Raw genomic sequence first — 121,896 nt, forward strand, 5'->3', positions numbered from 1 at the left:
AGAGCAAGGTTCAGAACAATGTGTCCACTTAGCTATCACTGTTGTAAATATATACTGTGCAGGCATAGAATATCTCTGGTAACAAAGACTGACTTTGGGGAGGAGAACTGGATGGCTGGGGGCAGGGGTGGGAGGGAGCTCTCCTTTTACTATGTATCTTTTGTACTTTTTAAGTCCATGTCCCTGTATTATCTACTAAAAATAAATTCCTTTCTTGGAAAGAGATGGTAGGAGCTCACCAACAGTATACTATTCCCTACTCCCCTCCCTTAACACACTCACAGCTAGAATTCTCTGCACACACACCCCTTCCTTCCACGCGTGCATTTGAATAGTTAACGTAGAGCAAATGCTCTCCCTTGTACCACAGGCCCAGCTAGGCACACGAAGGCAGCCATGCGTCTGTGGTGTGCAAGGAGTCCTCATGCATGTACCCAGCAAGAGTCCCGTGTGTGAATATGTGTGCTTTCATGTACACTTATGTATGTGCATATATGTATATGTGTATGTGTGTATATGCATATGTATATATCTGCATGTGTGCCTCTGACCCAGCCCCCTTACTTGCTGCCCTCACCTGTGCCTGCTCCCATGTGTGTACACCTGGATGGAGGCCTCCAATGACAAGGCAAAATAGGTTAAAGGTATCCTATTCAGAAGCACTGAAGGGCCCTAATTATAGGTGACGGTAAAAATCTAATTAGATGAGGACGCATTAGCTGCCAAACAGGGAGGAGAACCAGACCTGAAAAGACCTGAATGACAAATGCAGCCTCCCTGACAGTTAGGAGAGAGGGGCTTAAATACCCTTTGAGAAAACCAGGATGGGGTAGACAAGGAGGAGGGCAAGGCCGATAATCAGAGGAGGGGGGATCGTGCAGACAAGTCTTTCCCTGCTTGTTCCTCCAGCATCTGCCGGGAGGCCATTCCACTTGCCTTCCAGTGCTGGTGGATGAAGTAAGAGGAACTTGTGACTTGCATCCGCTCTCTCCTTCCTGCTGTCTGAGCTGCCTCTGGGCTCCCTCAGGAATCCTGGGTCCTTGGTCCCCTCCCACCCGTCTAAATCCATTCTGCGGGCTGCAAGCGTGCCTCGTGAAGATGGCTCACATTCTAATCCTGACTCAGCCACTCCCTAGCTGTGTGACCTTTGTAAGCCACTTACACTAAATGAACCTGTTTCCTCCATTGCAAAATGGACTGATAACATCTATCTTCCAGAGTTGTGAACAAGCACAGAATCGTAAACGAGAAAGTGCTACATAAACTGCAAGTTGCTACATAATTATTAGCTATTATGGACCATATCAACTGGACCACATTGGATGTTCCTGAAGGACAAGAATCATGTCTGAGTCATCTTTGCGTTCAGACTCCAGCTATGGGTATCTGATTGAATGGAAGTGAAGAGTCATTATCACTGTGGGTTCATTAGCAGACCAGAACAAATACGTCCTCTCTGCCCTGGTGTGAACAAATGGACAGAACCACTGGCAATGGGATGGAGCTCTGGTGACTGTACTTGAATTCCAATACTTATTGAGCATTTATTGTGTAGGAGGCATCATCTTAAGTTTACATGTATTTATTTATTTGATCCTCGCAATGTCCTTAAGAGGAAGCACCTTATCAGCATCATCCCAATTTTAAAGATGAAGAAATGGAGTCTCCGATTTGGGAACTTACCCAAAGCTACGCAGCTGGTAATTAGGGGAGCAGGTCTTGAACCAAGGCAGTCTGGCTCCTCAGCCCACGCTCTTTAACAATGTAGAGTTTAAGTACCAGCTAGCATGGGAATTACGTTTGGGGTTTGTGACCTTTTTGATGCGCTTGGATTATAGGTAACATTTCCTGAGTAATTATAATACACCAGGTACCATGTTAAGACTTTTACATCTTATCTCCTTTAATCCTTCCAACAACACTATAAGTGCTACTGTTTATTTTCTCGATTTTACAGGTGAAGAAACTGAGGCCCAGAGAGGTGAAACGAATTACCCAAGATCACAGTAAGAGATCAAGGTACAGGTGTACCTCATTTTATTGCAATTGCAGCCGGTGTTTTTCTTCTTTTTTTTTTTCTTAACAAACTGAAGGTTTGTGGCAACCCTGTGTCAAGCAAGTTTAACGGTGCCATTTTTCCAATAGCGTTTGCTCACTTTGTGTCTCTGTGTCACATTTTGGTAATTCTTGCAATATTTCAGACTTTTCCATTATTTATTTATTTATTTATTTGGCTGTACCACACAGCTTGTGGGATCTTAGTTCCCCAACCAGGGATCGAACCCGTGGACTGTCAGGGAAGTCCTGAAACTTTTTCATTATTATTATATTTATTACGGTGATCTGTGATGAGTAATCTTTGATGTTACTATTGCAAAAAATTACAAATCACTGAAGACTCAGATGATGGTTAGCATTTAATAGCAATAATGCATTTTTAAATTGAGGTATATACAGTGTTTTTTTAGATATAATGCTATTACACACTTAATAGACTACAGTATGGTGTAAACATAACTTTTTAAAAAATTGAAGTATAGTTGATTTACAATATTGTATTAGTTCCAGGGGTACAGCATAGTTATTCAGTTATTTTTTTTCTGATTATATTCCATTATATGGTATTACAAGATATTGAATATTATTCCCTGTGTTATACAGTAAATCTATGTTGCTTATCCATTTTATGTATAGTGGTTTGTATCTGTTAATCCCATACTCCTAATTTGTCCCTCCCCCATCCCCTTTGGTAACCTTTGTTTTCAATGTCTGTGAGTCTGTTTTTGTTTTGTACATAGATTCATTTGTATTATTTTTTAGATTCCACATATAAGTGATATAATATAGTATTTGTCTGACTTACTTCACGAAATATAATATTCTGTAGGTCTATGCATACTGCTGCAAATGGCATTACTTCATTCTTCTTTATGGCTGAGTAATATTCCATTGTATAACTCTACCGCATCTTTTTTATCCATTCATCTGTTGATGGACATTTAGATTGCTTCCATGTCATGGTTATTGTAAATAGTGCTACTATGAACATTGGGGTGCATGTATGTTTTTGAATCAGAATTTTTGTTTTTTCTGGATGTATACCAAGCAGTGGGGTTGCTGGGTCATATGGTAGCTCTATTTTTAGTTTTTTCAGGAACTGCCATACGGTTTTTCATAATGGCTGCACCAATTTACATTCCCACCAACAGTGTAGGAGGGTTCCCTTTTCTCCGCATCCTCTTCAGCATTTATTATTTGTAGACTTTTTGGTGATGGCTTTTCTGACCAGGGTGAGGTGATACCTCATTGTAGTTTTGATTTGCATTTCTCTAATAATTAGCAGTGTTGAGCATCTTTTCATGTTCCTGTTGGCAATCTGTATGTCTTTGGAGAAATGTCTGTTTAGGTCCTCTGCCTGCCAATTGTTTTGATTGAGTTGTGTTTTTTCTGGATATTGTTTTATTAGCTTTTTGGATATTAACCCCTTTTTGGTCACATCATTTGCAAATATTTTCTCCCATTCTGTAGGTTGTCTTTTTGTTTTGTTGATAGTTTCCTTTCTTGTGCAAAAGCTTTTGATTAGATCCCATTTGTTTATTTTTGCTTTTATTTCTTTTGCCTTGAGAGACTGATTAGGAAAATATTGTTATGATTTATGTCTGAGAATGTTTTGCCTATGTTCTCTTCTAAGAGTTTTATGGTGTCACGTCTTTATTTATTTAAAAAATAAATTTATTTATTTTATTTTATTATTTATTTTTGGCTGCGTTGGGTCTTCATTGCTGCACGCAGGTATTCTCTAGTTGCGGTGAGTGGGGGCTACTCTGTTGTGGTGAGTGGGCTTCTCATTGCAGTGGCTTCTCTTGCTGGGGAGCATGGGCTCTAGGCGCACGGGCTTCAGTAGTTGTGGCATGCTGGCTCTAGAGTGCAGGCTCAGTAGTTGTGGCGCATGGACTCACTTGCTCCACAGCATGTGGGATCTTCCCAGACCAGGGCTCGAACCCATGTCCCCTGCATTGGCAGGTGGATTCTTAACCACTGCACCACCAGGGAAGCCCTCATGTCTTATATTTAGATCTTTGAAACATTTTGAGTTTATTTTTGTAGATGGTGTGAGGGAATGTTCTAATTTCATTGATTTACATGTAGCTCTCCAGCTTTCCCAACACCACTTGGAGAGACTGGCTTTCCTCCATTGTATGTTCTTGCCTCCTTTATCATAAACTGATTGATGATAGGTGCATGGGTTTATTTCTGGGCTCTCTATTCTGTTCCATTGATCAATATGTCTGTTTTTGTGCAGGTACCACGCTGTTTTGATTACTGTAGCTTTGTAGTATAGTCTGAAGTCTGGAAGGGTTATACCTCCAGCTTTGTTCTTTTTTCCTCAGGATCGCTTTGACAATTCTGGGTCTTTTGTGGGGTATTTTTGTTTTGTTTTTTGGTTTTTTTTGCAGTACGCGGGCCTCTCACTGTTGTGGCTTCTCCTGTTGCGGAGCACAGGCTCTGGCCGCGCAGGCTCAGCGGCCATGGCTCACAAGCCCAGCCGCTCCGCGGCATGTAGGATCTTCCCATACTGGGGCACAAACCCCTGTCCCCTGCATCGGCAGGCAGACTCTCAACCACCGCACCACCAGAGAAGCCCTCTTCTGTGGTTTTTTAAATCCTGTATACATTTTAGGATTCTTTCTTCTCATTCTGTGAAAAGGGTCATGGGTATTTTGATAGGAATTGCATTGAATCTGTAGATTGCTTTGGGTAGTATGGCCATCTTAACAATATTAATTCTTCCAATCTAAGAGCATAGGAAATCTTTCCATTTCTCGGAATCATCTTCAACTTCCTTTATCAGTGTTTTACAGTTTTCATCATATAGGTCTTTCACCTCTTTGGTTAATAAACGTAAGTTTTATATGTACCGGGAAACAAAAAATTCATGTGACTCACTTTATTGCAATATTCTCTTTATTGCAGTGGTCTGGAACCAAACTCACAATATCTGAGGTGTGCCTGTAGAGTTAAAGTTGGAACTTTGTTAGTCAGACGCAGAGCCTACATCCTGAACCCCACGATATTTTGCAGTTACTTTGCAAAAGCAGCCACCTCCTTTGTTGAAGCTGTAAGAGTGATTCTATGTGGACTTCTCTCCTCTTGTTCTAAGAGGAGAGAAGTCTGGTTGGGGAGGACCATTATGGATGTAGAGAAGAGACTGAGCAGGTCATGGTGCATGAGGGCAGAAGGAGGGAGAGGGAAAAAGAAAGCTGGTGACAGTGACAGTGTGTCTTCTAAAAGCAAAAATATCTTGTTAGTCTCTTTGGGGTGAAAAGATGATATAGGCCTCCAGAGTATTTGTGGCCTGGAGGTGGCACAAAACTAACAGATGATTAGGCTATAAAGCTTACATGTTGAAGAGAGGTGCTTTGGAGGTTCATCATGAAGAGATATGCATATGGTGGAAGGAATCAGAAAGGATAAGGAGGTATTTGACCTGGGTCTTTTTTTTTGGTTGTGTGGCATATGGGATCTTAGTTCCCCAACCAGGGATCAAACCCATGCCCCTTGCAGTGGAAGCACAGAGTCTTAACCACTGGACTGCCAGGGAAGTCCCCTTGACCTGGGTCTTGAAGGGAGGAGAGGATATCAGTGAATGAAGAGAGCTGAGAGCGCCTTTCCAGGAACTACAGCTGTGATGCCTAAACTTTCCTTTTTGCAATGGTCCCACATTTGAAAGATTGTGCTATCAAAGTACAATAGATTTATTAAGTAATACATTTTCCTATTTATAATTAAAGCAATAAAGCTGTCGATTAAAGCTCCTGCTCATCACTTATTAGCCAACATTTACTCAACAAAACAGGTATTTAGCGCCTTCTATGTGTATAGTGCTGTGCCTGGTACTTGAAACACATTGATAGATAAGAGACTGCCCTCCTTCAAGGGACTTACTGAGATTTTTAGTTGAAACCAAAGAAATTAGACATCTCTGTCCCATACTATCTTGGGTACATCTGTTATTAGGCCTTTTGAAATATTTGAAAAGAAAAATGATTACCATTTACTGAGAGACAGCGATCTGCCCGACATGCATTGGGCACTTTGTGTTTTTATTCATTCGTGTCTCCCCTCCACCTACACTCGAATGCAAGCTTCATGTTTTGTTCATTGCTGTGTCTCCAGTCTCACCGTGATGCCTGCCACATACTAAGTGCTCAGCAAACACTAGTCAAAGTGACCAAATTAACTCGAATCTCTCAACAATCCTGCAAGGTAGTGGTGATTTGTGTTCTTTCACTGCTGAGGAATCTAGGACTCAGAGAGACTGAATAAGTTGCTCAAGTTCACGCAACTCTCAGTGACAGGGCGGGGGTTTAAATCTTAGATCTGTCTGACTTTAAAGGTGCTCCTCTCATTCTAGTCTTCTGCCAGAGAGGCCTAAAGAGAGGGACACTAGGTTGGAAAACCCTGAGATGAGAAACAAATATGCAAAAAAGGGTTGGAGCAGGGGGGGTGGCCTGGGCGCAGGGTCAGAAGAGGAGTGGGGATGAGGCTGCCTCGTGTGTTGTGTGGAAGGCCAATGCGCTGGGCAGAGGGCTTTGACTGGATTGGGAAGGCACTGTCTAACACAAATTTCCACTTGATTGGAATTATGTTTTAGAAAGATTAGCAGCAATGCATGGGGTGGTTTGTCTTTTAGAGAGATGGGAGATGAACGGGGTCATTAATTCACCCATCGAGGGAGAGGTAATCAGTAATTGAATGGAGATGGTGACAATAGGAATGGGAAGGAAGCATGATGTCAGGGCAGACTCAAATGCCCCAGTGAGGGGTCCAAGATAAAGCTCAGAGATGGATTTGCAGTGACAAGTGGGCGAGGCAGCTGGTATGAATGGTCTTCTCCCTCTTCCTAGAGTAACTCCAGGTGGATGGCAGCCTCTGTCTTAGGGCCACAGCTGTAAACAGTCATTTCGGCAGAGCCTATGGCTAGCCATTTCCTTTGCAAATATTTATGGAGCTCTTAGTGTGATCTGTTCACAGCCTCAGCATCAGCACTTTTTCGCACTTTGGGCTTAGATCAATAACATGCATTAAGGCTGTGCTACGGTAGAGTTTGGAGATACAATGAGAGCAGACATGTGGGACTCTAGCAAGCTTCCTAGTTCAATCTGTACATAACACCTCCTTTCATGAGAGCAGACATGTGGGACTCTATCAGGCTTCCTAGTTCAATCTGTACATAACACCTCCTTTCACTTTCTTCAGCTGTAAAATAGGGATAATAATTGGACCCATCTTACAGGAGTGCTGTGAGGATTCAATGAGCTAATACAGGTTAAGCAAATAGAACGGTGCCTGATATGTACAGTAGTAAGTGATTAGTATTTGCTAATATGATGTGGAAGACAAAGTCCCTCCCCTCAAGGCCATCATCATGTAACTGTATTCATCCAGTCCAGCAAGACACTGCAATAACAGATACATATACAAGAGACAGAAAGAGTTCTAAAGGGGAGTGATTTTTTTAAAAAAATTTTATTTAAGTATAGTTGATTTACAACGTTGTGTTAGTTTCAGGTGTACAGCAAAGTGATTCAGTTATATCTACGTATCTATTTTTTTTCAGATTCTTTTCCCTTATAGGTTATTAAAAAATATTGAGTATAGTTCCCTGTGCTATATAGTAGGTCCTTGTTGATTATCTATTTTATATATAGTAGTGTATATATGTTAACCCCAAACTTCTAATTTATCTCTCCCCCGCTTTCCCCTTTGGTTTTCTATGTCTGTGGGTCTATTTCTGTTTTGTATATAAGTTCATTTGTATCTTTTTTTTTAAGATTCCACATATAAGTGATATCATATGATAGTTGTCTTTCTCTATCTGGATTATTTCACTTAGTATGATACTCTCTAGGTTCATCCATTTTGCTGCAAATGGAATTATTTCATCCTTTTTTATGGTTGGGTAGTATTCCAGTGTGAGTGTGTGTGTGTGTGTGTGTGTGCGTGCGCGTGTGTATCACATCTTTTTCTTTTTTTATTTTAAAGAAGGGAAGGAAACTACAGCTTTATTAAGATATAATTCACATACTCTTTTTCTTTTTGGTTGTGCCGCGGGGCATGCGCGATCTTAATTCCCTGACCAGGGATTGGACCCGTGCCCCCTACAATGGAAGTGAGGAGTTTTAACCACTGGACTGCTAGGGAAGTCCCCCACATCTTCTTTATCTAGTCATCTGTCGATGGACATTTAGGTTCCTTCCATGTCTTGGCTATTGTAAATAGTGCTGCAATGAATATTGGAGTGCATGTATCTTTTCGAATTATGGTTTTCTCTGGATATGTGCCCAGGAGTGGCATTGCAGGATCATATGGTGCCTCTATTTTTAGTTTTTTAAGGAAGCTCCATACTGTTCTCCATAGTGGCTGTATCAATCTACATTCCCACCAACAGTGTAGGAGGGTTCCCCTTTCTCCACACCCCCTCCAGCATTTATTATTTGTAGACTTTTTGATGATGGCCATTCTGACTGATGAGGTGATAACCTCATTCCAGTTTTGATTTGCATTTCTCTAATAATTAGCAATGTTGAGCATCTTTTCGTGTGCCTTTTGGCCATCTGTATGTCTTCTTTGGAGAAATGTCTATTTAAATCTTCTGCCCATTTTTGAATTGCGTTGTTTGGTTTTTGTTTTGATATTGAACTGCATGAGCTGTTTGTATATTTTTAAAAATATTTATTTGTTTATTTTGGCTGTTAGTTGCAGCATGCAGGATCTTTTTAAAAAAATTAATTAGTTTATTTTTGGCTATGTTGGGTCTTCGTTGCTGCGCACAGTCTTTCTTCAGTTGCATCGAGCAGGGGCTACTCTTCGTTGTGGTGCGCGGGCTTCTCATTGCGGTGGCCTCTCTTGTTGCGGAGCATGGGCTCTAGGCACGCGGGCTTCAGTAGTCGTGGCACGCGGGCTTCAGTAGTTGTGGCACACGGGCTCAGTAGTTGTGGCTCACGGACTCTAGAGCGCAGGCTCAGTAGTTGTGGCGCACGGGCCTAGTTGCTCCACAGCGTGTGGGATCTTCCCGGACCAGGGCTCTAAACCATGTCTCCTGCATTGTCAGGCAGATTCTTAACCACTGCGCCACCAGGGAAGCCCTGTTCGTATATTTCTGAGATTAATTAAAGGAGAGTGATTCTTATGGATGCCTGTCTATTGTGCAACCTCATCCCAGCCACTGACAGCCAAGCTCTCTTTATATCTCCCCAAACTCCTCAGCAATAAAATGACTATAACTCTTTCCAAGCCTCCATGACCCTAGGACGTCCCACAAATGTTCAGGAGTCAGAGCCCCCCGTACAGTTTTGGAGTTGATCTTTATCCCCCTCCAGCTCAGCAGATCTGCAGGTATTAAGTCCCGGAACAAATGAGATTATGTTCCCTTTGGAGAGAAAAAGAAGGCACTCATCTTCACCTCTCCCTGGACACAGATATTCATTTGCCCGATCACCTGCAAAGCAGATGAGCCTCTGAGATGCCCTTTTTCTGTTCACTTAGGGGTGAAAAATTACCAGCAAAAAACCAATTAGTATCTTCTACGAGCAAGTCCCAAGCCTTCTGGAGCCAATTCTTTTACTCCATCCTCTGCACATGAGCAGCATCTACTTTGGGATCTGGTCCTAATTGAGTCCAACCTGTGCTGTTATCATGTGTTAATTGTAGCCCCAAGAGAGAAGAGGGAGGGAGGGAGGGTGGAAGGGAAGGGGCTCTCTCCTTCCTTTGTCTCCAGCCTAGAAGAAGGCAATCAAGAAAGAGGGTGGTTGGCCAGAGGGGCAGAGGTCAGAGATGGAGGAACTACCTAGATGCCTGAGTGGCTGATTTACATGTGATGAAAAAGAATAAAAACGATTCTTTTTTGAGCACCTATTATGCACCAGGCATTATTATTATTATTATTATTATTTGGCTTGCGGGATCTTAGTTCCCTGACCAGGGATCGAACCTGGGTCCCGGCAGTGAAAGCGCTGAATCCTAACCACTGGACCACCAGGGAATTTCCACCAAGCCCTATTCTACATGCTGTGTCTGGATTAACAGATTAACAGATTACCACAACAAGTCTCCAAGTTAGGTATTGTTATTAGTTCTCATTTTAAAAAATGAGGAAAATGGGGGCACTAAAAAGTTAAGTATTTTCCCAAGGCCACGCCACTGAAATGAAGGGAAGCCAAGATTTGGGCCTTGACATTCCTGCTGCTGCCTCTGTGCTTGTACCCACTGTGCTGTACTGCTGCTCCCCTCCGCTGCCCCTTGGCTGCACTTGGAGAGCTGAGTCAGCGGCAACATGGGGGCAAAGACTCAAGTGTAGGCGCTGCCGCTGAGAATCACCAAGCCTGGGTCTCCGAGGTCTCCCAGTTATCTGCTGAGACAGCCTGGATGAGCGCCAGGCAGCGGGTGGCCCCTGAATGTAGAGCTCTGACCTGGCTGCAGACGGGAGGTACAGAGGAAAGAGACGCAGTGTTTGGGGACACCCGGTCTATTGGGGAAACAGGATATGCAACGGATTGAGATAAGCAAAGGCAAGTGAATACCTGCCATTTGGGCCACGGCCTGAAACCTTAAGCCCAAACTCCCTAGTAAAGCATGAGCGGTCCCTCGCCCTTTGGCCTCTGCCAACCTCCCAGCCTCAGGTGTTTGCCTTGGATGAAGACTGAGAAGAGGAAACCCCTCTCTCCTGTCACAGCTTCTTCTCATTTCCACCCTACTGGCAAAGCCCAGCACCCCCGACTGCAATAGCATTGCTTGGGTTCAAATCCAGATGCCAGGCTCCTATCCTATTTCTTAGAGCACAGGGCTGCATGTTCACATGTCCTCGGGAAACAAGGGAGGTATAATCCAATAGTGAGTGAGTGGTGCTGCATGCCTTAACCTGAAGAGCGTGCATTTTGCCTGATGGCTTTCAGGATAAAAACATTTAAAAAACACTGCTGAGTAGTGCAAGGCTCTTAGCTCCCCAGGAGGAGGAGTGATGGGAGTAGACCTAGAATTTCTCCTTTCCTATGAATTCCTAATAGTAAGGAAGCAGCACAGTGTGGTCCATCCCCACTGTAGAGGCAGGGATGGACTCCGAAGGCAGCTTACGTGATTTTGATCCCGGCTCTGCTATTTATTGCCTCTGTGACCTTGGACAAGTTATACGCCTCCCTCTGCCTCAGTGTCTTCATCTGTAAGATGGGGAGAATGGTAGGACTCACCCACTTCATGAAAGCCGTTGTAGGAATTAAATGAGTTACATGTAAAGTGCTTAGAACAGTGTCCCACACGCATTTAGAGCCATATAAGTGTTAACAATTATTATATCTATAGTGCACATTTCACAAGTTCTGGATGCTGTGGACATGTAGTGACAACCTACAGTTCTGTATGCAGCCTGACAGCAAGAAGGTAATCAAGAGTTACATTTGTCATGATATCTCTAACTTCCCAGGTTCCCTGGAGTTCACCATTATCTCACTACATATTATTTTATAATTATTAATAATAAATAATTAATAATAGTATTATTTATTATATAATAAAATGTTTAATAATAATAAAAGTAATTAAAAGTAATAATAGTAACAGATTACATATAGAGAGAGCTTTCTGTAAGTTGGGCACCATCCTATATGTGTTCTATATGTCATCTCAGTCTTCACATTAATTTTCTGTGACAAGGACTATTATTATCTCCATTTTACAGATAAGGTCCCTGAGGTTTAGAGAAGTTAACTAATTTGTTCACTTTTAAAAAGCACAAAAAATGTGCTGCCTAGATTTAATATAATCCTATGTCATTATCTGTGAATATTATGGACAAGAAATTCTGGGTATAAGAACTATTCTTTTTTTATTTGGCCTCGCTGCACAGCTTGCAGGATCTTAGCTCCCCAACCAGGGATTGAACCCAGGCCTAACCACTGGACTGCTAGGGAATTCCCAGAACTATTCCTTAAAAGGAAACCCTTCTAGTGCTTATTTCCAGGTAATGACCTGTTAGGCTGGGAGGAGACTTCTTGGAGTAAAAGGAAGCAGAGAAACTCAAGACTGAAGATGTACATCTTAAACTGTGCAAATGTGAAAGTGGGAAAATGTGCACAGCACTTGGCATTTTATTAAGTGCTTTCTGGTTGCACCAGATCCTTTTTGAAACAAGGCATTGTGTAGCTAAATAAATAGTGATGTCACATTCTTTTTCTTGAAGAGTCTCCTACAACAACTGTGAGATCCTCATTTTATAAATGGGGAAACTGAGACTAAGAGGGCTTAGGTGACTTGCCTAAGTTTGGTGCAGAGCCAGGATTCAATCCTACGTCTTACAGATTTCCATCTAGCAGCCTTTCCTTACACTGTGCTGCCTAAGAGTTCGCAACACTGCTGGTGTAGTCAATCAAGCCACCATATTCGTGACACTGTACTAAGCGCCATGGAGGAATCAGAGAGCATCTGGACTAGCCATTCCTTATGCTTCAAATGGAGAGGAAAGACACACGGGGAACTGAGTTAATGGTAGGAGAAATGTCCCAAAGCAGTGTAATCGGAAATAAAGGGAAAACAGTTCTCAAATGTCAAGGAGGAAGTCAGATTCTGTGCCTATAAAAGAGATTTGTGCACAAAGTATATGGAACATGCGGACCGACTAGAGCAAGCCAAAAGGGAGAGAGCCTGCTGCCCTGGTCAGCCCTCAACCCTGTCATCCAGCAGCCAGCTGGACCCTCACGCGCAGAATCCTCTATGGCCGCAAAATGGCTCTTCCTTTTCCTTTAGAGTCGCGAGCCTGTTGCCAGCGTGTTTCATCGTGGTTTTGATTGAGGACTGGAGAATTTACGCCCTGAAGCCCTTCTCCCCAGCATTCTCATCACTTTAATTGGTGGAGCTGCCTAATTACCTAAATACTTCTGGCCCAGAAGCAGGATGGGGATGTTGAGGCCGGTGCGCCTCTCCCCTCCTCCTCCCCCAGCTGGGCCATCCCCATCTCAATTCCAAAGGCCCAGCAGTTTCCATTGAAGTGTAGCAGCTCCATTTCCCTCCAGTATTAATAATTATGACATTAGAAGGGTGATCTGCTGCAATTCAGCCTTTCTATTTGCAGGCTGGTGGCTGCATATCAATGGCATGATTAGGCAAATGAAATCAGATTGACACTGTCGTGAAATATTCACATGGCCAGAATGCATATGCTTCAATCTCATTGTTCCCATTATTAAAGCCATTTTATAATCTCATAACATTTAGACTCACACTTTGCATTTCTAATTAACTTGAGGAGTGACTTCGCTGGGAATTAATTGCAACTTGTGCATTCTTATACACACAAACTCGCCGAGCAACAAACTCCAAACTCCGGTTGGCAATCATGCAGTTCACCCGCAGGATGGACCCTAGGCTGACTTCTGTTCTAAACCATCCTCTCTGTCAGTTGGGAAAAGTGGCTGGGGACATTGGTTTTCATTAAAATTTGGCTACAAATTGCATGCAGGAACAGTCTGAGTGCCAGAGTCCCATTTCCCTTTGGGGGGACTTGTGTCCACCTGAATAGCCTTTCACAAAGAAGAGGTTTGATGTGAGGCAGCGGTTTTCAGCCTTTTGGATTTCATGGATCAGTAATATCTTTAAAGTAATAATAATGAAGATTTGGGATATCTAAATAGCTGTCATATCGAGCTATTATATTGCCTTTATTGAAAATTACTTCGGGATGAAGAATGTTGTGTATCTCTCACACTTTAGTTGGTTAGTTAGCATTTGAAAATCTCTAATCAAAAGTCCATACCCTTGAAGTGGTCGCTACAAGCGCTTTAATGATCTCTGTCTCCTGTTAACATCAGAGCTTTGTTAATGCGCACAGTTGGTGTCAGAAATGTTTTTTTTTTTTACTGGTGAAAGGAATGATGTTCAAGACATGTGGACTGGTTAGAAATATTGACGAGGCACTTTTCATGAATGAACTGTGCGGTAGCCTGCACCCTTCAGAACAGTGCCTAGGCCCAGAATTTTGCCTGGTCGTATTTTAAGAAACGTATACAGGATCTGGCTGCCTGGCATTGCTTAAAAAGTGATCTGGAAAAAAAAAAAAAAAGGTTCTGAAGAACCTAGGGGCAGGACAGGAATAAAGACATAGATGTAGAGAATGGACCTGAGGACACGGGGAGGGGGAAGGATAAGCTGGCATGAAATGAGAGAGTGGCATGGACATATATACACTACCAAATGTAAAATAGATAGCAAGTGGGAAGCAGCCGCATAGCACAGGGAGATCAGCTCGGTGCTTTGTGACCACCTAGAGGGGTGGGATAGGGAGGGTGGGAGGGAGACGCAAGAGGGAGGGGATATGGGGATATGTGTATATGTATAGCTGATACACTTTGTTATACAGCAGCAACTAACACAACAATGTAAAGCAATTATACTCCAATAAAGATGTTTTTTAAAAAAAAGTGATGTGAGTCTACTGTGAGTGAAATTTGCTTGCAAGATGCTTGATGGAGCGACTGATTCTCAGCTGGGGACCATTTTGTACCTCCTGCCCCCGACCAGGGCATTTACAATGTCTGGAGATATTTTTGTTTGTCACAATTGTGTGTGTGTTTTGTGGGGAGCCATTGGCATCTTGTGGGTAGAGGCCAGAGATGCTGCTAAACATCCTACAGTGCACAGGACAGTCCCCTTCCCCAACAAAGAATGACGCTCCCCAAACGTCAGTAGTGCCCAGAAACCCTGGAAAAGGATAGAGCTTCAACCTCATTGAGCCCACAGAGCTGGCTGTACGACTGTTTTCGTAGCTAATTGCTAATGTTTGCATGTGTGGCAGGATTTAGTCTGTGCCTCTCTTTCACTGTAATTTAGGACCTGCTGGTGAAGTTGGAGGGAAGTTACCTATGTCTGTCAAAAAGAACCTAATAGGGACTTCCCTGGTGGTGCAGTGGCTGGGAATCCGCCTGCCAGTGCAGGGGACATGGGTTCAAGCCCTGGTCCAGGAAGATCCCATATGTCGTGGAACAACTGAGCCTGTGCATCACAACTACTGAGCCTGTGCTCTAGAGCCCGCAAGCCACAGCTACCGAGCACGCATACCACAACTACTAAAGCCCAGGCACCTACCTACCATGCTCCGCAACCAGAGAAGCCACCACAATGAGAAGTCCGCGCACTGCAACGAAGAGTAGCCCCTGCTCGCCGCAACTAGAGAAGCCTGAGCACAGCAATGAAGACCCAACACAGCCAAAAATAAATAAATAAATTTATGAAAGAAAAAAAAAGAACCTAAAAATTGTGCAAGACCAAGCTGTCTTAGGTCAGTTTGACACAACAATGTAGAGTCTCAGCGGTGTTTTTACTTTGGAAACTTTAAATTTTGTTAATTCCTGCCTTTAAAAAGAAACAACTACCATCCACTATCACCATCATATAGTAACTGAATAAAAATCTTTAATACCAAAGACATTTCTTCCCCCCCAACTTTTTTTTTTTTTTTGGCTGCATTGGGTCTTTGTTGCTGTGCGCAAGCTTTCTCTAGTTGCGGTGGGCGGGCTTCTCATTGCGGTGGCTTCCCTTGTTGCGGAGCATGGGCTCTAGGTGCGTGGGCTTCAGTAGTTGCAGCATGCGGGCTCAGTAGTTGCAGTGTGCATGCTCTAGGGCATGTGGGCTTCAGTCGTTGTGGCATGCAGGCTCTAGAGCACAGGCTCAGTAGTTGTGGTGCATGGGCTTAGTTGCTCCACAGCATGTGGGATCTTCCTGGACCAGGGATTGAACTCGTGTCCCCTGCATTGGCAGGTGTATTCTTAACCACTGCGCCACCAGGGAAGAAAGACCCTTTAATACCAAATACATTTAATAAGAATGATCCTTTAAGTAAAATATGTTCAGCTTTTTAAAAAACTCACTTTTTTCCCTCAACTCATTGCATTACGATTTGCTCCAGTTTCCCCTCATACTGGCAAGAATGTGCCCAATTTAGAAGGAGATGTTGCTCTTTTTCTCTTTAAAGGGTATCTTGGATCCAAGGACCAGCCTAGAAAAGGGACCATCTTTCCCAGAGAAGATTGAGAAAATCTTCAGGCAGCCAGGCCACTGGGACATCCTTCCTTCACAGGGCTGGAAATCCACAAATGGTACACCCCTCCCTCAAACAAAACAAAACAAAAACCAAGTAGCATGACTCCCATTCTACAGAGGAGAAAACACACTTCAGCCACTTGTCCAAAGTCATATGGCTTATATGTTTTCCAGTGTCTGAGCGCAGATCTCTCTGCCTCTAAGATCTCAGAAAGGAAACATCTCTTCCAGGATGTGGCCTAAGGACTGTGAGCATGTTTCCATGCAGCGTCTGATGGATCATAGGATTGAATGTTCTTTGGTGGATCATCTGGTCCAGAGATTCCCAATCTCAGATCTGTGAACATTTTAATTATATACTTTGATTTTTTCCAAGGAAAAATATATTTTTAAAAAACCCCAAAACCTGACACTACTAATACCGTTTCAGCAAAGAAAGGATATTTTAATGCTAGGAGAATAGAAAGGAAATAATTCATTCCTTCATTCATTCAACAAATATTTTTCAAGTGCCCATTACGTACAGGTATTCTGGGTGTTGGTGAAAAAACAGAGAATGAGAATTGCAAAGTCCTTGTCCTCTTGGATCTGACGTTGCAATAACAATCTCCGTTCTTTAAGTGAAATAAATTTAACTCTATGGAAGATTCTTCCAGTGTTCTTATTGTTCTCTTTTCATCTTAATCAGTAAAATCCTTGTGTGGCAGCACTGGTCCACAGACCAGCATTTGGGAATTCTGCATCTAATGCATTTGTCTGTTTCCAGGGACAGAGCCCTGAAGTTACCTCAGACAGAAGAAAATCAAATCAAAATTTAGATGCTGTCTGGATTCTCACAGGGCTCAAATGGGAAATGGGGCATGGCTTTGTACACCACTGGGTGGCATGAGCCAGGTTTCCATGAGTGCAACTTCTGACCCTTTGGTTTTATTGGTAAAGTGGCGATATCCGCCTCACTTTGCCTGCTTTTTCTACACCTTCACGGATAACTCTGGAAACCCTCCAAAGCATTCCAAACGCCTTTCCATCTCCCAGTTCATTGAAGCTCATTAACAGCGCTGGGAGGCTAAGTTCATTTCTCAAACAGGGAAATTGAGCCCCAGGAAGAGGTCACCTGGCAAGGCAGAGATGGCTTTAGGACCAATCCCAGCTCTTCTGCTTTTCATCCATGGATCTACTCATGGGACAAGTCAGAGTTATCGCTGTTCAGAATAGAAAAGGCCAGAAGCATCTCCAGGCCTCTGTACCAACAGCCTTGTTTGTTTCTTCCCCCCAATTGTTTGGGTTCTACCTCTTCCAAATCACCCTTCCCACTCTGCCTGAAGCAGTGACCTAGGAGTTCAGGGTAATGGGTTTGCATGGCTAGTATCTCTTACTTGCTGAGCTATCCAGCAGGCTTGGAAATGGCAATAAAATTACTCAAATACTGGGACATCCGTGGTGGCACAGAGGATAAGACTCCGTGCTCCCAATGCAGGGGGCCTGGGTTCAATCCCTGGTCAGGGAACTAGATCCCACATGTGTGCCACAACTAAGGAGCTGGTGAGCCACAACTAAGGAGCCCTCCTGCTGCAACTAAGACTCAGCACAACCAAATAAATATTTTTGTTTGTTTTTTGTGGGTTTTTTTGTGTGTTTTGTTTTGTTTTTTCTGCGGTACATGGGCCTCTTACTGTTGTGGCCTCTCCCTCTGCGGAGCACAGGCTCCAGACGTGCAGGCCCAGCAGCCGTGGCTCATGGGCCCAGCCGCTCCGCAGCATGTGGGATCCTCCCGGACCGAGGCACGAACCCATGTCCCCTGCATCGGCAGGCAGACTCTCAACCACTGTGCCACCAGGGAAGCCCTGTTTTTTGTGGGGTTTTTTAAAATATTTATTTATTTATTTGGCTGCATCGGGTCTTAGTTATGGCATGTGGGCTCTTTCATTGCAGCACGGGCTCTCTAGTTGTGGTGCACAGGCTCAGTAGTTGCAGTGCGCAGGCTCCAGAACATGTGGGCTCTCTAGTTGTGGCGCGCAGGCTCTAGAGTGCACGGGCTTAGTTACCCCATGGCAAGTGAGATCTCAGTTCCCCAACCAGGGATTGAACCCGTGTCCCCTGCATTGGAAGGCAGATTCTTAATCGCTGGACCACCAGGGAAATCCCAATAAATAAATATTAAAAAAAAAAAAGACTCAAACACACTGAAAAAGTGTCCCTGAGAGAGGGCACAGTGAAGAGGTAGGAGCAAAGGAGGAGAAGCAGGCCTGAAAGTCTGAGGTTGGAAGGCTGTTCAAGGAGCTCCCCAGGCCACCAAAATCCTCAAGGTGGAAATGAGAAGGCCGGGGTCCTTGCCAAGCTTGACAGCTGGAAAATAAACACTGAGCTTCCCCTACTCTGTGTGAGCTTGGTTAAGTTTGCTTTAGAGAAAGGAAAGTCTGGCTGGGATCTTCAAGCAGCATCCTGTCTCTCCTCTGGCCTCCAGGCAGGCCTGCGTTGCACCAGTCCTGGTGAGTGCCATTGGACTGCACTCCCCTCCCTCCAGCCAGGGCTGTGCACGCCCTCAGCCCCCTCCATGCAAACTCCTGCTCTTCCCAGTGACCTTCCACGGAAGCTTCCTTGGCCGATGAGAGCGTGGGCCTTCACAGGCCTAACCTTGTTAACGCTCATTCTACTTTCTTCTTTGTATGGAATTCATTCTCAGTCACTGGTGCTATTGCCACGGAGAAGGGTGACTGGGTGACCATACAAAACAGTGCCTGATACCAAGATCTTTCTGTTTGGTGCTGAGAAGTGTGAAGGAATTTTCTGAGGGAGATGCATCTCTTTTTATTTTGTTTTTTAGGCAAAGGCTAAAAATGAATTCGTGGTTCCTGAGCCCATAACAACTGCAAATGAAATGAAGAATACCAGGAAGCATGGCTGGGACGGGAGAAACATCCTTGGAATGAATGCTTGGCCACGGATGGTCTCCAACATGCACAACCAAGAGATGATTTCTTTTGGTAGAATATTTTATTATTTTTAATTGAAATATAACTGACATGTTACGTTATATTAGTTCAGGTGTACAACATAATGATTCCATATTTGTATATATTGCAAAATGATCACCACAAGAGGTCTAGTTAACATCCATTACCACACATAGTAACAAATTGTTTTTCTTGTGATGAGAACTTTTAAGATCTACTCTCTTAGCAACTTTCAAATGTACAAAACAATGTTATTAACTATAGACACCATGCTGAAGAGGTCACCTTTTATATATAGCGTTTATTATGCTATTTAATATATATGTCCAAACATGCGATGAGCTTAGTTTCTGCTGTCAATAAGTGTTGGATCAATTAGTTAATCAATGAGTGAATACAATCTGTATTTCTATCCAGCATTATTCAGACCACATGTGGAATATTATGTTCAATTCAAGGCAGGCTCTGTTTTAAAGTTCAGAGATCCATAGTGGTGAGAGGGCTAAAAAATGATGTGTTACAAGGAGCAGTGCAGGTTCTGGGATATTTATTCTGGGAAAGAGAATACTCAGAGAAAACAGTAGAGCTTTGGAATGTTTGTTTGTTTGTTTAATATTGGAAATGCTTCTCTGTAGCAGTGAGTTTTCTTCTTTGTGATTCTGGTGGTCAGAACAGGGATCCGTAGTACAGGTGACATGGAAGTAAACTGAGCCTTCATAAGAGGGAGTCATCGAACGGTCTCGGATCTTTTAGGTGGGAGGCCTACTTTGGGTAGAGGTTGGACAAAATATCTGATAATTCCCTTTCCTGTTATAAAATTATACTACATATATGTATATGTGTGTGTGTAGCATATGGGTCTCCTGTACCCAGACATAGGTTTTTGTTTGTTTATTTATTTATTTTTTTTTTGCGGTACGCAGCCCTCTCACTGCTGTGACCTCTCCCGTTGCAGAGCACAGGCTCCGGACGTGCAGGCTCAGCGGCCATGGCTCACGGGCCCAGCCGCTCCGCGGCATGTGGGATCTTCCCGGACCGGGGCACGAACCCACGTCCCCTGCATCTGCAGGCGGACTCTCAACCACTGCGCCACCAGGGAAGCCCTGTTTATTTTTATTAATGGGTAAATGTAGGTAAGACCATTTATTCTCTGAAAGTACACTATTTAAAGGAATGTGAGTATGGTCATACGTAGATATGCATGGAAAGATGCAGAAGCACATAACAGTGTTTCCTAATTTTTATTAAACACCACGTGCTGGACTCACTAACCACTTGCCATGCACTGTCTCATTTAAAGCTCCCAACCATCCTGTGAGGTCCCATAAATAAATGGGACCATTTATTTATGTCCCCATTTTACAGATGGGACAAAGACTCTGAGAGGTCCCAGATAACATACCCAAGGGCACACAGCCAGGTAGACTTGGGTCGAACATCCAGGAGTGTCTGATGATCAGCCTCATAAAAGAGGATCTGTGGGCTTCCCTGGTGGCGCAGTGGTTGAGAGTCCGCCTGCTGATGCAGGGGATGCGGGTTCGTGCCCCGGTCCGGGAAGATCCCACGTGCCGCGGAGCGGCTGGGCCTGTGAGCCATGGCCGCTGAGCCTGCGCGTCCGGAGCCTGTGCTCCGCGGCGGGAGAGGCCACAGCAGTGAGAGGCCCGCGTACTGCAAAAAAAAAAAAAAAAAAAAAAAGAGGATCTGTGATTTGTATTTCAACGCAGACACACGTTCTGAGGCTGTGCATTTATTGCAGAGACCGCATACATACCTGCTGTCGTCCTATTTAGTCATTGGCTCATGGGACAGCGGGACTGCAGAGCGGGTGGTGTAGCTTCTCTTCTGAGTGATGAGCTCTCCCCACCTCCTTCAGGATCTGCGTACCTCAACTTCAAGGAGCCCAAAGGCCCATGGCTGGGCTGGCCAGGCTGGGCCGTGATGTTGGTCTGGGGTTTCCCTGCCATGGCCCATCAGAATAGAAATAACCTCAGGTTTCTTCAGTTGAAGCAAATGAAGTTTTCTGTGCCTTATTTCATTTTGGTTTTTGTGTGTTTTGTGTGCATATGTGCACATACACATGGGTTCTTGTTTTTATTTTCCTAATGGACGAAGTTGGCATGGGAGAAGCTGAGCTCTCTGCAGCAGGCAGAAGCCTCCCAATGAATGAGGATGGTTAAATGAAAGGAGACGCTTTTCATAATTTGTCTCAAACAATCACTTAATGGGCGCAGGAAATTTCTGCGAAATGGGTGAATAGCGTAGGTCCATTTTATCAGCCCCTTAATGAAGTAAAGCCCGCTGGCTTTTAAGACCCAGGCAGCAAACAAAAAGTGGTCTTTATCCTCACACACCAAATCTGTGTGTCAGTAAAGTGCAGGCCCTGACAGGAATTTCAATTATTTAATCAAAAAGAAAATGAAAGAGGTCTTAAGTGTTGTGATTCGAAGACAGCCTTTTCATAGACCAATCTAGTGTGTGCTCACACTGAATATGAAGCAAAATGGGAAGGAAATGAAGGCAGCTTCGGTTTAAATCATGTGATTGCAAATAGTAAATTAGTTTCTCGATGTTTTCATTTAAGTGTTTAAGTGGAAGGTTTTATTCCTAATGTAGTGTAGTGACACAGAACAGAACCCGCGCGGACTCCAGCTTCGCCGTCCTCGTTTGCTGATGCATTTACGCTGGGGCGGGAGAGGGGGGAAGGGAGGCTAAGATGGAGAGAGAAGGGGAAGGGGGCCTCAGTCACGTTGAGATGCTTTTGTTTCAAATTGCTACCGAAGTAGCTTTCACAGCAAACTCATTAATCGAGCAGATGAGTAATGTCTGTTGAAAATGTACTAAGCGAAATGCATTTAATTTGGAAGGGAAATCAGGAACTGCATTAGTCAGAGCATTTAAATGGCAACATTATCCATTCGCCTGTTGTTTTGTTTGACGCGGGCTCACTGAGTTTGTTCTTCAGGGATAAGGGTTGGTAAAACTGGTCGGCATTGAACTTCAGAGAAAACATGCCCCTCTGGCTTTCAAAGGCTTCTGGGTGGTTTTGCTGGGGCTCAGACGAGAGCCTGCTGTTGGCATGGGAGAGCATGTCACAGGAATCTCTCGGGTAAAGTACTAATTGGGTTGGACTGAGTTGACCTCTGGCTGATGCAACAAGTAGCTGGAGGTCATTTCTTTGCAAATGAGCATCCCTTTGTGTTTGTAATTAGCTTTGATTATTCGGCTGGGGGCTTGCAGCTGTGCGGGAGATCAGGCTCTGGGTTCACTCCATAGAACAACAGTGAGTGGACTTTTAACATCAAATTAAGCACTAGGGCTTGGCATCTCTGAGGGTTAGACCCGCCAGCGTCCCTCCTGCAGCCCACAGTGAGAGGAGTATTACGGTGAATGTGTCTTTAACTGGCACTGTCTTGGCTCTGCTAGGATTACTGACCCTCGTGTATGTTTCAGTTTCACCCAAAGTCCCACCTCCCCCATAAAGTATTCCTTGCCTACCTCAGGCCAAGAGATCTTTTTTTTTCTAGACTCCTAGAAAGCTTTTGGTCCATGTTTCTGTGATGCTTTCTGGACACTTGATACTGAGCATACACTAACCTACCGTTGCCCAACTTTCTTTTTATGGTTGAATGGTATTTTTGCTCTTTCTTTTTATTATGGAAATTTTCAACAAATAGAAAAACAAAGAAAATAGTATAAGTAACTTCCAAGTACTGATCACTAAATTTTAACAATTATTAACCTCTTGTCATATTTATTTCATACCCCTTGACCCAGCCCCTGAGATTTACTTACATTTCTCCATTATTCTAAAAGTATTTTTTATGATTGGTGCGTTCAAAACAGGATCTAATCAAGGACCACACATAGTGTTTGACTTTGTGTCTTAAGTCTCCAGTCCTCACTTTATTTTTATTTTCCTTGTGGCATTGCCTTTTTGAATGAAATGGGGAATTGTCCCATGGAATCCTGGATCTCCTGGATTTCTCTCACTGCTTCTATGCAGTATAGTTTAGCTTGCTTTTGTATCCTGCGTATTTTCTGTAACTTAAAGTTGGATCTAAGCCTGATTGGGTTCAGGTTCAACATGTGGCAGGGACACTTTACAGGCAATGACGCGTGCTTCACGTAGCATCACAACAAGGGCACGTGTGATGTCTGGTTGTCCCACCATTAGGGATGCTAAGGTGGATCACTGGGTTGTAATGTTGACAGCCTGATGGCACTATATAAAGTTACATTTCCTTGTTTGTAAACAGCAAGTAATCGGAAGGGTATTACTTTGGTGCCATTAACAAAACCCAGTTTCCCTATTTCACAGCAAGTGAGAGCCAAGGATGTGCATTAGAGTTTCCTGTTTTCTGCAGCACCTCATAGGAAGAGATGTAGTAATATTAAAAAATACTGGTTGAAGGTATGAATGAACGAATGGATGGACACATGAGGTTCTGAGTGAATAAAGTGAAAAACTTGACATAATGAGAAATTCTGCAAACCCACCTGTGAAATATAAAACTAAGCTAATTATGTTTACTTTGCTGTATAACTTGGAGAGAATATATTAAAGCATGTAATACAATGCCAATCACAGAGTAAATGCTAGAAGCTATTATCCTTAATAATAATTAACATTTTCATCCTGCTTGACAGTTTTGAAAGATCTTTTGCATATTTTCCTCATAAAATAGTCCTACAATAGTCCTCCGAGGTAGGTGACATTATCCCCACTTTGCAGATAGAGTAACTAAGGCCTTCAAGGGTTAAGTGACCTAGTAAACACAAGAGTATTTTCCTTAGATCAGTTGCAAGAGAATCACCTGGGGCTCTCTGATGTGCTACAGAAAAAAGTATACACTGATACTATCTTTATGGGGTACAATTTGGCAAAGCCAGTGAGAATTACAAACTTGATCCAGCAATTTATCATCTAAGAATTCCTATAGACATACTTGCCTATGTGCAAAATAATATATGTGTATGGTTATTTATTGCAGCATTGTTTATAATAGCAAAAGACTGGAAACATCCTAAATATCTTATTATCATCGAAGGGGACTAGTTAAATAAAATCCTGGTCGTCCATAAATGTTATAATGTGCAACCAAAAAAAAGTTATGTAGAAAAACCAAAATGCAAAAGAATTTGTATAAAAAGAGAAAGGGGGCTTCCCTGGTGGCGCAGTGGTTGAGAGTCCACCTGCCGATGCAGGGGACATCTTCCCGGTCCGGGAAGATCCCACATGCCGCGGAGTGGCTGGGCCCGGGAGCCATGGCCGCTGAGCGTGTGTGTCCGGAGCCAGTGCTCCGCAACGGGAGAGGCCACAACAGTGAGAGGCCCATGTACCGCAAAAAAAAAAAAAAAAAAAAAAGAGAAAGGATGTGTGTATATGAGAGGAAAAATTTATATATATTACATAATATTTATATTTCACTTATACATTTATTTATTAATTCACAAAATAATGTATTGGGTGGTTGGAAGAATGGGATGGGAAAAATTTTCACTTTGTAACTTCTATGATTTTTCACTTTGCATTATTTGAATATATTTCCTATAGAAAAAAAATGATACGTAATCTAGTTGGAAAAACAGAACCTGGCCGTAAAAAGAGATAAAACATATCAATGTAGTATTTAGCCTATTCCAAAAGCTCAATGAATAGAATATCTGCTAATTGCATGGTGATTAAATACTGTGGACCAGAGTGGTTTTCTGAGGGAAAAGGGTATGAACTGGATCTAGATTTGAATGGAAATTATCTACGTAGATGGGAGGTGATAAGGATGATCCTTCCCAAAAGAAGACAGATGAAAGCAATTTTTAATAATCAAGTTTTGCGAGGCTAAGACCTCAGAGTACAAAGTGGAGGCTGTGTTTTAGTTTAGTTTTGAAGAGATTTCCCTACACTTGCCAGTCCATATTTCTTTCCCCCCCCAAAAATCACATGGTATTTGTTTAAAAAGCACATGGTATTACCACACCATCTTGAGGGGCTGCCCACCTTCCAGCCAATAAGGAGGGCTCTGGTAACCTGCACTAAATTATTCTCTTACCTGGTAACTGTCAAATAATACTGCAGTCAATTATAGAAATATTTTCGTGTCAATTTTGGGGGATTCCAATACTGGAAAATATTAAAGACACAGTAGATAAAATTAAATCCATGGCTTAAAAGTGGAGGCAAGATATATACGTATGAGAAAAAGCCTCCAAATGCACACTCACGTTTTTATAAGGTACATGTTCAGTAAATGTTTGCAGATGTAAACGGAATAAATCACAGAGCTCTTGGCTTCACTGTCTCCCAATATAATTTTCTCTCCTAGTTACAGTTGAGCCTGCATCATCTCAGTGATGAAAATATTTTGCTAATTAAGTAAAATGCACAGAGAATCTCTCGGTTGGTTGTTCATTTTACATGTTTTTAGTTTCATGTGTTGAGGTGTGTGTGTATTTCAAGAGGAAATAAGGCTTACGCTTTTCCGACATGTCTTTGTTCCCTGCACTTCTCTACCCTATCTCTCCAAACCACCTCACAGGGAGCCTAGCAAAGGTAAGGTACCTGGTAGACACTCAGTAAGTAGTCTTTGTATGATTGGTTCTCCCCACCCTCCACCAGAAGAAAATAGACCTGGTGTGGATATCATGTTCTAATTTAATGTTTTCGAACCCTGTCTGGGGGAAAGTAGGAACATGAAGAGTGCAGCCATCCAATAAGAAGCCATCATCTTTCTCAAAATCATCTTCAAGGTATCTTCTAGAGCTAAATAGCTATTCCCCATTTGTATCTAGGAGACCACTCCCTCATAGCTTGTACTCATCACCACCTTCCCAATACATTGTTTTTTTTTTCTTGACAAGAAACTCTTCCTAAGATTACATAAGCCTGCTTTTATGTAGCGACATGGTGTTGGATTCATTATTCACTCATGTCCGTGGTAGCCCTAGGGTTCCAGTATTGATCATCTGTGCTTGCTTTTATCACCACCAGCATCACCACTACCACCGTCTCCATCACCACCTCCATCAGCACGACTGTCACCATAACCACCACCACCTGCAGTATCACCATCATCATCACCAGTAGCAGGGCTACTTATTAAGCATTAGCTGTGTGCCAGGCACTGAGCAAAATGCATTACATATATTACCTTTGAAAAATTGAGATGCAGGAATTCCCTGGTGGTCCTGGGGTTAGGACTTGGCGCTTTCACTGCTAGGGCCCCAGTTCCATCCCTGGTCGGTGAACTAAGATCCCACAAGCCACACGCAGCAGCGCAGCCTAAATAAATAAAATTGAGCCGTAAGTGACACATACCCATTACCTTAAATTCTCTCCAAAACTACCCTGTGAGATACAAATATTGTCCCCATTTTACAATGGAGAGCAATAGAGCTTCGAGGGATTAAACAAAATTTCCACAGTCATACAGCTAGTATTCAGCAGTGATGGAGCCAGATCTCTAATCTCAGTCTGTCTGACTCTAAACCCTGTTCTATTTTCAACTGGTTATGTATACTGCCCTCAACATCTTGAAGTGTATATGTGTGTGTGTGTGTGTGTGTGTGTGTGTGTTCATATTCCAAAGTTAAAACTTTAAAACATCCTTTCTGGTTCTAGTTATTACAGGTCATGGTATGAATTTATAAATCCTCCAATGAGAAGATTTGGGGAGATTGCACTCTTAAATCAAGGGCGATAGTTTCAAGTTCCATTCCAGATGAGAAATAAGCAGCACCTATTATTGCTTTACTTGTCTATTTTTCAAAGATAATGTGGTTGGAATGAAGAGAGTATGGACACTGGGGTCAGATAAACCTGAGTTCAAATCCTAGCGTACAAAGCTGAATGATCTTGAGCTCATGACTCTACCTAAGTGATCTTCTGTTTCTTTGTATGTAATAAGGAAGAGTTGTGATACTCAAATGAGAAGGCAGAGCAAAATATATGATGTATAACATAAATGCAAGAAGTTCACCTCATTATCCATAGTGCCATCATTGAAATTGCTAAAAAACATTCTTCAAAGACTTTCTTTAAGTGATTAAATCGATATTATTCTTAATTTATGGATGAGAGTGAGGTGTGTGATCAACTTTGAAATCACGTATAGTTTATATGAAAATAAAGACTTGCAGAACTTTTACTAAGGAATAAAAGTTTCATGTCCCTTATAGGCAAATATCAATTAAAAACAACTATGTTCTAATTTGGGTCCAGTAACTTATGGAGAAAAGCTAAAATCATAATAAAAATAATGTAGTGAATTTTGATTTGAACATTTTGGGGTTAAAGTAAAATAATTCTTTTTTCTTTTATATTTTAATTTTAAAATGACTTTTGAATAAATATTACATTCATATGATTCTTACTCAAAAGATACAAAAAGGGCAATTAGGGAAAAACCTGCTTCCCATCAAGTCCCCAGGACCTCAGTCCCTAATGGCAACTAATGCTATGAGTTTCTTTTGTATCTTTCCAGAGGTATATATAGAATATGTAATCAAATTTGTGTAGTTTTCCCCATCCTTCCCCCTTTAAAACAAATGTTAGCATACTTTGCTCTTTTCACTTAAAAATACATCCTAGAGTTCCTTTTGTTCTGGGTTTGTGTAATTTAGCCATGATGTGCAAATCATATCTGTTGGATAAATTACAATGTGCATTTGTAATTTTGATATATATTACTAAATTGTTCTCAATGGAGATTGTACAAATTTGCATTCCTTGCATCAATATATGAGAGTGATTCTTTCCCCCACAGCTTTGCCAACAGAGTGGGCAATTAGATTTAAAAAATTTTTTATTCGACAGGTTAATGATGTCTCAGTGTAATCTATTATTAGTCTTATTTTTAGTATTATTGTTAGCATCTTTTAAAATGCTTAACAGCCATTTATTTATATTTTCTTTTTGGTGAACTCTTTCAATCCTTTGTCCATTTTTAAATTGTACTCTTGATTTTTTTTTATTGATTTGTAGGAACTTTTTATATATAAGGAATTATCCTTGTGTCTGGGATATGAGTTGCAAACACTTTCTCCCAGTTTATTGTTTGTCTTTTTCCTTTGCTTATGATAACTTTTGCCATGCAGAATTTTTAAAAATTAGTTAATTTTTTAATCAATGTTTTCTTCTCTGACTTCCAGGTTTTTATGTTATACACAGATTATCTACCATCTTGGTCACTGTAAGACAAATTCAATATTATTCTCTCTTTTTTTTTTAAATGTATGTATTTATTTATTTATGGCTGTGTTGGGTCTTCGTTTCTGTGCATGGGCTGTCTCCAGTTGTGGCAAGCGGGGGTCACTCTTCATCGCGGTGCGCAAGCCTCTCACTATCGCGGCCTCTGTCGTTGCGGAGCACAGGCTCCAGATGCGCAGGCTCAGTAGTTGTGGCTCACGGGCACAGTTGCTCCGCGGCATGTGGGATCTCCCCAGACCAGGGCTCGAACCGTGTCCCCTGCATTGGCAGGCAGACTCCCAACCACTGCGCCACCAGGGAAGCCCAATATTATTCTCTTACAGTGACAACATTTGTACCTCCCATTTTTTTGGTCCACTAACTTGATTGCATTACCAATGAGAGTTTAAAGAATAAATATCATAAATATCAATCTGTTTCATGAACAGTATTCTCAAACAAAATATAAACGGCCCAGCATTTTAACAAAACATACCAAATATTTAGTTCCATGTACATAGTCCTTTTGGAAATGTTTACAAATTTCTATACCCAATAATAGAGTTTGAAAGGGTCTTACAATCTCTAACATTAGAAATTCGCGTTGTATTATGGTAGCAATTCATGAACTTTTATTTTTAAAACTATGCATACTAATTTTGTATTGTTTAAAGTACATGGTGCTAGTAGGTGCTAAATTTAAAATCTGACATAGAATTTGAATAGTTTGGAATGGGAGAAAAGAATACTTAAAAGACATTTTGTTAGCTTATTGGGTTTTTTCCTCTGGTAATACACTTGGCTACTCTTCTAGGGACTCAGTGAGGAAATGGTGGAATACTAATAAGAAACCTATTCAAACATCATTCTTATTCCACTATATGCCTCTTAGAGTATTAAGAAATGATAGGTAATCTCTCGTATTTCAAACCTTTAACTTCAGGTGTTTTTTTTCTGTCACTTTTTGAAGCATGTTTTGAATTGAGATGCCAAAGGCAGCAGCATAGAAAACTTAAAGAAAGAAATAAAATGAAAGTTTTTTAACTCTTCAGACTGACCTTGTCCTGAACGAGCAAACCGGATAGAGTTAGTCCTCCTTATGTTAGGAATATTGTGATTTGAATACCCTATCCTTGAATGTGTTCTCATAGAATTCACATTCTAATTTTCGCTGTAAAAGCACTATTTGAAGATGCATTTGCAGGAAGCATTCAGTGACTCCTGTTCTTTTTCTAGGCATGTCATCCACTTTGGTAGTGCTTAAAATAAAGTACTCAGATAGAAGGTAAGTTGAAACAGACAACAAGCAATATAATACAAAATGTTATGAGTAAAGTGTGTTGCTCAGATCCTTCTAAAATACATTTCTCCCTTTATTTTGAAGGCCGCAGTATAGGCACCTTGGCTAATGGAATCAGTTTCTTCCTTTGATCATCAATAGGGTTATCTTTTCGGAAAACTAAGTCCCAGTTCAGATGACAGTTTTAGATGAGGCTGACATGAAAGAGAGAAGGCCTGTTTAATTATCAGCTCCCTGAAAAACATGTATTTTCTCTCTTTAAATTAATAATTCTTCAAATGAAACCATAAACAGGAGCTCGATCGGGTCTTGTGGGTTGGGTGGGGGAAAATTTATTTGATCCTTAACTTTTGCTCAGAGCAGTGAAGGGGATCTGGTTTTACGTGTCTGCCTTGCATACGGTTATAGCCTGCTGGCTCCAGGTGATCAATTTCGGTCAAATGAGAATGAGAAATAAATGTAACGAGATTGCATTTATTTAATCTCCTAAAGCTTGGTGAAAGCTTGCAAAGACAGGTAGTGAGTACCCTGGAAGATAGTAGATGCTCAATGAATGTTCACAATAATAGAATATAGTGGATAGATGAAGGGCAAGTATTGAGAATGTGCTAGGCTGGCTTCAGCAACTGCTTTCCATTTTTTAAAAATTTACTTATTTATTTTTGGCTGCGTTGGGTATTCTTGCTGCACGCTGGCTTTCTCTAGTTGCGGCGAGCGGGGGCTACTCTTCATTGCAGTGTGTGTGCTTCTCATTGTGGTGGCTTCTCTTGTTGCGGAGCACGGGCTCTAGGTGCACGGGCTCAGTAGTTGTGGCTTGCGGGCTCTAGGCGCGGGGGCTCAGTAGTTGTGGCTCACGGGCTCTAGAGTGCAGGCTCAGTAGTTGTGGCTCACGGGCTCTAGAGTGCAGGCTCAGTAGTTGTGGCACACGGGCTTAGTTGCACCGCAGCATGTGGGATCTTCCCGGACCAGGGCTCAAACCCGTGTCCCCTGCATTGGCAGTCGGATTCTTAACCACTGTGCCACCAGGGAAGCCCTGCTTTCCGTTTTCTATGTGTGTCTACCTACATTGGAAAAGGGTAAAAGGAATTATGGCAATTTACTAGACACATGCTGTCCAATAGGTAACCATTTGCCATATGTGGTTATTGAGCGCTTGAAATGTGGCTAGTCTGAACTCCTGAACTGAGATGTGCAGTAAGTGTAAAATACACAGTGGATTTTGAAGGTTTAGTATAAAAAAAGGAATGCAAAAAAAAATCTCAATGATACTTATATTGATTATATGTTGAATAATAATATTTTTGATATATTGGGGTTAAGTGAAATACATTACTATTTCTCCTGTTTCCTCCTACTTTTTAAACGTGACTAGTAGAAAAATTTAAATGACTTATGTGGCTTGATTTATATTTTTATTAGACATCGTTGGTCTAGACTTTAGAGATAATCTAGGCAATGAAATATTTCTGCTTTTAAGGGGCAAACTGTTTGCAAGCTATATAAAAATATGACATTTACTCCTTACCTGGGCTGGCGGGAGTGGAGGGAAGAGGGAGGCCTGTTGGCTCTGGAATGCCTCTTCCTTCTACCCTAAGACTTACCCGAATTGATTCTCAAGATGGGGCTGGGCACCTTGGGGGCCTCCTTCACCCCACCGGGGAAGAAGGATGGGCCAGGCCAGAGCGCCAGCATCAGAGAGAAACGTGCCAGCTTTCTTCACCTCGCGATTTCCCCGAGGGTCTGGGTCGTAACTCTTAGAGGAATGTGAGGCCGGGACCCGAAAGGAACTTCTCCAGGACAAGCCCCGCGTGCACAGCCTGCCCCTTGCGCTGTGCTCAGGCCCCATAGCCCCCTTGGCGAGCCCAGCTGGGATTATCTGAGTGCGCTGGGATAAGGGGTTCTCCTTAACGGACAAGGGTGGCGACCGAGGAATCCCTGTCTCTGCCTCACTTCCGATCCCCCTGTTCCTGCCTCCGCGCCCCCAGGGGCCTGCATTGGTGCGGACGGCGGGTCGCACTCTCTCAGCCACGGAGCTTGGTTTCCCAGCATCGTTGAAAGGGGAGAGGGAAGGAAAACTCCCGCAGTCCTGGAAGTCCTTCCACTTCCCAGAGCTGTCCAGCTTCCTCCCTCCGTCTCTCACTTCCTAGGTTCCCACTGGGGCGGAGGCGGAGGCTGGAGAGCCGGACTCCCGAGGGAAAGTCTCCCTCGGCAGTGCTGGGCTCTTGGGCAGGCGGGTTCTGGCATGAGCAGAAGTAGAGAAAGGGGAGCGTGGGCAGTCGGCCCCTCCTCCCGCGCGTCTTGGCCAGCGAGCAGGGCCTGGGGAGATAGCCTTAGCTTTGGGGGACAGCAGGGAATGTGAAATAAAAGTATATGAAATAAGGGGGAGGGTAAGGACTGAGCAGGCTGTCTACCCCGCCCCTTCCCTTCCCTCCTCGGGTCCCTCGAACACTCCGGGGGACGTGTAAGGATGAATTCTGAGGAAGAGTTTGTAGCGCCTTGGCTCCAAGGTAACTGCTACCCAAAGGCGTTTTTTACTGCCCCTGGTCCCAAGGGACATTCAGTAATCTTGTCATTTCTGTTTCTGAGACAGAAGTTAGTCCCTGCCCCCAGAGTGAAGCTAAAATCCCACCCCCAAGGCTGGGTGCAAATCTGTGCTCGGTCTGTGTAGGGATGGAGTGTAAGCGCGCACCGGCTCGGGAAGGCTCTCTACAGAGGCTACTTCTGGTTGTAAACCCGCCACGCCCTCAATAGCCTCTAATCCTTTAGGGTCTTAGGAGACAGGATGCCTCGGTTTCCACTCACAGGAAAGAGTAAGCGCTCGCTGGCAGCAGGGTGGATGTGGGTAAAGTGTGGACAGTCCCCTCTTCACGAGTCTCCTGGGTCTTCCTTTGGTCCTGCGGGAGATGACTGGACCAGGACTAAAGACCAAGCAACGCCCCTGGAAGTCTTCTATGTTCCCTCTCCGTGGCCACCTGCTTTCCGGTCTTCAGTTCTTACAATTATAAACTTTAAAAAGATCACATTTCTCACTCCAGGACAAAGAGTTCTGACTTCGTTTAGAGGCTTACTTGCCAAGAGCTTATTTTAAAGTTATTTCCCCCTTCGTCCTCCTTCTTCTGGCTCTCCTCATCTGTTTACCATTTACCAGTTCATCCGTATGGAATACGACGCTCCCACTTCTTGGAGCTCTGTAGTTTGGGGCCTAATTGATTCTGGTAATTAATTTGTTCTACCTGCTAGATCAGATGGAAATCCTACCCGTGCGCCCAAGGATTAGCACTTGGCTTCCTAACACCTCCTCTAATTATCTAATAGCATGGGTTGTGAGGACTCAGTCTCTATTAAAACACTTTTACTATTAGCAGTGGTGATTGGAATTGTGATGATGACTAGATTTCAACAAATTAGAGCTTAAAAATGGGGAGATGGAAGAGAAGTGGCTTCTTTTAATTTCCCTGAGTTTAACATCAATAATTAGAGCAATTTTCGGAGATGCGAGCTGAAATTACCCCTGCTGTGCTGTAGATGATCACCTTAATTTTAGCAAATTGACTCCAGGGAAATAAATGTGACAGATTTGAAAAAGACAAACATTAGAAAACAAAAGATTGGGAGGGAGGAAAATGAAAAGAAAGGCTGCAAAAGGGAATGGGAAACAAAAACACAGTACAATTATTTGGGGGGGGGGCGCTAGGGCTGAAAAGGATAGTATAGCAGAAATAGCAGCCTATGTGAGCGGAATGAGGAGAAAGTAATGGAAATTTGAGAGGAGGTGGAGGCTGGCATTTAAGAGGTAGTTTTGGACATATTTACACAGATCAAATTAATTGACTAATGTAGGTATAACTTTCCTCACACCATCCTCTAAAACGGAGGTAAAGAATGTTATGATCATCATCAACGTTTTATTTATTTACCTCGACAATCCAGTCATCCCTCAGTCATCAACTTAAGGTGGGTCTAGCGGATATGGACTCTCTCCTCACTTCTCCTCTTCCCCCTGTGCTATCATTTCTCTAAAGTTTTAAAGCCCTGGCCCCAGTGCTGAAATAAGTGCTTTATTCCTGTTGCTTCGGGGCCCTTTAAATGCCTTCTGCTCTCTAAAGAGGAGTTTGTCCGAGGGTAGAGACTTTATCTCTTTCGTTTTCTTTAAAAAACGGCCGGGAGCTAGGCAGCTCCTGCCGTGGCGGGCAGAAACTGAGGTCGAGAAACCTGGTAGGAGCAAGGACCCGGTCCGCTCGGCTGCACTCTCCCCGGGCCTGGCCGGTCGTATTCAGCACCGCGGACAGCTCCCCGCCCCGCCCCGCGCCCACCGCACCCTCCCCTCTGCCTCTGGCAGCCTTGCCATTGGCTGTCCCGACTCCCCTCTCCAAGCTGCCAATTCTCCTACACTTAGACCCAACCTACCCAAGAGCTTATCTTCTTGCCTCTCCAGCGCCGGGGGTAGCCCAGGCCGAGGAGAGAGCATCAGGGATCCGAGCCTCGAGGGTGGTTGGCCCTCGACCAGGCGTGCTGAGACGCTGCCTGCTTCCTACTCGTCGTCCCCGGCCCCCGCCCTGTGGCAGGCGCTCGGTTCAAGATGAATCTCAACTTCACCTCCCCTCTACACCCGGCGTCATCTCAGAGGCCCACGTCCTTCTTCATCGAGGACATCCTGCTGCACAAGCCCAAGCCGCTAAGGGAGGTGGCCTCTGACCACTTCACCAGCTCTCTGGCCTCCCGGGTGCCTCTGCTAGACTATGGCTACCCCCTCATGCCCACACCCACCCTCCTGGCCCCTCACCCCCATCACCCTCTACATAAGGGAGACCACCACCACCCTTATTTCCTCACCACGGCGGGTAAGTAACAGGGGTCTCAAGGTATGGGGAGAGAGAGAGAGAGCACGTCTTCCAGCATAGACCCTAAGCCTGTGACGGATGAGAGGAAAGGCCAGAGCTGGCTGGGCCTGGCTTGGCTGGGCCTCCTTCCCTAAGTGACAGTGGAAGGTTGGGGATATGGCTGAGAACACAGGGAGCTCCCTTGAGGCCAATCCAGGGTCACTCCTCACTTTCTATAACGGAGGAGACGTGCCGAGCCAAGAGGTAGCTGCAGATTTGTCGATATTCTTGACGGGCAGTGTTCAGTTTCCTTTCTCTTGGTCTTCCTGGCCACTCTGGTCCATCTCTCGGTCCCCATCCCTACCTCTCCCACTCTGAGGGAGACCCCTGACTATCCCACCCCACGGAAAGGAACTCAACTTTCCAGCCCAGAAGCTCAAAAGGCTCCAGTGGGGCCAGCTCTCTCCTCCCAGGCGCTGAGCATTTGCAGGTAGACACTGCGGGGGTTTGGAAGTGAAGGAGGGTTTGGGGATATTCTGAGGACTGAAGGTTTGGGCTGGCCCGAATAAGGGAGAGAAGGTAAGGAAAAAAGAGGGAGAGACGCAGCTGCTCATTAACCCTCTTCACTCCCAACATCTAGCATTTAATTCACAATCTTGGGCTGCGCTGCCCTCCTTTGCCCCTGTTGCTGATATCTCTGGAGCCCAGAGCCAAAGTATTTTGATTTCCCAGGCACGGCAAAGAGCGGGGACCAGCCAAGTCTGGTTGGGACAGGGAGATGCGGGGAAATACCCAGGTTTCTTTTGTGCCTCTCTCTGAAAGGCCACATTCACGCTTTCTTTTCCGGCATCTTCATTCCAGACAGAATAGAATAATTAGTTGAGTCCAGATGCAGAGCGCAGCCGGAAAAACAACCCTAGTCGGGGTGGGGGCTGGACAGACGTGAGCCAGTTTGTGAAAGGTGGGCGCTGGAATCCACGACAACAGCTAAAGCGTTTGTGAAGCGGTAAAACCCAGACTTCGGGGCACTGGGTTGGAGGGGCAATTGTGAAGCCTGCGTCCAAGTCCGCCTCTCTGCTTTGGCTCCACCGCCGGCCAGAGACAGTCTCTTTTGCGCTGCACCCATGTTCCCGGCAAATAGTAGTGGCCAAAGCCAGAGATACCGGAACTACTAGTTTTCTGTTTTTGCTGTTCCCCCCCTGGGATCAGCCGATATTTACGTCTGCGGCGGTTGGTCCGCTTGGTACGTCTCAGACATGGTAAAGCTTGCGAAGGTCAGGAAAGACACTAGAAGTCTCCTGCGGCCCGGGAAAAGCGTTTCAATTCTTCTGCGTGGGGTTGGAGGGAAAGAATGAGAACTAGATGGGTCCCCAGCGCGACGCCGAGACTGATAGGAAACGTGCGAGGCGGCAATTCCCCTTCCGTTCTCGCTCAGGAGCTGCCCCGCACGTGAGAGTGTTGGCCTGTTCCCTTTGGCCGCAGGCGGGAGAGTGGAGGCGGCTCAGGGAAGAGAACGGTGTTTTTTAGTGAGGTTGGGAAGCCGGATCACATTCATGCTTCAGCCCCAGGACATCACTGGTTGTCGTCAGGGGTCTGGAGGATTGGGGGGAGGGGGGATGGTGAGGAGGAGGATAGCTGCTGGACCCTCCGACGTTTGCAAGAAAACTTCGGGAGGCGCAGCCGAGGACTCTCCGGAAGTTTCTCCAAGAAGACAGTATTTAAGGCCTCCGGATCTATTTTATAATTTTCTTTTCCGTTTTACTTACTGTTTATTGTGTGTGTGTGTAGACGGCCTTTCTGATAAAGATCTCCAAGCGCTATTCTTGCGATTTATTCCCCCTGCCCTGCGATTCCTGGGAGAAGCCCTGGAGAAGCCGTGGGGCGAGGCGGGGACCGGCGGGGGCACGAGGTGGAGCGGGTGCCGGGGACGAGGGTGGGGAGTGGAGCGGGGGTCGCCCGGGGAGGTCGGGCTCTGCCCACCTGACCGCTCTTCTCTCCGCAGGGGTGCCTGTCCCGGCGCTGTTCCCGCACCCCCAGCACCCCGAGCTGCCGGGGAAGCACTGCCGCCGCCGCAAAGCTCGCACGGTTTTCTCGGACTCGCAGCTCTCCGGCCTGGAGAAGAGATTCGAGATCCAGCGCTACCTGTCCACGCCCGAGCGGGTGGAGCTGGCCACGGCCCTCAGCCTGTCCGAGACGCAGGTGGGCCGGAGGAGGGGGAGGCCCCATCTCCGCTCGCTCCTCTCCCCCCGACTCCTAACGCCTCTGGACCGGCCGCGGAGTTCTTGCGTGCAACGACCCCGCTCCCCTTTATTCTAGGCTTCTCCGAAGACCCGTAGTAAAAGTACCGACACCTCCAATCTCTTGTCGACTCACCGAAGCAAAATCTCTCGAGCGGGTTCTGGACACGGAGGAAAAACCCCTCGAGTGATTATGATGCTCACTCCCCGCTTGAGAACTAGCATTTCTGTGCCTCCCCACCCATTTCTGATCAGGGCAGTAACCCGGGTCACACGTAAATCGGTAAGAGATAAGAGGGTTCTTGACCCGAGAGAAGCCCACATAAGATTATTTTTCTTCTTTAACCTCTCTCACAGCCGCGAGTCTTCATAGCCACCCCTCCCAGCACAGACACAGACAGACAGACAGACAGACAGACACACACACACACACACACACTAATATAAGCCTCCTTTCTATTGCCCTGTCCTGAGTGGAAGGACTGTTTTCATCTTCTACCAGATGCTATTCACATGCAACCTCAAAATACCTCACTCCACTCCCTTTCCTATTCTTTGTGCCTGGAAACCCAACTTGCTGTGAAATCATAGCCCTGCCAGGCCCCAGTGATTTTTCTCTCTGATGAGAAGCAGCAAGTCTGCTTCTCATCTTGCTGTCCAGCAGTCTTGCTGGACCCGGTATTTAGATGTCACAGTCAGAGGAACGTATTCTGAACAGAAAGGAAACTTATCCACGCAGCACTTACTATTAGAAATTCTAATTAATAGCACTATTAGTATTTACTAAACACACCCTTTTGAGCCTCATCGTTATTTCAGGACAAGTACTTCTGAGAGCTAGGATGTTTGATTCTCATTCAAGCTAAGACAATAACTTGTGAGCCACTCAGGTGTGACTTAACCCAAGGTTGGGACTGTCACAACTTCTGGATAATTCATCAGTGGATTGCGGTCTATTAAACTCCAGCAATCGCTTTTGTCTTAGCTCAGTAACCATGGGTCTGAAGGAATGACGTGATTTTCTTTGTTTCTCCCCGGAATCAGGTGAAAACGTGGTTCCAGAATCGGCGGATGAAGCATAAAAAGCAGCTGAGGAAAAGTCAAGACGAGCCCAAAGCACCTGATGGGCCCGAGAGCCCTGAGGGCAGCCCCCATGGCCCCAAGGCCGCACCCGCCGAGGCTCGGCTGGGCCTGCCCACGGGTCCCTTCGTGCTGACCGAGCCGGAGGACGAGGTGGACATTGGGGACGAGGGGGAGCTGGGCTCAGGGCCGCACGCGCTCTGAGCCGCCGGGCTGGGGAAGGCGGGGAGGACGCAGAGGGGCGGGCCACGGACATCGGCTCCGGGAAGATAAACACGACACACCTGTTAACCCTCCAACACCTGCGGGGCCTGCGCGGCGCGGCCTCCCGACCCCCTCCCCCGCCCGACCGCCAGCTCGCAGCGTCCGTGCGGGGGCGAGTGTGCGCCTGCTTGGCTCGTCCGCTCGCCCCGCGTCTTCGGCAGCGCAAACGGGAGCACGGGCTCTTGGCTCCCTAATTCGGTGGGGGACCTCTTCCCCGCCGCGACTGCAGACCCCTCGGCCCTCGCCCCTCAGCCACCTGTCCCCGCTCCGTTGGCCAGGCTCTCCACCGGACCCCTTGCCCTTCCTTGGGCAGACCGATGGGCTGCAGGTAAGGGACCGAGTGTCTGGGCCCTCCGCTCTGCGGGGATCCGGATCCGGACCTGATCCTTAACACATTCACTCCCGGACAGACTCGCGCGCCACCCGCCACTAACCTCCCACTCGCCCCCCCCCATCTCTAACTAATACAAAGGCGGCTCCCTCCTTCTCAGGGCGGCGCTTCCATCCTCTAGCGTCACAGTTCCCCTCAAGAGCTCGTGGTTCTGCACCCAGGAACCCTTTTTGAGCTTGTGGTCCCCCAGGCACCCGCGTCTTTACTCTGGTTCCCTCTCCCTCCGCCCCCGTTCTGAGCGGCGCTCACGGGAGTCGAGACAGTTGGGCAGAGCAAACCCACCGAGCAATTTTGCTTCCCGGCCTTGTTGCGCGCCTGTCCAGCAACTCTTCCATGTCCCACCGGTTACTGATATTTTAAAAGCGAGCGTTCCTCGGGTTGTGTGTGGAAGTGCTCATTCTCATCGCATTTTAGGGAACTCGGAGTTTTAGCAAAATGAAACCTAAAGGGGAATACGCATCCCCTTACAGGCGTGCACCTGTTTGGGGACCCTTGAGGGGCGGCAGGAGTCCTATTGGCTCTGCGCGTTGCCCCCTCCCTTTCCCCCTGGGAGGTCTCCTATTCTTTTCCCGGGTTTGCACTCTCTTTAGATAATAAAGGGCTCGCCGGGCAAAACTGGGAACAGACACGAGTTTCCGGGAATCGTTTGTTACCGCGACCTCCTACGCGCACGCTCCCTCCCCTCCGCCCTGGGCAGTTTCCTGTCCCCCGCAGGAATGAGCAGGGCTAGTAACTTTTCCTTAACAGATTCCCGTCTCCCCGTCGCCGATTTTTCTGTTTTTAATCGTTTAATAGTCTAGAGTTCCACCTACGTGAAAAATGTTTCTGCAAATAGTATTTTTTGACTCTGAAGTGCTGAAAGGACAGAGATCTCTTGATATTAGGAGTGTGAAATTATGGTAATGAATTGTGTGACGACACTACATACCCAGTACACTTATCAAGTATAGCAGCCGTGCCAGAGGCGACCTCAGTTTCCCATCTTCCTTTCGCCCTGGTTGTGTATTCAGGTAACAGAGACCAGGAAGGCCAGAAAAGAGTGTCTGTGGCTAGGTAGAGGACTGACTCTTGGGTTCTAATGACTAATAGTAATTATGAAAATAACAGAGATGTGAGCTTGGGTTACATTTAATTACGCTTTTCCGTTCCTTATTTCTCTAATAAGAGGATGAATCCTAAAGATCCTTCTGGGTCAAAGTTCTATGATTCTATTAATGTAGCAGCAGATTTTTTTTTTTTTCCAGTAGGCTTGTTTGAGGAAACATTAACTGAAGCAAAGATAATCGTCAGAGTGAGAACTTTATCCAATCTGCACCATTTAGGAGGCAAAGCTATTGCTTTAAAAACACAAGCATTGTATATACTATTTGGGTTTGCCAAAGTGCTGTCAGTCAACAATCTGTGAGTCATGGCAAGGATTATTTTTCTCTTCATAGACAAGGAAATAGAGGCTTGGCGAGATGGAAGGATTTACCCATGAAATCAGGACTAGCTAAGAGCCAAAGCAGGACAGAAAATATCTCTTCTGACTCCTTGATCACTTCTTTGCCCAAAACACTTTGCTTTCTTCTGGTAACACGGTTGGCATTTTGCTTCTAACACTTTGTAAGGACCCCTCTTGTATTTATTTAGATTGTGTAGATGTGCTACGAAAGCAAGTCTAGGTTCAGATTTCTCCTCTCTCTCCCTGTTCAGATGATGACAGTACTGTTTTAAAGCAGGCGTTTTTGGCAAATGCTTTGTGAAAGACTTAGTTATATAAAGAAAGCAATTTGTGAATAAGAACGTTCCTAGTAACCTGGGAGAGAAAGTGGATACTGTTACGCAAGGGGAACATCTCAAATACGTCTAATCCCAGGAAGAACAACTACTAAAAGGGATTTTGGGGGAGAATCTTTGAAGTGAGTAGAAATACTATGTTTTGGGAGAAATGAAAACGGTTAAATTAGACGGTTAACACAAACCCCAAAGCACCAGGCATTTCTTTCTTCTCTTGTCTTCACAAGAAGATGGCAGGGCTTATTCTAGGTCTCAGAGTAGCAGACTAGCAACATTTTAAGACTCTCTGTCTTGAAAAGGCAGGTAAAGAGGAAACACTGTTAGCATAGGCACAGCTCTGCTTGATCAGAGGCAGGATGAATCCTGGGGCTCAGGGAATGGCTGTGTCTTTCATTTATGAGCATCAAACACAAAAAGATGCTCATTCTGCCTCGCCTTGTCTCCCTCTGTGGCTCTTCCTGAATAGATTAGTTAGGAAGGGAAGAGCTCAGATACACAGCGCCAGCCACACTGACGGTGGCATCATTTTCTCATCAGACAGTATTCCCTGAAATTGGCGGCCAACAACTCAATAGCAAAGTTCTCCTAGTTTTTCTTTTCTTTTCCCTTTCTTTCTTCCTTTCTTTCTTTCTTTCTTTTTTAATACACAGGGAGTTAGTGATGATAGTAGAGGATAAACACAATTTAGTCTCAATTTAATGTAACATGATAGCACTTTTTGGTTTCGGCCTTCAATACTGATCAAAGCCTCCATAGGCTGAAAAGATATTTTGTCTGAATTACCCAGGCTTTTGCCTCCACTCAGTTTCAATTGGTGGTGAAGATCTGCAAAACCATGTTCATTATGATGCATTAAAGTAAAGAAAGACATACATAGGTCTGATTCTGAAGGGGCAAAACCATCTTAAAATAGCCAAGGTGGACAAGTCATCCTACATGTAATCCCAAATGTAGTAACTAATTTGTTCGGTATTTGTTCTCAATGCTGTATCTGATGGACTTCATTTCATAGCGTCTCAGAGAGGGACTCGATAATATTTCTACTCACGTGACATAAGAACACAATAAATCGACAACACGTTATTCAGCCCAGTATTAGCTGATAGTGGCACTAAGAAATGATTAATTGGAATCCATGACACCACTTCAAAAGACAGAGAACTGGCTTTTGTCGATGGATTTGATAACTAGAGATAAAGAGGTGTGAAGGCACAGAGCAAGCAGAATGCTTTCTTCTGCTAAGAGAATCGTGCAATAAACATACTTAGTTGAAGCAGTGACTCCCTGGTCGTCTTGAATGGGGCTCAGTGTGTGTGCAAAAATAATGCAATATTTTATATTTATGTTATATTCTTGGCAGCACATTTTAAAGAGGATATTGACAAACTAAAATTCATCCAGGAATGAATACAGGAACCTAGATAGTAAAAGGTATAGGAAACAGAGGAGTATGAGCGTTTCAGCTTGGAGAAGCAAGGCTTTAGAGAGGGTTGGGAGAGGAGATTGGCTGTGTTAGCTGTATTTCAATGGCTACAGAGCAATTACGTATCGGGAGGGTATGTCTAGTCTGTCCTGCTAGAGACGGCAGAACCAGAACCAATGGATGGTTCCAGGCAAGCAGATTTTGGAACAATATTTGAGCAATTTCTATAGGCCGGGTACTGTGTTGTCCATCAGTAGAACAGGCTAAGTCCACAAAACACTAAGCACTTTTCACTAGCAAAGTTTGATCAGAAGCTGGAAGGCAAAACATTTAAAATTATTTGTCATCTTACTAAGAATAAGATTTTACTTCATACACTCTAATTTAAATAAATAGACCAGGACTTCCCTGGTGGTGCAGTGGTTAAGGATCCACCTGCCAATGCAGGGAACACGGGTTCAAGCCCTGGTCCAGGAAGATCCCACATGCCACGGAGCAACTAAGCCCGTGCACCACAGCTACTGAGCCTGCACTCTAGAGCCCGTGAACCACAACTACTGATCCCACGTGCCACAACTACTGAAGGCCGCGCGCCTAGAGCCTGTGCTCCACAACAGGAGTAGCCACTGAAGTGAGAAGCCCGCGCACCACAACGAAGAGTGGTGCAACTGGAGAAAGCCTGCATGCAGCAATGAAGACCCAACGCAGACAAAAATAAATAAATAAATAAGATCCCACATGCCACGTGGTCCGGCCGCCCCCCATAAAAGATACCTAGAAATCAACAAAAATAAATTTAAATAAATAAATAGACCTATCACAATTAGAAGAGTTAACGGAAACAAGAAAAAGAAGAAAAGGATATTAACTTTAATTCATTAAAGAAGTCCCAAAACCTCATTCTAGAAAGTAAATGAAAACAAGGTGATATCCCACTGAGTTGAAGACAAAGTTATAGTCAGGAAGGAATTGTCAGTGTTAGAAGAGACATTTGACAAAAATCTAAGCCCTTCATTTTATAAACGAAGACATTAAGATCTAGATATAATGAATGTCTGGCCAATGTCAAATAAACAGTGGCAGGGACTTCCCTGGTGGCACAGTGGTTGAGAGTCCGCCTGCCGATGCAGGGGACGCCCGGTTCGTGCCCCGGTCTGGGAAGATCCCACATGCCGCGGAGCGGCTGGGCCCATGAGCCATGGCCGCTGAGCCTGCGCGTCCGGAGCCCGTGCTCTGCAACGGGAGAGGCCACAACGGTGAGAGGCCCGCGAACCGCAAAAAAAAAAAAAAAAGACAGTGGCAGAATTAAGACTAGAAGCCAATTTTAATTATCGTAGCTTACCACTGATTCATATTGTGATAAAGGTGGCAGTGGGGCTATTGTCATTGTATTATGTGGAGGAGAGGGTTTTGCATAGCAATTTTGGTTGTAAAATTTTTAAAAATTACCTGGAAATTATCTAGCAAATTCTTAGATCAATTTATGGAAAACCTTCTAATTAAGAGCAATCTGAAACTTAAATTGACATTCCTAGGATGTACTGAATCCCTTAGCCCTGTTTTCATCCAAGCCACAGTTGAATAACCACTTGCTGGGATGTTTTCTTTATTTTTCTTTTTTTAATTGAAAATGATGTTTTATTTGAATAAGGCATAAAATAAATTTATACTATTATAATTTATGCCAATCCCTATATTATGCTTACGTTTTATTTTTTTTCTTAACTACAAACTTTTACTATGTTAATATATGTTGTGAATGATCATAGGATACATTTAACATATAGCGCCGGGATGTCTTAGAAGAGGTTCATATATCCTCTTGTAGGATGAGCTAGATGATGTCTCAGCTACTTCAAATCCCCCCACTTTTCTATTCTGAAATTTTTGGCTTAATCTCCTTTAATTACAGACAAAGCAACTTAGAGTCAGAGACTGACTTGCCCAATGTCATACAGGCTATTAATTTGGTGAGTTACAGAATTAATACATGCAGAGGTCAGAGATAATTCCGATAAGTATTCAGAAGTGAGATGAAAATTTGAAATGACCCTCATGTTTTCTCTTCAGTCAGATTCTCCCTGTTGTATTTTCTGATTTTAATCCCACCTCCTAAAGACATGTTTCTCCTTCCCTCTCAGAATTCCTGGTGTGTACACTAGATAACCGTCCCTCCATGATTTCATTTATAATAATTCTGTGAGCTCTCTCTTATTACTCTTTATAATATTGTGGAACCACATCTGATTTGGCATCATTGCCACTGGCTAGATGGCTTAGAGACTTCAATTCTAATCTTACATTAGCTAATGATTACATTATTTCTCTTACTTGGCATCCAAAACATGAGGAGAGTACCCTATAAATCAGTTAAGAATGGGGAGGGGATGTGAGATAACAGTTATAAAAGTATATACTGTGATATCTTGGATGAAAAGTGCTAGAGAAAGATGACGAATTACAGTATACATCTGAACATAGCAGTTTGTTCATTGATACCAAACTTCAGAGGACATCAACTGTAAGCAATATGGTTACCTAAAAGATGAGTATTAGTCTTGTGTGCCTTCACTATCATTACAAAGGGGATATTATGTCTCTTTCCAAGGAATTTTATTTTTTTATAACTTCATCTTAATTTCTCTTTGTTACTGACCTCCCATGTGGACTGAGGGGACAAGACAGCCCTGGATGAAATAGGAGTCAGAAAGTGTCATTGAGGATGCTTTATCTGGAAAGCTCCTTTTTCTCCCCCTTACCTGTCCCAGCCCCATTCTGCCCCAGGTTTCTCTTATCCCATTTGGTGACAGACATGATGTTATATAAGGAGTCAATTTAGAAAGAATTGCCTATGATTCCAATACAGAATGTACGATGGAAATCCAGGATTTAAGCTTCCTTCTGAAGCCTTTAAGAAATTTTTTTGAGCTTAAAAAAGGCACACCTTTTGCATATATCTCTGTAACAAGAATAAATAAAAGAGTTGTTTAGAAATATTAACTAATATAGTCCCTGGGAATTAGCTGAACATTTCTAACATCTGTGCCCTCCCTAGCCTCCAGGGCTGCAGATAATGGAGTAATCATGTGTGCTTGCCTTCTAGCCAGAAGTTAACTTAGCTTAACTTCTAGCCAGAAGTTAAAGAATGGCCAAATAGGGAATTCCCTGGCCATCCAGTAGTTGGGACTCCGCGCTTTCACCCGCCAAGGACGTGCGTTCCATCTCTGGTTGGGGAAACTAAGATCCCGCAAGCTGCAGGGCGGCAATCAGTACCCACGTACATACATACACATACCAAATAATCTATTCCTCTCAGTGCTTCACTTGGGAAGGGAAACAAACTATAGAAAGCAATGGGAATAAAGATAGGAGATGGCTCTTTATCCCAAGTTTAAGATGGGAATAATTTACAAGCTAAAAACAAAATAATGAATACTTTATGCTTGCTCTGCTCTTTTCTCATCTGTTTTTTTCCTCCAGTTCCTAAGTTCTCTAATTTTAATTTTAAAGATTTGAGCTTTATCATTTACCTGTGCACAGTGTTTAAAAAGTCAAATAGTTCTACAAGGATTATTTAAAAAGGAAGCGGTCCCCTGTCCCCTTCCCTATTTTCTTCACTACAGAGGCAACCAGTTTCTGTTTTGGGCTGATTGTTTTGGTATCTTATCCACCTTCATGTTTCTAAATGACTTCACTGCATTGCTGCTTTTTGGTGTTTCTATTTCAGAAATTATCTAGTACTTCATGCTATAAAAGATGAAGGCGTAGTTCTCTTTCTCGCCTGTTCCCACCACATATGTGCACCCTCTCTTATCTCTCCTCTCAAAACTGTAATTTATTATGATGTGCATGTGTAATTCTCAGCTAAGCCAGGTAGTCAGCTGCGATTACTTTACTTTTTCTGCAAGACTTTTTGTTTTTCTTGGAATTAAGGCTCATTGTATTATTCTTAATTTTTAGTGTACTTGTGACTAATTTAACTCCAGTTCTTCACCATTTGTCACTACCTCCCTCCCAAATGTTCATGTATTTTAAAAAAATTTTTACTGGAGTAGAGTTGCTTTACAATATTGTGTTAGTTTATACTGTACAGCAAAGTGAATCAGCTATACATATACACATATCCCCTCTCCTTTTGGATTTCCTTCTCATTTAGGTCACCACAGAGCATTGAGTAGAGTTCCCTGTCCTATACAGTAGGTTCTCATTAGTTATCTATTTTATGCATAGCATCAATAGTGTGTATATGTCAATCCCAATCTCCCAATTCATCCCACCGCCCCCTTCTCCCTTGGTATCCATACGTTTGTTCTCTACGTCTGTGTCTCTATTTCTGCTTTGTAAATAAGATCGTCTATACCATTTTTTTTCAGATTCCACATATATACGTTAATATATGATATTTGTTTTTCTCTTTCTGACTTACTTCCTTCTGTATGACAGTCTCTAGGTCCATCCATGTCTCTACAAATGACCCAGTTTTGTTCCTTTTTATGGCTGAGTAATATTCCATTGTATATGTGTACCACATCTTTATCCATTCCTCTGTTGATGGACATTTCAGTTGCTTCCCTATCCTGGCTACTGTAAATAGTGCTGCAATGAACATTGGCATGCATGTGTATTTTTGAATTATGGTTTTCTCTGGGTATACGCCCAGGAGTGGGATTGCTGGGTCATATGGTAGTTCTATGTTTAGTTTTTTTAAGGAATCTCTGTTCTGTTCTCCATAGTGGCTGTACCAATTCACATTCCCACCAACAGTGCAAGAGGGTTCCCTTTTCTCCACACCCTCTCCAGCATTTGTTGTTTGTAGATTTTCTGATGATGCCCATTCTAGCTGGTGTGAGGTGATACCTCATTGTAGTTTTGACTTGCATTTCTCTAATAATTAATGATGTTGAGCATTTTTTCATGTGTTTGTTGACCATCTGTATGTCTCCTTTGGTGAAATGTCTATTTAGGTCTTCTGCCCATTTTTGGATTGGGTTGTTTGTTTTTTTGATATCGAGCTGCATGAGCTGCTTGTATATTTTGTTAATCCTTTGTCAGTTGCTTCATTTGTAAATGTTTTCTCCCATTCTGAGGGTTGTTTTTTCATCTTGTTTATGGTTTCCTTTGCTGTGCATGTACTCTTAACATTTTGATTTCCTGAACAGATTTCTCCCAGAGGCCCCTGGTCTGCTCCCCTATGGATTCTGGGTCAATGCATCTTCCTTCCTCTTCATCTCAGGCATTGCTTTCATTTTACTCTTGTTTCCTCTATCTTCCTTTTTCTTGGTTTACTCTCTCATTTTGGTGGAGCACACGGTCCTGTAGTTTCCTTATTGGTGTATGAAAAGTCAATGTTTTGAGATCATTCTTGTATAAAAACATCTTTATTCTAGTTTCATGCTTTATTAGTATTTTGTCTAAGTATAGAATTCTCAATTGGAAATACTTTTGAATACTTTTGAATGATTTTGAAGGCATCTTTCAATCGCTTTTTAGCTTCCAATTGCTGCTGTGAAGTCTAACGCCATTTTGATTCTTGATTCTTGATTCTTGATATATCCTGTTTCATTTATTCATTTGTTTTCCTTTTTGGAAGCTTGTAGGGTACTCTCTTTGGAGCCAGTGTACTGAAATTTTGCAGTGATATGCCTGAGTTGGAGGTCTGTTTTCACCCACTCTTTTGGATACTCAATAGACCCTTTCAGTCTGAAAACTCATTTTTTTCAGTTATGGGAAAATTTCTTGAATTAATTCTTTGATGATTTCTGTTCCTTTTTTTCTATGTTCTTTACAGAACTCCGATTATTTTGATTTTTTTCAGCCTCCTGGATTTATCCTCTAAATTTATTCCTTTCTCTCCTATTGTCTATATTTTTGCCTTTTCGCTCTGCTTTCTGAAAAAATTCTGAATATTATTTTCTAACCTTTGGATTTTTTATTTCAGCAATCATGTTTCTAATTCCAAAGATCTCTTTAATTTCCTCCTCCTCCTTTTTAATGGTATCGCATATAATATCCTCAGATGTTTGGAAATCCTTGATTGTGTGCTCATATTTAAGTAGGAGAAATAAAAAGCTCATAGGAAGCTCTGAATACCCAGTGCGACCTGCTGACTGTGAACTTTCCTATAGGATAACATGGTTGCGTTCTTCAGTTGGAGAACCTCTGAAATCAGAACTTTTAGCTCTTTTCTTTTAGGCTGGTCAGATTCCCCAGAGAAGAGTTTTCCAAATTCCTGCTTATAGGATGAAGGCCTAACATTCTGGGGACCACGTGTCAGAGGAGGACCAGAGGTCTCTGTATTTAGAACACCTGTGCTCACTGTTGTCTCTGTTCTCAGGATGGTGCCTCCTAACAGCCCGTTGTTTCTCACTCCTGAGACTCTGTAGAGGGTCAAGCAGCCTTTTACCAGGGTGGTGGAGGGAAGTCATCCTTCACTTAACCCCCTCACCCTCTTCCCCCCCTACTTCCAGCAGTAATTGACACCATCAGTTCCAGAGCATTTTGGGCATTCTGTAGTGTATATCAGATTGATTCTTGGATTTCCCCATTGCCTGGTTACAATTTAGTGTTTTTGGAGGCTTCCAATTATTATTATTATTATTTTGCAATTTATTCATCTGCTTTCCAGTTTTTAAAAAGTTGCTACTGGTATCCCTCTTCCTATTCTCCCTGTTCTTATATGTTTATGCCTTAAAAAAAACCCGTTACTGTGATTCTAGCGGGGGCTTGCCAAGGGAGGGAAACAGATGTGTGCGTGCGTGTGCATGTGTGTGTGGGTGCTCAATCTACCGTATTTATCCAGATGTCTCATAATTTGAATCTAAGATTATTTTATTCTGGCTTTTACAATGAGTGATGGAGGTATTGATCTTTTACCTTGATGTTTCTTTTATGTAACTGAATTTGTTAAGTTCGAGAGAGTTGCATTATCATTAGAACATATTAAAAGGCTGACTTCATTACCAAAGCTCAGGATAGCCCTTCTTACCTCATATTCAGTGATGTACTACCAACGGCTTGGGATCTATCCATTTGAAAGCATTGGAGGTTAGTTAGTCCTTAAGAATCTTTGTCTGTGAAAGGTCCTGAATAGTTTTGCAGGATATTCGTAGAAATTTCAAGGTGAGGGAATTTATGTTATTTCATTTTCCTTGGTCTCAGATTAATTTAAAACCTGGGTCCGTAATTCTCTGAGAATCAGAAAAGATAAACAGAGAAAGCAAAACAGAGCCACACAGAAATACACACACACATGCACGCGAGCGCTTATAAAGAGAATGATGCAAACAGGACAAGGAGAATTGGAAGGTGATCAGTTAAGACATTAAGTGTTTTGTGACGCACGGACGCGTCTGCATTTTGCCCTGATAACAGGCCATCAGCTCGTTTTCAGAGGGCTGCTGCCTTCTTCAGCTCAATCCGCAGATCAAAGCAAAACTGTCTGCTTGCATTTTGCAGTCAGAATGGGGATGCTAATTTATACTCCTTAATGTGTGAGGGTAAGAGACTCCTTCAATTAACTGAATTCTATAGCTGGCAAAATAAAAGGTACACAAAGAGGCGCAGGCTGGAAGAGCCGAAATTCTCATTAAATCAAAAGGTCCAGTATTCATTACCGCGTGCATCTGAGGCTAAACACTAAATATGGGGCTCATCAAAGGAGGTTTAATGGGTTAAATTGAGAATATAATCTAATTAAAATATTAGACACGGCAAATAGTTCTTTGATATTCATCTAAAGGTTTCATTAAAAATGGGTACTTGAGGCTTGTATGATAGATTATCAATTTTAAGTAGAGACAGCATCCTTGGTACTGATTCAAAGTGTCACCATTGTGTGGAAGCAGGGGAAATGGGAAAAGACATCACTGCCAGGTGACAGGTTAGAGATACAAGGTAAGGCCAACCAGGATTCATGATAGTGATTTTGATCACTGTCTGCATGACAAAAAAGAAAGCGTAAGGATTAATTTAGGAGACAAATTTGCCACAGAGGAAAGAGTCCATTTGGGGCCCAAATTATTTGGTGTAGAGATCTACAGTGGTTTTTTTCACTGGACATTCATTCTGTTCTCTACTTCCTTCTCCTGTATAGACAGCTTCCCGAAGGATAACTGATTATACTTTGTGGGTTTTAAATTTCGGAAGGTTATTTCTCCCAGTGTCAAATTCGCACCATAAGCATATCTACTATTTAAGCATCTCTTGCAAAAGCTTGGGACTCTAGCCATAAGAGGTACTCTCAAAAGCCAGTCTGGCAGCCCCGGTATCAGGTCTGGTCTCTACGAGCTGTCAACTCAGTAAAGAAAGTCTGTGAAATCTTACTAGATATTTTCAGGGTTGCACTAAATTTATTTGCCTGAAATGCTCATATCATTGTAATCCTCTCGACCTGTTAGAGCTGTTTAATAGCGGAAGACCATTTATTCAGCTTATTGAAAATTAATTACTTATATTGCCCAGGTTTGCAAGGGGACAATGAAAAGGCAGTGGAGAGGCAGCAAGGGAGATAAACCTTGCCCACCAAATTCTTTTTTCTTCTCTTCATTTTACCCAAAGAGGCCCTATACTGAGTGGTAGAGAGAGCTGAAAAATCTGTTCATTTTGCATCTTATTGCATCTCTCACTGTGATGTTTTCATAACCTTTTGGGAAAGTCCCAACTTTTCAGTTATTCCACTGAACCAAAATTAAGTAACCAAACATGAAGAATGGGAATCTTTAAGATGAGAGAATAAAATGAATGAACGAATAAATGAATGACTGAATGAATGAAAAAAAACCCTGCCATCCAAAACCTTTTGCTTTCCATTGAATGGATGTTTGCTTAGGAAATTGAGACATTTTGTATTTTCTCTGTACCTTTGTGAGAAAGATGTGTGGCTTTGCTTCATGAAGTTGAGAGGGGGAGCAGAAACAAATACTGTACTTAGTCTGGAGGCAGTGAGTTGTGGGGACAGTTCTGAATATCAGATTTTTAGCTATTCTGAGATCCTACTTCAGTATATTTTAAAAAGTGGAATAAATAGCTAAATAAAATTTTGTTAGAATACATAATTCTCCTTTTTTGCCTTTATAATATAGAAATTTTGTCTGACAATATAGACCATTTCTTATAATGAGGGATACAGAGGGAAGAGATACTGGATAGACAAAATCCACAATAATGAAAAACTGACTTTGTGCTACTGTTTAAATCCTGTCTCACTGGGAAAACAACTAAAGAGGCAAGGCAGCATTTATGTGTCCTTTCGTCTTTCTGTTTTTACCCATTAGGAATAAAAGTTATGAAAACTCACTTAGCATTAGGGAGAAGCCCTATAGTCACATCCTGTAGAATACTTGCGTGTTAGAGGAAATGTGTATTATTCAAGATTTATTCTTACTCTGATTCAAGATTCCTATTCTTACTCTGATAGGAAAAGATGATCTTTAAAAAGGCACATTTAGGGGCTTGCCTGGTGGCGCAGTGGTTGAGAGTCCGCCTGCCGATGTAGGAAACGCATCGTGCAGGACCGGATTCGTGCCCCGGTCTGGGAAGATCCCACATGCCGCGGAGCGGCTGGGCCCGTGAGCCATGGCCGCTGGGCCTGCGCGTCCGGAGCCTGTGCTCCGCAACGGGAGAGGCCACAGCAGTGAGAGGCCTTAGTACCGCAAAAAAAAAAAAAAAAAAAAAAAGGCACATTTAGGAAAGCAACCTTAATTTTTCCTTAAGAACTTTATATTTTCAAGTGCAACTTCTAATATAATGGTAATATCTGTTTTGAAGCACATGTTAGAGTTAGTTAAACTTGTCCTGGTATGTGCAGACTATCACCCAAATTCAATTCATTTTATGCAATTTTTCAATAAGTAATTAAAAAAGAATCCCTCCTGAGTTTATCCAGTCTGATATTGTAGACCATTTGCTATCAATTCAAAGTTCTCAATTAGCTCCAGTGTTGTTCTAATTACTGGATGTGTTTTCAAGCAACTCCCAGCTAATAACTGTTGGGATGAAGAGTCATTTTCTCGCTCTAGACTAGACTGTGCACGCTCATGCTTACTGTGATGTTTTGACAATGATTCATTAACCAATAATAAGGCCCCAATTGGAACAATTAGACATCGATGCCTTTGCTAGGCTGACCTTTTATTTTGTTCCTCAATATTGTCTTTTCTTCAGTTGGTTTCTAGATAACTCCCAAGAGACTCCTTACTATACAAAGCAATATCATGAAGACAGCTGTCATTAAATTCAGCTACTTGTACAAAAGCTGCCTCTAGGAGGATGCTCTTGTTGGAAACTCAAGATGGAAAAACATCATAAAAGGAGTCTGTAATAAGAGAATACATGATTTAAAGGTCCTTTATACCAGTTCATAGAGATTAGGGAGTTAGGCACTATGTCTTTCAATGGCTTGTATAACATCTGGTCAAATCCAGGCCCTCCATCATTACGTCACTCAAGTTCATGGTTCCTTGTCTTCTAATAGGCAGATTATTTTTATTTCCTAAATATCTGAAACAGAAATATGATAAAAATTGATCACTGATCCACTCAGGTCTATAAAAGATCAATGTTATTGTTGATAGTACAATTGCCTTTAAAAGAGGAGCCAGACAAGCGTTTGTCATTTACTGCTTTTGCAGAACCTCTACCCTGTCTTAGTATCATGGTGCCTTAGTGACATTCTGCTGGATCTTACCATTGTGGGATGACTTGGGGCCAGATGAAGCCTATTTTGATCTATTCTTTGATTTCAACCCCAAGCTCTCAGCAAGTATGTTCTATTTCTTTAGTCAAACTCATTTTAGATGCTGCCTGTCACTTTCCGTGTTTGTGTACAAAGAATTTTGATTGCTCTAGGGTCGTATATACTGGATGGTAAAGCTTTGCCTTGAGTGTAAAGTTCCTGTGAAATGTTGTCTGATATCAACTGGATCACTGAACCTGCTTCAGCTGGGTGTGGGTTCTTAATAGGAGGTGTGAAAGTGCCTGAAGGATTTAGTGCTTAGGCTGAGAGAAATGGTTAGGGAGAGGTTTTTAAATGTTCTGAAAAAAAAAATTGAAATAGTGTCTCTTTTATTGGTCAGCATTTGAGTTGCACTGTAGATGTCTCTTACAACTTCATCAATGTAGTAATAAAGTTGCCAGACTGTACATGTTAAAAATGCAAGGTAGATAGTAATGCGTATTTCTAAAAATGGAACTTAAATGTTGGAAGTTCATGTCCCAAATTGAAATATATAATTACATCCTCCTTGCCCACACAGAAAAACAAGAACTCTCTTCCCACAAACAAATAATCAAACAGTGCTCTCCTTGCTGTTGAAAGATTGGAGTTTAGACCTGGCTAGTCTCCCACTGTAGGACTGAAGGACTTCAGAGTCCCTTATCCTTTCTTGATCTCCATTTCCTCTTCTGAAAGATTGCACTTGAACAAGATAAACCCCTTCCAAGCTCTAAATTCCTTTAAGATAATTTAGTAGAAATGGAATGTTTAGAAAATTTACCCTGTCCCTTTAAAAATGAAAATATGGTAATGTCTCTTACGCATTATTTTTAGCTTCCAGAGCAAGTTTTAAAATATAGGGAAGTTTTAAAATATAGGGGAAAAAATCATTCTATCTCATGTTTCTAGAAAAGTCTTTAAACATGTACCTTGAAGGGTCCTCTTCTTTTACAGATACATTTTAGGAGCAGCTTGGGCTGTGATTTTCCTGAACTAACTCCTCATATATGCTATGATTTTCCAAATACTACTGAAACATGATTCTCCAGTTTACTGTTTATGTTCAGATACTTGTTATCTTTCCAGACTTTCAAGGCTGTTTCCAGTATTAAGAAAAAGTTTTGTACAGGCAGCTTTTCTACCACATTGTGGTATATGTAAAATTTATACAATATAGGAATAAACCTCCAAAGCCAGTCCTTATGCCACCTGTATAGAGACACAGATTTTCCCTAAATTATTGTTAAATGTGTCCATTTCTGGATGTAGCCATCTAAGAATGCAATGCCCATCTAGTACAAGCAAGTAAGTAAAATTTAAATCCTAATTTAATAGGATTTAAAATAGTCCCAAGGACTATTTTAAGACCTGGGAATTTCACAATGTTTATGCGGTTTCAAAAGATTCCTTAAAAGGGAAAAAATATTCATTAATATTGACATTCAGTAGGATGTTTCTGTGGGATGTTTTTGTCTTACCTAATGTTTTTGTGTGGAAGCACACGTTTGATATTTTAAGATATTTTTGAGGGCAAGATGTTCAGCAAATTTATGTACTTGGAGTCAGCAGCTTTGAGCAAGCGTCTCTCTCAGAGGTGCCCGAGTTGAGTGCTTTTGGACTTGGTGGATTTCTAATTAATATCTTGATGCTCTGTTAGAACAACATTGAGATTTGTTTTACTTGAGTAGCACATCTAGAAGCACTTTCATTTGTTAAATTTTACATACAAACCCTTGGCTAAATTTAGAGATTTCTGAAATATTTTGGAAATGATATTGCAAAATTTACCGGTGTTTAGTCCAAGTTGACTTCTTTTCAATAGAAACTGAAGTGCTTATAGTTTTTTTTTTAATCAGAAAAATGAGAAAGAAACACAAGTAGATACATTTATTTCTGGGTAACTTTAAGAGTTTCATTATGCTAAGAAAGGGTAGCGCTCATTTAAGAAATTAAAAGAGCCAATATAAAGCCAAAAAGAAATCAAAGGATCCAGGATAAAACCCAAAGGCTTTACTCCCTAGTTCTTATTCAGCCCCAATATTAACTGATCTGAAAATAAATAATTAAAATAGTTTTTCTTCCTGGAAAGTAAAATATGGCGCCGTAATGTAACAGGGCCCCATATTTTAAACCCTGTACGAAGCAAACGTGGACTGCAGTGAGGTGACGATGCTAGGTCATCACTCTCAATGCAGAGCAGTGGGCTGGAGTTTCTCTTCTCCAAGTCCATCCCCTGGGCATCTCTGGTCATCTCTTTTCTATACAATATGAAGGGCTTTAAAAGCAGCCACAGCCTGTTTTTCCCTTTCGTGTCTGTTCTGCAGTACTTCCAGCAGTGAGATTTCAGGTAAAATGTCTCCGTTTCCAGCATGGGTTGGATTTTTCTTTTCCTTTGAGGCTTGACCACTCAGATTTGCAGGTTTGGGTTTGGGGATGGTCTTAGCATATTCCAAAGCCTAAAAGCATAAAGATAAAATTTTATTTGAGATGGGAAGTGAACCCTGGATTCCTTAAGTTAAATCTAGTCTTAGGAAAGGTTTATTGATAATATAATTGGAGACTATTGCTACAATAATGTACTAAGGGATGGATGGAAATGGAGACCAAATGGAAAATACAAATAATGCAATATAACGCACAGTTTAAACAAAATCAATTAGCCACGTAACAAAATGCTGTGGGAAAAAAGAGTTGAAGAATGATATGTACGGTTGTGACTCTGGACGCTTTCTTTATAAAACTGAGTTTTATTCAAGTGCTTGAAAATAGATTTCTTATGTGTTTGATCTGTTTAGCTTCTGGCAGTCTTATTAAAACCAAACTTTTATTGAGGAGATATTAACTGACCTTTCCATCCAAAGAGGACTTGTTACAGCTTGAGACCAAAGACATCACTGTGGTTGAGATAAAACTGAGTCTCCATTATTACACCAACTATTCTCGTTTCTGCGTTCTGACAACTCTTGCAAGTATTTATTAGAGGTTGAAAATTATTTTTTCCTTTTCTTTAGCATATCTATAGATACCTGGATACTAAAAAAAGGCAGTCTTTTTTTCAGTGATGTCAGTTCTGACAGGCATTACAATAAAAATGAGATTACTGAATATGATTTCTAAATCTGCCTTTATATGTTTTACTTTTCTAAAATTAACCATTTTTAAAAATTGAAGTATAGTTAATTTACAACGTTGTGTTAGTTTCAGGTGTACAGCAAAGTGATTCAGTTATATATATGTGTGTGTATATGTATATATATATATACTTTTTCAGAGTCTTTTCCATTACAGTTATTACAAGATATTGGATATAGTTTCCTGTGCTATACAGTAGGTCCTTGTTGTTTATCTATTTCATATATAGTAGTGTTATATGTTAATTCCAAACTCCTAATTTATCTCTCCCCACCCCCAGTTTTACAGTTTAATAAGGGTTTTTTTTTTTTTGAAGGAAATATATAATGACTTTAATCATTGAATAAGGGTTTCTTGAGAGCTAAAATGGGAATGGATAATATATGTACGTCCTAGAAGGGGAAAAATCTCCAAAACACAAAAACTCCAGACTTCTCAGTGTGTGTAGTTGACTTCTATTGGAATTTCTAGTTATAGACTTGTTGCCTTGAATCTCTTCATGAACAAATAATGGATTGGAGAAAAAAAGAAAAAGTGGCATCATGGAAACTCAATCAAGTGGATTGAGGTCTTCAAGGTCTGAGGAAGAAAGGCAATAGATAGAAAATATGAGAGTCTGTGAAAGAGAACACGAAGTACAAATTCCTAAAAGCACCGAAGGGTCACTTGTCCCTCGTGCAAAGGGTCCCACGTCCTTACTGGGACTGAGGCAGAGACTTGTACTGCAAAGCTCTGTGTCTCCATAGAACATATTTCATTCACATCACAACTTAGAGTTGGATGACTTCTGAGAGGGAGAACATCCTGTATTTATCATTTTTATTGGGTAGAGGAACCTATATAGTACCATCCCTTAGGAGAAATATAGGGAATGAACTTGAGAGAAACAGTGAAGGACTTTCCTCTGACATAAGCACCTGGACATGGCAAGAAGACGCTAATTTCTTAAAACTTATTTAATGGTAGAGAAGGAAATTGATGGTTAATCAGGATTATTAGTTTTTTTCTATGAAATCACCTAACCATTGAATTTTTGTGTGAGAAACTCGAAATACTATACTTGGAGGAAAACATGTGGAAGACTAAAGATAACAGTGAACTTCAGGGGAAAAAAGAGGCTAACCTTCCAGCATCATATGTGTGTATATCATTTTTACATCAATATCTGTGAATGATGGGGAGCCGCAGGAACAGTAGTAGCTAAAACATTCCCTGTGTTCAAATAATGTGGGGAATTCATTGTCATGAGGTCACAGAGGTTTCCTTTTAATTCTAATTAAAAAGACAACTGCCTTGGTGAGAATTTCTTACCTTCTGCCGAGGGACAGCAGATTTATTTTCAGTCTTTGCTATTTGTGGCTTTGATGGGATGGATAGTGCCTTCATGTTGTATTCCTTTACTTGTTTTGCATATTCCTTTTGCTGTATTAATTTCTGCGTCTGTTCAGAGAAACAAAGTGAGGGTGACTCACAGGTCCTGCTAGATCGCTCTGTTCTCTATCTAAATTGACACTAATTTTAGTGAGCTGGGCATGGGGGAAATGGGATCACCGCGTGTAAGGTGACAGCAGTGAAATGGTTAAGTTAATGTCTCTCCTAGAAATAGTTTCTCTTGAGGGGCGGAATGTCACTGCAATAGCACACCCAGTGTTCACTTAACAGTGGCTAAATCACATTCAGCCTCTTCTTTGTTGCGTTTACCCAATTTATTTTCACTTTTGCTTCCAACTTTGAACTCTACTCTCTTTTTATGCCTTGAGTGCAGCTGCAGTTAAAACACATTAAATGAAGATCTCCTTTCACTAGAGGAAAGAGAATAAAGTGGATGTACTTTTCATGGCTTGGGAAACTCTTACCCTGAGTGTCTTCTCTGTAGCCACTCCTCAATATTATCAAGATAACTCTATTGGGAAAGACCAACGACCACATAACACACACATCTCTTTTCATGTGCATGTGTCCCACTTTTCTGTTTGGGCCTTCAAAACTAACTAAAAGGTGGATACATAAAACAACATTGGCTGAGTAACTTTATTTTATGGTAGAAGTAGTGCCCGGGGCTTATTACCAATGCTACTTCAGAAGGGTCTCTATTCAGAGGGAGACATTTGAATTAGGACTTGGTTCTGGGGGTATCTTTTTTTTTTTTCAGGTCCATACCTTTGTTTTTATTTATTTATTTATTTTTTACATCTTTATTGGAGTATAATTGCTTTACAATGGTGTGTTAGTTTCTGCTTTATAACAAAGTGAATCAGTTATACTTATACATATGTTCCCGTATCTCTTCCCTCTTGCGTCTCCCTCCCTCCCACCCTCCCTATCTCACCCCTCCAGGCGGTCACAAAGCGCCGAGCTGATCTCCCTGTGCTATGCGGCTGCTTCCCACTAGCTATCTACCTTACGTTTGGTAGTGTATATATGTCCATGCCTCTCTCTCGCTTTGTCACAACCTACCCTACCCCTCGGTTCTGGGGGTATCTTTATACAGTTTTGCTGGAAGACAAATGGCAAATCCAATCCTGGAATTGCTGTAGGTACATCACACTCACTTTGTCTCTGATGGACTCAAGGTCAGGTCCGAGGCCTCCAAGCTTCATGTCTCTGTTCTGATAAGTTTTCAGCTTGGAACTCTAAAAATACAATCAAAGTGACAGTTTCTTTTAAAGACTTGTATGTCCCCCACCCTCGAGTTGTCATGGCCACATAAGAAAGGGAAGAAGCAAAATGAAGAATGGCAGCCTGTGTGGACCGTGGGAGAGTGGGTGTGTTTCCCAACAATTCTTCCATTTTAGTGGTCGTCATTGATAACAGTTTCCTTGGTAATTTGTAGCTGGTGAGCTAACATGTTTGGACTTTTCCACTTCTGCAATAAAAAACATTGAAATTCTGAAAATTACAAATAAAAAATTTCAAGTGAGTGAAGTGCTGCTTTGTTATTAACATTTTTATCATAACGGATCCATTACTAATTTGCTGCTGCTGCTATGAGTAGTATGTCTAGTTTTGTACCGTTCACTGAACCAACTGATTTCCCTGGAAGAGGCGATCTAAACGAATCAGGTAAGCACACTGCTTCGAAGAGAGAGCACCCTGTCTAATGTCATAATATTCAAAAGAAAGGAAACATTTAAGGGTTAAGGGTCTAAGCAAGACCCACTGAGAAACTCATTTTATTCAGTGTGATTTTGGATATTTTGAAAGGTACAAATAATTTTACACGATAATGCTTATTACTATTGCATATTTAAAGGGACAGAGTATGGGCTTCCCTGGTGGTGCAGTGGTTGGGGGTCCGCCTGCCGATGCAGGGGAGGCGGGTTCGTTCCCCGGTCCGGGAGGATCCCGCATGCCGCGGAGCGGCTGGGCCCGTGAGCCATGGCCGCTGAGCCTGCGCGTCCGGAGCCTGTTTTCCGCAACGGGAGAGGCCACAGCAGTGAGAGGCCCGCGTGCCGCAAAAGAAAAAACAAAAAAAATAAAATAAAGTAAAGGGACAGAGTAACAGACCGAGGCTATTTAATTATTAAAGTATGTCAGTTGAGCACAGTAACAGGCAGGAAAAATACTAACGCGCTCCTGACTGTAGGATAGGTTAAGATATTCCCCAAACTCCCACTTTTGACATGAAATCTGACTTGCTACTTGCTTCAGATACCCTTGTGGGGAAACAAAGGCCTCTTTTCTTTGCATTTGTGAGTTCATTGAGTTGTCTTCCGTGGGAAGGGCAGGAAGGACAATACCAAAGAGATGGTTTGGGTGACGGCAGTGATCTTAGGGTGCCTCAAAATTGGTGCTTAGGGTAAACAGCCATACCGCAGAGGCAGCAGTTCTGAGCTAACCGTGTATGGTGCCACCTGTCTATATGCTCATGGCAAAGCATGGTATTTTTCTAAATTTGGAAAGTTCCTGTTAATTATTAAGTCCTAAAATATACAATATATCTAACGTGCCCTTTCCTAAGACAGAATTTGGCAGAGATAGTCCAGAGACTTTAAAGACAGAACATTTCGGGCTTCCCTGGTGGCGCAGTGGTTGAGAGTTCCCCTGCCGGTGCAGGGGACGCGGGTTCGTGCCCCGGGAGGATCCCACATGCTGCGGGGCGGCTGGGCCCGTGAGCCATGGCCGCTGAGCCTGCGCGTCTGGAGCCTGTGCTCCGCAACGGGAGGGGCCACAGCAGTGAGAGGCCCGCGTACCGAAAAAAAAAAAAAAAAAAAGACAGAACATTTCATCATATAGAGAGTTACTGCATATAATTCTCAAATCTTAACAATGAACTTACGTAGACACTTATATCAACTGTTACTGCTCACAGTGCCTACTGACCGACCTGGAGGTCAGACCACTTAGCTTCTCCATTGCCATTTCCCAGGCTCAGAGCCAAAAGCTCTTTCCTCTAGACCCCAGCACTGAACTCTGGCCCATGAGATATGAATGAAGGTTTGCTGGCATAGACAGAGGGTGCATCTTGGAAAACCTTTAATTGGATTGGCACAGCCCCTCCCCCTTTCCCTTTATCTTGCCTTGAATGTGGATGTGATTTCTGGAGATACAGCAGCAATCTTGTAGCCAGGAAAGAAAAAAAGAACAAGAGAATCGTACAAATACTGGTTCTGATGTTTTGAGCTATAGAACCACCGGTGCTAGCAACTACCTACTTGTGGATTAACTGTATGTAAGAAGAATGAACCCTTATTTTTGAAATTGCTGTAAAGAGTAGTTCTGTGGCTTGTAGCTGAAGGCAGTATTTCTAAGGTCCTACAAAATGTTTATAGTACATAGCGCTTCACAGGGCCAAAATCATGTGTCATTCAGGCAACACTTCTACACTGCAAGGATTAAAAGTTCTGTAAACAGAATTTGCCTGATTAGTATGTTAAATATTTGTAGTCAAAACTCTTTCAGTGCATCTAATTCTAAAAGGTCAAAGAAGATCCTTTCTTAAGTCTTTGGACTAAAATAATTAAAATATAGTATACAGAAAATATAATATATAGAAGAAGTATATAGAAGAAATATTGTTCATTGAAGGCATTTCAAAATCATAAATCTCCTTTAAGAGAATAGACTCATCACCCAGCAAAACCACTACAGCTGCTTCCTGCCCTTTAGATGTATCCGTTCATACTTTTATAAAATTGTCCCTATGCTACAAATTATTTTGTTATTTTTTTTGCTGAGAAGGTTACCATTACACTGTATTTCCCTGTCACTACATGTTTTCTGAAAATGTGATCTTTATGTATAACATTCTATTGTCTAGTTACAGTTGGATTATTTAGCGATTCTTCTAAATGTTGAACATTTAAGATGTCCTAGGGATGAGCGTTGTTTGTGGGCTACTCTGATTATTTCTTTGAGATAAATTAAGAGAAGTGAGATTATTGAGACAGAATCATGAACATATTCAGGGCCATTCATGAACACTTCTGTTAACAAGGTAGAAGAATGCTCTTTTTGTCCAAACCTCGATGACACTGGGTATTATCACGTTTTAAAACCTCTGCTAATTTTTAATAGGTGAATGAACTCAGATATCCTATACTTTGCGATTGCAAATTTGTTCTTTATCTGGCATATGCCATCTCCGCCATTGTTTTGAAATCACTAAGTTACCATTTGCCAAAGTAAACCAGTAATGAAAAAGGAGAGAACCCCACTCACATCCAAGTCATAAATCCAGTTTGTCCAAAACTGATGAGACAGAAATGATCAGTGCCCAGAAATCGCATCCTTAGTCTGAAGCAGCTTAGCTTTAATCATTCCACCAACTCACAAAAGATGTAATGTAAAGCATGAATAATTGCTTATTGCATCCCCGTTGAAGTTCTTACTATCACTTCGAATAAATATCGTGGCTGTCACAGAAAAACAGAGCCCACGGTCTAGCACTGCAGACTGACACAAGGAAAGAGTGTGGCCCGAAGTGGCCATCTCCAAATGCCACTGACTCCTTGACAGGCTGAGCTGCTTCCAGTGAAGAGATGTTTCTCAAGGCAGAGCGATGGCTCCTAACAGAGTTTGTTCTGGGTGACTGGCAATGAAAAATCCTGGATTTACTTGTTAGCTTCAAGTAATCTTGATTGGTTCCCAGTGCTGTAATTTTGTTTGATCTCTTCCCATCAAAATTCTTTTTCACAGGTTTATTGAGATAAAATTCACACACCACCAAATTCACCCATTTGAAGTTGTACAGTTCAGTGGTTTTTAGTATAGTCATCAAGTTGTGCGAAAGTCACCACAATCCAATTTTAGAACATTTTCATTGACCTAAAAAGAAACCCCGTACCCATTAGCAGTCCCTTCCCTCCCCCCACCTCCAGCCCTAGGCAACCACTAAGCTACTTTCTGTCTCTTCAAAAGGCTTTCATAGTCAAATAATCCCTAGAATTTAGTTTGATTTACCTCTCTTTGGCTGTTACAAGACCAAAAGGTCACAATAGCACCATGCCACCCCCCATTTTTAAAAATTAAATCAACAATAATAGTCTCATTAGGTCTCCAAACACGGGGAAAATAAAAGCATGTTTTCAAAAAATCTCCAGCGGGGTTTGCTGCTACTCTTTGCATGAGATGCACACAGGGTGACATCAGCCAACCCTGGCTCTAGCTGACGGCTGACCAGACCAGATCTACCCCTTGGAATTGGTGTCCACTGGTCGTGGCTTTGGCAGAGTCTGGCATAGGATCTCCTGGTGGAAGGTTTCTGCCGGCCATCAATCACACGTCTTCTCAAGCCGGAAGAGTGACTTTTATTGTAAGCGGGGGGCAAAAGGTGCCTGACTTGGAAATGACATTGACTGTCCCGGGAGGACTTGTTTCAACTCTGAGAGGTCATGCCCCGCTGTGGGGGACACTGCGGGGCTTTCCTCCAGAACATTCCTCAGATGTGTAAGGGTGAGAAAGTTACTCAGAGACGGACGGAAAACAATGCCTCAAATACTGCGGAACAGCAAGTGAAGGAAATTTGCTCTGCGGTTGCTAAACTTAATCCAAGTAAACCTCGTCTTAGAAGCAGTCAAGCAGCAATACCCGGATTGTCTGTGACAACAAACACACGGGTTAATTACTGCAGCTCAGCGCGACACAGCTGTCAGAGAACTCCTTAAGCAGTTACTTTGTGGCCGGTTGCGGTAGATATTTTTATTACTGTTTGTCATCACTTGTGCTGTGTTACTCTCTCACTGCCTGATGTCTGCATTCAGTGGCGTGGACAATGCTGAATGTTCGTAAACTGGTCACAACAGAACTGCCAGGAGAAGAGGAACGGTGCTTGGGCCTATTATCTTGACAAATCCTCAGATTTTTAATGTGATTCGAGTCGATTCCCTTGGCAACCATGAGATTTGCTTTGACTAGGAAATGGGCATGACCTGGGGAATGAGTCCCTCTGTCTGGGGCCCCGGCTACCTGCTGTCCTATACAAATAGCTCGGTTCTAAATCATTTTAGCTTCTGGAATGGCTTCCCGGACAAAGAGTGCTTCTGTGTCTTTGTCGGATGTAGGCTGAAAGTCTTGGATGGAGAAAATGGATACGTGTGGATTGCAACATCTCTGAGAGAAAGCAGGAAGGCAGGGATTTCCCAAGTTGGAAAGAGGGCTTGGGAAGTGGGAAGTGGAAGTTCTCTTTCTTCCTCTTCCCTTCCCTCCCCGATCTTAGCTGTGTCATGATCCACATCATCACTGGGTACTGTCCTCTGCCTTCCCTCGGTAAAACACAGATTCAAACACCAAAAGGAGAAGGAAGGGAAAGGAAACTAACATTTAGTTGATGTCTATTCTTTGCTAGGCACTAAGCTAAGTTTTTTTTTTTAATTTATTTATGCATTTATTTATTTTTGGCTGCGTTGGGTCTTCATTGCTGCGCGCGGCGAGCAGGGGGCTACTCTTCGTTGCGGTGTGCGGGATTCTCGTTGCGGTGGCTTCTCTTGTTGTGGAGCACAGGCTCTAGGTGTGCAGCCTTCAGTTGTTGTGGCAGTGGGCTCAGTAGTTGTGGCGCACGGGCTTAGTTGCTCCACAGCATGTGGGATCTTCCCGGACCAGGGCTCGAACCCGTGTCCCCTGCATTGGCAGGTGGATTCTTAACCACTGCGCCACCAGGGAAGCCTAAGCTAAGGTTTTAATACATTGTTGCACTTAACTGTCAAACCAAATCTACAAAAAGAACAATTCTGATTGTGCGTATGAGGAAATAGGGGCTCAGGTGAATTAATAACTTGTCCGAGTCACAGAGAGGTTAGGTGATGAGAATTTAGAAATGGCTGAGTGCGTGACTTCCACTAAACCCTGCTCATTAGGAATTGTTAAAAGCTTGCATTGTCAACAATAATCCACAGTTGGCAAGAACCCTAACCCAGAAGGTTCTCTTCCGAGGTAGTGAGTTTGAGCTCTTTTTTAGGCCCTGGTAACTCGTAAATTCCAGAGTGACAGCACGCCCTCACCTTGAGAATGTGTTGGTTCCTGAGCTCTGAATACATTTCCCTATAGAAATAATAATACGCACAGTGTCTGGCTTCCTAGTCCAGCCTACAAACCCTATTCTATTTATGAAGTACTTGAAAACAGTGCTAATCATACCTCAGATTAGGTACGATTAACTGTCAAGTAATAATGTTTTGGTGGAAAAATAAGTTACTTATGAAGCCAGGAACATATTTCTTCTTATTTACTGTGAAACTGGGGATCATCCCAGCTCTAAACAACCAGTAGTGGTTTCCACAGCCTGGGCAAGAATTAGGTACCCCGGCAGGACGGAGGATGTGAGGGAGGGTCACGTGAGGAGCTCAAGAAGCCCTCAGGTCAGCATGTGGGAAGGGGCAGAGGGAAGGACCCCGGGGCTGTGAGTGAGCTGAAGGCCTAGGCTCGCTGGTGGCGGCAGTGGGCTGGGGCATTTCATGTGCACCAGCCTCTGAGGTTCTATCTCAGGAGGACACACCAAGCTGGTCCTCCTTTTCTTCTCTGCAATAGGACCCACTGTCATTCTAGTCCAGCTTTCCCTTCTTCTCTTCAAGGCCACCCTTTCCTTTTTTTCTGAGGCTCGCTCTGTGGGTGTCCACTGACTTCACGATCCCCTATTCCTGGAGTGCCCTGCACCTGCCCTGCACACCACAGCCAGAGCAGTCTTTCTAAAACATTAATCTAACTGTGGTGAAAATTCTTCCATGCCCCCCGCCAACCCCCCGCCCCAACACCAGCTGAGGGATTAGAGCCCTCCTTCTTCCAATGACGAGCAAGATCCTCGAAGACCCGGTCCCTGACCTACTTCTCCACTGTCACCTCTCAACACTCAGCACCTCCCAGTTTGAGTGACAGCAGACCTAAAATGCATCAGTTCCCAGCATGCTTTGTGTTCTCTCAAGCTTCAGAACATTCACTTACACTGGTCTCCCTGCCTAAAATACTTTCAGTCTTCCTTCTTTTGCTAACTCTCAATCATCCTCTAAGATGCCTCACGATCACCTCCTGAAGCTCTGCTTGGCTCGCAGGTGGGGATGTGTCCCCCTCTGTGCTCCTCTGTGTTCACTGTGCATCTCTCTCTCTTTTATTTCAACATGATACTGCTGGGAAAGGGCATGGCTCGTTTGCTGTGCATCCCAGCACCTGACACAGTTCCTGGTAGGAATTCAACACATATATGTTGAGTTGAACTAAGGATGGCTCCCTAAATCTGCCTTACAGTGGACACCCCACGGGTGTCCACTGGTTCCCCGGCTGCTGGGAGTGTTGTCTGCTACGGCTCACAGTCGAGTCCCTCCCTAAGAACTGACCTCAGTCAGATGGAGCGGCTGTGCCCAAAGTTACAACCCTCCCCCAGAGACAGTCAATAGCCAATGGCTGATCCATGTGGGGGAACAGCTGGGTTCCTTGCCTCTGAAGGGCCATCCCAACTTCAGAACCCTCATGGGCTTGGCGGAGGCGTCCTTTGCACCAGCCTCAAAGCCGCCTCTTCTCCCTCACCCGGCCCTGCCCTCTCCCTCCCCGACAGGGGTGGTTCCCCGGTAACTCTCTTGCTCAAAAATCTCCATTTCAGAGTCTGTTCCTGGCGGGGCCAATCCACCACAGGACTATTGCTTCCAGCCAGTAAACTGGGCAACTACTTCCCTGTTGCCCAGTAAAGCAGAATGCATTTTCCAGCCTTTTCCTTACTATTTGACACTAGAAACAAGTGATCTTTCCTGAGGGGTTTTTATTGTTTGTAACAGTAGAGAAACACAAAGGACATAAAAAGACTCCTTCAACGCTCCTTCATTTCTTCCTGGAAACCTTCCTCTTTGCCTCCCATCCCCATTTCCCTTATTTAACAAAGCAGACTCCATGGGAAAGACCTAAGTGCACAAAGGTGCTAGTCATGGTGAATCTTAGGTAAACACAGAACTCAGTAAAGCAAACATTTCAGAAGAAAGCTCAGTCATTGGCTGTCCTGGGTGTTTTACTGCAGGCGCTGAGGTGAGATGAAGGCTGAGAAGGGGTGGGGACTAGAGGAAGAAGGAGGGGCAGCAGCACCCCTATTCCAGGCCTGTGATAAGGAGAATGAAAATCAAGGTCCCTGTGTATTATCAAAATAAAAGGTTAAGTAAGTAAGATGCTTTTATTACCTTAATGCTGCTTCTTTTCCCATGCTTCTTCCCCTTTTCCAGTTGAAACAGATAGCCTTCAGAATTGCTACGGCTAATTTTCACTTGGTTTCTTTGGCTTCTCTCTGAACTGAGTTGGGATTCACTTTCCACCCTTGACGGTATGGGTGGAAGCGTGACGCCGGGTAAGGCCCCTTCGTGGGGATGCACCTCAGTCAGATGCATTAGCGCTTGCTGATGCTGCTCCGTTGTCTGGGTGAGCCGGGAGTCTGGAGAGGCGCTAGCAGGTTGGCTCTCAGAGGAAGAATGGAACTTCCTTAAAGGAAAAAAAAAAAGCACAAATCTGTTAATGAAACCTAGATACATAAGACTTATAGCATAGAAGTCTTTATGAACCATTAATTTGATGTATTTATCACTCCCCCAATCAAATTAATGTTCTTTAGCTTAATCTTTTCATAAATACATTAATTTCTTAATATCCTCTATTTTTTCTTTAGGATATTCTAGCTCTTACTTAGAACTTTCATTTAGTGCATTCAGAATAGAAAAAACATCATTCTGAAAAATCAAAGGCATTCCCACCACAAAATACCTGGACAGGTTGGATTAAATTAAACAAATGTCCTTTTAGTTAGATAGTTGGATTTGTAAGAGAGACAGGGAATCTTCAGAGACCACAAACTAAACAGAAACTAAAACTAAAGCAGATTTAGATAAGATGAAGCTATGGCTTTCTTTGAGGGAGTTGGGGGACCTAAGTGCTTGAGTTTCACCATTCAACACTGGTATGGGATATGTGAGATCTTGGCTCTGTGTCGGGCAGAGAATCAGAACTGAGATGCCTGCGTGAAGGCTGTATGTAACCCTTGAAGAGCTACACCCTCAATAAAAAGGCAAATTAGTGAAAAACTCATTCACCAGCCTTGGGAAACAACAAAGCAAGACTATCTGTCTTAATGTAGGCTCTGAGCTGGGAAAAAAATTCCCTGTGAATATCTACGGGACAACATTTGGGGTTCATATTTACCTTCCCCACATAATCATGGAAATCCAACACCAAGAAATTAACATAAAGCGATCCTAGAGGAAGGATACCTCTGTAGTATCTGGCAGAAGCAAGTTCTCTGGAAGGATACATTCCCACCCAAGCCTGCCTAGGTGTCTACAGAGAAGATGATAAACATTAAGTTCACAATCCAAAATCCTAGAACATGTGAGTAAATAACCTACCAAGTATGAGAATGAGCAGATACACACACAAAGCAGTAGTAGATTTCTAAGAACTTAAGGTAATTGAATATTAGACAGCATTCATAAGGAAGCATGTTTATAATGATTAAAGACATGAAGGAAGAAATCAAAACCCCGAGAAATATATTCTGAAAAAATAACAGGAAGGTTTTAATCAGAACCATGTAGAACTCCTAGACATGAAAAACACCATTACTGAAATTTACAACTCAGTGGATACACCAAAGAGCATATTGGGGCTGAAGAGACTTAGAAACTTAGAGGAAATTTCTCAGAAAGAGGCATAGAGGGATAAGAGATGGAAATAAGGAACAGTTAAAAAGACACAGAGTCTAGAATAAGAGAATCAAATATACATCTACTTTGTGTTCCTGAAGGAATATGAGAGCAAATTTGGGAGACATAATATTCAAAGGAAAAATGGGTGATAATTTTCCAGAATTTATGAAAGAAATGAACACTCAGATTTAGGAATCCCAGAAAAATCACAAGCAGGATTACAAATTTCAAACCTAGATACATCACAGCAAAGCTTCAGAACACCAAAAACAGAGACCTCAAAACCAAGAAGAGAAAAAAAGACAAAGACAAAAAGAATGATAATTACATTGATAAAAGACTTTTCGAAGAAATAGAGAAGCCAGGAAATAGAAAAACAATGTTTTCAAAGAGGTTAATTCTTTATCAAGTTAAACATAATTTAAGATAGAGAGGAAAGTAAAGGAATTTCCGGTAAATTTACCAGTGAAATGTACTTGCTGAAAGAACTTCTAAAGGATCTACTTCAGGAAGAAAGAGTAAAATGGAAAAAAGAATGGGAGGCAAAGACGATAATAAACAACTGGTTAAATCTAAAACAGCACTGACTCTATACAACAGTAATAAAACAATGATTAGTTTTAGAGCTATAAGATGCTGGATAAAAATAATATGTATGACACAAAGGGTGATTGGATTACAACAATCCAATGATTTGAATATGTCTGCAGGAGAATAGAAATTTTAACACTAGACTAGTTAATAATGTAAGTTTAAAAAAAAAAAGAGAATAGAAAGAGAATATGCATTTCCAAATCAGTAGAGGGAAGAAGTAGCAGAAAGTTCTATCAGTTCAACAGACAGTATGAAAAAAATAAAGACAATATGTATTGGAAAAAGTAGGGTGGCTAGGACAAATTAACATAGTAGAAATTAATACAAATATATGAGTATCACAAAAAAAGTAAGTAGTTTAAAGTTTAATATCTGCTCACAAATAACAACAAAAGAAAAGCCAAACAAAAAAACACATGAGAACTAAATAGTTTTACTGGAAAATTCTTTGAAATCTTCAAGAAGCAGTTCCAGTTGTACATGAAGTCTCCCAGAGGATATAAAATGGGGGAATTATTTTAAGGCTGGTATAATCTTGATAACACATCCAGGCGGGGGCCAATGGCAGATTGGAGAATTTTAAGCCAGTTTCACTTCCTGCATGTGAATGTTAAATCCTAAACAGTGTTAACAAATCAAATCAAGCAATATATTAAAATCGTGTGACAAGTTGGGTTAGTCCTAGGAATAAAAGGACGATGGAATGTTAGAAAATCTGTTAACACATTTAGCCACATAAAGGATTCGAGGAGAAAATTTTTCAATTGATGCAGAGAATTTGATAACATTAAATATCTATTTATGATAGAAGTTCTTTGCAGGAAAAAAATAGGAATAGGAGGTCAGTTCCTATTTATCTCCCTAACTACTAAAAATTAAATATTTTTAATGGCAAAAATGTTAGACTCACTCCCTCTAAAGTCAGGAAAAAAAGATGAGAATGCCTGCTATCTATCTATCACTATCTCTTCTAGGAAGCAAATTCTGAATCTTATTCATTGTACATTCCATACCTCCACGTGGAGCACTTAAATGTCTTCTCATTAATTCATGTGTGTCAAACTGTCTCCCTACTTTGAAAATAAGCTCCTTGAAGGTTCCCATGCATCATACTACTTTTGTATCTTTTATAGCTTTTTAGTCCTATATTCAGCCCTATCAGGTATGTAATAAACACATTTGACTGAATGATATCAAGAAATACCCCGATTTTAAAAATAGCTTTTCTTTCTTCTAATTATAGAAGTAATGCATCTACACTGTAGGGAACTGGGACAAGTCAGAAAATATAAAGAAGAAATTAAAAAGAATCCCAATCTCTCTTGCCAGAAATAACCACTATTGACATTTTGGTGCATTTTTCGTCTTCTCTGCACATTTTGACAGAGTAGATAGAGCTCATACTCCTTAGGTGTTATTTTTGCACTGTACTATTTTCTCTTTATAGAAGAATTTCCTCATAAACATGTTTTTTAATGGTTACATGATATTAAATATTATAATTAATCTAAACATTTCCTTATTCAATTATTGTTGTCATTTCTGTAAATGAGATATATATATTTTTTTATTGAAGTGTAGCTGATGTACAATGCTGTGACAATCTCTGCTGTACAGCAAAGTGACTCAGTTATCCACATATAGACATTCTTTTTTTGTATTCTTTTCCATTGTGGTTTATCACAGGATACTGAATACAGTTCCCTGTGCTATACAGTAGGACCTGTCGTTTATCCATCCTAGATGTAATAGTTTGCATCTACCAACCCCGAATTCCCGGTCCATCCCTCTCCCTCCCCGTCCTCCCCCTTGGTAACCACAAGTCTGTTCTCTACGTCCGTGATTCTGTTTCTGTTTTGTAGATAGGGTCATTTGGGCCATATTTTAGATTTCTCATATAAGTAATATCATATGGTTGTAAATGATATTTATATGTAAATGATTTATACCCAAGTGGTTTTTTCCTGTATTTTAGATTATTTTCTTAGGATAGACCATTACAGAGTTGGAGAGAATTTGTTCCCTCTGAACATTACTTGCGACCCTCAAAATATACTGATCTTTTTTGACTGGGTCCCTCTGCCCTTCTCCCTCCAACCTCTGGTTTAACAACAGTGAAAAAAGTAGAGGAGACAGGGAAGAAGAAATACATCAAAAGTGGACTATTTTCTGCAGAAATCAAAGGCAAGAACGTCGTTAGGAGAATTTTTCCTCTTGCCTGACCATCGCCATGAACAGCCCCCGCCCCTCCACCCCGTCCTCCCCGTCCTGTCTTTCTCTAGCAGCCTCTCATTACTCTAGAAAACCACTTGAGAACAGGAAATTCTTACCATAATATTTCTAAGTCCTTATACTTTGTTTCTGTGTAAGTCCGTTTGGGTTGCTTCTTATTTTCAGTTGATCCACTATCATTTATGTTAGAAACAGACTGAGAGCCTTTCTGGCTAAGGGATGCGTGCTTCTTATTCAGTTCATGAAGATAGTTCAAGTCCGTATTGGAAAGAGTGTCGATGTGTAGCTGCTGATTTGAAAATCTTTTCTCTTCTTGGTCTTTGCGTCCTCTTTCCGTATTAACGTTCATCATGGAGTGACACCTGGTAGAATTTCTATATAACACCTTGTCAGAAGCCTGGTGTGGTGGAGCATATTTATTGGAGGTTACTTTGGGTTCCTGGCTTCTCGGTATACCTGAGTATTGTAAATCATTGTTCGGGGCATTCATAACCACGACTGTTTCCTGTTTCACTGCCGTAGGTATAGGCTTAGTTGGGGTTTGCTGCTGTCTGGAAGCGTTATTCTGATTTCCTTGACTGACAACCAGCTCTTCAGTCACCAAAGACTTTGGGCCATGCCGGTGTTCATGCTGTTTTTGAATCTTGTGCTTGGCTGGTCTTCTGGAAGGTTGCTGGCCATTGGTTGTTTCTGAAGATTGACCTCTGGGTCCATTGCTTGATTTTGCATTTTCAAATTGAGACCAGTGTTCCTGGTAATCCTAAAAAGATATTTTTAGTTAATATAAAGTTAAAAGATTGACACTCTTCACCAATTTTAGTGTTTCTCAAACTGGGAGTTAAGACTTCTAGGAAGGTGACCACAGAATTGAAAAGAGCTAAAGAAGGAGAACAGAGGGTCCTTTCCTCATTTCGGGCAATGAGAGGGTGATTAGCTGAGTGGTTCCTCCTGGCAGTTTCAGGTTATGAATTTTCTAGAAAGAAATAGCTTAGAATGGGCATTATATTAAGGGCAAGTCTTTGACTTAAAATGTTGTAAAATGAAGTATTACCAAATGGGGGAAAAAAGCAGCTTTACCTCTAAAGAGCTGCATACAAAGGAAGGGCGAATCAACATCAAAATATGCAAGTTTATCTTAACTAAGATGAATATTTTTAAAAATATTATCCAGAAAGAACATCAACAATTTGCTTTGCCCACCAAGTACAAATTTAATACGAAATACAATTCAGATTATCAGATCTTCTTACTCACATAGGTCAGAAGCTAGAAATGATCTCTTCACCAGATGAAACAAATTAGATTTTATTCAGAGGATTATAAAAGAGTCTGTGCGGTGATAGGACAACTGTGAAACCACAAGGGTTGTTTTGCTTCTGTTCCTTAATATAGCCTGTACTTAGGCAATCAAACATCTGGGGGAAATATTTCAATTTCAGAGCAGTCTTTATGCTTTCCAAAGTCTTGTAACAACAAAATGTACTCCTGGTATAATAGATGCACTATGTAACTATATTGTGCTAAGCCATTTAGACATATTTCCCGAGGAATAAAGCGCTCATTACTTTGTGAAAAACTAGCTGAGTTAAGAGGCCTTTGGAAAGAATGATTAAATGCTTACTGAAAACAGTCCGAGGACCATATGCCTCAGTGTGGTATATAACTGCAACATAATTCTTCCTTGCTGAACACACATACAAAAAGCCTCTGTGGCCTGTATCTGCGCAACGTTAATCGAAAAATGCAAGTTACCCAGATCATTTGAGGAAAAAACTTGAATAAATCATGTTTTTGCTCAAATTGTTTTAAGGATAAGTTCAACTTTTATTTCACTTTTCTGATATAATTGCTAAGGCTCATCCTGCTCCTGTATAATATTTACTGGTATTCTACTTCTCATGAAATCTCATTATAACGATAAGGTTGAGATTATTCAATTTAAAACAGTAATACACAATATGACTTCTTATATCAGATTTTCAAGTAAGAATGACTTATAATTCAAAATGTAGAGTAAGTTCTCCTTAGAATTTGAACTTTTTGGAGGATTGGCCAGGTTCTTAGTAGCTCCTCTAAACTTTAAGTTTTTACCTGTGGTGCTCCAGAAAAGAAAATACTTCCTTTTCTGTCTGTATTTCAATTAAGAAGGGTCCTTCTTTTCATGCAATATATTGAGCTGCATGGGGGAAATGTGGGCAAGGCGGCGCTGCCAACAGACAGCCCAAGAGCATCCTTCCTTGTAGTGGATCCAGAAGAACACTGTTATCTACACGCTCGTAGGTGTGTCCATGAAACACAGCGGCTCTTTTCATGGCTGCCATCACTGTTCTTGAAGGTCAAAAAAGATCCCTCTTTGCTATGACCTAGAGATATTTATTAATGCTGATAATGTCATTCTTTTCAATATTTGTTCAGCCTTCTTTTAAATTGAAGGATAGTTGATTTACAGTGTTGTGTTAATTTCTGTTGTACAGACAAGTGACTCAGGTTAACACATATATACATTCTTTTTGTCTATTCTTTTCCGTTATGGTGTATCACAGGATATTGAATATAGCTCCCTGTGCTGTACAGTAGGACCTTGTTATCTATCCATCCTATATATAATGGTTTGCATCTGCTCATCCCAAACTCCCAGTTCATCCCTCCCCCACTTCTCCTTCCCGTTGGCAACCACAAGTCTGCTCTCTATGTCTTTGGGTCTGTTTCTCTTTCGTGCATAAGTTCACTTGTGTTGTATTTTAGATTCCACATATAAGTGATATCATGTGGTATCTGTCTTTCTCTTTCTGACTTATTTCACTTAGTATGATCATCTCTAAGTCCAACCATGCCTGTTCAGCCTTTTAATTGCTAGAAAAATAAGTGACCAGGAACTCTTTTTCTGCTGCCATATGACTGTACTTGTCCAGCTCTGTCTCTCTCATTTCCACCAAGAAAACCTATCAAGAGTGTTCTTTCCTGGGGTACCAGACCCAAAATCTTGGGTTACCGCTTGGTCTTAATCCTGTTATACATTTGCAGCCGACAATTCAGATGACAGTAGTGCTCTTCACAGGGTGCTTTGTCAACAAGGCCAAGGACTCATCATTTCATGAGAAACTTCATTTGCCTCGAGTGTTAAATCCACTGTTCACGTAAATGTAAGTGCCCAGAGACGGCATTTCAGTCTCCAGAAAGAAAGACGTTTATGGGCTTGATGCGATCCCTCTCACCTTCCGAGCAGCCTACTTGAGATCTGAGGTTTACTAAAGGTTTATTACCTACAATTGAGGCATCAGGTGCCACTCTTTAGGTGGCAAGACCCTAGTTCCCTGAAGTTAATATACAAAGCCATTCTCAGGCTATTTAATCTCCGTCAGCACCGAAATCCTCTATTTCATCCCCCTCTCACTGGGGTTCTTTTGTTACCAACACTCACAATCAGTCCGGACCAAGCACTCAGAATAACTGCTTAGTGGCAGTAGGTTTTCCCAGCACACACAAAGCAGAGTCCTTTGGCTGCAGCGTTAGCACCGGGGGCTCCTGATGCCTAATGCTGGGATGGTAATTTCTCAGTAAGATCTGTGCTCAGTTATTAGTGCTCCTTCATACTGTGCCATCCAAGGGAAGTCTGCCCCCAACCCTGAGACCGGCAGCATCTGGCTATTTCTCTCTCACGACTTTTTCCGTTTACATGACCTAAGCAGAGGGGAGAATGCACGCTTTGATGTCAGCCAAAATGTTAATCTGCTTTAAAACAAAAGCCGTTCTTGTTCTTAGTCACCCTGATCGACCCTGGAGTCCTGAGGTTGTGCCTGCGCTCCAAGATTAGCTCTGAAGTTTCTTTTGTGTTTACTAACAACAAAACACACATTCTCTGAGTCTGGGTTATACATTCCATTCGATAATATTAATAAAATTTAGAGAACACAGTAGCTCTAATATTCAGTGCTGGTATAGGAGGACTCTGTGCTCAGGTGAATAAAAGCGGCATAGCTCTGTTGATAGTGCTGGAGGAAAACCAAATGAATAGCTCTTTGGAAAGGTGGGAAGATCACTTAGGATGTGGTCACAAGGATGCTGACATAGATAAGTCAAAGGCGCTGCATATCTTTTGCGCTATCGTTTCTTTTCCTTGTCTAGAGAGGCAAGAGTTATTTTATTTAGAGGCAAGAAAGGAAACATCCTGTTTCATCCTTTTGAAGACTCATGTATTTGGGGAACTTTCTTCTTTCCCACTGACAGCATGCTCCTTTCCTGGGAAGGATCTTCTGCTGGTGGGAGTGTACCCTCTTGCACTGGCCAGCAAGGGTCTGACCCTTAGCTCAGTACTGTGTCTGGTTCTGAGCACACAGTGGAAATGGGATTTGGAAAATCTGTGAAGGTTCACAGGAGAGCACAAAGCGATTCAGGGCAAGACTTATGTGGACAGGTAAAGTGACGACGGATTGCTTGGCTTGAAGTAAGGATCTTAGGCATGTGTACGGCACTTAAATAGAAAACGATGAGGATGACCATCAATTCTCAGTATTTTTTTAAAATAGATCTTTATGGGAGTATAATTATTTCACAATACTGTGTTCGTTTCTGTTGTACAACAAAGCGAATCAGCCATATGCATGCACATGTCCCCATGTCCCCTCCCTCTTGAGCCTCCCTCCCACCCTCCCTATCCCACCCCTCTAGGTCATCGCAAAGCACCGAGCCAATCTCCCTGTGCTATGCCGCTGCTTCCCACCAGCCAACTATTTTACATTCGGTAGTGTATGTATGTCGATGCTACTCTCACTTCGCCCCAGCTTCACCCTCCCATCCCACATCATCAAGTCCATTTTCTATGTCTATCTCGTTATTCCTGCCCTGCAACTAGGTTCATCAGTACCATTTTTTTTTCAGATTCCATATATATGTGTTAGCATACGGTATTTGTTTTTCTCTTTCTGACTGACTTCACTCTGTATGACAGACTCTAGGTCCTTCTACCTCACTTACAAATAACTCAATTTCGTTTCTTTTTATGGCTGAGTAATATTGCATTGTATATATGTGCCACATCTTCTTTATCCATTCATCTGTTGATGGACACTTAGGTTGCTTCCATGTCCTGGCTATTGTAAATAGTGCTGCAATAAACACTGTGGTGCATGTTTCTTTTTGAATTATGGTTTTCTCAGGGCATATGCCCAGTAGTGGGATTGCTGGGTTGTCTGGTAGTTCTATTTTTAGTTTTTTAAGGAAGCTCCATTCTGTTTTCCATAGTGGTTGTATCAATTTACATTCCCACCAACAGTGCAGGAGGGTTCCCTTTTCACCACACCCTTTCCAGCATTTATTCTTTCTAGATTTTTTGATGATGGCCATTCTGACTGGTGTGCCATTCTGACCAGCGTGAGGTGACACGTCATCGTAGTTTTGATTTGCATTTCTCTAATAATTAGTGATGTTGAGCATCTTTTCATGTGCCTCTTGGCCATCTGTATGTCTTCCTTGGTGAAATGTCTATTTAGATCTTCCGCCCATTTTTTAAAAATCAATTTATTTATTTATTTTTGGCTGTGTTGGGTCTTCGTTTCTGTGTGAGGGCTTTCTCTAGTTGCAGCAAGTGGGGGCCACTCTTCATCGCAGTGCGCGGGCCGCTCACTGTCGCGGCCTCTCTTGTTGCAGAGCACAGGCTACAGACGCGCAGGCTCTGTAGTTGTGGCTCACGGGCCTGGTTGCTCCGCGGCATGTGGGATCTTCCCAGACCAGGGCTCGAACCCATGTCCCCTGCATTGGCAGGCAGATTCTCAACCACTGCGCCACTAGGGAAGCCCTTCTGCCCAATTTTTAACTGGATTGTTTGTTTTTTTTAATATTGAGCTCCATGAGCTGTTTGTATTTTTTGGAGATTAATCCTTTGTCTGTTGTTTCATTTGCAAATATTTTCTCCCATTCTGAAGGTTGTCTTTTTGTCTCGTTTATGGTTTCCTTTGCTGTGCAAAAGCTTTTAAGTTTAATTAAGTCCTATTTGTTTATTTTTGTTTTTATTTCCGTTACTCGAGGAGGTGGGTCAAAAAAAGATCTTGCTGTGGTTTATGTAAGAGTGTTTTTCGTATGTTTTCCTCCATTTGTAGTTTATTTTTGTGTATGGTGTTAGGTAGTGTTCTAATTTCATTCTTTTACTTGTAGCTGTCCAGTTTTCCCAGCACTGCTTATTGAAGAGGCTTTCTTTTCTCCATTGTACGTTCTTGCCTCCTTTGCCATAAATTAGGTGACCATATGTGTGTGGGTTTATCTCTGGGCTTTCTATCCTGTTCCATTGATCTATATTTCTGTTTTTGTGCCAGTACCATACTGTCTTGATTACTGTAGCTTTGTGGTATAGTTTGAAGTCAGGGAGCCTGACTCCTCCAGCTCCATTTTTCTTTCTCAAGATTGCTTTGGCTATTTGGGGTCTTTTTTGTTTCCATACGAATTGTAAAATTTTTTGTTCTAATTCTGTGAAGAATGCCATTGGTAGTTTGTTAGGGATTGCATTAAATCTATAGATTGCTTTGGGTAGTATAGTCATCTTCACGATATTGATTCTTGCAATCCAAGAACATGGTATATTTCTCCACCTGTTTATGTCGTCTTTGATTTCTTCCGTCAGTGTTTTATAGTTTTCTGAGTACAAGTCTTTCACCTCCTTAGGCAGGTTTATTCCTAGGTATTTTATTCTTTTTGTTACAATGGTAGATGGGAGTGTTTCCTTAATTTCTCTTTCTGATTTTTCGTTGTTGGTGTATAGGAACGCCAGAGACTTCTGTGCATCAATTTTGTATCCTGCAACCTTACCAAATTCATTGATTAGTTCTAGTAGTTTTCTGGTGGCATCTTTAGGATTTTCTATGTATAGTATCATGTCATCAGTAAACAGTGACAGTTTTACTTCTTCTTTTCCAATTTGTATTCCTTTTATTTATTTTTCTTCTCTGATTGCCGTGGCTAGGACTTCCAAAACTATGTTGAATAAGAGTGGTAAGAGTGGACATCCTTGTCTTGTTCCTGATCTTAGTGGAAATGCTTTCAGTTTTTCACCATTGAGTATGATGCTTGCTGTGGGTTTGTCATATATGGCCTTTATTATGTTAAGGTAGGTTCCCTCTATGCCCATTTTCTGGAGCTTTTTTTAATATCATAAATGGGTATTGAATTTTGTTGAAAGCTTTTTCTGCATCTATTGAGATGATCGTATGGTTTTTATTCCTTAATTTGTTAATGTGATGTATCACATTGATTGATTTGCATATATTGAAGAATCCTTGCATCCCTGGATAAATCCCACTTGATCATGGTGTATGATCCTTTTAATATGCTGTTGGATTCTGTTTGCTAGTATTTTGTTCAGGATTTTTGCATCTATGTTCATCAGTGATATTGGTCTATAATTTTCTTTTTTTTGTGATATTTTCTGGTTTTGGTATCAGGGTAATGGTGGCTGCGTAGAATGAGTTTGGGAGTGTTTCTCCCTCTGCAGTTTTTTGGAAGAGTTTGAGAAGGATCGGTCTTAACTCTTCTCTAAATGTTTGATAGAATTCACCTGCGAAGCCATCTGGTCCTGGACTTTTGTTTGCTGGAAGATTTTTAATAACAGTTTCAATTTCATTTTGTGATAGGTCTGTTTATATTTTTTAATTCTTCCTAGTTCAGTCTTGGAAAATTGTACCCTTCCAAGAATTTTTCCATTTCTTCATGGTTGTCCATTTTATTGGCATATAGTTGTTTGTAGTAGTCTCTTATAATCCTTTGTACTTCTGCAGTGTCAGTTGTGATTTCTCCTTTTTCGTTTCTAATTTTATTGATTTGTGTCCTCTCCCTTTTTTTCTTGATGAGTCTGGCTAAGTGTTTATCAATTTTGTTTATCTTCTCAAAGAACCAGTTTTTAGTTTTATTGATCTTTGCTATTGTTTTCTTTGTTTCTATTTCATTTACTTCTGCTCTGATCTTTATGATTTCTTTCCTTCTACTGACTTTGGGTTTTCTTTGTTCTTCTTTCTCTATTTTTTTTAACATTGTTTTACATGTATTTATTTATTTATTTATTTATTTTTTGCGGTATGCGGGCCTCTCACCGCTGCGGCCTCTCCTGCTGCGGAGCACAGGCTCCAGACGCACAGGCTCAGCGGCCATGGCTCACGGGCCCAGCCACTCCACGGCATGTGGGATCCTCCCGGACCGGGGCACGAACCCGTGTCCCCTGTATCAGCAGGCGGACTCCCAACCACTGTGCCACCAGGGAAGCCCCTCTATTGTTTTAAGTGTAGGGTTAGATTGTTTATTTGAGAATTTTCTTGTTTCTTGAGGTGAGATTGTATTGCTATAAACTTCCCTCTTAGAACTGCTTTTGCTGCGTCCCATAGGTTTTGGGTCATCGTGTTTTCATTGTCATTTGTTACTATGTATTTTTTAATTTCTTCTTTGAGTTCTTCAGTGATCTCTTGGTTATTTAGTAGCACACTGTTTAGCTTCCATGTATTTGTGTTTTTTACAGTTTTTTTTCCTGTAATTGATTTCCAATCTCTTAGTGTTGTTGTGGTCAGAAAAGATGCTTGATACAATTTCAGTTTTCTTAAATTTTCTGAGGCTTGATTTGTGACCCAAGGTGTGATCTATCCTGGAGAATGTTCCATGTGCACTTGAGAAGAAAGTGTATTCTGCCACTTTTGGGTGGAATGTTCTATAAATATCAATTAGATATATCTGGTCTATTGTGTCATTTAAAGCTTGTGCTTCCTTATTTATTTTCTGTTTGCATGATCTGTCCATTGGTGTAAGTGGGGTGTTAAAGTCCCCGACTATTATTGTGTTATTGTCGATTTCTCCTTTCATGGTTGTTAGTATTTGCCTTGTTTTGAGGTGCTCCTGTGTTGGGTGCATAAACATTTATAATTGTTATATCTTCTTCTTGGATTGACCCTTTGATCACTATGTAGTGTCCCTCCTTATCTCTGGTAACAGTCTTTATGTTAAAGTCTATTTTATCTGATATGAGTAATGCTATTCCAGCTTTCTTTTGATTTCCATTTGCATGGAATATCTTTTTCCATCCCTTCACTTTCAGTCTGTATGTGTCCCTAGGTCTGAAGTGGGTCTCTTGAAGACAGCATAATATGGTCTTGTTTTTGTTTCCATTCAGCTAGTCTGTGTCTTTTGGTTGGGGCATTTAATCCATTTACATTCAAGGTTATTATTGATATGTATGTTTCTATTAACATTTTCTTAATTGTTTTGGGGTTTTTTTGGTGGGTCTTTTTCTTCTCTTGGGTTTCCTGCTTAGAGGAGTTTCTTTAGCATTTGTTGTAAAGGTGTTTTTGTGGTGCTGAATTCTCTTAGCTTTTGCTTCTCTGAAAAGTTTTTGACTTCTCCATTGAATCTGAATGAGATCCTTGCTTGGTAGAGTAATTTTGGTTGTAGGTTTTTTTCTTTTATTGCTTTAAGTATATCCTGCCACTCCCTTCTGGCCTGCAGAGTTTCCACTGAAAAATCAGATGATAACCTTATGGGGATTCCTTTGTATGTTATTTTTTGGTTTTCCCTTGCTGCTTTTAATATTTTTTCTTTGAATTTAATTTTTGTTCGTTTGATTAATATGTGTCTTGGTGTGTTTTTCCTAGGGTTTATCCTATATGGGACTCTCTATGCTTCCTAGACTTGGGTGACTGTTTCCTTTCCCATGTTAGGGAAGTTTTCAACTATAATCTTTTCAAATATTTTCTCAGTCCCTTTCTTTTTCTCTTCTTCTTCTGGGACCCCTATAATTTGAATGTTGGTGCACTTAGTGTTGCCCCAGAGGTCTCTGAGAATGTCTTCAGCTCTTTTCATTCTTTTTTCTTTATTCTGCTCCTTGGCAGTTATTTCCACCATTTTGTCTTCCAGCTCACTTATTCATTCTTCTGCTTCAGTTATTCTGTTATTGATTCCTTCTAGTGTACTTTTCATTTTAGTTATTATGTTGTTCATCTCTGTTGTTTGTTCTTTAATTCTTCTAAGATCTTTGTTAAACATTTCTTGTATTTTCTCAGTCCGTGCCTCCATTCTGTTTCTGAGATTCTGGATCATCTTTACTATCATTACTCTGAATTCTTTTTCTGGTAGATTGCCTATTTCCTCTTCATTTATTTGGTCGTAGGTTTTTACCTTGCTCCTTCATCTGTGACATATTTTTTTGCCGTCTCTTTTTTTTTTTTTAATGAGTGTGATTGTGTTCCTGTCTTACTGGTTGTTTGGCCTGAGGCTTCCAACATGGGGGTTTGTAGGCTATTGCATAGAGCTGAGTCTTGGTGCTGAGATGAGGAACTCCGTCAGACCTCACTCCGATGAATATTCCCTGGGGTCTAAGTTTCTCTGTTAGTTCAGTGGCTCATAAGAGGGAGGCCTGGGAGATCAGGAGGGGCAGGTGGGAGGGGCCCTCCGGGAGGAGCTGAGCAGGAGAGAAGCAGAGGGCAATTGCCCAGCCCACTCGGGCCTGGGGAGGCTGCTGACCTCCCAGGCCGATCCCCTGCCCTCCAAAGCCCTCTCCAGGCTGCATAGCTCCTTGCGGGCATAGGAGGGGGGACAGGGAGATCAGGAGAGGCAGGCAGGAGGGGCCCTCCCAGACGGAGGAGCAGGAGAGGAGAGGAGGGCGTTTGCCCTGCCCATTCAAGCCCAGGAAGCCTGCTAGGCTCCCAGGTGAGGTCCCCTGCCCTCTGAGACCAGGGGTGGAGGGCACCCTGGGCCCCTTCTGTTCCTTGAGCCTAAGCCCCACCCTCCACAGCCCCCAGGGCCTTTTTCAGCCCTGTGGGTCCTGAGCATTTTGCCCCACCCACTGCCCAAACCTCACCCTTTCTTAGGCCCCACCCTCCACAGCCAGGGCCTTCCCCCCCACCCTTTTTTTTTTTTTCTCTTCTTCTTTTTTACTATTGTGATATTGTTGTACCTTCCGGTCGTTGATTCATCTTTATTTTTATATTCTTCCTAACATATCTGTTCGTTTCCTAGTGTAATTTTATTTTTTACTTTGTTATTTATTTTATTTTATTTTTTTTGGCTGCCCCAGGAGGCTCGTGGGATCTTGGTTCATGAACCCAGGGTTGGGCTGAAGCTCCTGCGGTGGGAGCTCTGAATTCTCAGTATTTTTAAAGTGAAAACACACAGGCTTAAATGGTCCAGGGACCTTGTTTCCAGCATATCACCCTTTCTTTTCTTGTCCTCTATCTCCAGTTTCTGATCCTTTCAGCATATAAATGTGTTTAAACCTCTTCTATTAAAAAAAAATGAAACAATCCCTTACTTGATCTCATTCTCTGGTTAAACCTCATCTCTTAATCCACAGCCAGGCATCTTAAAATGTAGGCTGGTCTTCATTTCCCCAGCTCTCATCCTGACCTCTGTACCCTGCAGGAGAGCCCTTATTCTCACTGAAACTGCTTTGCTCAGGCCACCAATGACCTTTTAGTGCTAAATCCTATGGTACCATCTTCTTTAACTTTCTATTTTTTCAAACTTACACAATTATTTCAAACTTACAGAAGAATGGCAAGAATAGCACAGAGAACCCCCAAATATCCTCACTGATCCACCACTTTTTAACATTTAGCCGCATTTCTTCATTCTCTCTCTTTCTGTAGATCTCCCACTCTCCATTCGTAGAGAAACAGATCTACATTCTATCATTTATAGTATTATTGTTTGTATCATCATTACTTAGTTTGTCTGAATCATTTGCAACTTGCATATATGAGTTGCATACATCACTCCCTTTTCGTGGCACCTTTTTACTTGTCTTCTCTGCAGAGTTGAACCCTGTTCACTGATTTCCCTTCCTTGAAGTTTTCATGTCTCAGGTTCCATGACACTGTTTTATCCTGGCCAGCTTTCTGCCTCTCTGGCAATCCCTTTGTAATCTTTTACCTTCTCTACCCTGCTCTCCCTTAAAATATTCTTACCGATTTCTCCAGGGCCCTGTTCTTGACCTTCCTTTCTTCTCCCACTACCTACAATTCTTGGGGCAGCTCAGCAATTCCCATGGCTGCAACCCACCAGGGAATTCTTATGATGCAAATGTATACAGGCTAACTCAGATGTCTCTCCTGAGTTCTAGGTCCTCCTCCCTACAGACACCTCCTAACTCAACGTCAGGCCCACTGCTGGCCTCACGCAGCCCTCTTTCATTCCCAGAACCAAAGCCCTCCTTTTCTTGCTCAGTGGTGTTGATGCCACTAATCAGACACTCAGAAACTATTCTCTTTCTCTCTCCCACATTCACCTTGTATTTAAGCAATTGCTAAGTTTGCTCATTCCATTTCCTGACCACCTCAAGGCAGGGGCTGAGGGGGATCAGGTGCTGTCCTAACCTGACAGGAGTTCAGTCCAGCCAGTGGAAAAAGATATACCCACCGTCCGGCAAAGTGAACTGATGGCATGTGGAGTGTGGGGCAAACAGAGCAAATGCTGCCACCTTTCCAGTTCTCTCATCATCTCTTGCAGAAATTACAGCAGAAGTCGCCTGACTGGTTTCGCTGTCTCTGCAATCTCTATTATTCTCTTCCAGTCTATTCTTCAGACCTTGGCAGTGTGTTAACATGCAAGCCCAATGATGTCATTAACCTGCTTACAATTTGCCAATGGCTTCCTGCTCTCCGTAGGATAAAATTGAAAATCTTTTGATTGGCATAAAAAGCCTTTCATGGCCCCTCGCTGACCTGCCCAGCCCTGTGTCCCTCATGCTTTGCCCTTTAGCTACTGAACTCCAGGTAATACTCAGGACACACTAGATTGCCCTGCATTTTTACACCTGTGCTCCCATTCGTCTGCTTGGCGTACTTTGACTCATCCTTCTAGGGGCAGCTCAGGTGCTATCTCTTTTCAGGAAGCTTTTCCTGTCTTTTTAGGGCAGAATTAGGTGCTCTTTTAGTTACACTAAAAGAAAGAATTAAATTATACCTACTTTTATATCACTGCATTATAATGATTACATAACTGTCTTCCCACTACCAAAAGTTTTAAGCTCCTTGAGGGTAGGAATCTTTTTTTTTTTTTAAAAGGATCTTTTGTCAAGTTTTATTTACTTTTCTGAAGAGTTTTTTTTTTAAAAAAAAAAAACGTGTCTTTTGGGCTAGTCACCTAAAAGCTGGTGGTTGGAATATAGTAGGTACTCAATAAATATTTGTTGTCTGAAATTATTTTGATTTCACGTAAAGGTATCTCTTAGTAGTGAGTTACTCATTGTTAGAGTAAGTTTACTGAGGGATATGCAGATTCTTTGAAAATCATCTTTCAAGAAAAAGATTTCAAATGAGGCCCATTTTTACTTGAGATTCACTAAATGACCTTTAAATGGTTTTTTAATCAACCATTAAATATTGAGATCAGCTTTGGGTAAAGCAATGTGCCAGGAGGTGGAGAGGAATACAATGCTAAGGTTCAAGGAGCTTATCGTGTAGTTGGTACAAAAGAAACACAGACAACAGCTAATGAGACAATGGCCGAATAGGATTAAACCCTGGCGGAGTGGTTCCAGCCACAAGCACACCAGGACAGGGGTGGGAGAGGCAGGAGGGGGACCACAGAGAAGCCACCCGAGGTGGGTAGTTGAAGAGGAGAAAAAAAGTCAGCCTGGAGGTTTGTATACTGAGTGACCCGCCAGCATGCAGGACGCGCAGGGAACACCTAACAAATCCTTTCCGAATAAAGAAAGGGAAACATCCCTTGGGCTGCTCGGTCTTGCTGTCATTTAGATGCAACAATCTTAAGATGCTTTGCTCCTTATTGCCTTTACTCAGGAGTGGGTTAGAAACACATGAGTCTTGTACCCTCAGAGATGAAACAGTATCCTTTTTGCTTTCTTCCGAGTTTCTTCTGTACGAAGTTTTTTACTGTCTCTGCCTAGGGCCATGCCATGCGTTAAGCACCGTGATTTGACCTTGATTATTTTATCATTGGCCGAGACTCCTAGTGACAAGTGTGAAAGCTAGAGTTTGCAAGGATCCTACATGCTTCAACTGTGTTTCCTATAGTAATTTAAGTAACTAGAGATAAAGGATCATAGATTTATAGCATTTTGCAGCTGGGATGGACCTTGTAGTTCATTTCGGCCAATGCTTCGTTTAAGAAAAAAGAAACTTAAGGCTCGGGGGAAGCTGAGATTTGCCCAAGTCATGCATTGAGTAAATGGAAGGTCAGGGCCCAGAGCTCCCTGTCTTCTGACCCAGTCCTTTACCCACAACACGTAACAAGCCTTAAGGCGTTTCCTTTGTCCCCTCGATCCTGTTGGCCGAGCTGCCTAGGCTCTCCATCAGGTCTGGTAGGAGACCCTGTCCTCTGGGTCCACTTCTAGGAGACATTTGTCCCCATCCTCCCAACTTCTGGGTGTGGCCTCCCTGGCATCAGCTTTCAGGAAGCTTCAGGTGAATGGCTGTTTTCATTTCTTTCTTTCTTTCTGTTTTTTTTTTTTTTTTTTTTTTTTTGGCAACTCTAAGAGTAGCCTGGAGGCTACTGCAGAGGCAAAAAGATGATTTGAGCTGTCCCTCTTTTCTAACTTTTCTGAAACTGGAATGAATTTTCTTCTTCTTCTTCTTACTTTTCCGCTGTACATAGTTTTAACTAATGACGTCAACAGGCCCTACAGGCTAGGTGATTTCAAAGGGCTTTATCCCTTATGAAGCAGGGATAAAACCCGGTACAAGAGCAACCGCCCCATGTAACACTATACACTGGATTAAGAAGACATCAGCTGCTAGAACTTTTCTTGATTCTTCTAGAAAAACAATCAGTGGGGACAGTTTCATAAAAATCTTCCCTGAAACCATATTGTGATTTCAAAGTAGTAAACCCATGGCCAAAAAAAGGGATGTCATCACGCTAAATTACTAGGTAGTAGGCGTTTATGTTCTGCAAACGAGGGCTCAGGGAGGCTCTGGGGAATCCCACCCATTTTTAGGGACCATATCCCCCATCACCTAGGGATACTGTATGACTGATAACTCCAAAAGGAGACAGACTTGGGAGCGGCACAGTATTGGACAATATTTTGGAACTGTGATTTTTTTTTTCCTGCCTGTATTTTCTCCATGCCATTCCTCTGAATGTTTGAAGAGTGATATGATGATTTTTCTCTAGGAAATAGAACGTTGGGAAAGTGGGTAGGGTTGGCTCGCTGAGCAAGTAATGACCCATCTGGGCAGAAGGCAGTCTTTTACCCATCAGAAGGTAGGTAGCTATTCTCAGGCATAAGAATAAACCCTTAAGTGATAAGATGTCAGTCACAAACATCACTTAGATCCAGCAGTAACCCTTGAAACACACTTAAAATTCAATCTAGCAGGTGACCTTTAGCTGTTGGGCTTTTTGATGCCATTTGTCTTCAGGGTCGATAGCGACATTTCCAATCTCTCTGGTGTTCTGAATAGACGTCTTGTCAGTTACTCTGACGGGGTAGGAGATCTAAGGGGGTAAAACATACAGGATTCATTTTAGTCTTATGGCCATGGGGCTCGAGTCTGTACTCTAGAAAGAGGTCCTGCAGGGTTACATTTTATTTATAGTTCATTTCAAGGATTCATCTCAGTCCTTAGGTATCTGGATTATTCCCAAGGAAAATGGGAATAAACAATGTTTTCTCTTGCAGGGATGATGTGAGAATTGGTGTTTTGAGGTCAAACTGCTAATTACTGGGTTGGCCAAAAAATTCGTTCCGTAAGCTTATGGGAAAAAACCCGAATGAATTTTTTGGCCAACCCAATACTTTAAATGCTCAATACATACTCAGGGGACCTGATTTTCGAACAGTTATCTGAGCCGGATGCTGCAACTAATGTTTAAGTATGCCAAACAAATTATGAAATAACACTATACCCCAAGATGATGATAAGAACAACAAAAATAACTAATATACATTGAATGCTCATGATAGCTGTCCTAAGCACTTTGTCTACATTAGTTAATTCTCACAACAGTCTTACCAGGTATGTACCTTTTATTATCCCCTTTTTGCAAATGAGAAAACTGAGGAACAGAGAGGTTAAGTAACTTGCCCAGAATCAACAGCTAGTAAGCAGAGGAGCCAGGCAGTCTAACTCCAGAGACTGTACATTTAGCGATTTTGCTAAATTAACTCACTTATTGGAAATATCATCTTTGACTTGCAGAATTTGTAGTTTTGACACCCCATAAATTGGAATGATGTAGGTTAGTGGTGCTCAACTTTAGATAGATATTAGAATAACCTAGGAAGCTTTTAAAAATTAATGTTCTGGTCCCATCCCAGATCAATTAAATCAGAAGCTCTGGGAGTGGCCCCAGATATAAGTCTCGTACTTTAAAAGCTCCCCAGGTGGGTCTAACCTGAAGACAGGTTTGGGAGCCAGTGATGAAGGCAGCTGTGTGGGATTTCGGTCCCCAAATTATTGATGGATTTAGGTTCCCACATTATGGAGGCTCTCATTAGCTACCTGTTTTAAGTCAAGGAATTAGATTGTCTTCTGTGCTATACGGAATTCTAGCCACCAGGTAGCATTTCAGAAACAGACTTAAAGTTCTGCGATAGTAATGTTGGCAAAGATTCTGGCGGTAATTATCCAATACACCCTCTATCAACAACGTCTATCCAGTACACCTGGTAGACGTTCCTCCCCTCACTGCCTAATCACTTGCCCCTTCTCCAGGCAGGAGTTATCTGCTTGTCACTATTCGTATAGGTTTAAAGATCTTGACGGAGAAAGAAGGAACAAGGTGGCTTGTGAACAGTTCCTTTCTGTGGGAGACCTGGTCCTTTCAAACACTCCCTGGAGTAAAATGTTAGACCTTTGAATCTCTGTTGTATCAGTGATAAACATTATTTTCCATCCTCCAGAAACCTAAATGCTATAAGGTTCTTCCTTATAAGAGCAGTGATAGGTCTGTCTGTAATTTCTAGCCCTCTGCCCTTTGAAATAACGTAGAATAAGTCAATCCCTCTGTCGGAAAACAGCCCTAAACTGGTAGAACCTAAGATGCCTTCCCCAAGCCTTCTCTTACATAGAAGACTTCTCAAGATGTCTTTGTCATTCCTCCTGGGAAAGATTATTCATATGGGGTCCTGTGGCCACCCTGCTTTGTCACCTGCAAGATGCTGGTCTCCCCATTTCTAAACTGATGTCCTTAATTTTAAAATTTAGATTCAGGATTTGATACTTGTTTTGTTAAATTTCCCCTGGTGGACTGTGTGGTGTGAGTAGTAGCAAGGTGGAACGCTGGAAAGAGCATGGGGTTTAGAATCTGTTATGGCTGCGTTTAAATTCTCCCTCTGCTGCTGACTTTTTATGCAGACTAGTATTCAATGCAGAAAGAGGCAAAAATACTTGTTAAATATTAACTAGTAAGCAGGCATTTGACAGTGAAGATAACCTCATTCCTTACCACTCAAGGTGGCTTCTCTGACACAAGAAAGACTATTTGTTCCTTTTGTTTTGGGGTAACCCCCTCTCTCCCTGAATGCCTCCCTATCACAACTGCCCTACTAATATATACAAATAAGGGAAATAGTGTGAAAGTTTCAGTACTTAAAGGATCTGAAAATGGGAAAAAATGAAAATATAACTTTTTCCATGTTTGAATTCTCACCGCTAATACAAGGTACAAAATGTACTATTGGATCATGGCAATTTTTAAATGACAAACGGAAGTAATGAACAGGTTTTGAGTGATTACCTACTCTGCAAATGGAAAACTTCACAGTACTGTGGAACAGTTTAACTTGTGCTGAGATGGAAAGTTTGGAGTTGTAAATGCTATAAATGCCCAAGGTCAGGAACCACTTCTCATGTTTCCATCTCTCAGTCCCTCACTGGTTCCAGAAACATGGGATGACAGTAAAAGTATCGGATTTCACAGCTTCTGTCATCATTTGCTCAAAGGCTTCAGTCCCTTACTGCCATGACGTTAAACAGATACACAACTCATTTAAAAGAAAAATCAACTCCATCCTGGAGGAGAAATGAAGGTCGGGGCAGGAAAAAAAATCTAAATAGGCTGCCTTAGCAGGCGAGGAAATCATCCTCTTTTAAACCTCAAACACGCAATGTCTTGGACAAGCTGGAGCCTGGGAGAAGTTGGGTTTATTCCTAGATCTGCCACTAGGGGGTCTGATTCTGGCTTTTGTAAAGGAGACTTAGTTAATTTGGTTTTTCACTGGTGATATTAATTGTTTGATTAACAACGACGGGATCCCTTATGGAGCTCTGATAAAAATTTTACAAATGAAAAATACATTGTCCTACGCTTCCTTCCCCAGAGAACATAGGATGTATAATATTTCCATCCACAGGCTGTTTTGGTAGAACTTGGTGTCTGAATCACTCCACTGAGTCTCTGAGTGAGTAAAACATACTTCTACGTTATCTCTTTGAAAGTGGAATGGGACACAACCTCTGCTAGCTATTTATTTTTTTCCTTGGTGAACCATTCTATTAATACCAATCAAATCGAGAAAATGATCAAATGAAATTGCATTTTGAGCATCATAAGCTGTGTAATGTCTATTCTGTTAAATTGGGGCCATAATTGCTTCTCCACTGAAAAGATACAACAAAGACAGCAATCATGGCATGTCATTATCCCAGACTAGAAAACCGGCCTTTCCTTGGAGGACTTCAAAGGCTTGTGGTTCTCGAATTGCATTTGCTGCTATTGTCGGAGCGCAGGCAATCTTGATTAGGTGTTTACACTGAGGTAAGGCGCAGAGCAGAGCGCCTGAGTGCCTGGGTCTAGAGCCATTAAAAAATTGTACATTATGTCCCTGGCTTTGAAGTGAGGGTTTATATGTAGGAGAGCAACTCAGATCGAGTACAGCTGAGCTAGATTGGGCAGCTACTTCTCTCTCAAAGAAACTCATCAGGTTCTTGGAGAATCAGCGCCACAAAAAAAGTTGATGCTTTTCCAAGAGCTGTATGTGAATCACTGTGTATCCGCAGAGACACACACTGAAACATGTTTAAACAGAATATCACTGTGTGGTCCTGCAGTCGCGGGAGGTTCGGGTCCTTTTTTCCCCTCTATTGTTTTCTGTTAATAACCTTGTGTTTAGATGTCCTGGGGAGTCTTGCATTAATTTATTAGGTTCCTTGTTGTTCTCATTCCTTGATGGTGTTAACAACGAGCGTATATCCCAGTTAAAATAGGCCAGAGAGTCCTAATTTTCTAAATGTGGCATTTGCTTGCCATCATTCCAACACAGCTGTTATTGAATCCCTCTCTTTGGGGCGTAATCAGTGGACTCAGTTGATGTTTCTTTGTTAACTTGGCTAATGCGTGATCTGCAGTTTTAACTGTACTATTTCTAATACACTTTGCTCTGTGTCAGTCTGCACCTGCTGAGATCAATGGTACTGCCCCCTGTATTGACAAACGGCCAGCAGAGAGGTGGAGGCATGGCAACACACAGAGCCTGCCACGGTCAGGCTCCAACACCGGGATTTAGGACAGCTGTTTGAACTATCGGGGGATGTGTATTAATTATTCAGCTATTTAGAGACAAAACACCTGAAACCTGAAATGTTTGGGCTCTGCCTGGCCACCGTCTCCATCCTGTAGAACGCTTCGTACTGTATCAGTATTTAGCACGTACGGGCTCAGGAAGAAATGGATGACACTGACACCTCTGGATATATTATTTTTACGTTCATTTTCCAGATAAGATACTTGAGCTTTTAGCAACCCCAAACTAATTATGCCAGTCCCCTACTTTGAAATCCTTTGATGCTTTTCCATCGCCCTTGCCTTTTAAGGTTTGTAAGGCCCTGCATCCTCTACTCTTCAGCCTCCCCTCCCTGCTCTCTTTAGACTGTACTTTTTCAGGTCTGCTGTTGGGCCACATGCTCTGGGTCCACACACACACAGGGCCATTCTTTGACTGGAGAGTCCCCTTTACCTCACTAATTCTGACCAATCCCATTCGCTGTTCTAGCCTTGGCTGAAATATAGTTAGCCTTCCCTGATACCCTGGAGGAGGTTATAACAGATGCACCTGAGCTCACGGCCTTAGTGCTCTGTCCTTTCCCTTGTGTGACAAGTTTCACCCTGGTCATTATGTTTGTCTCGCCTCTAGATGTTACGTCCCATGAGGGCAGGAAAAGTAGGGACTCCGTGCTGGGCTGTTCGGCCCCGGAGGCGCTACTCCCATGAGCTACGTGGTGGTTCTGGATGTGCCTGGTGCATATGTGCTCAATAAATGTTACTGAGTGAGAAGATCAATCTACATTGCTCACTGGACGCTCCGTTTATATCAGAACACATCTAATCTAGCGTTTATCTGGCTAGATCTGTGGTTTATATTAAAGCCTGGAGGCTGTCAGCTAAACAAGGTGGAAGCTAGGATCCCATCTCTGTTCTTTCCCTCGCTGGTTCAGCCCCAGGCCCAATGGCCCTTCAGCACTTCAGCCCTCGGCATTTGCTGTTCCCTTTTCCAAGGAAGCCCTTTCTTCAGATATTTGCCTGGCGGTTTCTCCCACCTCCTCTGTGATCTGTTTACAGTTGTAACCCCGCTCCCAGCATCCCCTCTCCCTCTGCTGTGCTTCATTTCTCTCCTCACCATTACATCACCTACTAGTACGCTGATGACCTGTTTCGTCTATTGTCTGTCTCCTCCTAATAGAAAGTTAGCCCCACAAAGGCTGGGATTTTTGTCTGCTTTGTTCACGGATGTATTCCAAGTACTTAGGACAATGCCTGACACATAATAAGCTCTTAATAATTATATGCAAAGGAACGAAGCAATCAGCTGTTTTCAAGAACGCGAAAGAGATTTTTAGGAATGTGTCTGAACTTCCCGTTAACACAACTCAGAATATTGTAGGTGTGACCTCTGGTTGGTCACAGGATGCAAACTGCTCCATTACTAAAATCCTTCAGTGATTCCATGTCATGTAGAGGAAAGGCCTAACTCTCCAGCACAGTAGGCTAAAACTTGAGCATGTATCAGAATCAGTTAGAGGGCTTGTTGAAACACAGAGGTGAAGGCGTCACCCCAGAGTTTCTGACTCAGGAGATCTGGGCTGGGGCCCGAGAATTTTCATTTCTAATGAGTTACCAGGCGGTTCTGATGCTGCTGGTCCGGGGACCACATCCTGAGAGCCCCCGCTTTAAAATGACACACAGGGGCCTCCATGAAAGGCCCATGCCCATTTCTCTAGCCTAAATACGCACACGCCCATCCTCATGATCTAGTCATGCACGACACGGAAGTTCTCCTTAACTAACTTGCTAGATTAAGTAACACTCTCCGGTCCTTTCTTAAGATAGTGGGCCAAATGCTCATGGCTGGTCAGCTACTCTGTGGTATGCCTTGGTATGTCTATTTCCACTAGTTGAGTTATATATTTACCAAGAGTCTTTTATGAGTGTTCTCAAACCTGTCTATTCCTATCGTACGTGTTGTTAAAATTATGAACTTTCTTTTTAAAAGTTAGATCATCTGGAGAAATCTGAGTGTGAATAGAGAGTTGTTTCCATGAAAAAATAAGTTAAATAATTTAGAATGACCCAATAAAGCAAATGGAAAGATAACTGGGGAGGGGTGTCTGTAAAAGACTAGGGGAAGAGTCACAAAAATCTAGAAAGATTATGATCTTAGCTCGTTTCCAAACACTTTTTAAGTTTTTACGTTGCTTTCAAGAAATCGAGGGCTTCCCTGGTGGCACAGTGGTTGAGAGTCCGCCTGCCGATGCAGGGGACACGGGTTCGTGCCCCGGTCTGGGAAGATCCCACATGCCGCGGAGCGGCTGGGCCCGTGAGCCATGGCCGCTGAGCCTGCGCATCCGGAGCCTACGCTCTGCAACGGGAGAGGCCACAACAGTGAGAGGCCCACGTACCGCAAAAAAAGACAAAGAAATCGGAAGTGAACGCCATAGATGTTTCAAACTGACGTGAGAACGATGATACAAATCTGTAGTCCATTGAATATACACTGGCAGGAAGGCCCAGCGCCTCAGTAGAAGGTTGGTGAATTAATGCGTATTTATATACTTAAAGTGAAAGTAGAGTACTTAAGGTCGTCGTTTGCCACATCTGCTTTAACCACTTCACTTGATTGACTGACCAACTGCCAGGTCATGACCAGCACCAAAGTGCTTCCCCCTGTACCCACAGGTCTCTACTTAAACAGTGTCCTTTCTCACCCTCACGCCATCCCATATGCTCTCTCTGCCTGCGGTAACTTTGCTGTCCACCTCCACCTGTTACTTTCTACTTCCCCCTAAAGAATCAGTTCAATGACTGCCTCTTCCGTGAAGCCCTCTCTGACTTCCCCCGACAGACTTGGGTACTTCTTCTTCTGGGTTCCTTTGGGGCCAGACATGTATCCAGGACAGCAGTTATCACTTGGTTCTGACTGTTTACATGTCTGCTTCCCACTTGGCCAGAAGCTCCTGAAGAGCATATACACTGACAGCAGTTTATAAAATGACCACAGGATCGTAGCATCTGGGGGAATTTGGTAAAGAGGCAAAGGATGGTTCCCATCGCCATAGCTCTCGACTTTACTGCACAACAGTGCACTGTGGCCTGGGTTAGAGAGCACAGAATTATCAGGTTCTCCAGGCACATTTTGGACACCTATCCTTAGACAGGATTAACTCTGTTCAAGTTCTGGTTTTTGAAAGGGCGTGCTTCAGTTATGGGGAAAGTTTTCTTTCCATGGATCCCTCCTCAGTGATGTCGAATTAGTGAAGTGTCACTCTACAGATGAGATAAATAAGTGCCGAATAGTGCATACAAGAAAGATGCCTTAAGAAACTTCTTGTACTGAAAAACCATGAAGTTCAGTTTAAATTATGCTGTCATAAGTAAGTGTTCTTGTTGTGGTTGCACAGGGCAAAATAAAAACAAAAGGTCAATCAATGAACATACCCAGAGTACCTACTCTGTAGAAGCATATTTTTAATGAGTATAATATGAGATATGGGACTCAAAAACACCATCAGACTAGAGGAATTCTGTAAAAAAGAATTCTGTGTTTCTAACCAAATATAATTAGAAAAAGATGATCATAATTTAAATAAAGGTAAAGTTTAATTTTATAGGCAACCAAAAGTTTCACAAACCATGAAATTTAAAACCATGGAAAAGGAGAGTGTCACATCACTTCGATATTAATCTTATCCAATGGGAGGCTAAATTCAAATCAAATGTTCAATAATAAATATATTTATACAGGGCTATATGATTATGCAAAGTGTTCACGTACAGCATCTTATTTGGGCATCTCAATAATCCTGGGTCTGTAGAAGAAGGCAAACATTTGTAACCTCACTCTGATGGGGAAAAACAAAGCTCAGCAAGGTTTTTTTGTATTTACCAAAGGTAATAATTGGCTCTAATAATAACGGGGCTCAAATCTGGTCTTTCAATGCCAAATTCCATTATTTAAGTCAAGAGCACAAGCTCACTAGTCTTTTTTATTTTTTCATTTTGAAAGTGGTAAAATTCTGAACCCCCCCAAAACTATTTAAAAATCACATTCCTTCATAAAAGATGTAGAAAGTGCTTACTGTATGCCAGGCTCTCAGAGTTCAGAGATGAGCCTTTAGGAGCTCAGAGTCATGTAAAGACATACAGACACATACAGTAAATAGTGCAGTGTGGTGGTACGGATTCTACGGTGGGTGTTCAAGGATGAGGGAGGAACTCAGAGAGTCTTCATAAAGATAGGGGATTTTGAGTTGAATCTCAGAAGGAGGCTGAGATTTTCCCAAGCAAACAAGACAGGGAAAAGTAATCCATCAGCCTGGACAGAGGCCCAGGGGAAATACTGGGTTCTGGGAGCTGTGAGTTCCCAGAGTACGACTGGAGCATAGGATGCAAGGGAGGAGTGACAAAGGATGAGGCTAAAATGGCAGGAAGGAGCCAGGTCACAAAGGGCCTCGAGTACCACTCTGAGAGTCAGAATTTTATCTTGAAATCAACAGGGACTCTCATTAAGCAGGAGATTGATATCAGATTTGTATCTAAGAAGAACATTTGTGAAGGCAGTGGAGAAGATAGATTTGAAAGAGTTATGATGTGAAATTGCACTTCAAAGTGTCAAATATTCATACGTTCCTTATCACCAAGTGTAAATATTTGAAATACAACTGAGACCAAAGGCAACTATTAAAGAAATATTGCCAACAAGTTGGGTACAAGACTGTAGGGTCCTGTAATCCATGGGGCAGTGTTTGATTGACTGGGGACCCTCAGGAGACAGCATGGTGAGTGTGAGGTGTGTCCACCCCCGTTGTATACAGTCTTTTGGGAGTCACATCATAGAATGGGCTGCAAGAGCCTACAGATGTTATTCTTTTGACAACACTTTGTTCTTATTCTACGTGCAGTCATGTCCCTTTCATTTTGAGACACTGTAGCCTGAAAAAAAAAAAAAAAAAAAAGCTGTTTAGGAGAACCTATTCCCGGGGTAGATTCCTTTCTCGTGGCTTAAGGAATGACCAGTGGTAATAACAGCTTCCCTTCACTGAGTGTCTGCCACGTGTCAGGAGCTTTGTATAAGCTCTTCCAGTAGCCCTCCAAGGCAGAAATGGACCCCATACAATAGACGAAGAAGATAAGGTTTGAAGAGTCACTTGCTCAAATATCTAGTTGGTGGTACCACCTAGTACACGGAAAAGCCAGCATTTAACCCATGATAGTCTGACTCCCAAACCAGTGTTCTGTTTCAATTTCATCTCTTCTCCCACTATATTGTGTTGCCCCCTAGGAGAGAATGCTGCTTCCAAGGCTGAGGTCCCAGAGCTTACACAGTCTTTTCTTTTTCGTCCATTCACGTTTCAACTCGAATGATATCTCCTCAGAGAGCCCTTCCCCAAGTACCTCGCTGAACATCCCAGTTACACCCTGCTCATTACTTTATTAAAGAAAGTTGATTCAGTATCCTTTGAGATGTTTATCCCTTCCTGAAGTTGTTACATGTCTCCTGTCACCTGACTGGATGTAAGTCCCTTGCAGGCCGGGCTCTGCATGTCTTGTTTTCTGTTACATCCCTGGCACTAAGAAGAGTACCTAGCACACACTGTTGCTCAATAAATGCTTGTTGGCTGAGTTACCTGCTGCCTCAGCAACGGTCTCAAAGATGTGCTGATGCTCAGAATGGGTAGTGGATTCTATATAGGACTTTATATTGTTTAGAAGGCCATAGCTAATTGAATAACCTTTCTATATGCACACTGCAAAGTATCTGTAATTTCTTTAAGAAATTTCAAGGAAAAAACCAGAATAACATGTATGAAGCAATTTCTGAGCCTGTACTAAATTTCGCCTTCATCAGCCTTCAAAGTCACATTAGAATCAAGATACAAAGGTAGCTCAGGACTTCCCTGGTGGCGCAGTGGATAAGAATCTGCCTGCCAATGCAGGGGACACAGGTTCGAGCCCTGGTCCAGGAAGATCCCACGTGCCGTGGAGCAACTAAGCCCATGCGCCACAACTACTGAGCCTGTGCTCTAGAGCCACGAACCACAACTATTGAGACCACGTGCCACAACTACTGAAGCCCGCATGCCTAGAGCCCGTACTCTGCAACAAGAGAAGCCACCGCAATGAGAAGCCCGCGCACCGCAATGAAGAGTTGCCCCCGCTCACCACAACTAGAGAAAGCCTGCACGCAGCAACGAAGGCCCAAACGCAGCCAAAAACAACAACAAAAAAAGGTAGCTCATTGTTGAAGAGACAGTTTCCTTTAATGGTAGATCATAAATTGACTCAAATTCTAGTGAGTTTCAGACAAATACTTATGGTTATGAAACAAATCATAAATAAAAGTAAGCACTGAATATTCACCAGCGAAGTTATTGGCTGACTGTGATACTTAGCTGCCGTCTAGCGTGTGTTGGTTTTTACATCAGTTCCTTGCCTCACACATCATGTGACTAAGATCTTGCAATGTATTCAAACGTGATTTTTCCAGTGCATTTTAATGTGAGATTAACAGATCTATGAAAAATGGTGAAATGATTGTGGAGAAATTGAATTTAAAAATTAGTGGTTCTACTCTGAGCCATTATTTTCAAGCAAAAGTGCAATTCAGGTGACCCTGAGCAATCAGGGGGGTGTAAAGTTACCAGGGTTCCTACAAAACACTGTATATTCTAAACATATAAGCATGGTTCAAAAATAAGAGATATGGAAGGGTATAAAGTGAAAAGTTTTGCTCCCACCGTACTCCCCCTCCAGCCTCTTACAATTAACCACCTATGTATCTTTTCTCACTTTTTTTTTTTTTTTTTTTTTTTGCGGTACACGGGCCTCTCACTGTTGGGGCCTCTCCCGTTGCGGAGCACAGGCTCCGGAGGTGCAGGCTAAGCGGCCATGGCTCACGGGCCTAGCCGCTCCGCGGCATGTGGAATCTTCCCAGACCGGGGCACGAACCTGTGTCCCCTGCATCAGCAGGCGGACTCTCAACCACTGCACCACCAGGGAAGCCCTACTAGAGCCATCTTACAGAAAAAACAGAACAAACCTTTTGGCCAATCCAATAGTTCCCTGTGCTATACAGTGGGACCTTGTTGTTTATTTTATATATAGTAGTTGGTATCTGCTAATCCTAAACTCCTAATTTATCCCTCTCCCACCCCCTTTCCCCTTTGGTAACCATAAGTTTGTTTGCTGTGTCTGTGAGTCTGTTTCCGTAAGTAAGTTCATTTGTGTCACATTTTAGATTTCACATATAAGTGATATCATATGGTATTTGTCTTTCTCTTTCTGGCTTACTTCACTTAGTATGATAATCTCTAGTTGCATCATGTTGCTGCAAATGTGGCATTATTTTGTTCTTTTTTATGGCTGAGCAGTATTTCATTGTATATATGTATTACCTCTTCCTTATCCATTCATCTGTCGATGAAGATTGTTTCCATGTCTTGGCTATTGTGAATAGTGCTGCTGTGAAAGTAGGTGTGCATGTATCTTTTTGAATTATAGTTTTGTCTGGATATATGCCCAGGAGTGGGACTGCTGGAACATATGGTAATTCTGTTTTAGTTTTCTGAGGAACCTCCATACTGTTTTCCACAGTGGCTGCACCAACTTACATTCCCACCAAAAGTGTAGGAGGGTTCCCTTTTCTCCACACTCTCTCTAGCTATTTGTAGACTTTTTAGTGATGGCCATTCTGACCAGGGTGAGGTGGTACCTCACTGCAGGTTTTTTTTTTTTTTTTTTTTTTTTTTGCGGTACGCGGGCCTCTCACTGTTGTGGCCTCTCCCGTTGCGGAGCACAGGCTCCGGATGCGCAGGCTCAGCAGCCATGGCTCACGGGCCCAGCCACTCCGCAGCATGTGGGATCTTCCCGGACCGGGGCACGAACCCGTGTCCCCTACATCGGCAGGTGGACTCTCAACCACTGGGCCACCAGGGAAGCCCCTGTATACACTTTTATACAACTTTAGCTTCTCTTTTAGTCATAATAAATCCTGATAGGTTGTCCATCCATAATGGTTCATGAAGAACATCTCTTTTTTTTTAATAGCTACAGTGTACTCTGTTATATGAATATACTATAATTTACTACACATTCCCCAAATGATAGACATCTGGGTACTTTCTAATCTTTTGCTATTAGAAAGGAGGACGAAATGAATGATTTTGTTCAAGGGTTATTTCAAAACTGCACACATATAACTAGGATACATTCCTGGGAGTGGAAGATGTTGGGTCAATTTAAAAAATAATAATTACTAACATGTATATAGTGCTTGCTATAAGCCAGGCATTGATTTAAGCACTCTCCATATGTTAACTCATTTAATCTTCTTAATAATCCTTTGAGGAAGGTACTAGTATTATCTCCATTTTAAAGATGAGGTTACTGAGGCACAGAGAGGTTAAGCAACCTGCCCAAGGTCAGATGGCTAGCAGGTGTCAGTGGCAACCAACCTGGCTTGAAAGCCTATACTCTTGGCCATTATGCTTTGCTTTCTCAAGGAGTGTATGTAGTATTTGTATTTTAAGTAGATATTAACAAATTGTCCCCCATACTAGTTAATCCAATTTATTCTCTCATCAGCTTGACTATACTTTTTTGCCCAGAGGTAAACTGGGCAAAAACTGGGAATTTTGTTGGTTTAATTATAGATGAAAAATGGAATCCCAATGTAGTATTAACTTGGATTTCTCTTATAATGACCAAAGTTGGATATCTTTTCGTATGTTTAATAGCCATATGTATTAACTTTTCTGTGAATTATCTATTCATATCTTTTGTGAATTTTTATATTGGGATATTGGGCTTTTTCTTATTGATTTCTAGGAGCTCTTTATATATTAGAGCTATTAGTGTTTTGGCTGTGATATGAATTAGAAATATTTTTTCTAGTTCTTTATATTTTGGCTTTCTTATACCTTTTTTCTTGCAGAAGCTTTTGATATTTATGTATAGTTGACCCTCAAACAAAGTGGGGGTTAGGGGCACTGACCCTCCACGCAGTTGAAAATCTATGTATAACTTTACAGTCAGCCCTCCATATCTGTAGTTCTGTATTTGTGAATTCAACCAACTAAAGATCGTGTAGTACTGTAGTATGTATTTTTTAAATAATCCACAAATAAGTGGACCTGTACAGATCAAACCCATGTTGTCCAAGGGTCAACTGTAGTCAAATCTATCAGTCTTTTGTAGATTTTGGACCTCAAATCGGGTCCTACCTTTATCAAATCACAATATCAGATCATATATTCTCACACTAATTTGGTTCTATTTCTAGACTTTCTATTCTGTTCTTCTATTTTTCTGTCTGTTTATGCATTAAATATTACCCTACTATTTAATTACTGAGACTTAAAATATACTCTGTTATCTAGTGGGGCTAGATTTTCTCATGACTCTTAATTTCCAGAGCTTGCTTTATCATTCTTTTTTTTTTTAATTTATTTTATTTATTTTTGGCTGCATTGGGTCTTCATTTCTGCACGTGGGCTTTCTCTAGTTGCAGCGAGCGGGGGTTATTCTTCCTTGTGGTGTGCGGGTTTCTCATTGCAGTGGCTTCTCGTTGTAGAGCACGGGCTCTAGGCAAGCGGGCTTCAGTAGTTGTGGCATGTGGGCTCAGCAGTTGTGGCATGCGGGCTCAGTAGTTGTGACTCACGGGCTCTAGAGCCCAGGCTTAGTAGTTGTGGCATATGGACTTAGTTGCTCTGCAGCATGTGGGATCTTCCCGGACCAGGGCTCGAACCCATGTCCCCTGCATTAGCAGGCAGATTCTTAACCACTGCGCCACCAGGGAAATCCCTGCTTTATGATTCTTGCCTGTTTTTTTTAATGTGAACTTTTCAAGTTTTATTTTTTTTAAAAGGTTCACATTTTTTACCGGGATGTTGTGAACTTCTTAGACTTTCAAATCTTCCCAAATACAATACACTGCTTAAGACCCTGTCTGATTCAACTGGGCATGGAGGCTTGCAACAAAATGATATATTAAAAAGCTGGGTTTTCTTGGCCATGTAATGGTAATTGACATTTATTCATTTATTGAACAACAGAGGTCATTTATCCTTTCAGTATTTCTAGTTTTAAGGTATTTGTCATCTCTTTCAAAGAAATGAGTCGGGGAAAACAGACTTTCAAATATGAAAACCTTCCAGGTGGATGCTGCCTAATATAAAACAGCCTCCAAACCTGCCACCCCAACTTCTTACCTCCCACCCCCCAAATCAACACAATAATCCGATCCGCCATTGCAAACATCAAGGGTCAATGGGTACTGACTGACACAGTTGTTACTGTAGGTTTCTGAAAAACCCTTTATGTTTTTTCTGTGTGGTCCAAGCACCAACAGCCTTGGCATCACCTGGGAGCTTGATAGAAATGCAGACTCTTGAGTCTCACCCCAGATTTACTGGATCAAAATCTGTATTTTAACGAGATCCTCAGGGCGTTCATGAGTATCTTAAAGTTTGAGGGAAAAAAGGATCAGTGGTTCTTAAAGTGTTGGCCTGGTAGCAGAAGTGGCGTCCCCTGGAACCATGTAGAAAATTCAAATCCCTGGGCCCTACCCTACCCCTACTGAATCAGAAATCCTTGGGTTAGGTCCAGGAACATGCCCTCCCGATGATTCTGATGTTTGAGAATCACTGCTCTAGATCAGTCTTAATGAAACACGAGGAATACCTGGGGAGCTTTGAAAGCTCCCCATGATTACAGTGTACCCCAGATGACTTAAATTAGAGTTTCAGGGCTGCAGGCCAAGGAACCAGTATTCTTTTCATTTTCCAGGTGATTCCAATGTGAAGCCAAGGACAAAAGCCACTGCTCTAGTCTGGAGCAATGCTTCTCAAAGCTGGCTTCATGTTAGAACCACTTGAGGATCTTTAAAAAAAAAGATCGGGATCTCACCCAGCTATGTAAACTGGTCTGGGTAGAGCTGAGAATCACTTTGGGTTTTTTTCTCTGATGAATCTAATATCCAGCCAGAATTTCAAACCACTGCTCTAGAAATACCGTTTCTCCCACATAAACTTCAAATCACAGTAAAGAGAAGGAGATGGTAAATAGTTTGGAGGTGACGGAAGACAGATGCGTTGCATTTCCCATGTACTTACTGAGCCCTTACAATGTGTTAGGCTAATTACCATGAAGACTAAAAAGAAATACAATGCATAGTTCTTGCCCATCAGGGGACGTATAATCTGCACTGGTAGAAAAACCTGCACATACTGCATATATAAATAATGATTTGAAGGGAACACATTCCACGCTAGTGACTATAATTCAATAAACAAGTTATACCTATCATTCTATCATTGTAAGGTCAAACTAATTTGTATTCTTTTTTAAAAGAATAGGAGTAAAATGAAGGAAATATAGGTTGGAAAATGGTGAAGAAACAATTTTGGATATAATTAGCAATCAGCCCTTAAACATTTGAACCTGGAGAAAGTGGTGGACAAGGTCAATGGCCACTTCAAAGAATAATTCACAAGCTTAAAGACTGGGCAAGCCTAAAATACTTTAAAGTTTCCTCCTTGGCATAATGGGAAGAAAATTATGCTATGGAATCACTGGCAACACACCATGATATTGTTTGTAAATTAAGTTATAACTATTAAGAAAAATTAGCAATTACAAAATCAATTAAAGAGTTTATAGTAAATCTTTTTTCACTTTTATTATTAGAGATATAACTAATTTTTTTGGCCTCACTATTTGCCTCTTCCCTTTTGAGAACACATTTAAAAATAAAGGAAAAATATTGTCCTAGTCTAGGAGAAATTATTGGCTATAAACAGTTTTCACAGAATTTATATTTTAAAATGAGCAACCAAGCAAAATTCAAAATTTCACAGAAGTTTTATGGAAAAGTACATTAACAACTAAAACTGAGTCAAAAATGTAAAAAATTCTGTTTGAAGTCAGCTAAGTATTCATTTTGATAATCAACTAAATATACACACCCATTCCTTTGTTTTATTATTAGTTACAAAGGCAAGGATGTGACATAATCTTTTAAGACCATATAAGGAGTTTCTCAATTAAGAAGAAAAAATCACAAATGTTCACCCACCTCATCCCTCTTGTTCTATCAGGAAATAATTACAGGTTAGAACAGGTGAGAGTACTCTACACAGCATCAGTTTGAATTTGGGAGAGGTCTAAGGGCATGCTTATTTAATGTAATAACCTCTCCTTCATATTTGAAAATGATCCCGCATTAGTGGGTGATGAATTTCAAGTTGTCTCCTCAATAAGGGTGGTGGATGCACTGATCCAGCCAGTTTTCCCATGTTCACGAACATATCAACTAGGAAGTGGGCAGATGTGATCTTTATGTGCACCCATGAAATAGAACTAAGTTTACTGGCTCCAACAGGCTTTTTTTTTTTTTTTTTTTTCTGTTTTTTGGCCGTGCCGCACAGCATGCAGGATCTTAGTTCCCCCACCAGGGATCGAACCTGTGCCCCCTGCAGTGGAAGCGGGGTGTCTTAACCACTGGACCACCAGGGAAGTCCTCCAACAGGTTTTTTTTGTTTTGTTTTGTTTTGTTTTTGAGGGTTTTTTTTGCGGTAGGCGGGCCTCTCACTGTTGTGGCCTTTCCCGTTGAGGAGCACAGGCTCCGGACGCGCAGGCTCAGCGGCCATGGCTCACGGGCCCAGCCACTCCGCGTCATGTGGGAACTTCCCAGACCGGGGCACGAACCCGTGTCCCCTGAATCGGCAGGCGGACTCTCAACCACTGTGCCACCAGGGAAGCTCCCTTCCAACAGGTTTTGAATCCATCATCTGGGATAGAATATACCCTCAAAACGATCAGATGAGAAAGGGATGGCACTTATTATTATTCCAATTTTATAGATGGGGAGACTAAAGTTTGTAATGGTATCACATCATTTGCACAGGATAAAAGACGGTACAGTGATCATCAATGGAAAGATAATAGAAAGATAATAGGATCGACTGGAAAATAAAAGAAAAATACTCATGTTGTATCCTGCCCTCCTTGCACCACCACCCAATATGTACACAGAATCTAAGTTGAGAATCACTTCTGTAAGTGAGCTGCTGTTATTGATATGAGTGTGTCATTGCACCTCCAATGTACTGGAGGAACTTAATAGGGTTGAAAACCAGTGCCTTAGTGGGAACAAAGGCAACCAACATAGGGGATCAAACTCTCAGCCCTGTATTTTATCTAATGGAGCATACAGTTAAAAAGAAAATTCTACGGTTCCTTGAATAGAAACATTTTGAATATAATAATTGAATTACAGCACTGTAAGCCATTGACGGCTTTTATTTTGCTCTTAAGACTTTGTGGGATAATTCCCTTGATTCTTCAAAGAGGGGCAAGGGACACGGAGTTCATTTTACTCAGCCAGGTGGTTACAATGACGTCACCATCCCAGAGGAAGTGATACCTGGCCATTTCAAACAAAGGCAAATTCCAGTCTAGTGCTCAGGAGGGATTTTTAGGTGGCTGCTACATACCTGTTCTGGGTGAGTTTCCCGCCTTTTTTTATTGTGAAGTTGAAGATAAGAGTCCGTTTTCGGAGTGCGTAATCCCAAAGTCAGTTTGTTTTTTTCCACAAAATACTGTTTGGACTTCCTTCGCCGAGGGCCGTGTGATCCCGGCAGGAATACCTCACTCTGTGAACTTGAACTCTTCAAGTACTGAGAGAGGTTGCTGGACTTCTCCGGGTCACTGCTGCTCAGCACTGAAAATGGCCCGCTACGATGGGCACCAGGCTCGTAGTTTGGGCTTAAAAATTCACTCCCAAGTAAGGAGGCTGTGCTCGGTGGGCTCTTCTTCTGTTCACCTTTCCCCCCTGAGAGCTCCATCGAAGTCTCTTTGGAAGGGTAAAGTGGATTCAAAGTCAGATTTTCTGCAGAGCTGTCCACAGACTCTGGCAGTGCTTCCACAGCCAACAACTTCCTTTGCTCTTTTTTCCTCTTCCAATTTGGGTCATAGCGCAGGTCTGAGTATTTGTCTTCTATGGGTTGTTGACTGCCCAAAGCAGAAAAGAAATGTCAAGTCCTTTATCCAAACAGATTTACTCGTTCTCTTTAGCTGATCATCTTATTCAAAATCAATCTCCATCTTTCTCCTACAATTTTCCTTTTACTATCTACATGGGAAAGACACATCCCAGGCTCAAATTAGACCTACACACTACACATAAGGGCAAAAAGTCATAATTATCTAAGTTCATTGAAATATGGAATAAAAATGGGGGATGGGGACTTCCTTGGTGGTGCAGTGGTTATGAATCTGCCTGCCAATGCAGGGGACACGGGTTCGAGTCCTGGTCCGGGAAGATCCCACGTGCTGCAGAGCAACTAAGCCCGTGCACCACAACTACTGAGCCTGTGCTCTAGAGCCCGTGAGCCATGACTACTGAACCCGCATGCCTAAAGCCCGTGCCCCACAACAAGAGAAGCCCGTGCACCCTAATGAAGAGTAACCCCCACTGGCTGCAACTAGACAAAGCCTGTGCACAGCAACGAAGATCCAACGCAGCCAAAAATAAATAAATAAATAAATTTATTTTTAAAATTTAAAAAAATCAAGTGTACAATTCAGTGATTTTAAAAAAATGGGGGATGGTTAATTTATATATGCTGGAAACAAATGTCTATAATGTTAAACCAGTAAATGGCCTTGATGCAAAGAATGCTGTTACTTAAGACACACCATAAGTTGAATAATTACCAAGCTGCTGAAGATAAAATGGATTTCACACTTAGCTAGTGATCTACACATGTAGCTGTTTATCTGGGAAGGGAAATTCGACTGTTGCCTGAACAATGACTCAGTCTGAGCCATTCGTGGGAGGAAAGCAAGACTTATCCCAACTGAATACCTACATAGGTTCATCCTCCTGTATCAGTGATTTTTACTTGTGACTTCATTTCGTCTTTGTAGATTTTATCAAATGTGCTACAGAAAGATCCCTAACTTTTGGAATCAGATGGTGCCTCTGAAAGCTCTCAGTTTGTACTCTCTTGGTCAAGTCTATGTACACAAAACTCAGTAGACAGGTCAGTGTGAGCTTTAAGCTGTAGACAGCCCTATCTGAATAAAAGGTTAAGCACAGGGTCCAGCCCGAGGGGAGTGAACTGGTCTGTCATCAGTACATATGACTCCAAATAAAGTCCTCCCTTTTCTCTATGACGATCTCAATTTGCAAAGTACCTCCTAGTCTTAACCAAAAAGGAAAAAAAAAAAAATGCTGGTAATATGGCATATTTAATGGCTGCTTTGATCTTCAAAAGCTAAATGGGAGAGATTTTCCTTCCTTGGTACAGTAGATGCAATCCTCTAATCAAAAAGAAAATGTAAATCATCTGGGCTTTTTATGCTATTTGATATTCCCGTTTATAGAGGACATAATTTTATGCTGGGTAAACAAACTAATGGTGCCCCTAATGTTAATTTCGTCTTCTTAATGTGGACCTAGAATTCTTTGATTTGATGTAAAGCAAAAACTAGAGCAGAAAGCCCCAACTCCTATGTCTTGCTTAATTGTCACTTTGAATTTTTAGTGTCTTTTTTTTTTTTTTTTGGCTGCGCTGCAAGGCTTGTGGGATGGGATCTTAGTTCCCCGACTGGGGATTGAACCCAGGCCACGGCAGTGAAAGCGCTGAGTCCTAACCGCTGGACTGCCAGGGAATTCCCCTTGTCACTTTGAATTTTTAGTTTGCATATTAAGACAGAAAACTTCTTGGGATAGGTTTCTCTTCCTTTTCCACCAAGGGAAGAAAAATGATACTCTCCTCCAGCAAAGTGCCTGAATGGAGATGGTCCACGTTTGTCAGGAAATTGACATCAAACCGTGCAACTCCCCGCTCCCGAAACTCCACAGGGCTGCCTGCCTCTGAGGCTTTGAGGAGGTTTCTCCATGTGATGTCCCCTCATGTGAACTTACAGGAGTTTTGGGCCCTGCCTTTCACTTGGCTCTAAGGGTCACTGGGCATGTAGTGTCCCAGGGGCAGGGAGGGGGCCAGAAGGGCATAATCTAGATTTGGGACTGGACAGACCTGGGCTTAAGTTCTGGGTTTGCCACTACCTATCTGTGCATCAGCTGGCAAATCATGTCACCTCCGAGCTGGTTTCTGTCATCTGTAAGTAGGGATCAATTATATTTGTTCTGTTTATTTCTCAAGGTTGCATAAAATCAAAATGAGACAATATAGCTTACTTCATGTTCTGTATTTGTGCTTATTTCACTTTTCACTATGGCAACCACATCTTCTCACCTGGTTAAGGTCCTGGGCAGCAGGGACAGAGGGTTATCCTTCCTTCCCTAACCTCTACCCTGTGCTATGGGCAGAAGAGGCAACAAGTGATGCTTCAATCAATAACTGGGCATTAGATTTTTATTTTATTTTTATTTAGATATTAAAAAAAAAAACCAACAACAGTAAGTTAGAATCTAAACATGCAGAAAAACTTCCTGCATTGGACCAAATCAGTGAATGATTTTAGGGCTTATCTTGTGCTGCATTAAGTGTAAGGTTCAGCAGTGGTTGTTTAGATGGGGAAGAAAAGATGAAAGTACATCTTCAAGTAAATAAAGATATAAAGATTTTTTGAAATGAAGAAACATGCCATTTCCCATATCTATGATATATTGAAAGGAAAAAGTGAGCCTAACTCTCCTCGTTCATTCATTCACTTGATTCGACAGAATTTAACTTTCCTCATGCATTTGCTCGTTCACTGATTCTGTATTTATTGAGCACATACTAAGTTAGGGGGATACAGTGGTGAGCCCACAGCCTAGTGGGGGATACAGACCAGGAAATGAGCTATTTGTGATTAGAGTGATGAGTGGCCATCAGGGCTCAGGAGGGACATCCAATCCCATCTTGGGGGAAAGGGCAGCTTTCTGAAGGAAGTGATGGCTTAGCTGAGACCGAAGGCTAAGAAGGGCAGGAAGTGTAAGCCAGGCTGAGGAAACAACACGTAAAAAGGAATGGAGGGGAGAGAGAACATGGGGCTTTCAAAGAACAAATTCTAGGGCTTCCCTGGTGGCGCAGTGGTTGAGAGTCCGCCTGCCGATGCAGGGGACACGGGTTCGGGCCCCGGTCCGGGAGGATCCCACATGCCGCGGAGCGGCTGGGCCCGTGAGCCATGGCCGCTGAGGCTGCACGTCCGGAGCCTGTGCTCCGCAACAGTGAGAGGCCACAACAGTGAGAGGCCCGCGTACCGCAAAAAAAAAAAAAAAGAACAAATTCTACGTGGATAAAAGGGAAGGTGGGAGGATTAGAACTCAGGGTTAAGCAGAGGTGAAATCTTGAAGGGCTTTGTAAACTCTGTGAAGGGTTTGGCTTAACTACATTAAACTGAGAGTTTGGATTTATTTAATTAAGTAAAAATCATTTAATTAGCAAAGATGTTATAGTAAGACAAATACTTTCGGATAGGCAAAGTGATGTTTTTGGAAAGGATTATGTACAGAGGCCATATGGTTTTTGGGGGCAAAGTTTCAGAACAGGTAGCCCTGTCCTCTGCACTGTTTAGAGCAGGGGTTGGCAACCTTTAAAAGTAACACAGGGCTTCCCTTGTGGCACAGTGGTTGAGAGTCTGCCTGCCAGTGCAGGGGACACGGGTTCGGGCCCTGGTCCGGGAGGATCCCACATGCTGCGGAGCGGCTGGGCCCGTGAGCCATGGCTGCTGAGGCTGCACGTCCGGAGCCTGTGCTCCGCAACGGGAGAGGCCACAAGAGTGAGAGGCCCGCGTACCGCAAAAAAAAAAAAAAAAAAAAAAGTAACACACGTTGTTGGAGCCCACTGTCTTGCTGCTTTTCTGGGTGGGTTGTAGAGTGCTGGCTTTGGGAATATAGCACATAGCACACACTACTTACTACGTGCTGATCTAGGGAAAGCTTACAGCGAATCTCTAGTTTTCTCCTTATGGCAACCCTATGGGGAGGTGCTATTATTATGCCCGTTTAATAGATGAAGAAACAGGCTTCTGTCACTTTTCCAAGGTCACAGAGCTAATACGTGGTGCAGCCAGGATGTAGACCCTGGCAGTTGGCCCTGGGATCTGGCTCCTGTCCAGTAACTCGCCCTGTATCACACAGCCAATCCCAGAGGTGGTGGTGAAGCAGGTGTTGTTGCAGGGCCTGCCTTAGGGGAGTTAGTGAATCGATCGGTCAGTCAGTTGGCCAGTCAACAAATATGTACTGAGTGGCTCCCCAAGTCCTAGGCACTGGAGGTGAGCGGTGAGTGAAACAAACAGGCGGATGGACTGGCTGCTGACTGAGGAAGACAGGCGGACGGATCCATGCACCAACAGTACAGAAGTACAGAATGTTATGGGCATTTAAACTAGGAGGACAGACCTTGTTTATCAATGAAAATATGTTGACCTCTTATTTCCAGATCCAATTGCTAGATGATATCTCAAGGTTCATTCCAACTCTCTTGTTCTGTGATCCTATGATGAACTCACAAGAGTTGATAAGCGAGGAATGCCCACTCTTTTTAACAACTAGGTAGTCTTTGATGATGGAAGGAAATGGAGTCTCTGACTTCCATCTCTGCAGTTATACTAAGAAAACTGGCACTCACACTGGTCACCAGACTTAACTAGCATTAGTTGATGATGGCATGATGTCCACAGTCAGGGCTATAGACACCCCTCAGTCTCATGGAATAAATGGTATGGAATATTTTGGTTCTGAGAAATGGTACCGTAGAAAGTCAAAGGACGAGGGTCCTAGAATCAGACTGCCTGCGCTCAATTCCTGGTGCCACCAGTTACCGTGGGAGTGTGGGCGAGTTATTGTTCTTCTCTGTGCTTCAGCTCCTCATCAATAAAATGAGGATAATAATAGTACCTACCTAAAAAAAAAATCGTAGTGCCTACCTCATAGTCGTTGAGAGTATTAAGCACATTTATATACGTATATATGTTTAGAACTATGTTCTTGGCATGGAGTAAGGAGGGTCTCAGGAAGGGCCGGTTATAAAAGCACATGCCAACGAGCTCCATCTCTGGTCTTTGCTTGCTGTGTGTTGTGTTCTGTCACCAGGACACAACACTGGTGTGTACTATGCTTCCTCCTGATGGATCTCAAGGGATTCTTCTCTCCCTAGGGCTTAAGTTATTTCCAGGACACAAAGTTGTCTCGTGACGCACTAAGTGGGACCTTAGTGGCCTGAAAGAATGAACACTTATCTTTAAAAATCCAATTTTTTTTTTACCACGACCTAGGCAGCATGGAGAATCTGTTTGAACTATAATTTAGGAAATGGGATTAAGAAATGTCAGTGTTTCCACATGATGAGATATTTTAAGAACTGCTGGAAGATGATGAGCAAGATAAAACTGGGAGAATTCAATTACTTTAGACCTTCAGAAAGAGCCATAATTTCCAGCCTCGACAAATTGCCATGCTTAGATGCCCGCGGAAGCAATCTCACACGCCCTGGGGAAGACGGACATTTTAAGTGAAACCTGGAAAATACAGAAGGGTTTGAAACAAATCAGACATAATGAGCTGCTCTGGCTGCGAAAGATGCTTTTGAACCAATCGTTTGAAGAGACACTCTAATAATGTGTATTTACAAGATGAGAATCGGAAAGTGTGGCTCTTCTAAGAGCTTTAATGACACTGTACCGTGTACACCTGCCATGATTATCTTAAAACATCCCCCTTTCTTCCCTTTCTGATGGAAACCATGTGTTGAGACAAATGGGAGTTTATGTTTTGCAAACTATCGAGCATGGAAAGCTGTAATACTCCACAGAAACAAATCTAATGGTTGAAATAGAACATGATACTAAAGAACCCCATTGTTCTGAGCTTGTGTGCGGAGAAGCTCAATTGTGTTGTGTGGTCCAGGTCAACACACTGGAACAAAATGAGTGTGAAGTGCTCCTTCATCAGTAATCTTGTGCACACAAAACACATACCTCATTTCCTCCCCATTTGATAGGAAGGTTACACAGACAATGAGTATACAATGCTTTTGTTGCTGTTCAGACAACAGATGCCAGGTCTGCCCTTCAGATGCCCAGGTTAGAAATGGATGCAGAGAGGAAGGGGAGGGTGGTCTCATATGCATATGCCATCCTATCTGCTGGCTCTAATGGACCATATTTGAGCATGACTGTGACAGCTTCATCCAAATAAAATCAAATCTCCATTTGACGAAGAGCCTCATATTCAGTTTGGTATTCAATCAAAAAATTACTAAAATTAGAGCATGTTTCTAGTACAATGAACATCCTTTGCACTCACAGGAAAATATTCAATAACTGGCCATTTTGCCTGTCGAGGAGGTGAATAAAAGCATTGCTATTAATCATTTAGCAGTTATTTATTTGCCACTTTAAGTAGGCAGTTAAATTGAAACTGCACATGTTATTATTGATTTAGGTTTAATTTAATCCTTTTAAACAGAACAATTATTCCCAATTTATATGCCATTAAATCTTTTATGCATATGAACAGCAAATTCAATTTCTGTTTAAGTGTAAAGTGTTTTTTGTGTTTTTTGTGTGTTTTTTTTTTAAGTGTAAAGTTTTTAATGCTTCTTCAAGGAGCTATAAAACTGACAATTGTTTCCAAGGATTTCTGAGTTCTGTGTTCATCTTAATCTTTTTATCAACAGCTTTTAAGTAAATAAATCCAAAGGATTAAAAAATCACTTTTGCAAGTATGAAATAAAATGGTTCCACAAGTATACTGAAATGCTTTGGGGAGGCTATTTAAAACCCAGAAAATTTCATTTAATGCAGGCATTTATTCTGCTAAAAATATTAAACATCTTAATAGAAGAAAGGTAGTTTAATGAACCGAAGGCCAAAGACTGTCTTTAGAAATACACTCAGGTGAAGGGACTGGATTGTTAGCTGGTGAATTTTATTTACTGCAATTATAGAGTTTAGATAATTCCAACTAAAGTCCCTCTTTTTTTCTTTTTGACAACAGGTTTATGGCTGCAAAATAACCAGATATTTGCCCCAAGTTCTTATTAGTGCCAGTCTTGATTCAAGGACAATCTGAGTGTTAAATGAAAATAAATTATCTTAAGAGGGCGTGTTAGTAATTGCAATGTAAAATTCTAGTACCTCGTTTCTAATTAAGATTATCTTATGTGAAACAAAGGCTGCATCTTCACAAGGGAAATGCTGTATGACACAGAACCTATTTAGAAACATAATTCCCCTCGTTCAGTGAGAGTTTACAGTGCTCAAGCCAGACATTTTCTGTGGAAGGCTTGGATATTCTTTTCATTCTCCAGAAACAATGGCTAAAAGCCAGGGACCCAGATTTACATTTCCAGTGCATACACTGTCTTTAGATAGAGTCTCTTGTATTTTAAATGCCAGATATTTACAGCAACAGAATTTCCAGGTAGCTGTGACTTCATGGGAAAAAGCACTAGACAGGTCTTGACACCTGGGTCCTGGTCCAGATTTTGCCACTGTGTGAACTTGGGTGAATTTGTTATCCGCTCCAGGCCTCAGGTGTCTCCTTTTACGATAAGGAATAGACTGACCTTGAAGAGTCCTAACAGCTCTCAGAATTCACTAATTTTCAAACTGAATTGGGCCTATCATGCGAAACTCAGCAATGTATATAAGTGTTGGGGAAAAAAACATTTATTTTAAATTCAATCCATTAAAAAATTATAGTAACCAAAGATTTCTACGTTTCTACATTTGTCAGGGAGTAGAAACAGAGGAATACAGTGGAGGTCGTGAATTAAACTATCTCCTTAGTCACTTGGTTACAACCTTCCTAATCCTCTTGCTAAACCTGCAGGATTGCAGGTGATGTAAATTTAAACTACACTTTTTGAGGTTTCAAACTCACTATTGATTTACTTATTTTAACACAGTAATGCATCCCCATTTGGAAATAAGCTAGAAAGGAACTCGTGGTCATCTCCGAGGGCAATAAAATCCCAGGAGTCACAGTGGCTTTAGCATTTCTGGTGGGGACTGTGCCTCTGGTAGACACAGTTCATGCCCAGGCACACGCCTTACTCCCTCCTCTGCTTGTCTGTCACGATGGCACCGTGCCTGCTCTGAGGAGTGCATCAGGGTTTGACTGCTGCACAGTTTGTGAGCAAGTGAGCATAAAACAGCAATGATGGGACTTCCCTGGTGGCGCAGTGGTTAAGAATCCGCCTGCCAATGCAGGGGACAAGGGTTCGAGCCCTGGTCTGGGAAGATCCCACATGCCGCGGAGCAACTAAGCCTGTGCGCCACAACTACTGAGCCTGTGCTCTAGAGCCCGCGAGCCACAACTACTGAAGCCTGTGCGCCACAACTACCGAGCCTGCACACCTACAGCCCATGCCACAGCTACTGAGCCCGCGTGCCACAACTACTGAGCCTGTGTGCCACAACTACTGAAGCCACCACAGTGAGAAGCCTGGGCACATCAACGAAGAGTAGCCCCCGCTCGCCGCAACTAGAGAAAGCCCGCACGCAGCAACGAAGACCCAATGCAGCCAAAAATAAATAAATTTATATAAAAAAAGACAGCAATGATAATGCCTACGACAAGTCACCTCTCTGCTGTGACTATACCCGTGTGATCAGAAATAAATGACCAAAACGCTAGTAGCTATCCCCAAATACCTAGAATTCGGTATATAGTAGAATGTGTTTGAAAGAGGTTGGCCAGCCAATGGCCTTAAATTGAAAATCTACCTAATCAAGACAGTATAAATCAACATGGATGAATGCTGCTAGAAACTAACAAGAATGAGAGTTGACTCCTGGAAGCTCTCAGAATGTTCTTGGTTATACTAGAATATTAGATCTAGCCTCAAGTGTCACATTTACTCTCCCAACCAGAGCAAAAAAACAAAACAAAACAAAACTCTACAACACTTATGAGAGGAAGTAATCTCCCCTCAGCTTAAATATATCCAATGTGTCCTACAAAACAGTCGAGGAAATTAAAATACTGAGTTTTAGTTTTTACTAAGTCTCCCTTTACCCACTTTCTGTTTTGCTTATCCCATACTGCTACTGAAGTCCTAGAAATCATCATTCAATATTTCACTTGATTCTTGTATTATTAAGCAGAAACAACATACAGTGGCCCCTTGGTATCTGCGAGCGACTGGGTCCAGGACAGGCAGGGGATACCAAATTCCACAGGTGCTCAAGTCCCAGAGCCGGCCCTCTGTATCCACGGTTCCACATCCGCTAATTCAACCAATTGTGGATTTTCTACTACTGCAGTACTATTTATTGAAAGACGCCCTTCTATGAGTGAACCCGCTCAGTTCAAATCCATTTTGTTCAAGAGTCAACTATATATGAAAGTGTTTGAGAGGAAAAATTATATACCACCATAAAAATGAAGATGATTATTCCTGAGTCCTTTTCTTACCTTCAGACAATTCTGAAATTCAGTTCAACTAAGAATACCTTACTGTGCCTGTCTCCCACCCAGTAATTTCTGGCACACGGTGGTTTATGAGACAGAACGTGGGATCTTTTGTGAAGGCTACACTTCCCAGGTGATGAGAGAGATCTCAATGAATGAAAACATTCCGTTTCCCAGGAGAGCTGCTGAGGAATACAGGCTCTATGACCTTACTGCCCAGAGTAAAATGCCGTTAATATTTATAGTATTCTGAGGGCACAGGATCCTTTATACATTTGTATTACTTTACTAAAATTTATAATTTTACATGCATATTTTAATCTGGCCTCAGTTTAGTCCATATTGAAGTCGCTACACCTTTCATTTTTGCTAGAGAGCAAAACTGAATCCTTTATCAGATCAGCCCTTGATCACCTATCTAGATACTTATAATTAGAGGCTCAGATTTTGATGTTAAAAGAGAGTTCATTCAGTTAAATTTCTGGCTCTTCCACTTAGTGGCTACGTACACCTACACAACTTTCAGAGCCTTGGTTCCTAGTCTGCAAAATGGGGATAATAATGTCGATATCTAAGAGCCTCTTGTAAGGATAAATGAGATAATATATATCAAGCAAATAGTCCTACAAATGGTAGCTAATTATATTGAAGTATTTTTGTAAATAAGACCTTATCAAACACATATACTAGTTACTGTACTGCTGCTTTCTGGTTTTCTTTTTCTTTAACATATGAGGTTTCAGAAGGCCCCAGAGCTGAAGAGGTTATCTCTAATGCTCTAGGAATTACATTGATCTCTTTCTTCTGAGTGCCGAGTGTCATGGGGCTAGTTCTGGAGTGGGGTTTAAGGATTATCATATGAAGATCCTCTTTCCACTCTTGATTCATTCACTGCAGTCAATGCTGCTCCAATTTCCATTAAGTAAAAGGTTTTCTCTAATCCATATACATCGAACTGTGGCTTGACTTTGCTGAGGAACAAGGGAGTAATTGCTTTGAGGAGCTTCTAGTAACATCAAAACACAAGAGTAGGGCTCAAGTGATTTTGTCAGGCAGCTTTTAAAACGGTTGCCCATAAAAGCAAGAAGGAAGAGATCTTCCGTCTTAAGGCAAGGCTTTGACTAATTATTTTGAACTACAATTCCCAGAATGCCATCTACCTGACAGAAATGAAAGTCTTCTTGAATTTCATACTGAGAGCCTGAGATCAATTTGTCTATTTCATGGCTAGTAAACTACTCAGATCCAAGTAACAATACACCTAAGAAAGGTTTCCAAGGCTAAAGTGAGGCAGAGAAAAGGGGCCAGTAACAAAACACTCGCCTGAAGGATATTTTTGAGGCATTACTTGGCTACATGCTTCAGTTCAGCTTTCCTTTGTAGTACGGAACTGGTCCTGTAAATGTTCAATGTATGAAGCACTGTACAGCCAAGCAATGACTAGGGCTGTAACCCATTCTAACCCTGGGGATTATAGTCTATCATTAAGGATTTCCAAGGCAAATCCGTCCAAGGAAAATACCATTATTTAAGGATCTCTGAATCAGAAGGCCAAGGCCCTAATGATGCTTTTGACTTTGTAAGTATGGTTTTTTTATTTTGAAATATACTGAGTGGTATTTACATTGTCCTTGGGTCAAAAGCAAGGTTAAAGTCAGGTCTCTGAGCCCCACTCAAAGAGGAAAAACTCGACATTGGAGAAATGAGGTCACGTAATGGATCCTTTCCTTGGTTTCTTCATCGTAAAAGTACAGACAAGAATACCTATCCACCACGAAAGATATTTTTTTCCGATGCCCCTCCCACCCCCGTAGTAAATAAAAGTACCATTTATTACCTAGGAGACTGTGACTCTCCTAGATTAGAGCTACAATACAAACATGGTTTAAAGGTCCCCAGCCTTTTTGGCACCAGGGACCGGTTTCGTGGAAGACAGTTTTTCCATGGACGGGGGTGGGGGTTGGGGAGGGGGTGTGGTTCAGGCAGTAATGCGAGTCATGGGGAGCGATGGGGGGCAGCAGATGAAGCTTCATTTGCTGGCCCGCCGCTCACCTCCTGCTGTGCGGCCCCGGGGTTGGGGACCCCTGGTTTAAAGCATAGAGTCAGACTGCAGGAGTTTTCTGTTCCACCACCCACCCGGTGGAATAAATGGGTATAACATAACTGGTTTCTTTAAGCCTCATTTGCAGTCTACAAGATGGGAGCATTATAGTGTCCACCTGTTGAGGCTGCCATAAGGATTAAATGAGATGATACATGTAAAGCGTTTGGCACAGGGATGGGCTCGGGACAAGCATTCTATAAATGCTATTGTTGTTAGAACCTTAAAGTAATCTGTGCCTTTTCTTGTTCCTTCCAACCCCAGTTCTAAACTGTCACCAAGTCCTATCAGTTCTTTATAAACATAAAGAATTACCTATGAAGTAATTAATTCATAAATTACCTATGAAGTAAATGAATAAAAGATTGCTACGAAGGATATACACTCATATAAGAGTATATGTGGGTTGGGACTTCCCTGGCAGTCCAGTGATTAAGACTCTGTGCTTCCACTGCAGGGGGCGAGGGTTTGATCCCTGGTCGGGGAACTAAGATCCCCCATAACGTGTGGCGCAGCCAAAAAAAAAAAAAAAAAGAGAGTATGTATTGATGTATTGGTTATTCTGAGAGGAAGACGGGGACGGATTTGAGAAGGGGAACCAGGAAACTATCTAGCACTTTATGTTTTAAAATATATATCTGAAACAAACATGGCAATAAGGGTGAGATGGTATTTTTCTCTGTACTTTTCTGTAGGTTAGAATTTTTTCTTGATTAAAAAAACTCAGGGAGTTTCCTGGCGGTCCAGTGCTTAGGACTCGGCACTTTCGTGCTTTCACTGCTGTGGCTGGGGTTCAATCCCTGGTTGGGGAACTAAGATCCTGCAAGCCGCACGGCGCAGCCAAAATACATAAATAAAATAAAAAGTATTTTAAAAAACACCTCAACATCAATAACAAAGCACTCTGACGTTGGGTGACTTTATCTCTGCCGGCTTCATCTTCCTAATCTGTAAAATAGGAATAGCAGCACTTCCTTGCAGGATTACAATGAAGAATTGAGTGAAATTCTTCAAAAGAGATGGCCTTTCAAAAGAGACGTCATTATTGTTATTGTTGTCATTGTAATTATTACCATCTGGTAGTCTCTTTGTCCACTGTGTTTTTACCCTCTAATCCATAATGCACCAGCTTGCAGAATAATCTTCCTTGAACACTGCTTCATCTCACTGCCCTCCCCAAGAACCTGCGTTTTCTCCTCCAGCTGTGCCCAACCCAGTCCAGTCAGGGGCGGCTGGCTGGTTAAAGCCTCCCTAAGCCCCTCTTTTGCCCCCCAGCTCTATGGCTGCACCTCAGTTATAGCATTTATCACTTATACAGTGGACATACGAAGAGCGCGTTCGTTAAGTCCAATTTGTTAAGTCCAACAAAGTTAGCCTAGGTGCCCAACTAACACAATCGGCTGTAGAGTACTGTACTGTAATGGGGTTATGATACATTCGCATCCTTGAAAGTTTGCAACTTGAAGGTTCGTATGTAGGGGATTTACTGTACTGTGCTGTGAGATCCCCTAAGAAGCAAATGAGCTCGACTCAACTTGACATTTCCAGTGAAAGAGAGAAAGAGGGAAAGACGAAGAAAAAGACTCAGGGCTGGGCTCTCATTCTGGCTCCACACAAGTCTTCGCTGTGACTGCATTCTTGGGACACGTCATCTGAGTTCTGTGTTCCACGTCCTACCCGCGGCGTGGGCTGGGGGCAGTCCACGACAGTCCCCGTCAGCAGGCCCCTCCTCTGTCTACTTTCCCTACACTCAGAACAAATCCTCTGCCATCAAGTGGGGCTCAATGTGCCACACACATTCATTCTAATTCTATTCTTCTTTTCCCAAATCTTACCTAGTCTCCAAAACCCTGCCTGCCCAAGTTCTAGGCCGTCCAATAAACTTTCCTCAATTTACTTTAACCCTAATTAAAAAAACATCTAACACATATAGAACTTACAGTCACTGTTTGAAGCACTTTTTATATATGTATACATAGACTTATTTTAGCCTCACTGTAAGTCTGTGAGGTAACTATTATTACTATCCCATTTTTACTGAGGAGGAACTGAGGCACAGAGAGTTTAATCGGGCTTGGCCAAGGTCACACAGCTAGTCAGTGGCACAGTTTCAACCCATATGGTCTGCTTCAGGTGCTCTGTACTTTACCACCATCCCAAGACCCCTGTCTAATCAATAGCTTTTAACTTCAGTACTCTAGCATATCATTTATATTTTCATTAAAACTGAGTAATATTGTACTCATTTAAATCCTCTTAGATGTTTTGGTGGCTTCTAGCCTAAAGTTAATACCCCGTAAGTACTGATTATTAGAAATTAAATCTTTATGTGATTATATAAGCCCAGGAAGGTAGACCTCTCCTGGCTCAGGTAGGCTTCTACCCCCAGAACGTACTTTACTGACAGTGATGGCAATCCTGTGAGAGAAGCAGGCTGGCTCGTTTGACAGATGAGAAAGACTGAAGGGACTTATTTCAAATTATACACTAAACGGCAGTGCCTGGACCAACTCGAGACCACCTGGCTCCAAGTCATGGTATTTGCTAGACCAGGCTTTCGGGGATTTCTCCAGGGTGAGGTCACAGCAGTGGGGATACTTGGAATATGGACAGGAAATGAGCATAAGAAAGGCACATGCCCTTATTATTAATAACTATTCTCATCTTATGCGTTTTTTTAAAAAATAGAAATGAGTGTGACGAAAATCTTGGCTCCGAGCTGTCGTTAGCTGCTTGGAGACCTGTGTCACACACACTACAAAGGTGCTCATTCCAACAGCCTGTCCAGAAACAGACTCACAGACTTAAAAAATAAACTTCTGGTTATCAAAGGGGAAAGGCTGGGGAGAGGGATAAATTAGGAGATTGCGATTAACATGTACACACTACTATGTATAAAACATAATCAACAAGGACCTACTTACTGTACAGGGAACACTACTCAATATTCTGTAATAACCTATATGAGAAAAGAATCTGAAAAAGAACAGATATATGTATAACTGAATCACTTGGTTGTACACCTGAAACTAACACAACATTGTAAATCAACTATACTCCAATATAAAACAAAAAACGAAAACTGAGAGCCTGTCCTAACTTTCACTTGGGACAGTACCAGTAATTATGTAACAATGCCTTTCAGAACCCACTGTTTTCTGACACAAGCCAATTCCTTACCTGTTCTTCGCACCAGCATCTTGGGTATGGAGGTTTCTCTGAGCTGCTTTTCTGCTTGCTTCCTCTTCCGTCTCACTCAAGTTCTCCTCCTCTAAGCTGTCAGGCTCCATGTCGTTGTCCTGAATTTGGTCTTCAAGTTTAGACTGGGACTTGATCTCTTGAGTGACGCTTTCTGAATCAGATTCCAAGGAGTCTCTTGAAATCAAATGTAAGTCTTCTTTCTTAAAAGGTGGCTCTGTGGACTGGACCTTTAAGTTGGTGTGATGAACAGGAGACAGAATAGAGCGCTTGGGAATTAATTTACGATGAATCATCTTGAGAAAATACAAAAATGAACAGGGATACTCTTGTGGATGGCAGCAGCTGGCTGAATGTTTAAAGTCGTGGTTCGCAAAAGAATTTGCCTAAAAAAATTATATTTATGTTACTCTGTGACTACTGAAATCTCTTTAATTCCAATGTTAATCAAAAAATTAAGTAAGAGAAACTTGTTATTACCTGCAGGCTTTTGTATGCCCCCTTTTGTATGTATGAGAAAGGTCTATTGGAAAAACTATTATGTTTTTCTCTCTACAGAAACACATCTGATGTAGAGCTCATAAACAGTCTGAGTAATCAAATGCAGCTTTATTGAGAAAATTAAATGACTGGATTCCTTTTTTGAGCTTCCAAGGGCCTGTTACAGATAAGCCCGGACAAAGCGAAATGGCTAATTAGGGACAGTACTTCAATGCCTTATTTCCAAGACCCAGGGCACTGACATAAATATGCCATGTTCAGTAGAGTAAAACAGGTTCAGGGTCTGCCTTTTGGAAAATAAAGGAGGGGGAGAGAAGTAGAGTATGGTTTCCACCGTTGGAACTGTAAAACTGAAGGAAGCTGTTTTGCTCCTAAACCTATATTGGCTGACTCTTATCATTTGGAAGATTTTTTGATACCCAGATTGCTGTTAGGTAGGAATGTGTAATTTAGGTGGACATTACATAGAGATCAACCTCAGCTCAGAGGAAAAAACAAAAAACCCATGATAATGATTAAAACTGTTCAACAAAAGATTTGGTGGCCTTGTGAATTCTGCCATTCAGTGATTCATAGCAGAGGCTGGGTGTCCACCTACCTGAATGGAATGCAGTTCTGGGGAATGCTGGGTGGGTGAAAGATTGGCCTGAATAACAGCTCGGGTCCCTTGTAACTAGCTTAAGAGTATGATTCCAAGTGAGCCCTCCCTGTCTCAAAGGGCTGTCATAAAGACCCACGAGATGGTTTACGGAAAGGATGCTTTGAGTTCAGATAGGATTGAAAGGAAATGATGTTTTTGGATGTGCTTCCTTTCATCTCTACTTGGCATTTCTATTTGCTCTGTCTTCCATCTCACTGCCTTTATGCTGTTTTTTTTTGTTGTTGTTGTTTTTCTGTAGGTCAGGTAACAGAAACAACCTTTCTCATCAGAGATTACTGTAAAATTTGTTTCAATGGCTTTCTCTTGTTCTTTGGGCAAATCCTCTCTTTAATTAAATAACACGACCTTCTTGCTAGTCCTAGTTGACCTTGTTGCTAATATTTCCAAGGAACATCCTCAACTCCTTGGAGGAAAGCACCTTAACAAACAAAACAGACCAAAGGTAACATTCATACTTAAATACATCTGATATTTAAATATCTATGGTTTTCTTTTTAATTCAAAGTTCCCCCTGTTGGTAGACTAACATATTATTGTCAAACTGCACAGACCAGTTTGCTGTATTAATTCTCTTATTTTAAAAATATGAATTTCATTCTACCGTATTATTTTAATTTTGATAAGCAGATCAACTGTTGCTTTTAGGGTATTTTTAGAAAGTGTCAAATCCCTCAAATACTAACACATTTGTAATAAACACCAGTCTTACTTTAAGAGTTCAAGTCACTGTACTTGGGATCTTAAAGAAAACTTAAAATAATCATTATATTTCAATTTGGAATTGCTCCTTCATGAAATAATTCAGTCCCTTCAATTTCTCTTTTAAATACATGGACTAGGATTTCTTGGAGTTAATCAATTAAAAATGTCCATAGAAGAAGATACAATTTTTGTCATTAATGAAGTTGGGGAGATTATGAAGAGAGCAAAGGCAGATACCATCCAAGTTGGGTCGTCTGTGGAAGGTGTGATTTTATGAAAGCATGGGATTAAAGTAGGAAAAGCTGATAGCTGAAATAAATTAAAAGTGGGCCTTTTAAATGTAGCGAATGTGGCTGCCTAGTGGCACAAAGTTTCTCACTGAAATTTCTGACCAAGAGGGGCTGACGCATCTCCTAAATAAACAAGACAGACAGGGATAAACCGGTGGCACTAAGAAACGGCTAATTCCCTAGGGGTCCCTTCAAGACCTTGGGCCTAGCCCATCAGTACTGGGAGAAACACATTTCCTTCTGTAGGTGAAAAGGAGCCCTGCTTTAAGGACTAACCTACCAAGATGAGTGGTAGAGGAAAAGGTGCCCTGTTTTGGAACAAGCCCGAAGCTGCCCAAAGGGGAGTTGGGTTTATTTTCTCCACCCCTCTTTTCTCCGATGGACAAGACTGGGCAACCAGGAGCATTTTAAGGCCCAGGAAGTGATGGGTCCGGTGGGTCTGATGCCCTGGACCGGTCTAATCAACCCACGCTAGGGCTGTTCTGGGAGTCTGGGCGCCAAAGTCTTTCCAGATCCCGGCCACCTGGGCCCCGTCCCTGCCTCGGCCACCGTCTGCCCTTCCCGCCTGGGTCCCAAGTGCTCCCCGGCGCGGGCTCCTTTGAGTTCGCCCCGTCCAGATCCAGTTTCCTCGAGAGGTTTCCTGCCGTCCCCACTCCGAGTCCCACCCCTCCCAATCCCCTCCTCTGGCGCACCGCCCACCACGCCTGTCACCTGCCCGGCGCTCCTGGCTGCCGCGACCCCGGCGGGCCCTCATCCTCAGCGCCTCCGCAGCCCGGCTGCCCGGCGCCTCCCAGTCCCGCCCCGCGTCGCCTGGTGCTGCCCTGGAGACCGGGGCCAACAGGACCCACCCCGCGCGGCTCGGCCAGCACGGCCGTGGGTGGGGCCGCACCGGGGGGCGGGGCCGGTGCGGTCCAGGCTCCAGCCTCCCGATCACTCGGTGCCCTGTCTTGTCCTGGTGGAGACGGTGGGAACGGTTGTGATGAGGATGGCCAGGGGAGAGCTCCCAGGACCCCGGGAGCTCTCGAAGAAGCTGCTCGCAGGTCACACTGGCTTTTCCAAAGTTGTAATGCAAGGAAAGACAGGGCACCGAGCGGGAGGAGATATTTGCAACACATACTGCTAGGAAACGTGAAGAACAAGTTAGGAAGGCAAATGATCCAGTTAAAGAATGGGCAAATGACTTGAACAGGAATATCCCAAAAGAAACCCAGTGGCCAATAACTGTCTGTTGTTGATTGAAAAGGTGCTTAATTCGTTAATAATCAGAAGCGGATAAATTAAGACCACCGTGGATATAGCTCCATACTCACCAGTTGGGCATGCATTAAAATATCTGACAGCGCCCAGGGTTGGAGA

General features: G+C 42.3%; 2 protein-coding genes across 4 annotated transcripts; one reads left to right on the plus strand and one right to left on the minus strand.

Annotated features, from left to right (window-relative positions):
• The first annotated feature begins 34,103 nt into the window (after nt 1-34,103).
• BSX (brain specific homeobox) lies at nt 34,104-37,865 on the plus strand. The gene is made up of 3 exons (XM_060017126.1): nt 34,104-34,365; nt 36,347-36,543; nt 37,626-37,865. The coding sequence occupies exons 1-3, from the start codon at nt 34,104-34,106 to the stop codon at nt 37,863-37,865; spliced, it is 699 nt and encodes a 232-aa protein (XP_059873109.1).
• Nucleotides 37,866-54,487: 16,622 nt separating this feature from the next.
• JHY (junctional cadherin complex regulator) lies at nt 54,488-118,682 on the minus strand. 3 transcript variants are annotated; one of them, XM_060017127.1, is made up of 8 exons: nt 118,369-118,682; nt 103,207-103,723; nt 85,601-85,714; nt 70,390-71,051; nt 65,954-66,248; nt 57,914-57,994; nt 56,673-56,801; nt 54,488-54,685 (listed from the first exon to the last, which is right to left on the minus strand). In XM_060017127.1, the coding sequence occupies exons 1-8, from the start codon at nt 118,680-118,682 to the stop codon at nt 54,488-54,490; spliced, it is 2,310 nt and encodes a 769-aa protein (XP_059873110.1). The 3 variants fall into 3 exon arrangements, with proteins under 3 accessions (XP_059873110.1, XP_059873112.1, XP_059873111.1); XM_060017129.1 differs by lacking the exon at nt 85,601-85,714; XM_060017128.1 differs by lacking the exon at nt 57,914-57,994.
• Nucleotides 118,683-121,896: the final 3,214 nt, after the last annotated feature.

This window comes from Delphinus delphis, chromosome 8, assembly GCF_949987515.2.
Source record: "Delphinus delphis chromosome 8, mDelDel1.2, whole genome shotgun sequence".
Classification (NCBI taxonomy): domain Eukaryota; kingdom Metazoa; phylum Chordata; class Mammalia; order Artiodactyla; family Delphinidae; genus Delphinus; species Delphinus delphis.

Bases quoted from the DNA above. Each gene is read 5' to 3' on its own strand.
- BSX (XM_060017126.1), top strand. From the start codon at position 34,104: ATGAATCTCAACTTCACCTCCCCTCTACACCCGGCGTCATCTCAGAGG. The intron at 34,366-36,346 runs GTAAGTAACAGG...TTCTCTCCGCAG, and splicing joins TTATTTCCTCACCACGGCGG to GGGTGCCTGTCCCGGCGCTG. The intron at 36,544-37,625 runs GTGGGCCGGAGG...CCCCGGAATCAG, and splicing joins TCAGCCTGTCCGAGACGCAG to GTGAAAACGTGGTTCCAGAA.
- JHY (XM_060017127.1), bottom strand. From the start codon at position 118,682: ATGATTCATCGTAAATTAATTCCCAAGCGCTCTATTCTGTCTCCTGTT. The intron at 103,724-118,368 runs GTAAGGAATTGG...TGCTTTGGGCAG, and splicing joins GATGCTGGTGCGAAGAACAG to TCAACAACCCATAGAAGACA. The intron at 85,715-103,206 runs GTATGTAGCAGC...TTACCCCCTTAG, and splicing joins GGGAAACTCACCCAGAACAG to ATCTCCTACCCCGTCAGAGT.